The 119,680-nt window shown below is 48.5% G+C and overlaps 1 protein-coding gene across 1 annotated transcript; it reads right to left on the bottom strand.

The window, feature by feature from the left end:
* Positions 1 to 53,969: 53,969 nt before the first annotated feature.
* SPSB4 (splA/ryanodine receptor domain and SOCS box containing 4) lies at positions 53,970 to 115,003 on the bottom strand. The gene is made up of 2 exons (XM_068547338.1): positions 114,287 to 115,003; positions 53,970 to 54,104 (listed from the first exon to the last, which is right to left on the bottom strand). Exons 1-2 carry the CDS (start codon positions 114,978 to 114,980, stop codon positions 53,977 to 53,979), a joined length of 822 nt encoding a protein of 273 aa, XP_068403439.1. The 5' UTR covers positions 114,981 to 115,003; the 3' UTR covers positions 53,970 to 53,976.
* Between the last annotated feature and the right edge of the window lie 4,677 nt (positions 115,004 to 119,680).

The raw sequence follows: 119,680 nt of genomic DNA, 5'->3' as shown, positions 1-119,680 counted from the left end.
TCTCACTAATTCCAGGCTCTACCCCTCCCTTCCCTGGTGCTGCCTCCTCCCTCTTCCCTACACGAGTTAGGGCGCTTCCTGCTCTAAATGACAGGCAACCCAATTCACACTCGCTTAAACAAAAAGGAATTGATTGACTCACATAAATTAAAAGCTCAGGGCACGTCTGCTTCAGGCCCTGGAAACCAAAGCCTTCAAGGACTCTCCATCTCCCAGCTTTGCTTCCTTCCATGTGAGCTATACTCTCAGGCTCCATGCGAGACCCCAGGCTCACAGCCTCGCAGCAACAAGGCCAACAGAAAAACGGCTTCTCTTTGCCCACTGTTCCCGCAAGCCTGTGTCCCGACTCTGCTTGGCACGACTGGGTCACCTGTCCATCCTGTTCTCCCAGCCACGGCGACCCCTCCCTCTCTGCTACCTTCTCGTCCCCCACAGGGAACCAGTGCCTGCTCCTGGATCCCTTCTCTGTCACAGTGGGACTGAAGGTGACACGGGACACCATTGCTAACCATTTCCCCACAAAATATACCACAATACGCTTCACCTAGCTGCAGCCTTCCTGTGTTGGCACAGGGTGTTTTGTTCCAAACCAGAAGTGGGGCACAGGCCCTCTCTGTTTACAGCTTCCTCCTCAGCCTATCTGGGATTTCTGTCTTTGTATCATACCCCCTCCGTAAGTCAAGACTTGGTACGGAGATGGCCTCAGGCCCCTCAGGGAACCAGGCGTCATATTCTCCCTAGACTCACCCTCTCAGTCTCTTTCCTCACTTTCCCTGTTCTCTGATGGCTTAATACCCCCTTCCATTCTGAAGGAGGTGTCCTCTCCCTCCTCCCTGTGGACTTTGGGTTCGGAACGGTACCCACCCTTCCCTGCCCCTGGGGCAGTAACACTTCTTGGCTGAAACTTAAAGGAGGAAGGGGCTACAGGAAAGAAAAAGATTTCCACAGGGAAAATATATATTGGGAAGCATCTCAAAACCATTCCCCCCATTAAACCTCTTTCCTCTGTTGCCGTTGAGGTAAGATGGGGCCTGAAGCAGCTGGTGACCTTCTGGCCAGCACCAGGGGATGCCATGCCAAAGCCGACACAGAGGAAAACAGAGTCGAGAGACAGGCAGCTTTCTGTTGCTCCTAAAACCAGGACCTGGATTTTTCAAGTACATGTCCAGTAAATCCCCACTTTTCCCCAAGCAAACTGGAATTGGTTTTACTATCACTTGCAGCCAAGAGTCCTGAGTAGCACAAACCCATAGCACAGCTCCTGGCACATTGGTCCCTGCAAAAGAGTAACTATCAGCATCATTGTTCATAGGATACAGGAGAAAGCTATGCCCATCGATGACCATAAAACAGAGTAGAAAGAAAAAAGCGCGCTGCCATTTGTTCAAAACCTTAGTCTCCCCTTCTATTCCCAGCCTTTGTCCTTCCCACACACACATTTTGGCCCCCCAGGGAAACTCAAAATTTGTTGAAAGTCGAACCCTCCCATCTTATAAAAATAGTCCCAGACTCAGCCAAGTCATGAATATTCTGCCAGGCAGCACTTGCTGTCGTTTTATACAAGCAGTCCCTGCCTGAGCAGCTGGGAGCAGGTGCCATCTTCAATTCAGTTTCAATCCGTTGAGCAAAACAAAGCTGAGCAAATATTTGTACAGCCTCCTTTGTCCTGCACTGTAGACTTAGAGAAACAATGGGCTACTGCTCCCACCCTGAAAGGGTTGACTGGGGGAAGACAGTTAGTCTCTGACGGAGTCTGAGGTAACTTAACAATACCAGGGAGGCCCCTAGGGGCCCAGGTGAAGTGGTTTTTAGCAGCAGGTTCTAAGTTCCAAAGGTCTGTGCTGCCCGCAACCCTGCCTTCCCCCAGAGTTACACATCTGTACAAAACATTTCTTTTGTGACCACCACAGTATCTAGATGACAAATATTATTCTTAAGTTCCATGTACCATGGGTTTTGTTTCTCTGATTATAAAAGTTCCCATTCATTGTGAAAACTTGGGAAAAGACAAAGTACACATAAAGATGAAATTTTTAATTATCTGCAATAAATTGGTGTCAAGTAATATAGTAAACATCAAACTAAGATTTAAAGTGAGAAGACTAATCCATACATGGTTCCATTTCACCACTGGCCACCCCAGGGCCTCAGGGAGATAAATATCCTGCAAAAGGTTAGGGGTCATTTCTTAGGTTCTTTTAAAAATCCTGCACTCTCCCTACCACACGTATACTTTTCAAAACTGCAATCCCAGCCTCCCAGCTCCAGGGTGGTCTGCGCTCTATTATTTATGTGTGCATGATTCATTGTACTTGCTACCAGCTGCAACCTCTTCTCCCCACCCCAGCAGGCTTATTATACAAGCCCCTGCCCCTCCTAAGAGCAGCCAGGGAGCGCAAACTCATTTTACCATCTATCTGGGTGAAATCTAATTAGAAAGGCAAATCTGGAAGAACAGAACACAAAATAACCACGTTAAATAAAAATAAGAGATGGCTTCAAACCTGACCTTGAGCCAAAAAAATCACAAAGAACTGAAGTAATCTGCTGATTCATAGATCTAAATATTCATTTTTGTCCTCTCACCTCTGAGCCCAACCAAAAGATGTTTCTAAGGAAAAAAGAAACAAACAAGCACTAGATGAGCTCACACAAATCTTATTTAGAAATTATAAAAGGACAACAAGGATTTCGGCTGTCTATTTCATCTACAACAGTGCCAAAAGTGCCAGAAACAGACGTATAAAAATTGGATGCATGGATGAATGGGCCAGGAGCCCATCCCTCTCATTTTACAATTAGAAGCCAAGCAGAAAGGAGACAGGAGGAGAGTGGGAATCTGGTGGAGCTTTCTGCGATCTCACGGCCGCTTGGGAGACAAAAAACGGGAGGTCAGTGTCCATGAGAGAAGTGGGGCCCAGCTGACACCCCAGACTTCCTGTTAGGACCCAAAACAGAAAAGATGGAAGCTAGGAAACAGCCTTAGAATGCTGAAAGGAAGTCATTGCCAATGTAGAATTCTATGCTCAGAGAAAACGAGAGACAGAGGGTAATCAATTTGCCCCAAATCAATCACAGTAATGGAAAAGAATGTATATTCTGCTATTATTGGGTGGAGTGTCATACAGATGCAAATTAATTCAGTAGTGTTTTTCAACTCTTCCAGATCCTCACTAATTTTTTTTTCTACTCTTCTATCAATTATTGAGTGAGAGACTTCCCTGGTGGTACAGTGGTTAAGAATCCACCTGCCAATTCAGGGGACACGGGTTCGAGCTCTGGTCCGGGAAGATCCCACATGCTGCGGAGCAACTAAGCCCATGTGCCACAACTACTGAGCCTGAGCTCTAGAGCCCGCGAGCCACAGCTACTGAAGCCCGCGTGCCTAGAGCTCGTGCTCTGCAACAAGAGAAGCCACCGCAATGAGAAGCCCGCGCACCGCAGCGAAGAGTAGCCCCCGCTCTCCGCAACTAGAGGAAGCCTGCGTGCAGCAATGAAGACCCAACTCAGCCAAAAATAAAATTAATTAATTAATTTTTAAAAACTATTGAGTAGTTGACGTCTACTATAATTACTATAACTAATTTATTTCTCCTTTCAGACCTATTAATTTTTGCTTCATGTTTTTAAGCTTTTATTAGGTGCAGAAATGTTTTGGATTTTTATGTACACTTGATGAATTGCCCCTTTATCTCTTTATCCCTTTTAATATTCTTTGATGTGAAATCTACTTCATCTGATGTTAACATAGCCACTCTAATTTTGTTTTGGTTAGTATGGTACCTCCTTTTCCTTCCCTCTTCCCTTTAATCTATTTGTGTCTTTATATTTAAAGTAGTTTTTTGGTAAGCATCAAAAAGTTGTACATTGCTTTTTTATTCAATCCGACAATCTCTGCCTTTTATTTGAGGTGTTTAAACTATTTTTATTTAATGAGATTAATAATTTGGTTGGGTTTAATGGTATCACTTTACTATTTGTTTTCTGTTTGTCCCATTCTATATTTTTTTGCTTCTATTTTATTGAGTATTTTTTATTATTTCTTTTTACCTTCTCTGCTTATTTGTTATATCTCTTTGGTTTTTTATTTCCAATGGTTGTATTAGGGTTATAGTATACATTTTTAGCTTATCACAGTCATGCTAGTTTTGTTTTACCACTTGATGTACAGTATCAGAAGCCTATTAAAATATACTTCGATTTCCCCCTCCTGCTCTTGGCAATATTGTTTTCATACATTTTACATCTACATTTGTTACAAACTCCATAATACATTGTTATCATTCTTGCTTCAAAACATCAACAACCTTTTAAGGTGATTTTTAAAATAAGAAAGAGTCATTTTATACTTACATACATATTCACCATTTCCGGCGATCTCCATTTCTTTGTGTAGACCCACATTTCCATCTAATATCATTTTCCTTTTGCCTAAAGGACTCTCTTTAACATTTCTTGTACTATATGTCTTATGGTGATAAATTCTTCCAGCTTTTCTATGTCTGAAAAATATCTTGACTTCGCCCTTGTTTCTGAAAGATATTTTCTCTGGGTATAGAATCCTAGGTTGACAGTCTGTTTCTTTCAGTCCTTTAAAGATGTTGCACCACTGTCCTCTGATTTGTATTGTTTCCGACAAGAATCTACTGTCATTCTTCTCTTTCTTCCTCTTTATGTAATGTGTCTTTTTTCCTCCTGCTTGCTTTTATAATTTTCACTCTATCACTGGTTTTAAGCAATTAGATGATGATTTGCTTTGATGTAGCTTTCCTTTCATTCCTCCTGTTTGGGGCTTAGTGAAAAACCTCTCCACCTGCCTTTGATGAGGGCTCAGAAGAGTCCTTCCACTCTTTATTTTCCCAAGAAACTAAAGCACTATTAGATCTAGCTGCTCCCTCAATACCCAGAGCACCCAGTATATTCTCACACATCTTACAGGGAGCAAGGAGCTACACAGCCTTCACCCTCCCTCCTCTGCCCCTTCTCTCTATCCATCCTACCTGCCTCCAACACCCTATCCCACTCCCTTGGATCCTCCCTGGGTTGCAAAATGGTCCAAAGCAGAGAAGTTGAGTTGAACCATATCTGGGGTGGAGTGGAAAGCAGGCCTGGGACAACTGGGGTGCTCCCTGCTGTTCTGGAGAACCAAAGAGGGGATGGACCCAAGTCCCTTTGGAAGAGTGAGTGGCCAGCATAAGGGCAGTGTGGAGGGGTGGGCAAAGAATGGAGAGGTTGCAAGAAGCCTCCACTCCCCATTCATTCATTTATTGAGTGCCTAGGACATGCCCAGTACTGTGCTGGGGGCCTCGAAGACAACAGTGAATCGTCACTGCCAGAACAGCTTCCAAGGCTTGTCTGAGGAGACATCTGGCCAAACAAGCAACAGATCACAATGTGATCACTGTGGGTTCAGCAGGAAAAAATGTAATCCCATTTTATGTAAGGGATAAAAGTAATGGCTAGAGAGGTTAAAGGACATGCCTGGGTGACCCAGCAATCTGGTGGTTGAGTTTGTATGAAATCAAGGCCCAAGGTAGGTTCCCCCAACCCTCGCATCACTGCAGCCCTCCCCCAGAGATCAAGATGCCCCTCGCAGGGCAGAACTGTCCAGCATGCATGTCATGACGTCATGATTCTTCACCAGTGTCCTTTGTGCAGGTCCCAGGTCCTTCAGCAGGGTCTGTACAACCCAGAGGTGGGCCCCACGCAGCTCCTGATGCCCCACGCGGCTGTGCCTTGTCACTGCAGTAGGCCTGTAAGCTTCTCAGATGGTGATGGCGCTGAATCCCCCAGAGTTTCTCGCACATGCCTGGCGATCAATAAACGTCTGCTGATCAAGTTCCTGTTAATGAATGGCAACGACTTCATCAGTAAATATTGATGGATTTGAGTCTCCTGCTCACTCTGGACAACAAGCCAGGGCTTTTGCCAAAGGAGGCAGAAAAGAATTTCCAATAAGCTGGATGTGTTCCAATCTCTTACATGGACAAATCTGTAATTGATTCAGAGGGGTGTAGAAGGGGGTCTCTCTGTTGTCATGGTGACTCTGAAAAAATTTTTTTCTTTAACAGCATCCCAGACATCAAGACTCTGAAGCAATGGCCCTTTTAAAATTGAATCATATTAATAAGATCTACCCAACTGAATGATGTTTCTTTCTTTCTTTCTTTTTTTTATTAGATGCATTATTAACTTGGCTAGCAGCAAGACCTCATAAATGCAAAATGCCTATTCAAGAAGAACACCACTTCCAGCACAGAATAAATAAGATACAACTCATTAATTCCAGAGATCCTGGCGTATAAAGAATAAGCTCTGTGAATGGTGGTCTTCGGGTTGTAGATTATTGAAGGGACTGGGTTGTGTGTGGGTCACTTCACTTGAGTGAATCCTCAAAACCTGGGGCAGCCCACACAGGCTAGCAGACCAGGCTGATGACAAAGTATCAGAAGGAAGTTGGGGGGAAAAAAAACAAGTAAATTTCACAGAAGTTCTACATTGTGCAAGAGAGGAATTGCAAGAATATTGAATCTTACAGCCCTCCTGCCCAGTGCCATCTTTTAACATTGGATTTAGTAATATTTGGCGTTTATTGAGCAAGTAATTTGACAGATAGACCCTAAAATGTCCCCCAGTGATCCCCACCTCCTGATATTCACACCCTTGCGTCACCCCCTCACCTTGAGTGAGGGCAGGACCTGTGACTTGCTTCTAAACAATAGAATAGGGCAAAGGGGATGAGATGACACTTCTGTGATTATGTTACATAAGACGTAACTTCTGTCTTGTTAGCTGACTCTCTCCCTCACTGGCTTTGGTGAAGCAAGATGCCATATAGTGAACTACACTATGGAGAGACCCCCTCTGGCAAGCAACTGAGGGCAGACTCTGGCCAACATCCAGAAAGGAACTGAGGCCCTCATTCCAACAACGCTGAAGAAACTGAATCCAGCCAACACCCACGTGAGCTTGGAAGTAGATTCTTTCCCAATCATACCTTCAAATGACTCCATCCCTGGCCAACCCCTTGATTGCAGCCTCATGAGATATCCTGGAGCAGAAGACTTAGCTAAGCCATGCCTGGATTCTTGACCCACACAAACACAGAGATGATAAATACGTGTTGTTTTAAGCCACTAGCTTTGTGATGAGTTGCTGCACAGTAATAGATAACTAATACAAGCACCTACCGATGTTCTAAGTGACATGGACACATTGGTAGACAAGACAGAGAGTTTGCTGTCTTCATGGACATTCCCTTCTAGTTGTAAGTAAGTAAAGTAAATTAATAAATTATTAATAAATTATTAATAAGTAAGTAATTATTCTTTATTGCCATGAAGAAAAGGAAATTAAGGCAAGAGAATAGAGGAAGAAGTGGATGGTATTTTAGATAGGGTTAATGAGTAATGTTGTCTGAGCGGAGGGAACATTTGAGCAGAGAACTGAAGAAGTGGGCATATCAGAAGGAGGAGCATTACAGGCAGAGGAAAGAGCAAGTCCACAGGTCTGGGTGGGATCAAGATTGGCAGGTTGAATCCCAGTTAGTACAGGGAGTAAGAGCTGAGCTCAGAGAGTTAGTGGGGTCAGATCACAGATGCCCCTGCAGGCCGTGGGGAGGGCTTTGCTTATATTGGCCACGTGAGAGGACGCTCCCTGAGCCTTCTGAGCAGGTAAGTGACATCATCTGACCTGAGGGTAAGAGTCTCTCTGGAATACCCAGAACATGAACTGCACAGAAGCTACACAGGGCATGGAAAGTGACAAAGAGCCTCTCATCTATTTTTCTTCAGGGATTCTCCCAGAAGCCCTTTGGAGTAGATGGGGCAGGTACAGGAATTCCTCCCAAATTTTGCATCCCTCTAGTTCAAAAGGCTGATCTATATGGTTGGACTCTTGAGTCCTTTTCCCACACTCAGGAGCCCCATTAGAATGGAGACAGAACAAATGGTGAGTCACTCCAGACATGACTCAGGGGCCCTGATCATAATGTCAAGAAGGTTGTGAATATTTGCATGGGAGATGAAACAGATGAAAAACAGTGCTTTTCAGATGCACAGTATTTGCAGCAAGGCAAGTAGATGTATAGAAAACTTTTTTTTTTTAAATTTACGAGTATCTTTTTGAAATTATCCAGAAAGAAGATTCTGAAAATGTTTCCTGTGAATGAACTATATAGGACACATTATTGCTAACCTAAAATGTTTCAAATGCCATTAAGATGTGGGTGTTTTTTGTTTTTTCGTGTTTTTTTTTTTTGAGTGGTACTCTATTGTGTTCTTTTAGAGGCTATATAAACATATTAGACTTTTTAAATTTTTATTTATTTCATTTATTTATTTTTGGATCTGTTGGGTCTTCGTTGCTGTGCACGGGCTTTCTCTAGTTGCGGTGAGCGGGGGCTACTCTTTGTTGCGGTGTGCGGGCTTCTCATTGCGGTGGCTTCTCTTGTTGTGGAGCACGGGCTCTAGGCACGTGGGCTTCAGTAGTTGCAGCACACAGGCTCAGTAGTTATGGCTCGTGGGCTCTAGAGCGCAGGCACAGTAGTTGTGGCGCACGGGCTTAGTTGCTCCGCAGCATGTGGGACCTTCCCGGACCAGGGCTTGAACCCATGTCCCCTGCATTGGCAGGTGGATTCTTAACCACTGCGCCACCAGGGAAGTCCCTAGATGTTTTTTATACTCACATTTATTATTAATCCCTCAACCTTATTTTTTGTAAGGTTTGAGTTCCACACATACAATATTTTTGTTAAGTAAACATAAAACTCAGGTTTGAAAGAGAAATCTGTATTATCCCTGAACTTAAAGAGTTTAAGTAAAGGGCCTCTATGTTTTCTCAGTGGGTCATGCTGGCTTGGGCAACGGGAGAGGGAGAAGGCAGCAAACCTAACCATATTGGAAAACAGGTGACTGAAACCTCACCCTGCCCTCCATCCATCCCCTCATCCATCCACTCATCCACTCATCCATCCATCCACTCAGCCATGCAGCCACTCATCCACCTACCCATCCATCCATCCTTCCACCCACCCGTTCATCCACTCATCCATCCATTCACCCATCCATTCATTTATTTATTCACCCATCCATCCATCCAACAAATACTTAATGAGCACCAAACAGAACCAGACGTTGTAATAGAAAGCTGGAGACGAGGCAGACACTGCCCCTGTCTTCATATAGTCTAATCTTTGTTCTCCACACAAATTTGGGTACCTTTCCTCAAGCACCGAGTCCTCCACTGCTCTTGAGCTCCATTTATGCAATCACACATCTCAGCCTTGCTGGCGGATGTCCAGATAAATTTTGCTCTCCAGTCTTGGGGACCAGAATCCAAGAGATTCCCTCAAATCACTCTCTGAGACGGTTGTGGGCAGAGTGGATTAGCAGAGGTCTCAGAATCTGGTCCAAAGTCCTTCTGGTGCCTAATTCACAAAGAAGCTTTTCTAGGTACCAATACTAATAGCACAAAACCTCTGAAACAAATACAGCAAGTCCCCTACACACAAACCTTCAAGTTGTGAACTTTCAAAGATGCTAACGTATATTCACGTGTCCAATCATGTCAGTTAGCTCTATTTGAGGAGGCACTGTTAGTTTTTGAGGCACAGGACCTGAACGTAAAATGGTACACAAAGTTTGCAGCACCCATTCAGAATGCAATCCAGTGCTACCGTGTCATCTATGACAAGAAAAAAAAGAGCTACTACCCAGACATCACTGGACCATTTTTTTAAGAGGGTAGGTAGAATTGAATCCAGCAAGGAACCAGAACCTGTGCCATCAACGTCAGGCGTGAGTGAAATTGCAGCTTGCCCTCCGTCTCCTATTGCTGATGATCCTTCAGCTCTACCATCTCGCACCTTCTCTCCCTCCTCCAGTCAGTAACTCTTCTTGCCTGTTCACTTGATGCCAGCCCCTGTATGCCAGCTGTTGTACTGTACTACTGTACTTTTCAAGGTACTGTACTGTAAGATTAAAAATGTTTTCTTTATTTTTTTGTTTGTTTTTTATGTATTATTTGTGTGAAAAGTATTATAAACGTATTACAGTACAGTACTATATAGCCGATTGTGTTAGTTGGGTACCTAGGATAACTTTGTTGCACTTACGAACAAAATTGGACTTATGAACGCACTCTTGGAATGGAACTCGTTTGTATGTCGGGGACTTACTCTATTCAAATGTGTTGAATAATTACTACATGCTAGCAGCATTGATGAGTATATTCTTATTTTCAAAAACTACATGGTTCTTCTAGGTCCTGCTCCTGTCTACTGCTTCTGCCCTAATTTTGATGTGTTCCCCAAGGTTAACTTCTTAGCCTTCCCCTTTATGTACCCTGAGTGATCTCATCCACTTCTTTCACCAAATCTGAATCCTGATCCAACTAGATTTCCTAAGCTCTTGACTTGCGTGTCTGTTTTCCTGCTGGACCCACATGTCCCAAGAGGACACAAGCTCATTGTGTCCTAAACCAAACTCTTATGGCAAGTACAAAAGCAAGGTCCCAGATCCCTAAGATCTGATGAATGAAATCCATAGGGGTTGTCTCCTGGACTGACCAGAGTCAGAGAGACTAGAGCTATTCAGGGACATGAACCCAGCTCAAGAAACAGGCATCAAAGAGAGGGTGAGCTGCAAAGAAAACCAGGGGCTCAGGGAGAAAACTATGTTATTGTCCAAGGAGGTGAGACTGGATAGAGGGGTTCTGGGCAGTCCTGCCATAGAAAGAGACCTTGGCCGTGGGGTGGGAGATTATTTTAGGACTCTCTGGTTCAGGGTCCATGCTTCCTAAGCAACTGAATGATTAAAATGTTACCTCCTAAGCCCATTGATACCTTCAGAACCTTCATGACTCCAGATCAGGAGCCCACTCTGTGAATACACCCCCTTTCAGGGGAGGGGGTACACCGGTCTCCTGTGAGTATGGTTAATGTGAGCCAGATGCTGAAAGACATCATTCTGAGTGGGCTGAGAACCCTAGCCCAGCCCGAACCTGGACTCCCCAGGTTCTGGTGGCGCAGGGAGGCACCGTCTGTTTTGTACGGCATTAATGACATCCAGTTGATACACATTTGCACCAGGTGGGCAAGACCACCTTCTTGCTGTGATTTCCAGGACTATCAGTTCTGCCATTTCCCTTATTTATTCAGTAACACCTGAGCATTCACCCATAGGCGCCATCACTCCAGTGGCTAAGGTTTCCATGCTGTTTAAATCCAGTTTGCACATGAGTATAAATTTGTTCAATTTGGGGAGTATTTGCTAAAGATAAACACCTACTCCATGATCCAGAAATTCCATTTCTAGGTCTATACTCAAGAGAAATGAGTGCATACATCCAGCAAAAGACATATATAAGAATGTCCATCGTAACTTTTTCCATTATAGCAAGAAACCCAAATGTCCATCAATAGAAGAATGGATAAAACACTGTGGATATCCATACAATAAAATATTACACAGCAGTAAAGAAGAAGAAAGTAGTGATACATGCAGCAATATAGATGAATCTTACAGACATACAATGAGTGAAAAATGTCAGACACAAAAGGCTCCATACTCTATCGTTCCATCCATATGAAATTCAAGAACAGGCAAAATTAACGGTAATAGAGGTCAGAGTAGAGGTGACCTCAGGGTGGCGGATACTGACTGAGAAAGGGCACAGAAAAACCTTCTGGGGGCTGGACATATACTTTATCATGATCTGGGTGGTGGCGACATGAATGTATTCATATGTGAAAATTCATTGGCTGTACATTGAAAAATAGTGCACTCTTGGTAATTTACTTCAAGTCACGCTTTTTCAACGTCAAAAAAGAAAACAAAAATAGGGAAAATTTTAAAGAATGAAGTTAGTCCTGAGCAGGGTATTCCTCGAATCCAGGAAGAACAAGTGTATTTAATCTCTCATTCAGGCTCTAACCAAGCTACATTTTTCTTAAGAGGCAAATAGTAAATATTTTCGGCGTTCTGGGCTGTACCAGCTCTGTCACAATGACTCACCCTTGCCCTTGCCCCAGGAAAGCAGTCACAGACAATAAATAAATGAGCTGGTGTGGTTGTGTGCCAATAAAACTTTATTTACGGAAACAGGCAGTGGGTCAGATTTGTCTGCAGACTGCAGTTTGCTGACCCTTGGTCCAATCCATTGGTGGTGACTTTCTGGGAAAACTAGGTTGAGACCCCTTCAGGATTCACCAGAGAAGAATGCAATGATCCATTAGTCATGTCTGTCAAAAGAATGAATATATATATATGTATAACTGAACCACTTTGCTGTATGCCTGAAACTAACAAACATTGTAAATCCGCTATACTCCAACAAAATTAAAATTTAAAAACTAAAGTAAAGGGCTTCCCTGGTGGCGCAGTGGTTGAGAATCTGCCTGCCGATGCAGGGGACACGGGTTTGAGCCCTGGTCTGGGAAGATCCCACATGCCGCGGAGCAACTAGGCCCGTGAGCCACAACTACTGAGCCTGCGCGTCTGGAGCCTGTGCTCCGCAACAAGAGAGGCCACGATAGTGAGAGGCCCGCACACCGCCATGAAGAGTGGCCCCCACTTGCCGCAACTAGAGAAAGCCCTCGCACAGAAACGAAGACCCAACACAGCCAAAAATAAATAAATAAATAAATAAAATATTTAAAAAAAAAAAAACTAAAGTAAAAAAGAAAAAAACAACAGAGAAGTCAGGCAATCACGTGGCAGTGGGGACCAGCCAGTTCCTCAAACTGAGCCCCCGGGAACCCTTGCTTCACAGAAAGCAACCCCTCTTTGTCCTTCCCCTCTAACCCAAGTCCTCCTCCAGCATCTGCCTTCACTGTCCAGCCCCTGGGCCACTGCTCCCCCCCAGGTTTCCTCGCTGCAGGTAACTCACCTCCTTCATGCCTCATAACCCCAGTCTTCCTACTCCTCCTGCCACGCCCAGACCATCTGGCATGAAATCCCCTCTCCTTGGGGTTCTGCCATACAACCACATCGCCCTCTACCCCTGCTTAGGGCTGACTTGTGTTACCCTCTGGGCTGCCTTCTTCCTCATCCCAGGTACTGTCACTAGCCCGGGGGCTCCAGTGCCTACAGGGCTGACCCTCCCAATATCCTAGCCTCTCAGGTCCTAGACGGCTATGTTTCCCAGGACCTTCACCTGCTCCTACCTGAGCCTCCCATTCCCATAGCCACACTGCAGACCTCCCGTCACGTAGCCTTAGCTGCTCTCCACGATGAGCATCCTGAATCCCCCTGTTACACGTTCTAAACCCAGCCCGTCTTCAGCTCTCCCTCCCTCCTCCCCCCGTACCTGCCCCTCACCTCCGCGAGATCGGCACGCATTTAGTAGACTCCCGCCAGGCTTCACAGCTCTTCATGCAAGCTTTCCTCCCTCTCACGGTATCCTCCACCTCCTTGACCCTCTGTAATCGTATTCAACCCCCCAAATCCCCAGTTCTGAAGGAATCCAAGTGTCTGCTCCACTGTGCCCACCTCCCCGTGGCTGAGAGCTTCTGGGGAACGTCCCACAATCTCTGGCTGGCAGCATATAACCCCATGGATGCAACTCAGCTGGGTCCTCAATGCCGCAGGAATTCTGCCCCCAAAGTGCCACAGCAGGTCTTTGTAAACCTCTCCAAGCTCCAGCCCCGCCCCTCCCCTCACACTCTCAGCAGGTGACTTTGCCCCCACTTCTAAGGGGGGGGGGTCTTTCAGCATCCTGCCGACACATCATCAAATGTTAACCCCCTTCCTACATTCACTCTAAGATTGTCTGCACATACCTGGGGGCTCATATCCCCCCGTCCCTTCTGGCCCTGAGTGCCTGCCTCAGTGGACCCCTCAGCCTTACTCCCATCCCTCCCGCTGGCTGCCCCCTCCTCCCTACTCTATACCTCCCCTTTTTTGATGCCCACATAAAACCACTGTTGGGAAGAAGACTTTTCCTCTTCCAACCTGTGTCCTATGATTGGGGGCCTGCAAATTAACTGAGAAAAGCCAGACTAGCAGGAGAAAAGACAAGGTTTATTTTCACACGTGAAAGCAGGAGCTCCCAGTAAAGGAAAAACTCACAAAATAGTTCAAACTAAAAGTTTATATATATATATATATATATATATGTATATATATATACACACACACATATATATATGTGTGTATATATATATATATATATATATACACATATATATATATATATATATATATATATATATACTTAACAAAAGTGAGAGTTAGTGCTTCAGTGGGAGAGTATGGTGGGAAACTCTACTGGGCTTTTTTTTTTTTTTCCGTGCCGGGCAGCATGCAGGATCTTAATTCCCTGACCAGGGATCGAACCTGTGCCCCCTGCAGTGGAAGCACAGAGTCTTAACCATTGGACCTCCAGGGAAGTCCCTCTACTGGGCTTTTTGATGCTATGGGGAATGGGCAGTTGGTCTTCTAGGCAGCTGTATATTCGTAAGAAACTCCTTGGGAGGGGATTCAGCAGCTGTGTTTTGGGGAGGCTCTACTTTAGTCAGATAAGGTTTCTTTCTACATCTTCTGTAGCTCAAATGTTTTCAATTTAAAATAATCTTTATACCAACTCTGGGGATCTGAGAGGGAAGTCATACCACTCATACAAAGCATCATGGGTATGGTAGATTTTACTGATCATTTTGGCCACCAATGGAGTTTAGATCATAGAAGTACAAACAACCTAAAATTGAACGTCAGAATTTCCTGTTTGTAAAATTCCCTCAGTCTAATTGACTTTTGCCAATTAGAGTACGTCTCCGGGGTGCCACTCTCCCTTGCCCTCTGCTTCGCTTTTGTTCACAGCCCAGCAATGGCAACACTCCTCCCCCACTTCTTTTTCAGGGCACTGTCGCCCTCCCCAGCCTCTACACTTAAATCACCCCAGACCTCCTTTACGTGGCCAAAGACCACATATTCAGCTAAGCAATGGGCACCTCCTGTGAGACTCTGCAGTACCCCAGTCTCTGCCAGGCTCAGGAGAAGGAGAGAAATTCCTTCCCCCTCTGACCCTCTGGTATGAGAGAGTGGTGGTGGGGAAGAAGCCACAGCCAGTTTTGACTTTATTTATTTATTTATTTATTTATTTATTTATTTATTTATTTATTTATTTATTTATTAACATCTTTATTGGAGTATAATTGCTTTACAATGGTGTGTTAGTTGCTGCTGTATAACGAAGTGAATCAGCTATACATATACCTATATCCCCATATCTCCTCCCTCTTGGGTCTCCCTCCCACCCTCCCTATCCCACCCCTCTAGGTGGTCACAAAGCACCGAGCTGATCTCCCTGTGCTATGCAGTTGCTTCCCACTAGCTACCTATTTTACATTCGGTAGTGTATATATGTCCATGCCACTCTCTCACTTCGTCCCAGCTTACCCTTCCCCATCCCCGTGTCCTCAAGTCTATTCTCTACATCTGCGTTTTTATTCCTGTCCTGCCCCTAGGTTCATCAGAACCATTTCTTTTTTTTTTTTAGATTCCATATATATGCGTTAGCATACGGTATTTGGTTTTCTCTTTCTGACTCACTTCACTCTGTATGACAGACTCTAGGTCCATCCACCTCACTACAAATAACTCAATTTCGTTTCATTTTATGGCTGAGTAATATTACATTGTATATATGTGCCACATCTTCTTTATCCATTCGTCTGTTGATGGACACTTAGGTTGCTTTTGTGTCCTGGCTATTGTAAATAGTGTTGCAATGAACATTTTGGTACATGACTTTTTTTGAATTATGGTTTTCTCAGGGTATATGCCCAGTAGTGGGATTGCTGGGTCATATGGTAGTTCTATTTTTAGTTTTTTAAGGAACCTCCATAATGTTCTCCATAGTGGCTGTATCAATTTACATTCCCACCAACAGTGCAAGAGGGTTCCCTTTTCTCCACACCCTCTCCAGCATTTATTGTTTGTAGATTTTTTTGATGGTGGCCAGTCTGACCGGTGTGAGGTGATACCTCAGTGTAGTTTTGATTTGCATTTCTCTGATGATTAGTGATGCTGAGCATCCTTTCATGTGTTTGTTGGCAATCTGTATGTCTTCTTTGGAGAAATTTCTATTTAGGTCTTCTGCTTATTTTTGGATTGGGTTGTTTGTTTTTTTGATATTGAGCTGCATGAGCTGCTTGTATATTTTGGAGATTAATCCTTTACCAGTTGCTTTGTTTACAAATATTTTCTCTCATTCTGAGGGCTGTTTCTTAGGCTGTTTATGGTTTCCTTTGCTGTGCAAAAGCTTTTAAGTTTCATTAGGTCCCATTTGTTTATTTTTGTTTTTATTTCCATTTCTCTAGGAGCTGGGTCAAAAAGGATCTTGTTGTGATGTATGTCATAGAGTGTTCTGCCTATGTTTTCCTCTAAGAGTTTTATAGTGTCTGGCCTTACATTAGGTCTTTAATCCATTTTGAGTTTATTTTTGTGTATGGTGTTAGGGAGTATTCTAGTTTCATCCTTTTGCATGTAGTTGTTGAGTTTTCCCAGCACCACTTACCGAAGAGGCTGTCTTTTGTCCATTGTATATTCTTGCCTCCTTTACCAAAGATAAGATGACCATATGTGTGTGGGTTTATCTCTGGGCTTTCTATCCTGTTCCATTGATCTATATTTCTGTTTTTGTGCCTGTACCATACTGTCTTGATTACTGTAGCTTTGTAGTATAGTCTGAGGTCAGGGAGCCTGATTCCTCCAGCTCTGTTTTTCTTTCTCAAGATTGCTTTGGCTATTTGTGGTCTTTTGTGTTTCCATACAAATTGTGAAATTTTTTGTTCTAGTTCTGTGAAAAATGCCAGTGGTAGTTTGATAGGGATTGCATTGAATCTGTAGATTGCTTTGGGTAGTATAGTCATTTTCACAATGTTGATTCTTCCAATCCAAGAACATGGTATATCTCTCCATCTGTTTGTATTGTTTTTAATTTCTTTCATCAGTGTCTTATAGTTTTCTGCATACCGGTCTCTTGTCTCCCTAGGTAGGTTTATTCCTAGGTATTTTATTCTTTCTGTTGCAGTGGTAAATGCGAGTGTTTCCTTTATTTCTCTTTCAGCTTTTTCATCATTAGTGTATAGGAGTGCAAGAGATTTCTGTGCATTAATTTTGTATCCTGCTACTTTACCAAATTCATTGATTAGCTCTAGGAGTTTTCTGGTAGCATCTTTAGGGTTCTCTATGTATAGTATCGTGTCATCTGCAAACAGTGACAGTTTTATTTCTTCTTTTCCTATTTGGATTCCCTTTATTTCTTTTTCTTCTCTGATTGCTGTAGCTAAAACTTCCAAAACTATGTTGAATAATAGCGGTGAGAGTGGGCAACCTTGTCTTATTCCTGATCTTAGAGGAAATGGTTTCAGTTTTTCACCATTGAGAATGATGTTGGCTGTGGGTTTGTCATATATGGCCTTATTATGTTGAGGTAAGTTCCTTCTATACCTACCTTCTGGAGAGTTTTTATCATAAATGGGTGTTGAATTTTGTCAAAAGCTTTTTCTGCATCTATTGAGATTATCGTATGGTTTTTATCCTTCAATTTGTTAATATGGTGTATCACATTGATTGATTAGTGTATATTGAAGAATCCTTACATTCCTGGGATAAATGCCCCTTGATCATGATGTATGATCCTTTTAATGGGCTGTTGGATTCTGTTTGCTAGTATTTTGTTGAGGATTTTTGCATCTATGTTCATCAGTGATATTGGTCTGTAGTTTTCTTTGTGACATCTTTGTCTGGTTTTGGTATCAGGGTGATGGTGGCCTCATAGAATGAGTTTAGGAGTGTTCCTCTCTCTGATATATTTTGGAAGAGTTTGAGAAGGATAGGTGTTAGCTCTTCTCTAAATGTTTGATAGAATTCACCTGTGAAGCCATCTGGTCCTGAGCTTTTGTTTCTTGGAAGATTTTTAATCACAGTTTCAATTTCAGTGCTTGTGATTGGTCTGTTTCTATTTTCTATTTCTTCCTGGTTCAGTCTCAGAAGGTTGTGCTTTTCTAGGAATTTGTCCATTTCTTCCAGGTTGTCCATTTTATTGGCATATAGTTGCCTGTAGTAATCTCTCATGATCCTTTGTATTTCTGCAGTGTCACTTGTTACTTCTCCATTTTCATTTCTAATTCCATTGATTTGAGTCTTTTCCCATTTTTCTTGATGAGTTTGGCTAATGGTTTATCAATTTTGTTTATCTTCTCAAAGAGCCAGCTTTTACTTTTATTGATCTTTGCTATTGTGTCCTTCATTTCTTTTTCATTTATTTCTGATCTGATCTTTATGATTTCTTTCCTTCTGCTAACTTTGGGTTTTTTTTTCTTCTTCTTTTCTAATTGCTTTAGGTGTAAAGTTAGGTTGTTTATTTGAGATTTTTCTTGTTTCTTGAGGTACGTTGTATTCCTATAAACTTCCCTCTTAGAACTACTTTTGCTGCATCCCATAGGTTTTGGGTCGTCGTGTTTTCATTGTCATTTGTTTCTATTTTTTGATTTCCTCTTTGATTTCTTCAGTAATCTCTTGGTTATTTAGTAGTGTATTGTTTAGCCTTCGTGTGTTTGTATTTTTTACAGTTTTTTTTCTCCTGTAATTGATGTCTAGTCTCCTAGTGTTGTCGTCGGAAAAGATACTTGATATGATTTCAATTTTCTTAAATTTACCAAGGCTTGATTTGTGACCCAAGATATGATCTATCCTGGAGAATGTTCCATGGGAGCTTGAGAAGAAAGTGTATTCTGTTGTTTTTGGTTGGAATGTCATATAAATATCAATGAAGTCCATCTTGTTTAATGTGTCATTTAAAGCTTGTGTTTCCTTATTTATTTCATTCTGGATGATCTGTCCATTGGTGAAATTGGGGTGTTAAAGTCCCCTACTATGATTGTGTTACTGTCAATTTCCCCTTTTATGGCTGTTAGCATTTGCCTTATGTATCAAGGTGTTCCTATGTTGGGTGCATAAATATTTACAATTGTTATATCTTCTTCTTGGATTGATCCCTTGATCATTATGTAGTGTCCTTCTCTGTCTCTTGAAATAGTCTATTTTAAAGTCTATTTTGTCTGATATGAGAATTGCTACTCCAACTTTCTTTTGATTTCCATTTGCATGGAATATCTTTTTCCATCCCCTCACTTTCAGTCTGTATGTGTCCCTAAGTCTGAAGTGGGTCTCTTGTAGACAGCATATATTCGGGTCTTGTTTTTGTATCCATTCAGGCAGTCTATATCTTTTGGTTGGAGCATTTAATCCATTTACATTTAAGGTAGTTATCGACATGTATGTTCCTATTACCATTTTCTTAATTGTTTTGGGTTTGTTATTGCAGGTCTTATCCTTCGCTTGTGTTTCCTGCCTAGAGAAATTCCTTTAGCATTTGTTGTAAAGCTAGTTTGGTGGTGCTGAATTCTCTTAACTTTTGCTTGTCTGTAAAGGTTTTAATTTCTCCATCGAATCTGAATGAGATCCTTGCTGGGTAGTAATCTTGGTTGTAGGTTTTTCTGTTTCATCACTTTAAATATGTCCTGCCACTCCCTTCTGGCTTGCAGAGTTTCTGTTGAAAGATCAGCTGTTAACCTTATGGGGATTCCCTTGTACGTTATTTGTTGTTTTTCCCTTGCTGCTTTTAATAGTTTTTCTTTGTATTTAATTTTTGATAGTTTGATTAATATGTGTCTTGGAGTGTTTCTCCTTGGATTTATCCTGTATGGGACTCTCTGTGTTTCCTGGACTTGATTAACTATTTCCTTTCCCATGTTAGGGAAGTTTTCAACTATAATCTCTTCAAATATTTTCTAAGACCCTTTCTTTTTCTCTTCTTCTTCTGGGACCCCTATAATTTGAATGTTGGTGCGTTTAATGTTGTCCCAGAGGTCTCTGAGACTGTCCTCAATTCTTTTCATTCTTTTTTCTTTATTCTGCTCTGCGGTAGTTATTTCCACTATTTTATCTTCCAGGTCATTTATCCGTTCTTCTGCCTCAATTATTCTGCTATTGATTCCTTCTAGAGAATTTTAAATTTCACTTATTGTGTTGTTCATCATTGTTTGTTTGCTCTTTAGTTCTTCTAGGTCCTTATTAAATGTTTCTTGTGTTTTCTCATTCTATTTCCAAGATTTTGGATCAAAATATTTACTATCATTACTCTGAATTCTTTTTCAGGTAGACTGCCTATTTCCTCTTCATTTGTTTGGTCTGGTGGGGTTTTGCCTTGCTCCTTCATCTGCTGCATATTTCTCTGTCTTCTCATTTTGCTTAACTTACTGTGTTTGGGGTCTCCTTTTCGCAGGCTGCAGGTTTGTAGTTCCCGTTGTTTTTGGTGTCTTCCCCCAGTGGGTAAGGTTGGTTCAGTGGGTTGTATAGGCTTCCTGGTGGAGGGGACTGGTGTCTGTGTTCTAGAGGATGAGGCTGGATCTTGTCTTTCTGGTGGGCAGGACCACGTCCAGTGGTTTGTTTTGGGGTGTCTGTGAACTTAGTATGATTTTAGGCAGCCTCTCTGCTAATGGGTGGGGTTGTGTTCCTGTCTTGCTAGTTGATTGGCATGGGGCATCCAGCACTGGAGCTTGCCAGCCGTTGGGTGGAGCTGGGTCTTAGCGTTGAGACAGAGCTCTCTGGGAGAGCTCTCACTGATTGATATTACATGGGGTCGGGAGGTCTCTGGTTGTTCAATGTCCTGAACTTGGCTCTCCCACCTCAGAGGCTCAGGCCTGTCACCAGGCGGGAGCACCAAGACCCTGTCAGCCACATGGCTCAACAAGGCCAATTCGAATCCTTCTCAGGGGTGGATAAGGCTGCTGAAGAAGAGATGTTTTTCTCCCTTTCTGTGAGATCATATTATTTGAGGACCAGCGTATTCTACAGCTTCCAGGAGCCACTGACACCACCTGGAGATAGTCAGAGAATCGCACTTGCAGAAGAATTTTCATTAGCAAAAAATAAACGCTAGGAAAAACTGACATGACATCTTCAAAGAGCTGAAGGAATTCTATACTAGTTCAACCATCCTCCAAGAGTAAGTGTGAGGGTTCTCCATCTGGCAGTGTGGCAGACTCCAGTTTTGATTTTAGAAACCACTCCTTTCCCTGGGACACCAGTTTCCCATGTCCTGCTCCCCCAACACGCCCGCCCCCTCCCCCAGTCAGTCCCCCTCAATGGAAGAGATGCTCTTCTCCCTAGAATCAAACCACCTGAGTCTGCTGTTCTCACCCCTTCTGCCTGCTCCCTCCTCCCTCATCTATTTTTCTCCTCTTTCTCTGCGTTTGAACTACTATCTCCATTGGCTTCTTTCCATCTGGATTTAATGACTCTCAATTCTCTTTCAGTCTTTGGGGGAGAAAAAAAAAGAAAATACCCAAACCCTCTTTAAATCTCGTCTTCCATCTCCAGCTGCTGCCCTGCTTTTCGCCCCTAGTTCTCAGCCAAGATCTGGAAAAGTCGTCTCTGCTCACGGGACAGGCATCCCCAGTCCCAGGTCTCCCATCAGGGTGCCGCTCTCTCCACTCCACAGAAACCTGCTCCGTTTACACCACAGGCGACTTCTCTGCTGCGAAATCTAGCAGCCACCCCGCAGCCCCGCTCCTCTCTCTCCGCTGCGTTCCATGCTGGGAACATGCCCTACGCTACAGACCCGGGTCCTTGGGCTCTGGGACCGTACCCTCGCCCTGCTGGCTTCCCTCCTGCATCTCAGCTCCGGCTGCCCCTCCTCGTGGTCCTCCCTCGCCAGCCCCTGAAAAGGTAGTTCTGCCCAGCTTCGTCTTCAGGAATCTTCCCACTCTGGGTGCTCTCGCTGAGCAAGGCTGGTGTCATAACCATCATTTGTCACACCACGCCTCTCCCTGGAAAGTTCTGGTTTCTTGGGGATGATGATTATAGCAGGATTGCGGGTTGCATCTATTCTCCCCTTTTTACCTAGTAACGGATACCCGATATTTACCTGAGTACGTGGTGATCCGCAATAAAGACGGTATTTCCCAGCCTCCCTTGCATGAGGTTGTGGCCATGTGACTCGGTCCAGCTGATGTGAACGTGTTATGTGGGATTTCTAAGAAGACTACTTCAAAAAAGCTCACTTCACTCGGGGTCACCTCCCGCTTTCCTCCTTTTCACAGACTGGAAGGAGATTTCATGCCTGACTCCACTGCCATCTTGGATCATGAGGCGATTTTAAGGATGGCAGTCCCAAGTGGTAGATTAAAAAGATGGGAGCAGTCTGGATAACTTGGTAGAGCCTCAACACCTGCCTTGCATGCCCACCGGGACTTCTTTTATGGGAGAGGAAAACAAACACACAGAACAGAACACTTGTGCAGTGTGTTTAAGTCCCTGTTGAATCTGTTGAGATTGGGAGTCAACCGGAATCCTGATACATCTCTCCTCCTCTTGCCCATTAAGTTGATGACCTTCTCCCATCCCAAACTTGCTCCTCCTCCTGTGTGTCCTCCCACCCTCCCTCCCAGCTCCCTTCCTGGCTCACCCTTTGTCCAGACTAGAAACCGTGGTGTCACGTTCAATTCCCTCCTATCTCCTTAGACCCACCCAGTGATCAAATCCTGTCATACCTGCCTTGCCACTGCGTCTCAGGATGCACAGTGCTTCTAGGCCCTGTTTCAGGCCACCGTAAACCACAGCTCCACGACCACCCACAGCTCTCGGGGTCCTGGGATGCTGGGAAACTGCTGAACGCAGGCAGTGATCCTGGGAGCTAAGCCTGAGACGAAAGGGGAGACGGGGAGGTGAGAGTGCCTGCGAGCTACGAGGGTAGAATACATTAAAAATTACAAAAATTTGTATAGGCAAACCATTTCCTTAAGTTGATGGCTAAATGTTAAAATGTTATTTTTCATATCATTTATAATCTTGTCACAGTCTACTTAACGAAGTTTGGTTAGATTTCAGTGAAAATTATCTTCCAGAGTAGTTTTCCCCTTCCCAGGAAGTGGGGTGGTAACTTTACTATGATTAGCATATATGGTGCAGAATTTCATGCAAATGAGATGTGCCAGCAGTGTGATAATTTAAATGTATTTAAACAAAAACAAAAAAAGGACAAATGCACAAACTTGCATGGTTGAGGGTGCCTGGAAGCTAGGCCTGGCCCGCCTGAGACAAAAGGGAGGAGGAGCCCCTGAAGGGACGTGAGGTCCCAGAGACAAGCCCCGTCTGCCCCACCATTTCTTCCAGCGCCAGCCAGCTGGGATGGTGTCACAGGCAAAGGAAGAGCCAGGCCAAATCTCAACACTGGCCTTTTAGCTCTGCTGCAGCAGGCCCTTCCTGGGGACTTCCCTCTTTCACTCCAAAGTCACTTCTAGCCACTTCTTCAGGAGACTTATTATCAGCTCACAGGCTGTGTGTGTGGAGTCGGTAAAGGCAATCAAGGCCCCCGGCATTCCCAGGTTTAATCTTCCATCTACTAAGTACCTGCTGTGAGCCTGGCACCATGCTGACAACCTCCACCACCCTTTGGGAGAGTTTTTCATGCCTATTTTGTAGGTGGGACACTGGGACTCAGAGTGGTGAAGTGACTTGCCCAGGACAGCCAGGGCAGCACAGCTTGAAAGGAATGGGCCTGAGATTGGCCCCTGGGACTGTCTGACTCCAAACCACTCCTCTTGTCCTGCTCACCAATTATCCTAAGCCTGGATAAGGATCTCCATCACCTGCAGAGCTATTAAGAATTTTGATTCTGGAGCCAACACCCAGAGATTCTGCTTCAGCTGTTTTAGGCTGGAGCTGGGGAGTTTGTGTTTTCACAAGGGCACCAGGTCTCCCAGGTGATCCTGACACTCAGCAGGCCCAGGACTGGCCCTGCATCAGGTCCTGCTGCCTCTAGGTGATAGAAGCTGCCGCTTCCCCAGTGCAGCAGGGAGGGGAAGCCACTTGGTTGGCCTTGATGAGGCAGCTGCTGCCCTGCACAGGGGTCTGGCCGAGTATGAAAGAAGTGTACTCAGCAGTAGGCCCAGCAGAGCCTGCTGAAAAGTGCAGAGGCCAGGAGACAGCTGTGTCCCTTTGTTATTCCTCCCCAGTACCGGGCTCAGGGATTGTTGCTTTGAGTTCTTTGTGCATTTGACCAAATCTTGTCTTTCTTCTTTCTATCCCCCCTACACAGAGATGCCAAGTTAAGCTGCTGGGCCCAGCAACTGCCCGTGTCAGCCCGTTTGAACATTTTCACGGGCTCCTCCCCATCCAAAGGATCCAGGTGAAGCTCCTGGTCCCCAGGTGGTCTGACCTGACCTCCTGCTCCTGCCTTCTCTCTGGCTGGTCTCCTTCAGGAAGATGCTGGACCCTTTGCTCTGCTTCCCCCTTCTCCCCCTCCCTGGCCTGGAATACCCCCTAGAGCCCTTCTTCACTCTCCAGATCCCCCTCCAGCTTGAATATCCCCTCCTCCAGGGAGCCCTTCATGACTGCCCTGGCCCATATTCCTTCCTGGAAGACTTGCTGTCATTTATGCCTCGGATTCTGCTGTGTCCTGTGATCTCTACATGTTTGTGTCCTAACAACACAAGCAGAGGTCACTTATCAAGGTCATTGGCTGGATCTTGAATGTCTTCTGGACTGTGCACCTGCACTCCCCAGCTATGCCCCAAGCCCTGGATTTTCCTAACAATCTCCTTTTCCCTCCTTCCCCTGTCCTCAAAACTGACCTTCCTTGTGGCCCTTTACTCTGTCATAAAATCAATAAGCCAGTTTGTGATAATTCAATCATATATTTAATTTTTTCATTTTATTAGAAGAGCTAAACTTTACAGCACATCTGCCCTTTTCTAGGTGTTTGGCCTCAGTTATTTATTCATCACAAAAACTCTTTGAGGCAGGTGTAGTACCCAATTTATTGATGCAGAAACTAACGTTCGGGAAAGCTAAACGATGTGCCCAAGGTCTCACAGCGACTGAGAGATGGAGCCCGGGAGTGAGGTCCAGGCAAGGCCTGTTCAATCATTTCCATAACAGCACAAACTCCTTTACCGCTCTGCAGTGTTAACAAAAGCCGCTAGGTGGCGTCGCGAGGCAGTCTCGAGCTTGGCTGGCCTGCATGGCACGTTGGTGGCATGCCGAACCTGTGGTGCCCACATTTACCACTAGGGGGCAGGAGGGGAAAAGAAATGGCACATAGGGCCACACAAGGGGGCAACTTAGCCCCTAGACTATAGAACCCCCTTATCAAATGACTAGTGAACCCCATTACCTTAGGACTGGGGAAGGCCACAGAAGCTCATTGATTATTTTAGTTATTACAAACATTACAAGTTTAAAAATGTGTTCACTGAAATCTTCCTTACATATAATTGAAGCACCATAGCCTAAGCCGAACTGTAATCTTTTTTGTTGACTTAAAGGCATCAGCATGGTTGGTAGAAAGAACAGAATTCCATCTCTGCAACTTCCTGGCTTGGCCAACAAAGAGAACCACCATTAATTGTCTCCTGTGTGCCGGGCGCTTTACATGCTTTATCTCATTTTATCTTCACATCTTTGAGGGGTTCTGAGAGGTGAAGTAACTTGCCCAAGTTTACACAGCAGAGCCAGAATTTCAACCTCAGTGGATCCAAGTTCAAAGTTTCTTAACCTCTCTGAGCCTTAATCACCTCATCTGTTAAAGGGGCATAATTATAATACCTATCCCAGTGTTGAATAAGGTAACGTACGTGAAGTGCTTCAGAGAGGGCAAAGATGTGGAGTGCTAACATGGGTGAAGTAAAAGATGCTGATTACCTGAGGTCTGTCACGTGGTGAATTCTAAAACAGGTACCCAAGCACAGTCTCCCTTCTCTAGCACCAATAGCATTAGAAATTCCAGTGGCAGGTGTTTTCATATCTGATTTACACAAAAAACTGAGGCCAAAAGGGGGATGAGGTTTGGCTGAACTCTGTGAACTGGCTGGTGTTCATTAATTCTCATTGATTCACATACTTGACAAACATTTATTGAATACTTATCACGTATCAGGCCTGTGCTAGGCAGTAAGATATTGCCCCAAACTTCAGGTATTCACATTCTAGGGAAATCAGGACTATGCTCTCATCCCCACTGCATTCTGTGAAGTCACCTCACCCATACATTCATTCATAGATCCACCCACCAATTCACCCATTCAGTCACTCAGTCACCCATCCACCAACCTATCCATCCATCCATCCACCTATCTGCCCACATATTCATCCACCCATCTATCCACCCACCTATCTATCAATTCATCCACTCACCCATCCATCCATCCAACCATCCAACCATGAATGTACCCATTTATCTGTACATCCATCTGAACAACTGTTTAGATGTTCCTTCCTCTGGGTGAAGGAACATCCTCTTTAGTGCTCCTACAGTCATTTGTGTTCCCTTTATCACATCACTGATCACTCTGTTGTAATGGTCTATTCTCTAGCCTGCATTCCCTTCTAAACAGCGAGTTCCCTGAGAACAGGAAACTGGAGAAGGGAAACTGAAAGACATTCAGTAAATGCTTGTTAATAAAGCAGTGATGCCCAAAGCAGGAGCTGGGCACTCAAGATTTGTCTAAGATGATCCACTGGAATGCAGGAAGACCATTTTAAAACTTCCGTTAGTATTTTAGTTTTTAATTAAATAGCAAGAACATAATTAATCCTCTCCTGATATTTGATATCCAGATTGACAACGGTGTCACTGATGTACTGGGTAGTCCTGCCTCACTCCTAGTAGGTGAAGCATCCTGAGAGGAGGATGGGAGTTTCCACCTGTGGATGGACTGCTGGGAATCCCTCTCTTGTTCGCTAGTTTTCAAGCAATTGCAAATACAGTCATTCTTCAACTGTGGTGTCACTGATGTTAATTTATATAAGCGAGATCTTCGAGTATCAAAATCTTTGTGTGACTTTGTACAAGATATTGAGTGACTAAAATTTTTGAATTAGTTGGTGGTTAAATATGTTTAATATCAGCCCCTGAATTGAATATCAAATGGCAAAACTGGGCTTTACGTTTAGCAAAACAAGGGGGTCGACCAAGAAAGGAGACATGGGATTTGGGACACAGGGCATCCCCCATAGCACAGCAGGGAATGGGATGTCAGAATGGCTGCTGGGCATCAGGCCCAGAAAGCAGCCGGCTCAGATGGAGCTGATGGCTGGAGGACTCTGGGGAAAACGACTTGTTGGCAGACCTGATGTTTAGTCAGGATGTGCTAGTTTAAGTACTTCTGAACTGGTTGTTAAATAGCAGCTAACATGAGCCACCCTTCTTCCACTGCCCAGCCTCTTCCCAGCAGCTGGACCTCACCACGATCCAGATCCAGACCCCAGGAGTATGCCTGGCACAACAGGGGGCTTCTAGCATCTGCCCCTGGCTTTGGTGGCTAGTGCTTTGCCCATTCTGGTTGCTATCTGCCATGAATCATCCCCATATACTGAATTAAATTGGCTTCGTTGGTGATTAAATCTTTTCAGCATCATTCTCTGCTCATTAGAATATCTGATATGAAGGAAAGTTTGGAAACAAAAGTGAGGATATGGTATAGACAAACAGTACAAAGAAAAGAAAGGCAAGTAGAAACTCCAGGACACACAAAAGGCTTACCAGAAAGATAGTTTGCTCATAGTATGTTACAGTAGCTGGCTGAGCCACCATCAACATTTGCCTTATCATAATCATGTAAACATTGCTTCCCGGTTTTCAGTTTTCAGACTCAGCCTGTAAACAAAGAACAGAAACCTTATTTGTAGTTGTGGAACACAACAGTAATCGTGAAGAAATAAAGTGAAGCTTACCAGCGCAGGGAGGAAGGAATAGAGAGGGAAATTGATATTTTCATCTCACCAAGGGAAAGTCAAAAGACACTGGGGAAGGATGGTGGGCTTAGGAGTAGAAATATAAAGGTAGTATTTATACTGACAAAGTCATCCAAACAAGGAATGCAAATGAGTATCTGAACTCAGATTAATCAGGAAGCTAATAGGTAATACCTAAAATTAATAATTCTAGAAAGCATGTTAAAATCACATTATCTTGAGACACAGAGTGAACCACCAGCAAAGCAGCTGGAAGAATTCAGAGTGGCCCCACTGGGAGCCCAGGAGGGTGACTGGGGCCTTTCCTTACAAGCTCCTCTGTGCTTCTTGACTTTTTAACTAACCATGTGCATGTGCTAAAAACTCCAAAGCAGTAAATGGAAGTTTTTTGCGATTAAAATGTATGAGGTGAGGACTGTTTGACAATATTCCATTCCATGACAGTTCATGAGATCTAAAATTTATTGACAGACAGCTTTGATGAGAAATCTGTTGCCATTCAGACTCTCCCCAAAGAAACTGGGCCTCTCTCCTCTGTTGGACCTCATTGAAGGAGGCCCGAGAGAGGTGACCAGGTGGGGTCCCAGGGCTGGAAGGTTGCCGATGGGGTCAGAAGGGGACTGAGGGCTCTTCAGGTGGGGCTCCCAGGTGGGGTGTGGCAGGGAAGGAACCAGACCAGATCCCAGACAGCAGGAGCTTGGCCATCCAGGACCCCCATGCCTCCTGCACACCCCTGACTGGGATGGAGGACAAAGGAATGTTGGGGGAGAGGTCATTCCTGCCTGATGAACTGGGTCTCAGGGCCACTTGCCTGCTGGACCAGCTGCCCCCAGCCCCTGGGCCATTCTGCATTCCTCCCCGAGGACAGATGGAGGCAGTGTTGGCTGCCAGACACATGCACAGGTGGGAGGGCAGGTCCCAGGAAGGGAGGCCTGTCCTTCTCATTCCCCTCCTCCCCCTCTGCCCCAATCTGAAGAGCTGAGAATACCGGTCTTCAGGGTACCCTCTTGCCCCTCCTACCACTCTGCTTTCTGCCCACCCCAGACCCCGCCTGGACCCCCAGATTCCTCCCACCTTGCACAGGGCCCTTGATTCCATAATAATGCACCACTCCTCTCCATCAAGCCCCGACTCTCAAGGTCCTGCTCCCAACTGACCCGGATCCTTGCTACGCAAAGCGTGGTTCTTGGACCAGCAGCATGGGTGTCACCCGGAAGCTTATTGGAGATGCAGAGTCTTGGGGCTCCACTTCAGACCTCCTGCTTCGGAAGGTGCATTTTAAGAAAACTCCCAAGGAATTCACATGTGCTTTAAAGTCTGAGAGGCAGTGAGTTAGATTACACCATCTGACAAATCAATTTATCCAATACTACTAGTTGACATTAAAAAAAAAAAAAATCCTTCCTATGATCCAGGCTGTGTGCTAAGACTTTGCATGTCTTGTCTTATTTAACTTTCACACAACTTTACAAAGTAGGGACTCTGCTGAATCCGTTTTCCAGATGAAGAAGCTAAAGTTTGGAGAGATCAAGCCATTTGCTTATGGTCACACAGCAAAAAGCAGAACTGGGATTTGAAGCCAGGCAATCTGGCTCCAAAAAACTCTGAGGTCTCAAGACAGAGGTCAGCAACTCTGTTATCCATCCTGGGAGGCTTTGTGTTTACTTTAAAAAAGAAAAGCAGGAGAGGGTGTCCAAGAGCTGGGAAGAGCTAGGGACAAAGTGGGAGGGGACTTGGGTTCAAGAACCACTTTTGAAGAGGGTGACTTTGGGGCAGTCACTTAGCCTCCTCTTTGGAGTGAGAATGATAATGACAGTTTCTGCTCCAAGGCGGCTGGCTCTAGGGTGGGGGTGGGGGGGGTGAGGGGGCGGTATTTGATTATTCAGTGAGAAGGTATGCAAATCCCTTTATAAACGATCTTCCAGGCCAGTGCCAGATGCCGGGGATGTAGAGATGGGCGATGACACCCTGCCCTCTGAGAGTTCAGAGCCCGGGGATGGGCGGGGTCGGGGGACTGATAGATCCGCCCATATTCAATTTCCAACAACACGGGGAGTGTCTGTTACTACATAGAAGCGCGGGGAACTGTGGGGACCAGGGGAGAGTTGTGGGATCTGCTATGAGCAAGAGGAAATGTTGCCTTCCTTGAGGTGCCCCCAGGATTGAGTTCGGAAGCAGTCAGGCTGGTGGAGGGAGGGGCACAGGGCCAGGGCTGGGATTCACACAGGGCACTGCCCAGCAGCTAGAGGGCAGGAAGGTCTGGGGAAGGCAGTCTCCGCAGCACAGAGCAGGGCGTGAGAGGGCCGGGGATGGGTCAGAGAGCCAATGGGCAGTTTCCCTGCCCGTCCCAGACAGATTGCCCCAAGCCCCTCCCCCACTGCCAGCCTCATCTGACTTCATGTCTCTTGGCTTCCAGGCTCTTTCTGGCTTGAGACAAAGGCTTCTGATCTTTTCACTGGCAGGAAATTGCTCTCCCCTCTCCCTGCTGCTGGGTTTGGAGACTGTGTTTTGGGCTAGCACCTCAGACCCCCACTGTTCTGCTGCCCAGCTTCCTCCTCAGCTCTGACTCAGGTCTTGGGAAAACCATCCCCTGAGTGTTGCCACTAGCCCACAGTGTGGTTTTGTGCCTCTTCCTCCAGGCAGACACAGCCCTGAGCCAGGGTTCCCAGTTAAGCAAATGGAGTGCTGACTGGACTTCAGTCCCACTCGCCTTTCATTTGGGCCCTTTGTGCAGTGCTCAACCTGTACAACTGTACTTGGTGATCCTGTTGCTTAAGAAACTGCCCAGCTTTCTGCTCAGACTGGTTTTGGTGGGGGCGGCGGCGTCACACCTTGGGAACAAAGACACTGTTGTACTCATCTCACACAGCCCAGTGTCCAGGAACAGGGCCTGGTGGGATGAGTGGGTGGCCTCACACCCATGTCCTCCAGCTCAACTGTCAAAGTAAGGGCAAGGGAAGCCAGGAGCCGCACTGCACAGCTGCATTGCACAGCCTGCCTGATGGGGCCAGGGCTACACCTTCTGTCTCTACTTCTCCTCAGCTTGGGCTCAGGGCACCCTATTTCTGCCCTCCAGTGGGACTCAGTCTAGGCAAAGTGTCTGAGGCTAGAGGTGGGGATAGTCTCTGAAATTCTTTTACCCAAAGGAAGATCTGCTCCCCAAGGAGGGATAAGGGACAGGCCCTGCCATGAGGGAGTTATAACCAGGGTGGGGAGATATCACATTTATCACGAGAACAAATAATGAATAATTCAAAGCCACGTTTTAGGGCCACACTCTGTGGTTCAGACCTCCCAGACTCCACCAGTGAGCAGATCCACTGAGCTCCTGCTGGGGCCCCTGGGAGTCTGGAGTGAGCCTGTACTGTCTGCTACAAGCTCGAGGGCTCTTTGAAAACTACCTGTTTCATCTTAAAAATTCATGAGGATTTTGCACTCAACTTCTGGGCTTGTTTTAACGTAATGTTGTGTGTTAAACTTCTTTCCAGGAGTAAAATAGAAGCTGCAGAAAGATGCCTGTGTTTCCCTGTGACTTCACATCCTGCCAGCACAGTCTTGGAGTGGAGACAGCTGTTGTTTATCTTGCCCTGTCTCTGTCCCTTTCTGGTACTGATGGCTCAGTTTCCCTTTGGGAGAACCATCCCTCTCCACTCTCTGTCCACAGTCAGACTCTGCCCTCTGTCCCCGGGGTTGGACTCCTAAATCAGGTTACGTTCCTCTGAGCCCAGTGTTTGCTCGGGGGTGAACACGTGGCCCAAGTTGAATCAATAAGCATCAGCCTTAGGACTTCAGCTGCTACTACTGGGATGAGAAGGCTTATTCCTGCTAGGATGGCTAAACTGCTGCGAGATAGCCTGGAAGTTTTGAGGCCGCCTAGTAGGAAAAGCTGCCTGGGAATGAATCAATCCAAAGGATAGCAGAGCTGAAACATGGAAAGAGGCAAAGTCCCAATGGGTCATGTAAATCTCTGGATCTAGCTATACCTGAAGCCACTTAATTTTTGGGTTAAACTGGTTTGCATTAGGTTTCTTTCACATGTAACCAACAGAGTTCTGACTAATTCAACCAGTGGACACATGCCCCAGTTTAGCGGCCCAGTCTTACTGGAAAGAATTTCAGAGCTTTGGCATGAGAGCCAGAAGACTGGATTTGGGTCCCAGCTTTCCCACAAACTTGCTGTGATTTTAAGGGTTGGATTAGGTCATCTCCAGGGTTGCTTCCAACTCTAAGATCTTCCGCCTAAAAATCTTGTACAAATTTAATGAAAGGCAAATTTACCCTGGACTTGGGGTGGGATTCCTGGGCTGCAAATCTGGAGATTCTGACTCTGTGTCTGGGTGGGGCTTAGAAATCTGTATTTGTAACGCAACGTCCAGGTGGTTTTGATATGTAGCCAGGTTTGGAAACCACTCAGATTCTTAAATTCTTCTTCCTAAAGCAGCAGTTTAAAGGTGCATCTGATAGGAATTTACTGAGCACCTACTATATGTCAGGGGCACCTTTTTCTGACAATGGTCTTCTTGCTGGGCGGGGAGGGTACCCTCCATCCTCATGCTGGACTTGGTGTAAAATCCTAAAGCTGGCTCTGAGAATGAACATACCTCACTGGCGATACACTTCCTCAGTCATTCAATTGCTTCATAAAGGACATTTAAAACTTTTATTGATGAATAAGCTATTCACTCTCCACTTGGTTCTTTTATAAACAGCAAGAGGTGAACACGTGTATTTATGTCGCTGTTGCTGTTGACGTCTTGTGTAAAACCTTAACAAGACCGGGCCATGACAACGGTTAACTCCCACGCTACTTGAATTCAAATGGCTTATTATCAAGATAAACATTTATTCTATGAAGGTATGCAATTTGAATGTCATATTTTATACATGGTTACTTGTAACATAGGTCAGCTCGGGGCCAACACCATATTGAATTATTTAAAACCATTTCTCCATGGGTTATTAAAAAGTTCAGTAAAATATATATTAGTGTATAAAATTTTAATGCATAGTTCTCATTGCAGTATTTGCAAACTCTTGGTCTTTAGAAGAGGAAAGCCAGGGAAGGCTCACTCCACACAGACTGTGTCTTTGAGAAGTTGCTTGACCAAACATAGCCTGCGCTTTGTCTCAGCAGAGACTTTCAGCCCCGTCAGGCTCTTATACAAGTTACGGGTGAGGAGTCCACAATAAGTGGGCAGCCATCAACAGTGGCCCGGAGAGGACTTTGGGTCCCCAATTTCAGTGACTTTGACCCTTGTTGACCTGGCTACAGAGAAGTGTCCACCAATTCTGTTATGTGTGACCCCTATAGCCCCTGGGTCACTTAGGTGGGCAATGAATCAGGTGTTCCCTGCACTATTGTTCACCTGTTTCATGAGTGGTCATTTTATCATTTATCTAGAAGGGTTAGGTGGGCCTGGAGTACATGATTTTAAATGTTCAGCCAAGGCAGAGAAGCTGGCCTCAGTCATGTCAAATGTGGGACCTGCTATGGCCAACGTCCCTTCCTTTTGGCCCAGAGCCCCCATATCAGGGCAGTAGACTCTGCTGGCCGATGTCTGGTCACATCAAGGTGGGACAGGGTGACCTTCAGCTTGAGCAAGTCACTGCATTCCTCCCAGCCCCAGTTTCTCTAATAAATACCAGGGGCGGTGAGTGTAACACACAAGGTGCTCCCCAAGTGTTCATTCCCACCCACAAATGTTAATGTTCTTCTCCTGATGTCTGGGTCATCCATGCCTTCTCAGTTTTCTTCTTTTTTTTAAATAATAAAAAAATTTTATTAGAGTATAATTGCTTTACAACGTTGTGTTAGCTTCTGCTATACAACAAAATGAATCAACTATATGTACACATATACACCCCTTCCCTCTCATTTTTCTTCTTTATTCCCCCATGGATGGCCATGGATCAGGCTGGACGTGAACTAGATGTTCAGTAAGTAATTGTTCTATGGCAGGAAAATGCATTGGTTGTTCCTTTCTTATATCCTTTTTGCAGCAGGTGACTCTCCAAAGGCGGAGAAGGTAATTTTCCTCTCTTCTCTTGCCTCTCTGAACAGATAAGGGCAGAGCGGGTCTGGACTTCTTTGCCTCTGGACATGTTGATGCTTTGGTGTTTCAGAGCCCAGAACTGAAACTGCCAGGAGTCTTAGGTCAGGGTCCCCAGAAGCAGACCCCAAGACAAGGATTTGGGACAATATGGGAAGCGATCCCTGGAGTCAGAGGTAGGGGAGTGAAGCGGGAGCAGGAAGGAAACCACTTGCCACCCCGGTCCCTCACTGGCCGCCTGGGAGATCGTGGGAAACACAGCTCTGCTTTGTCCGCCCCAGGGGCCAGGTGCTGGCGGACTTATCCCCCAAGTGCTATTCGTCATTGGTTGAAGTTGCTCCCAGGGCGTTGGCATCTGGGCACCTCTGGCCTGCCCTTGGGCCCTGCACACTTCTGCAGCTGGAGAAGTCCTCAGGCAGAGTGTCGGGGGCTTTGTAGGAAGATGCCGTTGGCTTCCCCAGAAAGGTGAGTTCTAGGGTGAGGAGTAGAGCACCTCCAGGGACCCAGCACCCAGAAGACAGTGCCACGTGGAGGGGGTTAAGCTCGGCTCTCTCTGAGGGGGGCAAGTAGAGGCTGGAGCCTGGGGTGTGACTTTAGGGGGTGAAGGGGAAGCTGGTGGCGGTGAGTGCATGCAAGGTGAGGATTAACATTCACTTTCATGGCAGGTCCTCTGAGCGAAGGCACAGATGTTGGGGACGGGACCCTAGGGTGTGTGACATTGGGGAGCAGCAGTGAACAAAGGCTGTGTCCAAGCTAGGCAGGAGGAGGTGACACCACCCATTTTAAATGGACCACATGATCAATGAGAATCTCAGTGGTGGTTGTGTTGACCCGAAGACCAGAGATATTTCCTCAAGTTTTCAGGACTGTGCAAATCCCACTGGCTTCTTGGGTGACCCTGGGGAAGAGAGGTTATCCCCAGTCATGAGTTATGTTGGGCATCTCACTGTCCTGCTAAGTCGGGGCTGAGAGCCAGACTGAACTTGAATTGAGAGAAAAGAAATTACAGTTGTCCCTCAGTATCTGAGGTGAGTGGGGGGATTATTTCCAGGGCCCTCTGCAGATACCAAGATCTGGGGATGCTCAAGTCCCTTATATAAAATGGTGTAGCATTTGCGTATAACCTACTGCACACTTGAAACACTGTGTACTTGAAATCATCTCTAGATTACTTATACTACCTAATACAATGTAAATGCTATGTAAATAGCTGCCAGCACGTGGCAAATTCAAGTGTTGCTTTTTGGAACTTTCTGGTTTTTTTTTTTAATCTGAATATTTGCTATCCGTGGTTGGTTGAATCTTCGGATCCGTGGATACCAAGGGCTGACTGTCACGTGGGCTTTGTTGCCCTTGAGTGTTGTGGAGCAAATGCAAACCTATTTCAGTGGTTGGACTGAATAAAGTTTTGAAATCAGAAAGGAGAGACGCCTGAAAGGTGAGCCCTTGTACTGAAATCCTGTGTGTCCAGCACAGACACAGGGAGAAAGGTCTTTTCTACAGCAAGTAAAAATAGCGTCAAGAGGCTGGAACACAGAGCAGAGAATGATTTTTAAGAGACTGAGACCCCCCAAAATGCCTCTTCATCTTTAAAGACTCACAGAGTGTGTTGAGTCATGGAGAAGATGACGAATAGGACTTGGGTCTTATGACGAAGTCTAGACATTCAGGGAGACTTTAAAACAGAGCAGGGGACTTCCCTGGTGGCGCAGTAGTTAAGAATCCGCCTGCCAATGCAGGGGACACAGGTTCGAGCCCTGGTCCGGGAAGATCCCACATGCCGTGGAGCAACTAAGTCCGTGCGCCACAACTACTGAGCCCGTGTGCCACAACTACTGAAGCCTGTGCACCTAGAGCCGGTGCTCTGCAACAAGAGAAGCCACCGCAATGAGAAGCCCGTGCACCACAACGAAGAGTAGCCCCTGCTCGCTGCAACTAGAGCAAGCCTGCACTCAGCAACGAAGACCCAACACAGCCAAAAATAAATAAATAAAATAAATTTATGAGAGCAGGACATCCTGTTCCTCAAAGGCAGCCTGTCACTTTGAGAGACAGCACAGGTGGCAAATGGAGACAGGTTCAAGAAAGGCTAGGAGGAAGTCACACCTGACTCAGGCAGGTGCGTTACTTGGGGAATTCAAAGACTGGGGCAACTGTGCCTGATGAAAGGACTCTCCTGACCTTCCCAAAACCACCATAGCCAGCGAAGCCATAGGGACGGGCAGGCCAGAGCGTGTGGGGTGGCAAACCATTGAGCTATCATTCTACATCCACGACGAAGATATCAGTGAATACATTGAAAACAAGGTACCAGTAACTCAGACGTCCACACCTGACAGAACGTACTGTGGTCCCACTTCTGTGGAAGCACACGGCACACTGGAGGGGAAATTAAAAACACCCAGAGTGCATCCACCTAATACACATGGAACAAATATTGTTAAACTATCGAAGGGACGCCACATTTACTTATAGCCTGTGTGGGGCATGCACATGCCTCAGGCCAGCCCTAAGGTAATAATTCTAACCTTTGAGTGATGGAGGAGGTGCCTTTATGAAATCAGGGTCTGAAAGGCATCCCTGATTCCACCAGAAGCACAGGGACCTCAGCTGCAGGGGGAGGTGAGAAGCAGTAGAGTCGGCAGGGGAGGGCGGGGAACACAGGCAGTTCTGTGTGGCAGGAAGTGCAAGTTGGAAGTTTCAGGACAGGAGTTGGAGACATAAACAAATGTCAGATCACGGTGGTTCCCTATAATTATAATGACCATATATTATTCTTTAAATTGGGACACTTTAAAAAAATTAAACATTTTGTTTTGATATAATTATAGATTCACATGCAGTTGTAAGAAATAATACAGAGAGGTCCTGAGTACCCTTTACCCAGTTTCCCCCAATGGTAATGTTTTGCAGAACTATAGTACAATGTCACAGACAGGAGATTGACATTGATACAGTGAAGATACAGAGCCTCACCACCAGGATCTCTGCAGCTGCACTTTTTAGCAACACCCAATTCTCTCCCACCTACTGTCTCTTTAACCCCTGGTAACCATTTTTCTATTTCTATGATTTTGTCATTTCAAGAGTGCTGTGTAAATGAAATCATACAGTACGTAACCTTTGGAATAGTTTTTTTCACTCAGCATCATTCTCTGAAGATTCATCCAGGTTGTCACACGTATCAATAGTTCATCCCTTTTTATTGCTGAGTAGTATTCCATGGTGTGGATGTGACACAGATTGTTTAACCACTCACCTGTTGAAGGACATTTGGATGGTTTCCAGTTTTCAATTCTTTGAGGACCCTCCATACTGTTCTCCACAGCGGCTGTACCAATTTACATTCCACTAACAGTGCACAAGCATTCCCTTTTCCCCGCATCCTTGCCAGTGGCGTTGTCCCTCATTTTTATTATATCCGTTCTGATAGGTGTGCAGTGATATTTCATTTTGGTTTCAATTTGTACTTCCCTAATGGCTAATGATGCTGAACACCTTTTCACGTGCTTATTTGCTGTTTGTATATCAGTAAAGTGTCTGTTCATGTCTTTTGCCCATTTTCCAACTGCATTGTGGTTTTTTCTTTTAACTTTTGAGTTTGAGTGTTCTTTATATATTCTAAATACTACCAGTCTTGCTGAATATGTGGTTTGCTAATATTTCTCTCACCCTGTAGCTTGTCTTTCTATCTTCCTTACTGAGCCTTTCATGGAACAAAAGTTTTAAATTTTACTTAAATCCAATTTATCATTTTTCCCTTTTATGGATCGTGCTTTTGGTGTCAGGTCTAAGAACTTTTTGCCTAGCCTTAGATCCAAATGAGACGCATCGGGAGCAAATAGAAATAACAGGAACAAACCACAACTGTACAGGGTGTCTGGTTACACTGTGTACATGTCGTGATAAATAGCTGTACTTAATCTTGTAGGTAAAGGAAAGTAACAAGATGAGATTTAGGTAGAAATGGATTGGCAGGGCTGAAACTGGAGGAGTGAGCCCCTTAAGGAGGGGCTTTTAAAATTCAAAGAACCCAGAAGGTCAGGGTGGGAAGAAGCCTCAGAAATCATCAAGTCCAACCTTCTCAATATATGGATGAAGACACTGGGGCACCAGTGACGTGTACCCCCATCAGCAGATTCTTAATCACAAATCATGGAAACCTTCAGTGGAGGAGTTGAGAATTCAGGCCACTGGGGATCTTGTTAAAATGCACATTTTGATTCAGTAGGTCTGGGGTGGGGCCTGAGAGTCTGCATTTCTAATGATTTCTCAGGTGATGCCTGTCCTGCTGGCCCATGTAGCAAAGTTTAGAGAACATTAAATAGCTCTCAGAATTACCAGGTGAGTCAGAAAACCAGGGAAAGTGGCTTCAGGTCAGGAATAATGCTCGGATCACACGAGAAAGTAGGAACAGGCACTGCGGGGCCCTGCTGGCACTGAGACCCACACTGCTGCCACCCTTGCTGAGTGGATCCCATGGGGGCCCGTTTCTTCACATCATGAGCTTCAGAATCACAGGCTGGCATGGGGCATCTGACTGGCAGAGTGGGGTTCAGGCTGGTCTCTCGCTGCAAGGGAAGCTGGGAAAGGGAGCTCCCCTAGTCCAGCTGGCCTAACCCATACAGTGGGGTATCCCCAAGCTCAGTTCAAAGGGGATAGACAGCCAGAAAGAACGACAGTTGTCCACTACATCCCTCTCTTGGGGACAAAGTCTACAATCTCCTAACAACCAATAAGGTTTAAAGTGCTGAAATCTGGGAGGCAGAACACATTAACTCAAGCATGTGAGGACCAATAATAATTTTTTATTCCTCTACCTATTAAAGAAATGAGCGGATATTTATTGTCTACTATGAGCAAAGCACTGAGGGGAAAATATCCTGTGTTTATATTTCCATCTCGTCAGGAACTAGGTTCCAAATATCTCTGCAAGTTTCTTCAGGCTTATGACTTTTCTCTGACCTGCAGAAATCACGGAATGGCCTCTCTTCAGGAAAGAGACGTTTCCCTGGCATCCATGATCCCTTTGAACCTCTGTTCAGATTTCAATTCATTTGCACTAAATTGTTAAACTCCATTTGCTTATTTTACCAGCAGGCTCATGGCACATTCTTCTTCATACAGAGGGGAGAATGGGCTGTCTTTCTGGAACATTCCAAAGCATAGTTGAATGATGATGATCTTACAACAATCAGAGAGAGATATGACACACCACAGATGGAAAAAGCCTCAAGATGTTCAAAGCTTGCAAAGTAACAAACGATGGAAAGGAAGGAAGATAGAAGTTGTATTTGCTAACAGATGGTCAGTATGAAAATCTGCAATCCTAATTCAAATATGCAGATATGTACATTTATGAAGAAAACTGGAAATGGTAACTAAAAGAGTAAGTCTGTAAGATTTTTTCTTCTTATTTAAATCTCATTGAAAAGATAATTGTCTAAACAACAAAAACAAACCACAATGGCTTTTGGGGGTTATAATATATATATAAGTAAAATATATGACAACAAAATCAAGAAGGCTAGGATGGGTGAAATGAAAGCATAGATTGTAAGGTTCTTATACAATATGAGTAGTGAATAAAACATCTCTTGAAAGTATAACATGATAAGTTAAAGAGGTATAAACCTTAAAGCAAACTACTAACATAACAAAACAAAGAGCTATAGCTTATAAGTCAACAAAGGAAATAAAATGAAGCATAAACAATACTCAGTTCATCCAAAAGAAGGCAGAAAAAGAATAAAAAGGGAACACAGAACAGATGGGACATGAACTCCCTTTTTTTTAAAAAAAGTATTTGTTTTAGGCAGTATAAAGTTGGGTCTTGCTTTTTTATCCACGTAGAAAAATCCAGGCACAGATGACTTGACTGATGAATTCTGCGAAACATTTAAGGAAGAAATAATATCATTTCTACCCAAACTTTTCTAGAAAATTGAAACGGAGGGAATCCTTTCCAACTCATTCTACGAGGTCAGTATTACTCTGACACCAAAACCAGACAAAAGACATTACAAGAAAAGAAAACCACAGACTATATCCATCACTAAATTGATGCAAAAATTCAAAACAAAATGTTAGCTGATCAAATCCAACAATGTGTAAAAAGGAATTATACATCACCGGTGAGTTTATTCCAGGAGCAGGGCTGCTTTAACATGTGTCAGCTGATCAATACAATTTATCATATTAATGAACTAAAAAAGAAAAACCCTACAATCATCTCAAATATGGAGAAAAACACTTGACAAAATCCAACATCCATTCCAGACAAAAACTCACAGCAAATAGCAGTTCTTCTAAAGGAAACTTCTTCAAATTGTTGAACCACATTTATGAAAAACCTAGAGCTAACATCTTAGTTAAAGGAGAAAGACTGACTACTTAAGATCAGGAGCAAAACAAGAATGTCTGCTCTCACTGCTTCTCTTCAACATTGTACTGGTGGGTCTAGCCGATGAAAATAAGGCAAGGAAAAGAAATAAAAGACATTCAGACTGCTAATAAAGAAGAAGAGCCATCCTTATTTGCAGGCAGCATGATCTATTATGTAAAAAATCTGATGAAATCTACAAAAAAGACACTGGAACTAATAAATGAGTGTAGCAATGTTGCAGGATACAAGAACACACACATATACACAAATCAATTGTATTTCTATATACTAGCAACCAATGGTCCAAAGTAGGAAATATTTTTTAAAATGTACAACAGCAACAACAAATAATACTTAGAGGTGAATCTCACAAAATTTGTGCAAGACTTATCCACTAAAACTACTAATCACTAAAATTGATGACTGATTAAAAAAAAAACAAAACTACTAATCACTTCTGAGAGAAATTAAAGAAGACCTAAGTAAATAGAGAAATACATGTTTTACACAAGTTGGAAGACTTAATATTGTTAAGATATCATTTCTTCCCCAATTGATCTATAGATTCAATGCAATCCCTATTGAAATCCAAGCAAATTTTCTTTTGGAGAGGAATTGACAAGCTGATTCTAAAAGGTATGTGTAAGTACAGAAGACTGAGGATAGCCAAAATAAATTTCATAAAGGACAAAGTTGGATGACTAATGCTAACTGATTTCATGACTTATTATAAAGCTGCAGTAGTCAAGACTGTGTATTACTGGCATCAAGACAGACAAATAGATCAATAGAACAGAATAAAGAGTCCAGAAAAAGTCCACACATATACAGACAACTGAGTTTTTACAAACGTGCAAAAGCAATTAGGTGGAGAAATGTTAGCCTTTTCAATAAACAGTGCTGGGACATTTGGGTATCTCTATGCAATAGCATGACTTTCATCAATGTCTTACAGAAAACACAAAAATTAACTCAAAGTGGATCAAAATCTCAAAGCAAAACCTAAAACTATAAAACTTGTAGAAGAAAACATAGGAGAAAATCTTTGTGAGCTTGGGTAAAGCAAAGATTTCTTTAATAAGACACCAAAAGCACAGTCTATAACAGAACAAATGAATGATTTGGACTTCACTGAAATTAAAGATACCTGCTCTTAAAGGACCCTGCTAAGAGAATGAAAAGACAAGCTACACACTGGGAGAAAATAAAGCATACATCCGAAAAAGGATATCAGATGCAGAATATGTAAAGAACTCTCAAAATTTAATAATATAAAACAAGCCACTTAAAAATGGACAAAATATTTAACAGATATTTTAGCAAAGAAGATATATTGGTGGTAAATAAGCATATGAAAAGATACTTAACAGCATTAGTCATTAGGATCTGGAAATTAAAACCTCAGTGAAATACCACTTCACACCTAAACTTATAAAAAAGCTGATCCTATCAAATGTTGGCAAGGATGTGAAGGAACTAGAACTCTGACATACTGGGAAAGTAAAATGACACAACTTTGGAAACAATATGGCAATTTCTTAAAAAGTTAAACATACACCTACCATATGATCCAGCATTCTACTCCTAGGTATTTACCCAAGAGAAAAGAAAGCACATGCCCACACATGAATATTCATAGCAGCTTTATTTGTAATAACCCCAATCTAGAAGCGACTCAAATGTCCATCAGTGGTGAATGGATAAACAAATTGTGGTGTATCTATCCAATGGAATGCTACTCAGCAGTGAAAAGGAATGAACTACAGCAGCACATAAAGATATGGACGTTTCATAAAATAATTACCCTAAATGAAAGAACCTAGATTAAAAAAAAAGAGCACATAAAAATCAAATATGTTCATTAGTGATCAAAAAATGAAAATAACAGGCTATTAAACTCCAAGTTTAGACTCCAGTCAGTGAAGAAGACATTGATGATAGGAAATGATTAGTGACATGGAGATCAGATGAGGGGATTTTATTTTCATTTTCAAATGCTGATGAGAAATGGCAAGTTGATTTCAACAATCAGAATCTCCCTGATTATTAACTCATGTGATCAGATGTAAATGTCCATCCTTCCAAATCAGTTCACCTGCAGAGAATCCGTTCTTTTTATTATTACGGACAATTTTAAACAATGAATAGAATGAACAGTATAATAAACTCTCATGTTCCCATTACTCAGCTTCAAAAATTTTCAATTCATCACCTATCTTGTTTCATCTATGTGTCTCCACCCACCCCCTGTGCCTGCAGCTCCCAACATATGCTATTTCATCTGGAAATATTTGTTTGTGTTCCTACAAGAAGAGGATTATTTTCAGTCTCTGTTTCAGATTTCTAGTAATTCAGAATGAGTGCTGGCAACTTCATCTGAAAATCTTGGAGGGGTTGGGGATGAATATTGATCACATTGACTAACCTGCCAAGAGATTTTTTTTTCTTTTTTTTAAAAATAAATTTATTTATGTATTTATTTTTATTTATTTATTTATTTATTTATTTATTTATTTATTTATTTATTTATTTATTTATTTATGGCTTCATTGGGTCTTCGTTGCTGCGTGCAGGCTTTCTTTAGTTGCGTCGAGCAGGGGTTACTCTTCGTTGCGGTGTGCGGGCTTCTCATTGCGGCGCTTCTCTTGTTGCGGAGCACGGGCTCTAGGCGTGCGGGCTTCAGTAGTTGTGGCTCGCGGGCTCTAGAGCGCAGGCTCAGTAGTTGTGGTGCACGGGCTTAGTTGCTCCGCGGCATGTGGGATCTTCCCAGACCAGGGCTCGAACCCGTGTCCCCTGCATTGGCAGGCGGATTCTTAACCACTGCGCCACCAGGGAAGCCAAAGATTTTTCTTAAGAAAATTTTAAAATAAAAGATTTATCTTCTCTGTTTACAAAAAGAAGAAGAAAAAGTTGCCTTTTCTGTAGCTAGCAGGCAGTGATATCTTATTAGACTCTATGTGAAAATCCCAGGAGCTGTTGTGTAATGTGACCGTTATCCAGGAAAGCAATGTGCATTTTTACATGGAAATGTGAAATTCTAGAGCATATTCCCTGTGGGCAATGAGGCTTCTAAGGGCATCCACACTTGCTTTACAGGCGGCTACTTGATATGGGAAATCACCGAACAGATGTTGTGCTCCTGTGAGTTCTTCTGAGACATCAGCTCCCTGGAGATGATTTCACAAGACAATGAGATTCTTTGTTCTTCAAAACCTTCAAATCTCTCAGCCCCCTTTTCTTTTTTCTTTTTCTTTTTCTCTTTTTTTTTTTTTTCTGCTGTGGAACCATCTCCCTTCTCAGATGCAATAGCTCTACTAGTTGCTGCCAAGGGAAATACTGCATTGAATCCAAAGTATTTCTAGTGGGAAGGAAATAACTTTGAAAACAGAAATATTAGGGATACAGCTTCTTCCCTTTTTTTTTTGCATTTAGATATGTTATTCATAAAAGAAGTACATGAATCCTTAGCACATAGCTTGATGGATTTTTACATATGTACGTATTCATGTAACTGTCACCTGGATACAAATGTGGAACTTTTCTAGGACCCCAGCAAGCTTCCTCATGTATATTCCCAAGATCAATAACACACCCCCTGCCCCCTCCAAAGCAACACTCTTCTGACTTCTACAGTCAGAGCTCGGTTTTGTCTGTTCTTGAACTCACCTAAATGGAGTTTTGTATTCTCTTATGTCTAGCTTCTTTTAGTCAACATTGTCATGAGATTCATCCATACTGTGTGTAGCAGTAGTTCATTCCTCTTCAAAAAAAAATTATTATGTACTATTCCATTGTATGAATATTGCCCCAATGTATTTATCTATTCTCCTGTTGATGGATATTTGGGTTGTTTCCAGTTTGGGCCTGTTAGGAATAGTAATGCACACCCTGGTCAGTTATGTGTATGGTAACCATCTTCCCCCAGACTATGCCCTTGCCTTTTCACTTTCTAATGTGTCTTTTGATGAAGAAGTTATTAATTTTAATGAAGTTCAATATATTTAGCTTTTTCTTTATGGTTACCGCATTGTGTGCGCTGCTAAAGAAGCCTTGCTTACCCCAAGGACATGAAGATTTTTTCCTATGTTTTCTTCTAGAAGATTTTGTTGTTGTTGTTGTTTTACATTTCATGTTTAGGTCTATAATCACTTTCAATTTAATTTTTGTCTGTGACATGAGATAGGGGAAAACTTGTATTTTTCCACCTGGATACACAATTGACAGAGCAATACTCGTTGAAAAGACCATCTTTCTCCCACTGAATTCCAGTAACACAATTTGACGATGTAAGCATGGTCTATTCTATTCTATTAGTCTAGTCTAGTCTAGTCTAGTCTAGTCTGTTCATTGGTCTATTTGTTTATCCTTAGGCAAATCAAACTATCTTAATTATTATATCTTTATAGTAAGTCTCAGTATCTGGTAATAATAAGTTCTCCTACTTTGCTTTTCTTTTTTTAGATTGTTTATAATTATTTTAAGTCCTTTATGTTTCCAAATGAATTTAGAATCAACTTGTCAATTTCCACAACACAACTCAGAAAAATTTTATTGTTATTGTATTGACTCTATAGATATTTGGGGAAGAATTGACATCTTAACAATATTGAACCTTTCAATGGACATGGTATATCTCTCCATTTATTTAGACCTTCTTCAGTGTCTCTTGACAATGTTTTGTAGTTTTCAGTGTAGAGGTCCTGCACATCCTTCATTAGATTTTCTTATTTTTGTTACTGTAAATGGCACTGTTTTATACTTCATTTTCTAATTGTTGCTAGTATGTAGACATACAATTTTTAAAAATTGACCTTGCATCCAATGACCTTTCTAAATTCTTTTATTAGTTCTCAAATCTTCTGTAGATTCATTTCTATGTATACAATGATGTCATCTGCAAATAATGTGGGTTTCATTTCTTCTCTTACAATTTTTAATATCTTGTAATTTCTTGTTCTTTTCTTATTGAACTGCCTAGATTTCCAATATAATGTTGCATAGAAATAGTGAGAGTGGACAGTCTTTCTTGTTTGTCAGCTAAGAGGAAAGCATTCAATAATTTATCATTAAGTGTCATATTAGCTACAGGTGTTTTATAGATTTCCTTTACTAGATTAAGAATGTTCCCCTCTTCTTAGTTTTCTGAAAGTTTTTTTTTTAAATCATAAACAAGTATTGCATTTTAGCAAATGCTTTTACTATATCTGAGATGATAATGTTTTTTCTCTTTTACTTGGTCACTATGATGAATTGCATCACTTTTTGATTTTTAAATCAACTCGTGAAACAAACTGACTTTCATCATGATAAACCTTTTTATACACCCCTGGATTTGCTTTGCATTTTCTTTAAGATCTTGCATTTCTATTTTGAGTAGTATCTGGAAATGTTACGTGCATCGTGAGTGCTCAAGAGTGGCATAAACTTCTGATTGTGCCTGGGTCAGACTCTGGGTCATTGCTGGAAGGGCTTCATCCAGGCGTGGTTTCCTCACTCCTGTCTACTCTAAACCACTCCTGTCTACTCTAAATCTCACTCCTGTCTACTCTAACCTCATCACTCTGCAAGGGGCACTTCAGGAAAAAGACCATTTTAATCTTAGGCCAGTCAAAATGTGCTCACATTTGGTGGATCAGAATGGCACTGGGGTAATTCCAATCCCGGCAGTCTGGTGGCATCCTGGAGCTGGCTCATAGTGGCTTGCAACAGCTGGTGGTTAAAATTTCAGGAATTTTGAAAGATGGTTATTGATTACAACAATTATTAAAAATAAATTATATAAACTTGCAATTAAGTAAGTCATATTTTTAAAAGGTAATAAATACCCTAAACTCATCACTTTTAATTATATTGCTATCATCTTTGTCCTATGGGTAATTACATTTATTGTATGTATATTGTGGAAATACTACAAAGGATTGATCACTGATCATCTTTTCCCAACTCTGTATTTAGTGACATCACGTTGGAGCTTGAAATCAGCCGTGGTGGGAGTATCTACATTATGGAAAACAGCAAACACTACAAATCAGGGTTTTTAATTTTTCCCCAGAGAGCTGGTTGTTAAACTTTTGCAAGCCCACCACTGTAGCAACTTCCCCATCTGCTCCCTACGTCTTTTCCCTGTTTGGCAACATCCAGCATACTCTATATTTACCAGCTTACTTGGTTTTGTACTTTTCCTACTAGAAGATAAATTCCATGAGGGTGGAGAGTTTTGTTTGTTTTCTTCACTATAGTATCCTTAGCACCACCCGCAGTGCCTGGCACATGGCAGGCCTGGATACACAGCCGCTGAATGAATGAACGAATGGATGAGTGAATGAATGGATGGCGAGTGTCCTCCCATCTACCCCTGCCTAACTCCTGCAGGCGCCCAGTCATCAAGCCCCAAGGATGTGGGCCTTCTGCACTGGCTCCCTCTTCCCCAGCCCCTACTCCCAAGGGTCCCTGGGACCAACAGTCTTGTCCTCGATTTCCCCACCTCTACTTTCACCTGCGTGCTAAGTCCCCTTCCACAGACCCTCCGGGAAGGCTGTACAAAGATACAGACTACCCCTCATCATTCCCGCCTCAAGCCTGCTGTGATTCCTGCAACAGCATTTAAGAAATCTAGTCCAGGCCCTGCCCCTGCTGCTTCTCGTTACTCAGAAGGATATCATTTTGACGGTAGCCTAAGGCTCCTTGGAGATGCTTCAGCTGTTTGTCATCTGATGTTCAGGTGGGAGAGGCAGAGGGGTGGGCTTCAAAAGCACCCCCAACACACACATCTGGAACACACTGGCTTTTATCTATTTCACTAAAGTTTTGGATCTTTGCAACTGTGTTTGAAAAAAGAATTTTGCAGATCTCTAGGATAAAGTCTATGGACTGTTCTCTTGACACCCATAGATCCACATTCTTCCTTCTCTGCCCTGCTCTGTAGGACTTCTAAGGACAACACCAATCAGGTTCCCTTGCCTGCTGTGCTCCCTGGGGTTTCAACCAATGGGGAGGCATGGATGGAGATGGGAGGAGGGACAAGAGATGGGTCAGAGTATTTATGCCCCGGCTCCCTCCTTGCCAGACGGTGGTTGGCACAGGCTGTGTCCCTCCATCTAAGGCCATAGCTCTCTTCCAGCTGCAGGTCCCCTTTTTCCAGTTACCGTTCCCCTCTTTTAGCCCTCTGAACCTAGTGACGTAACAACTTTCCCCTCCCACTGATGCAGGGTGCTTCATTCTCAATGGTTGGATTCCCTGAGCCCTGCCCACACCTGTGTGTGCAGCCCTTTTATTAACTCTCCTCAGCCTCCCTTTTGAGTGTGCTGGCTGTGTCCTGGAACCCCGACCCCTTCCAAGCCCTTATCCCTGAGTGTGACTTACAAGCCCTCATTCTGCATCACTGCGCCCTGCCTCCACACAGCTCGTCCTCCATCACCTGGGCGTTCCCTACCACACTCTGAGCCCTTTCCCACCTCCACGCATTGCTTCTGCTGGGCCTTCTCTCCACTGGGCCCCTTGCTCACACCGTCAGCAGGCACTGGGCTTTGCACCCACCAATTTGCGTGTCAGTCCCTCTGCTGGGGTGTGGGGTGCCCCTGGCGGCAGGAGCAAGACACCCCTTGGGGCTGGCACAAAGCCTGGCGCACAGCCAGTTGTTGACTCAAAGTGATGACTGAATGGCAACTTTTCCTTTCAAATGCCATCCCTGTGCAGCAGATCATTAGCATATTATCTCTGCTGGATGGAAAAATCACCAGGCACGGGGACAGTATAACTGAGGCCTCTGTGCCAGTTGGAAGAAATGGCACTCACCCTGATTCTCCCACACAGGCTGGTGGGCTGGGCGCTCAACCAATGCCAGGGATCCTCAGGAAAAGAGTCTTATTTGTTGCATAGACAAAGCAGGTAAGGACACGGTTGCCAAGCCAGAGTTGGCTTGTCACTGGCTTATTTACTCCCAAAACCCATCAAGAAAGTGGAGGCGGCATCATTATTATTGGCCAAATTTATCATCTTGCTTAAGGAAGCAAAGTTTGGAAATATTAGGAACCAAACCACTCTTACAGCCAAGTCTCACTGTCTCAAATTCTTCTATTCAAAACCAAATCATCTTCAGTCTGTCCCATACCTTTTATTCTACAGTTATTCTGATGGACCATGGCAATGCTCTCTGAGACATTCTCCACACACCTCCAGCCCCACAGGACAGGAGCGGGTGGGGCTAGAATCAATCTATCCTGAATTGTGCAGCATCAGGGCAGAAGTGGCTGGTCCTTCCTCCCTGGTTCTGGAGAGCAACCAGGTCAACATCACTAAAGGAAGGAAGAAGGTTGGGAAGGACTCCCTGCCTTTGGACTTAATCACATTGGTGACAAGCACCATTCAATATCTTCTCCTCCTTGAGAATTCTGGGTGGGCTGGGGCAGCTTTCTCTAGTCTATGATATACAGTTGGCCCTTCGTATTCACTACCTCTGCATCCTCCGATTCAACCAACCAGATCGATCTGCGGTTGGTTGAATCCGCAGATGTGGAACCTGTGGATACCGAGGGCCAACCGCACTATGCCATTTTATACTATAAGGAACTTGAGCATCTGAGGATTCTGGTATCCCTGGGGCATCCTGGAACCAATCCCTCATGAATACCGAGGGACGGCTGTACCTTCTAACATCAACCGTGTTTTCACTGAGATGACGTAATTCAGCACCTTATCTAGGGGAGCTCAACCCTGGCTGCACATTGGACTCAGCTGGAGAGCTTTAAAAACTATCAAAGCAGGGACCCCAACCCCCAGAGGTCTTGATTCAGTTGGTCTGGGGAAGGACCTGGCCCCTGGGAGGTTTTACAAAGTTCCTCAAAGGGGTTCTAATGTGCAGCCAGGCTTGCCTAATCATATCATCCAGCTCATTAACAGGAGGACCCAAGAATTCTTGTCTTCGTGCTCAAGTTCACCGTCTAACCACAGGTCATCTTTGGTGTCTGGGCACAGATCCTGGGTGTCTATGAGCTCCTTGGACATCAGTGGCTGAGCATGTGAGATATTTCAAGTCAAGTCCAGAACTCTCAGACTCCCCTCCTGAAGCCTCCCTTGGTTGGGGTATGCGTGTGTGTGCTTGTGCGTGTGTGCGTGCGTGTGTGTGCGTGTGTGTGTGTGTTTACCAGCTGATGTATGTCCTGGTAATAGTCCAGAGAGGCGAATGCAGAAGTCTTGATCCAGACCCAGACAGTTAACGCCCAGACAGTTAACGCCTGATGTGACTTGGGAGGGGGGGACCCAAGGGTGGATCACAAAACAGAGGCCCTTCTCAAGGGGCTGTCACTGCTCAGCCTCTGCCAGCATCGCCGTCAAGGAATGTGTGCTTGGTCTTACCGCACCTCCCTAATTTTCAAGAGGAGTCAGAGGCTTCTGGATTTTCTGTTCAATTACTTGACTTTTCTGAGTTGAGCTCAATTTTATTAAACCACACACACACACACACACACACACACACACACACACACACTCTAAGTAGGACAACAAAACACATCTGCAGTCTGGGGTGGGACCCAGGGCCCCAGAACTAGAGGGAACAGCAGACCAGCTCCTCGTGTTTTGGATTAAAAGTGGAGATTTCCACTCCTTGTCAAGGACCTGAAGAGCAATGCCGCAGAGTCTCCTGTCCGTTTGCCGAGGCACAGATGTGCCTTCTGTTGCAGCCAGGTCCCGGGGAGCGGGCACAGCTGTCCTGGCGCAGATCAATCGCCACGTAACTGTGCTACTTGCCACCTGCTGCCCTTTTGGCTGTAACATCGTGAGGTGATGAAATCTGTTTCTTCGTGAAAGACAGCCCCCTAAAGTAGCCAGCGGCATGGCATGAATGATGATGGGGAGAAAGCCAGGGAAGGAGGGACGGCTTTGATCCAGAAACTGGGAATGTGACATTGGGGTAAAGTGTGAACGGGGGGGACTCAGCAGGGCTCAGATCTGTGGGGGAACCGGGCTCACCATATGCTCTTCTGCAGACCATTAAAAAGCGATTAGCAGGACTGTTTCAGCAGGTGCCGCTGTCAGGAACCTCAGAGAAGATGCCGGGGATGGGAGGGTCTGGGGCTGGGTGATGATGGGCACTGGCCCTGGAGGGTCATGAGGTGTCCAGGATGTCCGCCAGGGAAAGGCCATCAGTGTTTGTGTGTGTGTGTGTGTGTGTGTGTGAGGGTACTGATACACAAGGAACCCTGGACGTACGTTGCACATACATAGGCAAACTGAACAGGAGCCTGGGCAGAGTGCAGCGCAGGGCTTCTGACCTCAGCTCAGCTCATCGGGGCACAGAACTCCCCGCTTTGAGCAGGATGGGACAGCTGGAAGTTCCCCCTACTGAGAGAGCCCTCCACCACTGCCTCTCACGTGTTTCGCTCCCTCTTGTTTTTTCAGAACTCAGCATCTCCCCAGAGGCCTTCCTTGATCACCCTCAGTAATGGGGTCCCTCTGCCCCCTGCTCTTAGCCCCCGGCCTAGCTCATCTCTTCCCTCTGACGTCATCTCACAGTTGTTTTCTTCTGAGTCATCATCTCCCCCTTAGAACGTGAGCTCCAGAAGGGCAGGGCCACATCTCCCTCTTGTCCCCAGGCAGCGCTGGGCGCGTGCAAATGCCCAACGATACCCGTGGAATGGCCAGGGAGTCAGAGGCGTGGTGCCCCGGAGGATCCAGCAGGAATTCCTCTCTGCCCCCAGGATTTTCCTTGCAGGTTTCATGGGCACCCCAGCTATAAAGGGGGTATCTTCTCATTCCCTGCCGCCGCCAGGCCTTCGCTGAGTCCATGTGTCTGGCCCCAGGGCTGTGTGGGTAAAATGGGCACATGTCCTACTGCCCCAAGGCTCACAGCCTACTGAGCAGATGAGGCCACAGGGCAGAGAGGGGCTCCATTCCAAGTGTTTGGGTGAGGGTCCTGGGTGCCTGTAGAGGTGTCATTAGCCCAGGAGGCGTGGAGCTGGCTCTCAGAGCAGGCAGAGTTTGGTGGGTGGTGAGGGAGGGCTTCCTGGAGGAGGGTGGAGTGAGGACCGGGAGGGCACTGCTGGGGGGAGGCAATTGCATAAGCAAGGCGGATGCAGCCAAGCTGGAAAGCTGGTGCTGAAACTGGGACGCTATGAGTTGGGAGAGGAAGGGTCCTCATCCACTGGCCACCTGTAGGGTTCAGCCCCTACACTGTGTAGAAGAGGAGGTGACTTATCCAAGGTCACAGCATATATAAAGCTGGGACTCAAACCCAGGCCTCCTGACCCTGAAGCCTGAGCCCGCACCTATGCAGGAAGCTGCCCTTCCACAGCCCAAACCTGCCTGAGGCTGAGCCCAGGTCAGAGTTCAGAGTGGTGGAGGACACAGCCCCTGGGGGCAGATGCAGCATGTCTGGTTCCTTTGGTCTGTTCTCACCAAGGTTGTCTTCCCTTAAAAAGCGGGTGTGTGGGCTTCCCTGGTGGCGCAGTGGTTGAGAATCTGCCTGCCAATGCAGGGGACACGGGTTCGAGCCCTGGTCTGGGAGGATCCCACATGCCGCGGAGCAACTAGGCCCGTGAGCCACAATTACTGAGCCTGCGCGTCTGGAGCTTGTGCTCCGCGACAAGAGAGGCCGCGATAGTGAGAGGCCCGCGCACCGCGATGAAGAGTGGCCCCCGCTTGCTGCAACTGGAGAAAGCCCTCGCACAGAAACGAAGACCCAACACAGCCATAAATAAATAAATAAATAAATTTAAAATAAATGTGATTTGAATAAAAAAAAATATAAAATCTGGTTTAAAAAAAAAAAAAAAAGCGGGTGTGAAAAGTGCTTCTTCCTCCAGGAAGCCCTCCCTTCAGGCCCTATCTTCCCCAACCCCTTCGTGAGCTCCCTCTCACTTTATTAGGCTGTGCCGTAAACGTCTCCGCTGGAGATGGGATAGATCTGCTTGAGCTCTGGGTCCTCAGAGGTTGGCACAGTGTGTGTCGGTGGCCTGTACTACTGAGTGGATACTGCACTAGTCCTGACCTAGACCCCAGCCTGAACTGGCTCCTCACCTCACACACTCACCCTTCAGCAACTTGCACTGCTCCTTGGTGACACCATGCACTTCCAAAGTCGCATCCAGCCCCACCTCTGGGTCACTTTGCTGGCCCTTAGGGTTTACCCTGCTTGATCCTCTGCCCCCTAAAGAGCCACCCTGTGGACATCACGGCCCTGGCATCAATAATTTGGCCTGTTTTTCCACCAAGGAAGCTAGCATTATACGGCCCCAGGCCCCAGGCCCATTCTCTCCGCCGGGGCAGGCCTCTGTAAAATGACTAGAGTCTGGGATTACATGGGGACAACCAGACAGAAGAGACGGGGAGTGCCTGGAGAGAGATGCACAATCCTGCCTTCTGAAGGTCTGGCAGCCAGGTTGATAGAAGACTCCCTCCCGGTCCCTTCCCAAAGAGCACTGAATAAACTGAAGGACTGAATGCCAAACTTTATTAGAAACGCTCTTCATTCATCGAATTCACATTGAAGTGGCAGGGGGCAGTGCCGTCTGGGGCTCTGGTGTCCCGCTGCTGTGACAATTTCCAGTTAAAAATCAGTCTGGGCAGAGAGTGTTGGAAACGCGAGAGATGCCTGGTGGTGGCAGCGGCGGCAGCAGCATTTTTCCCGGGGGACGACAGGCTGGGGCGGGCGGAGAAGATGCGTCACATCCACCCTTCCAGTTACAAAGCTGCCCCCATGGCCCCAAGCTGATAAATAAGCAGCACATCACACACACACACACACACACACACACACACACACACACACACACGTGCAACAGAAACAAACTCGTACAAGTCTCCTCAAGTGAAAAAATAATTCGCTCAAATAAAGCTTTGTGGCAGCCAGGCTGCATCCTGAATGGACGGTTGCCTGGAGACCCTCAGCCCCCCAGGAAGGCTCCCCAGCCCGAGGACATCACCCCCGTGGGTGTCACAAGGCCCCCAATTTCCCCATTAGCACCTTTGGACTAAGTACTGCCCTCACCACACTCTTTTAAAATGCGACGCTACTTAAAACAATAATAATAAAGGATACGCTCATTCCTTGGGGTGAATTTGTCAGACTCAGCTTCCCTGAATAGAGGTGCCCTGGGCATCCAGAGACTGGGGGTCCGGGTGGGGAAGGACGGCGAGAGAGAGGGGAAGTAAACAACGTTCAGAGAGGTAAGCTGGGAGGTGTCTCAACACTGTTTTGTCCACTTGCCAATTCCGCAGCTGGGCATCCCTAGGTAACAGTCTCTCAAAGGGGTGCAAAGTCCTAAAGTGTCATGACAATCCTGCTGCCCTGGGAAAGGTGGGGAACCAGAGGGGCACGGGCATCAAGCTGCTTTCACCATGCATTATTCAGAGGCAATGTTCTCCCGGAGCTGGCCAGTTTTCCCCTGGCCCTGTCTGCAGCGGGGCACACAACAGAAAGTCTCCTGCCCAAATGTTTTATTCATTCTCTTGGATAAGGAAACAGGCTCTCGGATCAATACCGGTGGCCGCTTGGCTGCTGTGTCCTGCTCAGCGGGCAGGATCTCCACCCAGCGCAGGCTTCGGGCTCTTCCCGGCTTCCAAGGAGGTGTCTGACTTGGAAGGGCTGCTTCCAAGGCAGCAAATACTGTTGGCAACAGACATTTCATTTTCAAAGTTGGGAAGATGTCCTGGCCTTTCAAAGAAGTGAATGTCCTGGGAAACCAGGGTGAGGAGGGAGACTCCTTCCTGATGTACAGTGTGACCGTGAAGCGACAGGCCTGGGGCTGTGGGTGCCCTCCGCTGCCCCTCCGTCCCCGGCTCACTGGTACTGCAGATAGTTTTTGAGAGATTGAGGCAGCGGCAGGGAGCCGATGTCCTGTAGGCGCTGGCGGCCCAGGGCCAGGCGGATGCATCTCCGGCACAGGTCCATCAACGGCAGGGGCTCGGCTACAACGAGAGGGAAGAGAGTTAGAGTCTCACCAGAGCGGTCCCTACACCTCTCACCCCTACCCACCGCCTGCTCACCCCCTGAGCACCTGCTCCTGAGCTGCCCTTCAGGGCCCCAGTTTCCTCAGAGATGCTTTCTCTGGTTATAGTAGCTGAAGGCTTAGAGCAGTGTCTTTCAAATTGTGGGATGCAACCAACCCGACTAAGTACACATGGAATCAATTCATTAGGTGGTGACCAGTGATTTAAAAAAAAAAGAAAAAAGAAAAGAAAGGAAAGAAGAAACAGAGAGCAATGCCCCCAGCAAGGGGTGAATACTGCTCCACGAAAGCTCTGTCTCTGATGTAAGTGTTCAGTGTGTCTCAATGTAAAAAATACTTTTCACTGCAGGTCGTGATAAAATGAGAGACGCTGACCTAGGGTGGATCTGCAGGGGGCTTCCTCTTAGAAACAAGTGAGGTGGCGGGGGCTGTTTGAAATGCCCTTGAACCCTCAAACTTCTCCTCTAGCCTCTTTTGATGGTGAGTGGAAGAATGCATTTTCTTCAAATGTCCAGTTCTAGAAAAAATTCGTGAATTAGAGTTCATAAGCCATGGAACCTCTGGACATAGGACTGAGGTTTAGTTAGGTTTACTGCAGACATACTTATGAAGCTCTTATTCTCTTCCGGACCCTCTAATTGGACTCTGGGGATACAGAGATAATTAAGCCAAGGCCAATGGCAGCCCTGGGTGTGAAGGAAGGCTCGAGGTCTGGAAGTTTAAATATGTGAATAATTGTAGTGGAGTGTAACATATGCAATAATTCTTAAATGCACAAGGACAGAAACTGAGAAGTTCCTATATGGAAGAGTTGTTTGAAAGCTTCCAAGAGAGGATACGGGAAAGGGGTTTTGAAGGGTGAATAGGAGTTTTATGTGATGTGAGGTTGGGGAGGGTATTCTAGGCAGAGAGAACAGGTAAAAGCATGGAGGCATAAGACAGGACAGGCTGGGAGGTCTGGAGGGAGAGGAATGGTGCTGATCAGCTGGATCTGGAATGAAGAGGGTGGTGGTCACATGTTGTTTCATGTGACTTCTGCAGCCCTAGTTTCCCCAAACCCACAGGAACATGCTAGAGGCCTGATGCTGCATCTTAGCACTTGTTTTTTTGTCAACAGAACAAGTGATGTTTTAAAAGCATTCTATAACGTGCTAAGATACAATAAAACTGTAAGTGGTAAACACTAACACAAGAGTTGTGAGAGGAATAATTCATCACAAGGGAAGGTTGTTGAGAGTGCATTTTATAGGAATTTTCGTTTACTGGAGCTGCAGAGTTAATGAGGAGAGCCATTAAAATCAAACCTGGACTTGGCTGGTGCGTTGGAAGCCACGCACAAGAGCGTACCCAGCCCTCCTTCACACGGGGCGAGGCTGCATATCCTCGTGGAGTGTTGGTGGTTTTAAACACTCCCACCTCCGTATCCTCTTTTGATCCTCATACAAACCCTTGAAGTTAGCTAGGGAGGCCTGGGCATCCCCTCTTTCCCAGGCCTAGAAAGCAGATTACTCACCCCGAGTCTTGCGGTCACATGGTCACCATGCCTAGGCCAACACCTGACACCCCCCTCGAGGTGTCCCCATCTCTCCCCTAGCAATGCCCCTGCACCCAGCTCTCCTCTCACTGTCTCCCACCTGGTTCTCATACAAGCTTCGCACAGTCCCCCAAATTATGCCTCTGTGAACCCCTTTCCCTGCCTCCCCACCCGAATCTTCCCATCCTTGACATCTTGACCTGCCCACTGCAAGTTCCCATGATTTCCTTTTAGTTCCTATAGCACTAATGCTTGCTGCCTGTGCCACTGGACGCTGGGGAGAAAAAAACCTTAAAAGCCTTATTTAATGATCAATTGCTACTTATTTACCAGGCAACATGAGAGATGAAATATAATTGTAGCTACTGTTTATTGAAGACATATTATGTGGCCAGGTGCTGTGCTAAGCTCTTTATCTGTACCAACTCACGTGAATGTATGTATCAAACTCATATCACAGTTACCTCTTAGGGGTGGATGGAGCTAGAGTCTGTCATACAGTGTGAAGTAAGTCAGAAAGAGAAAAACAAGTACTGTATGCTAATGCATATATATGGAATCTAAAAAAACGGTACTGATGAACCTAGTGGCAGGGCAGGAATAAAGATGCAGACGTAGAGAATGGACTTGAGGACACGGTGGGGGGGAGGGGAAGCTGGGACGAAGTGAGAGAGTAACGTTGACATATATATACTACCAAATGTAAAACAGATAGCTAGTGGGAAGCAGCTGCATAGCACAGGGAGATCAGCTCGATGCCTAGTGACGACCTAGAGGGATGGGATAGGGAGGGTAGGAGGGAGGCTCAAGAGGGAGGGGATAGGGGGATATATATATACATATAGCTGATTCACTTTGTTGTATAGCAGAAACTAACACAACATTGTAAAGCAATTATACTCCAATAAAGATGTAAAAAAAAATAAAAATAAAAAGGTAATACAGTTAAAAAAAAAAATTACCTCTTAGGGTAGGAACTATTATTATCCCCATTTTAAGGAGGAAGAAACAGAAACACAGAGTGGGTAAGTCACTTGCCCAAGGACACACAGCTGGTAAATGGCAAAGCTGGGAGTTGGACCCAGGCAGCCGGAAACTGGAGACTGTCTTATTTTTAGCCATATTTATTGAGCATCTGTTCTGTCTCTTTGCTACGTTAGGTTTACAGTTAAGTCCCCTACATATGAACAAGTTCCGTTCCGAGAGTGCGTTCATAAGTCCAATTTGATCGTTAAGTCCAACAAAGTTAGCCTAGGTACCCAACTAGCACAATCAGCTATATAGTACTGTACTGTAATAGGTTTATAATACTTTTCACACAAATAATACATAAAAAAGAAAAAATAAATAAGCAAACATTTTTCATCTTACAGTACAGTACCTTGAAAAGTACAGTAGTACAGTACAACAGCTGGCATACAGGGGCTGGCATCGAGTGAACAGGCAAGAAGAGTTACTGACTGGAGAAGGGAGAGGAGGTGGGAGATGGTAGAGGTGAAGGGTCATCAGCAATAGGAGACGGAGGGCAAGCTGCAATTTCACTCACGCCTGACGTTGATGGCACAGGTTCTGGTTCCTTGCTGGATTCAATTCTATCTACCATCTTGAAAAAATGGTCCAGTGATATCTGGGTAGTAGCTCTTTTTTTCTCGTCATAGATGACACAGCAGCACTGGATTGCATTCTGCACGGCTGCTGCAACCTCTGTGTAGCTTTTTACATCCGGTTCTGTGCCTCAGAGACTAACAGTGCCTCCTCAAATAAAGAAAATCCCCTTGCCATTTCCTGCATCGTGAATCTCTTCGGTTCTTCAGTTACTTTTTCTTCCTCTTGTCTCTCTTAGTCCTTTCTCTGGGACGAAGAGAATTCAAGAAATTCCTGGGCAGCTACCATATCTGCACTCGCTGCCTTGCCACTTACTTTTACCTTGTGAAGGTTGTCTCTAGCCTTGAACCGATGAAACCAGCCATGGCTGGCATTAAAAGATGCACCCTCTGATTCTTCGCCGTGTTTCTTCTTCAAGTCTTCATAAAGGCTTTTAGCTTTCTCTTGAATCAGCATTAAGCTGAGCAGGACTCAACGCTGACGCTGATACTGCAACCATACGCTGAGAAGTTTCTCATTTCCTCCATCACTTTTCCACACTTCTTCAATATCACTGTCGACATCATCAGCACAGCAGACTTCACATGCTCCATTATCTTGTACTTGTTCTTTAGAATCGTGCCGATGGTTGAACCATTCATGTTATAAGAACGAGTGACGTCTAGCCATCTTTTTGCCTCACTCCACTCTCTCAATTATTTTCACTTTTGTTTCCATCATTATCGCTTGGCACTTCTTAGCAGTACCAGCTACAACACCGCCACTTTTACGCTTGCTTCCGGACATCCTGGGCTTGAAATAAAGATACTGTACTACTGTACTCTAGACAGTACTGTACACAAAAGCACAACCACTTGTAGAGGATGCATGCACGTGACAATGTACGCCAGACACGTGGACTAACTTACGTGATTGGACATGCGAATGAATGTTCGCATCTTTGAAAGTTCGCAACTTGAAGGTTCGTATGTAGGGGACTTACTGTATCTCATTTAGAGATGACTGTGTGTAGGGGACTTATGCATCTCATTTAGAGATGCCTACTTCAGAGAAAAGGAAACAGGCTCAGAGGTGAAGGGGCTTGTCCAGAATCACACAGCCCAAAAGCCTACAGGTGGAGCTTCACGGTGCCTCCCTTAAACACCATGCAATAATGGAAGATCGCCTGAAGGTATGAAGCGAAGGAGAGGGTCACCTGTCTCCCAGGCTCACGCAGTTCCCAGGCTCTTACTCTGGCTCCGACCGCTTTCCAGTTCACCAGTGCCCACCTCTCCTGCTGTGAGGTCTGCACCCACCTAAATGGGCCGCCCTGCCACCAAGATGCCTTTTCTGCTCTCATGCCCACCCATTTCAACGTGGACCCGGTCAGCCACTTTCCCTTTTTTCATGGCCATCAGACCCCTCTCCTCTGGCACATCCCAGGGATCTTCCGAAATTTGGAGTCCCTGATTTCCAGCTCCAGCTCTGCCAGCTGCAAGTTTGTGCCTTTGTGAAGGGTACTCTGAGTGCTTGTTTCTTCATTTGTAAAATGGACCAACAATCCCCAGCCTGGGCCTGTCACAGGGGGATGGCCCAGAAACCATCCGTTAAATGAACGAATTGACTTGCTTCTTTGGGGCGTGTCTTCTACAGTTGTTTCAAGCTATTGAAATAAATTGCTCTTAACTGACAAGGTTGCTGTCTGAGTTCCCACTCTCCTGTAAACCCCTTGAGAACAGGGCAGGTCTCAATTGACAGGAGGCTTGTGGTGAGAGTTAAACGAGTTAGAGAGTAGAAAGCACTTGGCACAGTGACCAGCACATAGTAGGTGTCCGACATTCAGCACTTCTAGCTATCTCGTCCCCATCCAGGCATTTGTTCGGTCACCCTTTGTGAGGATGAGCTTGGGCAGGGCTGTTAATGAGGTCGGGTCTGCTAGGAGGCTAGCAGTTCTTTCTCTAAACGTCGGGAGATGGGCTCGCATTCTGCATCGGGAAAATTTTGAGCTGTTAACGTTTGAGAATCATTGCCAGGGCTTAAGAACTTTTGTAATCACTTTAAAGCTCTAGGCACATACTAGGTCCTCAATGTCCAAAATGCTAAGCCTGGTCAGCAAACTCAATTCCCTGTGTGTTCCCTGCCCAGGTAGGTGCTGAAGAGAAGGAAAAAGCTCTGTTTCCATTCATTCCTCTGCAGTCACTGAAATCACTCCAGAGCCCAAACTCCAAAGGAAGCGAGGGAGGGGGGAGGGGCTGGAGTTCAGAGCACACCTTTAGCTCTAAATGTGAAATATAAACCATCTTTCCCGGGGCTTCCCTGGTGGCACAGTGGTTAAGAATCCGCCTGCCAATGCAGGGGACACGGGTATGATCCCTGGTCCGGGAAGATCCCACATGCCGCGGAGCAACTAAGCCCGTGTGCCACAACTACTGAGCCTGCCCTCTAGAGCCCGCAGACACAACTACTAAGCCCACGTGCCACAACTACTGAAGCCCGCGCGCCTAGAGCCAGTGCAACAAGAGAAGCCGCCGCCATGAGAAGCCCGCGCACCGCAACGAAGACCCAACGCAGCCAAAAATAAACAAATTAATTAATTAATTTTAAAAAAAAGATCTTGCAATTGTTTAAAAAAAAAAAATCTTTCCTAATTTCTGAGGGAACTTTAACTGACGACTTCACAGTAACCCCAAAGCGCACAGAGAAAGTAACTTCCAGAGCTCCAAGGATGTCCCGTGTGGCCTGGGCCACCCCCCAACTCCTCTTTATAACTCCCTTTGGCTTTAGAACTGCCAAGTGTCAAGGTTTAGAAATGATCACCCAGGTGGCAAGAGAAACACAACATCTTTCAGCCTGGAAGCCATTCTTAGAAATATTTTCTGACAGAGATAAACATAAAAAGGAATCATTTTTGCAAAAGTGGATATCCAAATAACCAATAAATATATGAAAAAGTGCTCAACTTCAAGAACCATCAGAAAAATGCAAATTAACAGCATAATGTGACTCTGCTATATGCCAACAAGGATGGCTAAAATGAAAATAAGACAGTAGCAAGTGCTGGTGAGGATGTGGGGCAACTGGAACTCTCATATGGCTTCGGGTGGGCGTGTAAACTGGCACAACCATTTTGGAAAACTGGGAGCATCTACTAAGACTGAACCTAGGGCCCACAGTCTCCCCCTGCTGTACACATGTTCACCAAAATGCACGTACACGGATGCTTAGAGAAGTGCCAAACTAGAAACAAGAATTCTACTCTCCGCCATCAGTGGAATGCACACACAAACTGTGTCTCTTCTTATAGTAGAATACTAATCAGCCGTGAGAATGAAGGAACCACAATTACATGCAAAAAAAAAACATGGATGAATCACTCAAACATAATTTTGAGTGAAAGAAGTACATTTTGTGTAACCTCATCTGTATAGAGTTCAACAGCAGGATGATGAAGTTAAGGTAGTGGTGACATTAGTGGGGAGCAGTGATTGGGGGGTGGGTATTGTTCTGCTCCTTGATTTGAGGTCTGGCAATACAAGTGTGGTCAGTTTGTAAAAATCATCAGGCTTAATCACCTGAGACTTGTACACTTTCAGCATATATGTTATACTTCAAAAACAAGTTTACATTAAAAAAAATCAGTCACTGACTGAGTTAGGAGTGCCCTGGCTCCCTGGTGGGTAGGTGTGGATATGACACAAGCCAGGCACCTTCCCACCTGTCCCAACAGGCAAAGTGGGGGGAAGGGACTAGTTTGGAATCCCAGCTTCTGCTCCCAGGGAATTCCCTGGTGGTCCAGTGGTTAAGACTCCATGCTTCCACTGCAGGGGGCCGGGTTTGATCCCTGGTTGGGGAACTAAGATCCTGCATGCTGTGTGGCAAGGCCAAAGGAAAAAAGAATGCAGTAAACATTTATTAAAAGAAAACTATCCAGCTTCTGCTCCCACCACCAGTGGGCCAGACAGCTGGCTCACCTTCACAGAGCCACATTTTTCTCATCTGTAAAATGGGGGCAGCAACACCTCCATCCATGCCTTGTGACAATGGTATGACACAACATGCTCCTTGTTCCAAAGGCGTTCTCTCTACAGTATGTCTTATTCCAGGCCAACAGCCCAAGAGGTACCTTTAAAAAATAGTAATAATTTACTTATCGTGGTCCTAAAAATGCCCCGGTACATCATCCTAATTGACAACAATGCTCTGCTCTTGATGAAGACTTACTGGAGCCAGGGCTGGATGTCTTGTTCTGTGCTAAAAATATCGCAAGGCAATCATTTCCAAAGTTCTCCAGGGAGCTGTATTTTCCATAATTCTCCACCACTCACCCCCTACATGACCCTCAGTAAGCCACAGGACTGCCCAGGGACTCTGTTTTGCTGTCAATAAAATGGGGGTGTTAGCTCATCTGGTTTTGATGGTCTATGTCTATGATGAAATAGTGGAGAGCTAGGCACTTTGTGCCTTAAACTTCTTCTCTGGGCCCCTTTAAGTCTCCTCTGCTGATGGTGAGAAGATGCCAAGACGTGAGTCATCACCCTACCGCCATTCCTGCATTTATATTTTGAAAAAAAAAGAAGATCAACATTTTTAAGGTCAAGAGGTGAAATTCTTTCGGAACAGTTTAGACAATGGTCAGCAGATGGGGGAAGCTTTCAGTGACAGCCCTGAAACCTGAGCTTAAGTAGACATGGTTTTCGGGGGAAAAAAAGAAGACACGCATGTGGGCAAGCACACACACTCTACGTATCAGACACTGTGCTAATCACTTTCTGCAGACCATGGTTTTGGTGTCCAAAGACTCAGAGGATTGTCTGCATGCCTCTGGGCCTCCCCTCCTGCTACTCCTTCAGCTAGAACACCCTCCCCTGTACTGCCTGCCAGAAACCTGTCTCCCCTTTCAGGACGCAAACCAAGTGTCACCTGCTCCCCAATGACATGGCTCTCCCACCTTCTGGGTCTGCACCTGTCAAGTGTCAACCCACTTAGCTAACTACACAAATGGACAAATGTGCCATTACCTGCTCACTTCTAAAATACGCCATACCTCTACCAATTGGCCCTATCATGGCCAATAGAGACCTCAGCTCACATCTAGAGAGCCCCTGGAATCTGGAGGTTTCTCTTGGCAAGCGTCACTGTTTCCCCAACAAAAAGGGTATGACTACAGCCGGGACAAAAGCAGCAACTTCAGATGAACTTGGTGCCAGCAAGCATCATGGGCACAGACACTTCCACCGGAGGACGTGCCCAAGGGGCTGGCCTGTCCACCAGCTCCCCGACACAGTACTAGACAGCAAAATATTCTCACCTAAAGACTCTGCGGTGCTCCCAGGCAAAGGGGAGCTACATGGCTGTGGAGTGAAGAGCAGCTGCATTTTTAGATGTGTTCAGTGGCTCTAAAAGAAGAGCCTCTACCCACCCAGCCTGAAAGTTACTTAAGGAGTTATTCCAGCAAAAATGAAAAAGGAATCCAAGAAACAGGATGGCACAAGCTTCCAGGAAAGGGGCGGGGGGGGAGTAAATGGAACACAGAAGCAAAGGAAGGTACAATGAGTGATACGAAGGTCCATTAGACTGTGATGCTTGGAAGAGCCTCCTTCCAGGGGCCGTCGTGTCTCTAAAGTGCCACACCCACAAAGCTCCGTGCCTCCTGACCTCTGACCCCAGCCCTTGGCTTCCCCACCCTCAGACCTCGCATTGTGCCCTCTGGAAGTGCCACTCCACACAGAAAACTGCAACCCAACTTCTTTTCTGAGAGCTCCCTCCACCTCCCGCCCTAACTGAACCCAGCTTCCTCTCCCAGGACACCACTGCCCTTCGGCCTTGCCCGGGTGCTGTTGGGGTCTCAGGGCCAGGAGGTGGGCAGGACCCCTCGCTCCTCTGCCACATACAAAGCTCTGCAGCCTCCGTCTGCTAGAAGAAGTCCCAGCTCCTCCATGGCTCACACCACTTGGCCGGGTCCTCTTCTGGTCCCTGTCAGGGCTCTGGCCTGGCCTCCCCGGTCCCTTCTCAACCCATACCTGCCACCTCCCCGATGACAGAATCCTCCACAGGCACGACCCTCTCACCACGCAGCCTCCTGGGTCTGGACTGCCTCCTCCTCAGGGCCACGCTCCCCCACCCGGCTACCCACATCCTGGGCCACACCACGGACTGCAGCATCGCTCCTAAATGCCCCTTTCAGGACCCCAGGGATGCTGAATCAGCCACCCCCACTGTGACCATTACTTCCCGCTCTCTTTTGCTCAGCCCACCAGCATTGCCTTTCTTCACCTCCCTCCTCACCCAGCTGACCAGTTCGCTATTCTCAGGGACAAAGCGTACGGGGGCAAGGCAGGCAGGACGGTGGTGGGGGGGGGGGCGGGCAGTGAGTAGCTGTGGGGTCACCGGGTTGGGGGCTGGACAATGAACTGGGGACAAGAAGCCTCTGGCATTCAGGTCGTCTGTGTTCAGTGCCACTTCAGAGCTCCTTCTCCCCGAGCCGGCCTCACAGCTGCCTGGGAAGAGGCTGAGCAGCTGGCAGTCCTGGGCTCTGGCCGGCCTCGGCCACCGTCTGGCAGAGCGGCCTCCCCATCCTCCTTGGGGCCTCAGCCTCTACCAGTGCGGCAAGTGGCTTGGCAAGAAAGCTGGGGGTCCTTTCTACCAGCTGACACTTGACAGAACAGACGTCACGTTTAATCCTGGCAGTGGAAGGACTCTGACTGCACCCAATCAAATCAGGCTTCAACACACAAGAAAAAGTGAATGGCAAGGCCAGGGATGCCTGTGTAATACGTGTTAGATGAGCCTTGGTAATCCAGGGCTGTGGCTCCCAAGCTGCTGGCACAAGCCAGGCAGGCTTCCTGGGGGAGGTGGTGCTGAGCCAGGTCCAGAGGGCTAGCTGGTTACAATCTGCTATTATATCAAAAGCAAGGCTGGCTGCTCAAAGGCTGTCCTCAGCTTTATCAGGTGAGGCTCATTTTAGCCACAGCATTGGCAGAAGGACGAGGGATCCGGTGACCTGAATCCCCTGTCCGAGGGCCTTCCATCCACCAGTACTCTCTACCCCGCTGGCCAAGATCTCAGCAGGGTTGGAGCTGCCTGTCCGCCCACCTTGCAGCCACGCCTGGCCCTGCTGAAGCCAGGGGGGTGTTAGCTGTTGCCCTCTCCCAGCTCTGAGGCTGAATGAATGGCTCCAGGTGGGCACTGGGGCCTCCCCTCCTGGGGTGGTTTGTGGCCTTGGCCCCTACTGGGCCTTCTCAACCTCCAAGCAGATGCAGCCTGGAGAAACCTCTGTGTGCTTGGGTTGGGAAGGAGTGGACAGAGGGAAGAGGGTCCCATCGCCTGCCCAGCCTCTGAGAGCCTGGCTGGGGTGTAGGGAGCTGTGCTGGATAGGACCCCGAGCTCAGCCTCCACCCTAGTACAAGGCCAAGGCCAGTCTGTTTCAGCAGCAAACTTGAACCATGTAAGATGATTGGTGCGTTCTGCAGATGGAAAAATCAAGGCACAAAGAACATCACTGTTTTGGTTAAAGGCTTCTCAAGAAGGGTTTGGAGGGATATCAGAGTTCTAATGTCATTTTGTGGACTCTGGGGATGAAGTCTTGTCCAACTTGTGACGCTCACCACACATGCATGTATTCATCAGACTTCTACTTACAAACGTGCTTTGCAGGTCCTGAGTAGACAGCCAGACACACAGAGGCTCACGGGGCTACAGACAGGACAGGGAGACGGAAATAAGCACAGAGGGGTCTGTGCTTAAGAGAAGGAATTGGAGGGGGAGCTGAGGGAGCCAGGAAGAGGGGCACCTAACCCAGCCAGGGGGTGTCCAGGACGGCTTCCTGGAGGAGACTGCAGCTAAGAGAAGTTTTAAAGGATGAATAAGAGTTATCTCTGCTGAGGGCTGAGAAGGATGTCTGTTGGCTCTGAAGGCATATCTCTAAGATGCGTTCAAAGAAATCTCTTTTGTGTAACATTGGGAAAAGTTCACAGTTTTCCCAGAAGACACTTTGAGGAAACAATAATCAATTGTTGGAGAAAGTCTAGTCTGTTAAAAAAAAAAAAAGTCAGTGTCCTTACCTCATTGGGAACAGAGGCTGTACCCTAGGTGTCTCAGCCAAGTGCCCGTGTGGGCGACTGGGAGCATTTGGGGGATGGACCCACACCATGTGACACCTTGTGCATCACTTGACGTAGTGGTGATGTCGTCTCCGTCCCTGCAGACTGTGGGCTCCCACAGGCAGGGACTGGCTCTTGTCCTCGCTGCCCAGCCCCGTGGCTCTGCTTTGGACATCGTGGGTGCTGGGCCAGTGGGAGGGTATCTGGGGGAGGGGAGACAGCTGCAATGAGCCTTCATCTCTACAAAGCAAAGTATGGCCCAGCTCTTCTGGTGCAGGGAATGAATTTTAAAAGCAGCCCTTTCCTACTGCCCTAAGGCAGGTAAAGAACCCTCCAGCAAGGTTCCTGCAGGCTGACAGAATTAGCAACACAATGTGCCGGCTCCGCGGGTCTGCTGGAGAGATGCTCCTGACTCAGCTGAAGAATTTCCCAGAAATTCTGACTGTTTTCGATTTGGAGCCCGCCCCAGGGAGCTGCACGATGGCTGGACACCCTGGCCCTGGCCGAGGACAGCCTCTGGTCACGTGGGGAGAGCCTCAGTGGGGGGGGGGGGGCCTGGCTGGCGTGTACCCTGCACCTCGGATCATCCCAACACCCCTAGAAGTTACCTCTGCTGCTGCAGCCATGGGAACAACCTGGCGGCCCCTACAGACACTGAAAGAAGCACGTCCGACATAGGGAGACCAGGGAGGGGAGCAGGGTCCTTCAGAGACAGGTGGTACTCATCCCATCCAGGGAAAGGTTGGGGCCCTCAGGGATGGGACCCCGATTCCTCATGGTGTGTCCCCTGCTAAAGGAGAAAAATGAGCGTGGGGATAGCAGAACTTGCCAGCTGGAGAGCAGGACTTACTTAAAGCCATGGCGATGAACACAGTGTGGTATTGGGAAAGGAAGAGGCAAACTCGAAAGTTCGAGAACTAAACTAAGCAAGGCATTATTTAGACACATACTATAGGTGTCTAAAAAGTCTGCAAGGAACAGGAAACACAGAATTCAGAGCAGTGGTTGCCTTGAGGCAGAGGGGATGGGGGTGGGCAAGGCTAGACCACGGAGGCACAGAAGCGCTGGTTGTCAATTTTCTAGTCCTTGGGTTGGATGACGGATTCGTGGTGGCATTAAATTAGTAAGAAATAAATACAGGAATCAGCAAAGCAGAATAAAAGAGGGCTATGCACGGGACCAATGATGACAGTGTATTACAACCAAAGATTCTGTTTAATCCAATTCTGTGTATCAGTTAAAAACAAAAAAAGAGAAAGGGCAAAAGCGAATGAGAAGAGTCACGAGTTGGCCTTAACCTGGCTCAAATGAGAGCTTGGCTAGAAGATGAATTACAGTTAAATTCTAGTTAATGGGTAGTAATGCTCTTGTCTGTTGAGAACTTAGCATAGCTGCGGGGAAGGTGTCACTGGGAAGGAGAAGCACAGGCCTGGGGTGAGAAGCCATAGAGCCAGGTCTGGTCTCACAGGGCAGTTGCTTCCTCTGTAGCAGGGGAACAAGCCCCGCCTCATGGGGAGCAGTGGCAGGACGAGACGGGGACGGAGGATAGGTACCCGGCATAGGCCCTGGCACATGTGGGCCATCGTCACATGACAGCTATTTTGTTTTCAGAGCAGGTAGTCCTTTAGGACAAAGTGCAAAAGAAAGAGGCAGCTGGTGTGGTGAGTGGAGGACCTGACGCCCTGTGTGGGATGCCTGCATGTCGACAACTACAGATAATTCCGACCAGAGGTCTGAGCAGGCCAGGAGCCGGGGTCCAGCCCCGGCCCTGTGGGACCCTGATCCAGCCCTATCCCTCAGCCTCTTCTACTTTGGGGGATGTTCCTTCCAATCTTTCATCAGAAGCAGAAGCATGAGGGCACTCATGAGTGCTGGTAGATTTTCAAAGCCCATCTTGGTGTTCTGGGCTCTTTGGCTGGATTGCTGGCGATAGTAATGATAATGATGTGAACAGTCACAGCAAGGACTTACCTAGCACTTCCTATGTCGTGAGATGTTCTAAGCAGTTTATGTCTTACTGTACTTATACTTCACTATGACCCAACGAGGCAGTTACTATCATGGAAGCCCATTTATAGACTGAGGAAACCAAGGCACAGGGTAACTCACCGAAAGCCACAGTTAAGTAGTGAAAAGTGGGACTGGAATTCGGGCAGTGTGGTTTGGGGCGCATTCTGTTGCCAAACTCTCCTGGGAAGGCAGGGTGACAGTCACTGAAAAGGAAATGCAGCCCTACTGATTCTGTCCCTCAGTGACAGTGCCCCCATGCCCCGGACCCCAACCCAGCTCCATGTGGTAGCGCTAGATCACTGTCTGTGCACTAGAGGCCCCTGAATGGACTGGAGGTGGGCCCCTGACCCCACAAAGCCCAGCCCTGGCTGGCAGGTAAGCGATGAGGTGGCCTCGATGAAGGACCCTGCCTATGGGGATAGTTCCTAACGGGTTGTTCAATCCACCTGGTTCTGTCTGGGATTTGGCCTGAAGACATTGGAGAGGAGAAGGAAGCAGGTGCAGACCACGTGAGGGGTCTTCTCCTCTCCAGGGCCAACCACCAGAATCACCCATCCCTTCCCGAAGCAGCCCTGGGGCTGTGCTCCTTGCAACCACTAAGGCCAACTGGCACAGTTGACTCTTGTTTTCTAGCAAATTGCCAAGGTCAGGCCAACTTCCACTTGGGAAACGGCATCACTTTAGCCTCTTGCTAAACAGCACCAACCCCAGGGATTTACTATGAAGGCCTTCTAATGGATTTATTGTGTTTATTTGACCTTTCCCAGTGTGAGCCCAGAAACAGGCCCAGAGGAGGATGGCAGAAGCTTGTTTTTCTTAAGCTAAGGAAAACTGATGAGTAAACTGAATTCTTGGATGGAGTCTGCTGAGTTTTCTCACCCTGGCTCCCCGCCTCCCTCAGTTACAAGATCCAATTAGACTCAAGAGGAACCCGTGTTTATGGGATAGCTCTGGAAGAGGAAAACTGTGTCTACTAAGAAGTGCTAAATGATGAGGTCTGCAGATAAATATTTTCAGTGTGTCAAGAGCCCTGATAAAGGATAATCGCTAGTATATTTAGCAATGACTGCTCTATTTTCACTTCTAGTTTCAAGGCAAATGATTTCTTGTTTTAAAATAACTTTTCAAAAAGTTAATGATCAGTGCATGAATGAAACCACTTCTAGTATCACCAGTATGTTTGGGTTTTAGACCAGAGGCTGCAAACTCCAATGCCCAGGGGCCAGGCAGGTACCCTAAGTGACCAGCGCGGAGCAGATGAAAGCAGCGGGCAGGGGGAGAGTGGTGGGGTCCACGGACACCGGAGACACACGCCGGGGGTCATCACTCAGCTCTGGCTTCAGCTCCAAGCAGGAATGTGGGCCCCTGTTACCAGATTCCCTGCCCTTTCCAAAAAAGCCAAGAATCCAGATTTTTTTATGTGACATTTCTGAGTTACTTTAATTTAGTATGGCCAAACAAAATATTGACATTTCTAGGCCCAGACACAGCCCTGGGCTGACAGTGTCATCTCTGTTCAGAGTGAAGCTTATCTACCACCTTGATGGGAAGTCGGAACCTACCCACCCCACCCGGGGGGCAGCCCATCCCCCATGAACTGCCAGAAGGTCTGATCCAACCACAGAGGCACAAACTCCAAGGGATCCACGAGTTTGCTCCCCGTCCTTCCACAGCCATAATATCCACAACTACATGTGAAAACCAGAGCTTCACGAAAACCCATTTTCTCCCTTTGGTCTCCGCGTGGATTCTGAGAGTCCAGACTGAGCAAATGTCACTCGCCCGGTCACCAGACACACCCACTCCTTCTCCCCACCAGTTCTCCGTGAGTGTGCAGGGGTGAGAACACTGGGAGGAGAGGGCACCGCAGAGATCCCCACAGGGGGATGGTAGTGGTACCACCACCACTGCGGCAAATACGGAGTTCGCCCGGGCAGGTGCTGTGTGAGCACTGCCCTTGGGCAGCTGGTCAGTCCTCAGCGCCTCTGCGCAGGCCCCGTGTGCCCTCACTTTAGAGACAAGGGGGCTCAGGCACAGAGAGGGGCTTCCGAGAAATGGCACAGCCGTGGGCTCCAGAGTCTGTGTTCCTCACAAGACACCCCTCAATGCCCAGAACATTTCTGTATTTGGTGTAAGATGCCTATAACATCTGTCTTCCCATAAAATCAGGTATCTTCTTATTTCTTATTTTACCCTGGACAAGGGGTGGCAGATGGTAGAGATTTACGGACAAAAACATATTAGCAGAGAAAAATGACAGACAGAATTAACATTTTTGATCGTGGGAGTTGAGAAAATGCAGAAAAATCCCTTAGTTCTGGATGTGGCAAAACCAGTTTCCTAAAGGAACGTAGCTTGAGAATCCCCTTGACCTTGGATAACAGTAATAATAACCGACTAATACTGTGTTATATACTCGCAAGTTGCTAAGAGAGTAGATCTTAAATGTTCCCACCACAAATAAGAAATGGTAATTATGTGAGATGACAGAGGTGTCGGTTGACACTACGGTGGCAATCATTTTGTGATATATAAGTATATCAGATCAACACGTTTTGTCCCTTAAACTTACACAAGGTTATATGTCAACTGTATCTCAATAAAGCTGCAGAAATAAAAGGCTTATTTCCCAATTGAAATAACAATACTAATAGCCTAAGGAAAGTAGCAGCTGCCCTCTGCTGAGCCCTGCCTCTAGGCCAAGACTGGCCCGGCCAAAGGGGGGCTTTGATGCATCATGTCACCATGGGCCAACACAGTGAGTGTAGACACAGCACCATGTCCCGTGTTATTTCGCAGTGAGGGAATCAAGCATCGAGACTGAGCTACTGGCACAATACTACATAGAGGGTGAGGGGCGGGCAGACCCGACGTGTATTCGCTATGTTTTTACCACCAGGAGTCCCATATTTCTTGAGGATCCGCTGTGTGCCAGGCCAGGCGCTGGGGAATCACAAAAGTCAGACACCCTCAATTTGAGAAGCACACAGCTTCTTGAGGGGCCTGGGAGGTGAAGGGTGCTTCCCCCCGTGCCATGCTCAGAGTGACTAAGTTCACCCCTCGGGTATTTCCTGCATGCACATAGTTGCCCTGTTGATCGAAGTCTGGTGACAACTTCCTTGCACTGAATTTTATTTTTTAATTGAGGTGAAGTTTGCATAACATAAAAGGGACTGTTTTACAATGCGTGATTCAGTGGCATTTGGCACATTCACAATGTTGGGCAACCATCACCTCTGTCAAGTTCCAAACCATTCTCATCACCCACAGAGGAAACCCTGTATCCATTCAGCAGTTCCTCCCCATTCCTTCAGAAACAGCTAACCTGCTTTCTATCTCTATGAACTGATCTATTCTGGATATTCCATATAAATGGGATCATACAATACATGACCTTTGTATCTGGCCTTCTTCACTCAGCACGTCTTCGAGGTTCATCTGTGCTGTAGCATGTATCAGAATTTCGTTTCTTTTAATGGCTAAGTAATACTCCATTGTATTGATATACCACACTTTGTTTATCCTTTCAGCCACCGATGGACATTTTGGGGTGTATTCCCCTTTTGGCTATTGTGATCAGTGCCTCTATGAATATTAGTGTATAAGTATCTGTTTGAGAACGTGTTTTCATTTCTCTCAGGTATACACCTAGGAGTGGAATTGCTGGGTCATGTCGATTCCATGTTTAATTTTTTGAGGAACCTGCCAGACTGCTTTCCACAGCCAGCTGCATTATTGTACATTCCCACCAGCAATTTGTCCATACCCTCACCATTTCTTATTTTCAAACACTTGACTTTAGTTGGATAAGATTCTTGAAGTGAGAGACAGAAGACACAGGTCTGGCTCTGCCACAAATTCATTGTGAGAGTAATAACGTAATAACATATATATATTGATTAATAATAATAATGACAGTTAGTATTTCTAGTGAGTTTACTGCACCAGGCACTGTTTTAAGAACTTCCATAAATTAACTTATTTAATCCCCACAACCATCAACATCTTTCTTTACAGATGAGGAAAGTGAGTCACGGGGGGGGCGGTCATAATTGGCCAAGGTCACACAGCTAGTGATCTGGGATTCCAACCCAGGCAGTCTTAACCCAGGTGTAAGGGGCACACACGGCAACAGTTCTCAGCCTGTGTGACAAGGAAGGGCAGGTCTCTTTGCCAAAGCAGGAGAACCCTTTTGCCAGATGAAATTTTATGTACAACCCCAGTCTATTTAGCAGATAGAAGGGAAGCTGCTGGAAGGATGGGGTCCCAGTTTCCCACCTTGAGGTGGGGCCTTGGGGACTTCAGAGGAAGAGGGTTTTGGAACCCTCTTGCAAATTCCACGATTCTGAGTGAGATACTGAGAAGTGAGTGAGAAGACAAAAATCTCGGACTCTTGCCCAATGGCAGGCAAGGGCACACCCTTCTGCTTTTAAATTTAATGTGTGAGAACAATACCTTAGATTCACAGAGCATGTTGTCTTTTCCAAGGACCTGCACAAACATCCTATTTGCTGTCAGAGTGAACCATTCCAAAACACATTCAAGGATTTATGAGGTCCTCAAGAACCCCTATTGACTAGGATACAGTACTCAGGAACGAGGGAGATGCGCTGATTTCAATCACGTGCCAACTGGAGCAGCCCCATTGTTTTCCTGCTTTCGTTTCAGCTCTTGTGGGACCTCTTTCCTGCCTCGTCTGTCCAACCTAGGGACCCAGAATCACCACCAATGTCTGTGCACTTACTATGTGCTGGGCCTGTGCTCAGAACTTCTTCTTTTTTTTTTTTTTAAATAAATTTATTTATTTAATTGTTTTATTTTATTTATTTATTGTTTCTGGCTGCGTTGGGTCTTTGTTGTTGCTTCGTTGCTTTTCTCTCGTTGCGGCGAGCAGGGGCTACTCTTCATTGCGGTGCACGGGCTTCTCATCGTGGTGGCTTCTCTTGTTGCGGAGCACAGGCTCTAGGCACGCGGGCTTCAGTAGTTGTGGCATGTGGGCTCAGTAGTTGTGGCTCGGGGGCCTAGAGCGCAGGCTCAGTAGTTGTGGCCCACGGGCTTAGTTGCTCCGCGGCATGTGGGATCTTCCCGGGCCAGGGCTCAAACCCGTGTCCCCTGCATTGGCAGGCGGATTCTTAACCACTGCGCCACCAGGGAAGCCCACGTGCTCAGAACATCTGACACATCATCTCCCTTCATCCTCACTACAACCTCTTGAGGGAGGTGAGACAGATCTGTGGTCCCTTATCCAAAACCCTGGGGCAGGCTGTTTGGGAATTCAGAGCTCCAGAGTTTAGTTAATTAGGTTGCATATGCCACGTGTTGCTTAACATCCCAGGGGTCTGGGGCAGCGTCTGCAATCACACATGTTGATATTTCTATAGCGAAACCTATGAATATTCACACTGAGTGAAATAAGTGAACGACTCAAAATAGCCTCACACCAGTTCAGGTTGATCTGGCTGCCAAAGGAGTTTGCCCCAAACTTAGGAATGAAGTTTTGTTTTTCAGAACATAGTCTTGTGCTAACATCTTCATCTGACGGAGAAATAAGGCTCTAAGAGGTGGAGTGGCTTGCCTAATGAGGGTGACGCAACAGGTGGGTACTGGAGGTAGGATTCAAGCCGGAAGTCTGACTTGAGAGCCCATGTCTAAACATGGGAAAAGAGCACAGATATCTGGGAGAAACAACAGAGCGTTCAAATCCCTGCTCTGCCACTTCGGAGCTGTGGGATCTGGCTTCATCCTGGGACCCTCGGCTTCTGTGGAGGTTGTTAGGACTATTCTCAAATATTCCAGCTCTCACCCTCCGGGCACAGAATCACCTTGCCCTTTCCTACTCACCGAAGTTAGGTGCGGCCATAGTCTTGCCTTGGCCAATGGGTGGAAGTGCTGTGTGTCACTTCCAACTGGAAGCTTTAGCAGCTACCTGGTCAGGGCATTGCTGCCTTCTCTTTTCCATTAGTGACCATTAGGGGCTGCTCCTAGTGACCCAGACCTGAAGTGAGGACACAAACCTTGCAGAATAGAGCCTCCAGGGGACTAGTGATGAGCATGCACCAAGGGCAAAGACAAATCTTGGTTGTTTGAAGTCAGTGTGACTTGGGGCTTGTCTACTACTGCAGCAAGACCTGGCCCATCCTGACTGATACAGGCTCCTTCTCTATAAAGTAAGTGGTGTGAAGACTGAATTAAGTGGCACATGTAAAGTTCCAGGAGAGTGCCCGGAACCAATGACATTAGTTGATTCCCTTTCCCATGCTCAGCCTGAATTCCCCAGCTGTAAAGAAGGGTGGGGGAGGGAGAGTGGAGAAAGGCGGTAATAGTTACCTTGCTCCGTTTAAATAACTGAAACTACTGTTAACCCATGAGGTATTCATGGAAAGGATTTTGTGGATGTTTACCAATGTACTGAGTCATATGTGTCCCTCATCCCACCCTAGCATTGACGGACAGGCTGGGTGGAGGTGGAGGGAGGTTGGGGACAGAATGTCAGCCCTGAGACAAACAGCTGCCCAAGGACTTCAGGTTCCTGATGGAAGTGACAGCTGTGGACCAAATATCCCCAAAGGCGGGACTGCAAAGGGCCCGCTTGTGTCAGGAGGAGGTTAGGAGGGCCAGGCAGCCTGCTGACAGCTGCTGAGCACAGGGGAGGCACCACTTCCTCTGAGAGGGGCGCCAGATGCAGGGAGCAAGGCTGCGTGGAGGATATTCTCCGTGATGAGAATGTGCAGTTGCCAGGGGACTTGCATTAAGACCCCATTTAGCAACACCGATTAAGGAGCTATAAATAGCACCTGAGCTCTTTCACAGGCCATAAAACATACTTCCCTGCATCACTCGGAGCCAGCAGGCTGCCCTGCTTAATTGGGGCTCATAATAAAATACCTGGGATGCCACTTTCGGATGGAAGGCCCGTGTTGTCATAGGGACCAGCTGCTGGGCTAGGCATGGGGCAGAGGCTGGACACAGGGCTGCTGCCGCAAAGGTGGGAAGGAGGAGGAGGAGAGAGAAAGGGGAGGGGAGGGCACACGTCTGAAGGTGACTGTGGAAGTCTGGAGCCACACCACAAGAGGTGGTGCTACATCAGCTGACAGCCTGCAATGACCACCCAAAACGGCAGCCTCACCCCTCACCTTTTCCAGCCGCTGGTCTGACAAATGAGGACCACCAAGGCAGGGAAGTGGGCCTGGTTGGCCCTGGGTAGATGTGAGGGCAGAAGACTAGTGTTTCGGTTCTGGCTCAGTCACTGGACAGCTGGGAGACCTGGGTGGGGGGCTCCCCACTTTCCCTGGGTCTCTGGTCTTTTCCACCGCAACACGAGGGCGGCATGAGAGGTCTCTGAACTCTAGATGCTCAGCCTGGGGCGCTACCTCGGAACTCCCACCAACATCAAGAAGAAGGAAGAAGCCCATCGTATGCTGAGTAACCTCCAAGGTCCAGGAAGTGGAGAAAGAAGGGTGTGGGACTTCCTGGTGGCGCAGTGGTTAAGAATCCACCTGCCAATGCAGGGGACACGGGTTCGAGCCCTGGTCCGGGAGGATCCCACATGCCGCAGAGCAACTAAGCCTGTGAGCCACAACTACTGAGCCCATGTGCCACAACTACTGAAGCCCACGCGCCTAGAGCCCATGCTCCGCAACGAGAGAAGCCACCGCAATGAGAAGCCCACGCGCCATAATGAAGAGTAGCCCCCGCTCGCCGCAGCTAGAGAAAGCCCGCGCGCAGCAACGAAGACTCAACAGAGCCAAAAATTAATTAATTAATTTAAAAAAAAAGAAGAAGAAGGGTGCATGTCAGCAGGGAGGGGAATACTGCTGTTTGTGTATTTTCGAAAGGCATCTTAGAAGAAAACGGGAGAATCTGACAGCACTGGTTGCTTCTGGGGCGGGTGGCTGGAAACAGGGGTAGGCAGGGAACGTATAACTGTTATTTTAAATAAACCTTATGAATGTATTTAGTGTAAATAAAATCTAAATTTAAAAAATACGGGACTTCAGAAGGCCCAGGTTTTAACGAATGAATAAATGACTAACTAGACCAGTGGGGTGTCTTTCCATGAACTAGTCTCTTCGCTACTACTCTCTGCCTTATGTGCTCCTCAACTTGGCTGTGTGTTTTAAGCCTCTGTGCCTTTGTACATGCTGTGCCCACCCTTGAAATGCCTTTCTCAGCAGGGCCCAGGTCTGATTCTAGGGTGTATACTGGGACCTGGCACAGAGTGCCACTCAGTACAACACTCTGGGTCTCTGAGGACTCACGCACACACACAGAGCATTCATTACCGATGATCCCCTTGTGGTTTATCTGCAGAAAATCAGGTCTCTGCTCTCACACCACCTCCTCCCTTGGCCTCATCTGAATGTGCTGGGAAAGTTAATCTGTAACATTGGCCTGAGCAAAATACCATTAGGAAGGGAAGCCCTGTAGCAACAAGTACTTGCAATAGAGGTGCCAGCAATGCCACGGTGAGGGGCCTACCTACTGCCTGACTGGGGATAACTGATTTTGTGGATTATTCATGGCAAAGTTGTCGTCTGGGCCTTCACCTCGGCTGCCTTCCTGCCTGCCAGCTCAGGAATCCCATGGTAACGAGGCACCCCTGGAGAAGGGGCTGCCAGGCAGAGTGTCTTGGCTCTGCAATTTAACTGGCTGGAGGAACTCAGCAAGGCCCTGACCCTCACTCGTCCCATCCACTGCCTGGGGGGCTTGGACCAGGGTCCCTCTGACCCTCTCTGGTCCCCATCTATACCTTGGAGGGGGCTTGGACCAGGGGCCTAAAGCCCTCCCTATTTGGAACTCTATCTGGAATTTTAAACATCAGCCAAGCAGGGCAGAACAGTGAGAGAAGCCCACTCTAGATAAATAAGTAAAATCTCCCATTGAACATCAGAGACAAGAGGAGGGGATGTAAGGAAGCCCCAGTAGGTAGTTACAGGAAGATAGTCACATGCAAGGCACACGCCCATGTGTAAACCCCGAACCCTAAGGAAATACCTCTCTTCTTTCAGGTCTCTGAATGGAAGTCACCATTGAAATGTGTCCTCGGCGTGACTGTCTTCTGTGGATGGTAGCATGGGAGGACAGGATACGGTTGCTACCAAATGAAACTTCCCAGGGGCAATGAAGTGATGCTATCAGAAGGATGGCCTTATCACCCTGATTTAACTGAAAGATCAATCATTTATAAACTTCCATTCTACTAACCCTTATGTTAGTTACTAATGGATTCCTAATGGTTTTGCCTCCAGCATCCTCTGCTTCCTTTTTTAGTAAAACATCTTTGGATTCCCTTGTGGAGGGTGTTTGTTTCGAGACTTTGCCCCCTCCCACCTTCAGGGGTGGAGCCTGTGACAGGGGCTGAGCCAGTTAGCACATTCCAATCCAGTGGCCACGGTGATTGGTTGGGGGTGGGGGCGGGGGGCGGGGATTGTGACCCAAATGGGACCAATCAGAATGCATTCCAGGACCTGTGCTAGGCAAAGCTGGCGCAAGCATGCTGGCTCCTGCTGGATAAGGAGGGAAGGGGTGCCCCCAGGGGCTCCTGCAGTCATTTTGGGACCCTAGAAAGAAGAAGACCCCAACCATGGGGCCTCCATCCAGAATGTGTGTGTGTTGGAGGCGCTTAGGGATGGTGCTCTGTGGGATGGGAGATCTAGGGGTCAGAGTGGAATCACTGTCTTTACTTAGATTGTGTCTTTTCATGTAGGTTGAGAGTATGAGGACCTAAAGCCCCATAAAACACCCCTAAGGCACCACTAGGCTTGAAGGAAGAAGGGCTGAGAAACAGAGAGAAACCAGATCTAGATCCTGGCAACTGTGTCTGAACCCTGGATACAGGTGAAGTTGAAGCCAGATTTACCCCAGAACTAAAAAACACATACATTCCCTTTATCAACTTAAGGCACATACATTCCCTTTATCAACGTAAGGCAGTTCGGGTCAGGTTTCCAGTTCCTTACAAGTGAATACAACTAATAACCTCCCCCACTGTGCTAAGTCTTCGCTAGATCCTGAACTTAAGTTCTTGGGCTACGATCAGAGGTCATTCCTGGTGGAAACACCCTAGTGTGTGGAAGAGGATCTCTGGTCCCCTGAAGAAAGGCAGGGGGCGAGAACTGACCTTAAGCACCTGGAGTCTGAGAGTATCCCAGAGAGAGAGTGAGAACCCACAGTGGGCCAAGCCGCCCACTTGCAGGAGAAGGTGCTACCTTCACACAGTGGCCTGAGGGCTCCGGAAAGCCCTACTTGCCCAACCCTACTTCCCCCTGTGGTGCCTCAAAATCTACCTGCACAATTTTCCCAAGTTCAATGCAACATAAGAGAGACAACGAAGAGTCAGGGAATGTCTGTTAGAAGGGATCTCCAGGAAGAATACCAGTCGATGCCGGAGCTGCACAATCAAGGATCTGCTGTCCAGAGAGCTGAAGCGGCTGACTCAGGGCCAGCGGGGTGGGTCTAGGGCAGGGCACAGACTGGAGCCCCTGGGTTCTCACTTCCAGCACAGAGTCCCTCCCACTGGCCACAGCTGCTCTCTGGTTAAGTCTTTTTTTTTTTTTTTTTAACATCTTTATTGGAGTATAATTGCGTTACAGTGGTGTGTTAGTTTCTGCTTTATAACAAAGTGAATCAGTTATACATATACATATGTTCCCATATCTCTTCCCTCTTGCATCTCCCTCCCTCCCACCCTCCCTATCCCACCCCTCTAGGTGGTCACAAAGCACCGAGCTGATCTCCCTGTGCTATGCGGCTGCTTCCCACTAGCTTTCTATTTTACGTTTGGTAGTGTATATATGTCCATGCCACTCTCTCACTTTGTCCCAGCTTACCCTGGTTAAGTCTTTGCTCTTCTCTTTTAAATCTCTCTCCCCTGCTATGTATGCAAAGACTCTGCCACCAGGTGGCAATATGGAGTTACCGCATTCGGTGTGGAAGTCAGTGGGCCTTATAGATTTGCTTTTACATAAAAATGTATCATTATTCATCTCAAAAGATAATTGGCAGATAAAGCTATGATTAATTTGAATTAAACCTCGAGGACAAACCACAAGATTATAATAGGGTTACACACATTGTCTCTTCTTTACTAATTACTTGTCTCTTTCTAACCCTGCTGAGGAGGGAGTGGAGAGAAGCCAGGCTTTGAAGTCAGACTGGCCTGGCTGTGAAACCCAGCTCTGCTTAGCTGTGTCTTAGCTGTATGTGTCTTAGCTGTAGGTCTTAGCTGTATGTCTTCGAAAGTCACTCCTCTTTGAGCTCCACACCTCCGTCCATCTGTAACAATGGGTTCACTACTACTCTGGACAGGGCTGCCGTGAAGGAGAACTTCCTTGTTGCATCCCCAGGGCTAGCATACAGCAGGTGCTGATTAGGTCTCAGTTGAAGCAATGAATGCCGCACCTACTGAAGTGTTTGGCATAATACAGCAAGTACTCTATAAATGACACTTCTTATCAGAGGCAGAAGGGAAGCAGGTCTACCAGTGAAATTACAGGTCATGGGCAGTTAAAAAAAAAAAAAGGGAGGGGGGTTTGTAGGGGATGTGAGAACTCACCGGAGGCCAGAAATCACAGTGTGTCCATGGCTGCCCACGAGCTTACTGCATAAGGCTGATGCTTTTCAACCTCAGCGCACATCATCCCCCCTCACCATGCACCTCGGCTCTGAAACCCTTCTGGAATCCTCTCTGCCTCGTGAGGAGGGTCTGCAGGACGATTCCCATTCAAGTCTCTCCGTGAGCTCCCTGGCCTCACCTGTGGGCAGGGGGCTAACGGTCCCCAGAGCATGGTGTTAAAGAAGATTCTCGGGGAACAGGGTCTCCTCATCTAACACCGGCTCGAGGGCTGACTTCCCAGGCTCAGGGCCTCATTCTCTCCCTCTGCAAAACCTGCAGCTGGCTTGGCTGGTGCCCACGTCCCCTCCAGAGGGAACACCCCTCCCCCTCGGGCTGACTGGCCTTCCCAGGGGCACAGAATTCGCTTAACTTCAAACCTTCTCAACTCTAAAGGAGCAAATTATGTGACACCTTATTTTTCCCAGGTTGAACGGGCAGAGCTAGCACCTCATAAAGTGACCAGGAAAATATTTGGGTGGTTTTGTAAGCCGGGGCCACAAAGGCTCACTTGTGAGGGGTGGCCCGGCCCAGGTCTGGGCAGCGAGGTCCGCAGACAACCACTGCCCGCTTGACACCGGCCACCTGCGAGCAGGCCACGAGGCCTGGCAGCCTCTCAGCCCCGCCAGGCCATCTCCTCCCACACCCTTCCAGACCCTGAGCTGCCAAAAACAACACCAGCCACCGGCCCTGCAGGGGGAGGTCCTCGGGGGGCAGGGAGGCCCTCAAAGAAGCTTCTGTGGACTCATCAGTGGCAGCCACCCAGGAGAGGTCCGCAGTGTGTCTGGGTCATGGTCTGGCCCCAGGAGGGCTCCCCTCAAGGAATCCACCCTCGTGCTTCCCAGCCTCCCTGCCTTTGCTCCCGCCATCCCCCCTGCCTGGACCACCTCTCCCTGTCCTCTCCACCCACGCCTTCCCAGCCCTGCCCAGCATCCCCCTCTCAGCCCAGTGCCTCTGTCACTCTGGGCCCACAGGGACTGTTCCTTTGCACAAGCTGACAGCACTCACTGCCTGTGCCTCTCGTGAGGTAATGAATCACACCCTTCTTGGGGTGCCTCTTATTACTTAATGCTGGGATTATTTATTTCACTGACACCTCATTTATTTGAAACTTAGGGAAAGAGCTTTGTCAACATCAGTGAATTTTTCTGATAAATTATCCTTGTAAGCACCAACTTACTTTCAGCTTGATCTCTTTGGGTGGGAATTTTTCTAAAATGCATTATGCCTTCATTTTTTTTAAATTTTATGTTTTCCGTTTTACTGAGATATAATTGATACATGACACTGTATAAGTTTAAGGTGTACCACAATAATTTGATATATGCATATACTGCAAAAGGGTATTATGTCCTCCTCTTAAATGAATTATCACTAGATGGAATGGAATCCATTTTTGAGGATGCAGAATTAGAAAAGAAAATGCCACTTCTGGTACCGTGACCTTGCTCTGTTCGGCTCCCGAGCTGGGGGCTGTGTGCCCCTTTGCTGACTGGCCCCAGATGGCTATGCTTTGGGAGCTCACGCGTGCTGTCGCTGTTCTGTGTCCCTCCACGTGGGTAGGTGGTCCATGCTGCGGGGGATGCAGTTGGTGTGCTTGCCTCTGGCCTTACCTACCCCCTACGCTCCCATCTGCTGTTTCTATTCTGTGAAGGGAGGGGGACGCAGATAACAAAGCGTGTGTCAATGCCAGTAGGATGTAGATGAACAGCAAACAGTATCTGAGAAGGGTTCCTTTCAAGGCCCCAAGTGAGTCTTCCCATTCGCTCTCAGGGTTGGGGTTGTGTAGAGCTGAGGGTGCCACATAAGGGCACTGTTCCTATACTGATGCATCCGTGGGGTGATGAGTGGGGTCCCCTGTGCCCATACAGAGCCTGACCCAGGGTAGCTCAGAGACAGGACCCAGCTGACTTGCTTTGGGATGTGTGACATGGATGTGGCTCATCCCAGAGCTCCATCATCAGCTCTTACTTTAGAATCAATTGCATCCTAAAAGGGCAGCTGGGCCTGCAGGTTGAGCTGGCTCAGCCTCATCACAGGCTCCCAGGGGCCGTGGCTTCAGGTCGCTGGCGGCTGCCGTCTCCAAAGGATATGGCTTTGGGACAGGTAAAGATTTCTAAAGCCTTGTTGCAAACAATCGCTGCATCTGATCTGTGGTTCTTGGGAAAACAGAGATGTCCAACAACTTTATGCAGCACACAAGACAGGCATGGTCACTTAGGAACCATCTGGTTTCTTGTAAGTTACCACAGCTGGTTCGGGCTGCAGTAAATCCTCTTTTAAGCCCGGGGAACGGAGGGGCTGGACAAAGGGCAAGCTGGGTGCAGTGACTACACTGCACTGTCAGGGTCCAGGGACGGGGGAAGAAAGGGCCTAGGAGGGCCCTGGAGACCAGGTCGGGTGTGGAGGCACAGATGTGGCCTCTCTCCTCCAGGTAGGGTGGCCCTGCTGCCCTGAGGTTGATGAGCTCTGCCGGGCAGCGTGTTCCTCCCTGGTGATGTTGCTTTCCTCGAGCGGCTACTTTGACCACGAGGCATCTCGAAGGTACCACTTGGCCACCTGGCCTTGGGCACTGTTAGTGAGCTTGTAATCTCGCCCATACCCCAAATTATCCTCACTCAGAATTCTTATATACACAGAGCTTTACTTCCTGCTTGCTTCCTTTGACCATTTTTTTTTTTTTTTTGGCCGCACTGCCCAGCATGCAGGATCTTAGTTCCCCGACCAGGGATTGAACCCACGCCCCCTGCAGTGGAAGCATGGATTGTTAACCACTGGACCGCCAGGGAGGTCCCAACTTCCTTTAACCTTTGTGAGACCCTGCCTGACCCCCACTGCTAGCTTTGTTTCCTGCCATGCTCCATGTGTGCCACCTGCCGTCTCCATTCCTAAACTGTACCAGACTCCTTCCCACCTCAGGGCCTTTGCACATGCTGCTCCTTCTGCCTGGAACACCATTTTGTTCACTCTCACCCCATAGCAGACACTTTACTAGTTTGTTCATTTTTCCTCTGAGCTTACAGGGTCCCTAGATTGGCCTTCTCTGATGCCCAAGACAGACCAGGCCCCTCACACACTCTCTCAGCACCCTCTGCTTCCCCAGTGTGACGCCTAACACAATAGGAACCACAGGATGATCTCTGTACTTGGCTGTGACATGTCTCCCTGTGGACTTATAAGTTCCATGGGGTGGGGTCCCCGGCTGCCTGTTCATGGCCTTATCTTCAGCACCTAGCACAGGGCCTGGCACATAGTTCACAGTCAGTAAATACTTGCTATTAATCAACGCCCACACCCTTCTCTCCAACTCGAGCCATGCCGAGCTGCCCCCAGACCCCAAGCCCTCTCATAACTCTAATTCCTTGCTCTTTCTGCCTGGATATACCTTTCTTGCCTAAGTAATTCTTGCTCTTTGATGAAGGAAGGAATAAATCAATGAAAGCATGAACCAATAAACAAACTATCAGAATGTCAGAGAATTTATAATTCTCTGAGGCCCTCCACTGCACAACTGAAAAGGCACCAAATGTGTGGCAAGAGAAGCATTCACAGAGGAAAAGGCCCTTGAGTGGGAGTACTGCCCACAACAAAGCTCAAGGAATGCACGAGCATCCTTCTCAAATGCTTTTGGGAAATCCTAAAAAGTCTCTGGTGAGCAAGGGCTGGTGAGTGGAAATGAGCAGTGCGGAACGTACCATGATGAATTTGAGATGGGCATGCGTCATCAGTGCATCTTGAACTTCGTGTGCTGTCTGTTGTTCAGCTTAAGGAAGGGGAAAACATTCATACAGTGGAAAGAACCTAGGTGTCCGTCATCTGGAGAATATTATGCAGGTAGTAATAAGAGCTACCTGGCAGTGATCACGTCAGCATGCCAGCACTGTGCTGGGCAGTTTGTATGCCTTATATTATTGAATCCTCGAGAGAACTTTGAAAGGCGGGAGTTATGTCCATGTTGCAGATGAGAAGATGGAGTTTCGGAGAGGTTGAGTAGCTCGGCCAAGGTCACAGAACTCGCTGCGGCAGAGGTGGGCTTTACCCCAAGCAGCTGGACTCCCAAGTCTCTGCCCCGGCTACAGAGCGAGGTGCTGGTCAGGGGTCTCCGGGCAGGCGTCCCCCAAGCTGAAGGTGAAGTGCTGCCATGGAAACGAGGTTCCCAGCTTCCGGCCATGCCAGGTCTGCTTCCCGAGTCTTTAACCAGGTCTCCTGCAGCCTCCCAGCCTGGGGGTCTGCAGTGGCCAGGCAGGAGGGGAAGGGCAGCCCTCAGACCCTCAGGCCAGGCCACTAGGGCACATGGGGCCAGCCTGTGGTGGGGTGGTGGTGGCCGTTTCCAAGGGGATGGCAGTCGGGCTCTAAGGTCCCCGTCCTTCTCCACAGGGAGCTCCTCCATTGCCGGCCTTGCACAGTCTGGGGGGCACGGTTAAGGGCAGCCCCATTCACCTCCCACCTGTCCTTCCGTAACTGCAGAGCTGCAGGTCCCATAAGGCCCATCCTTGGCCTCCTGGAAGTTACATCCCTGCGTGGTCACCATGTATCTCCACCACCAGAGGAGCAACTAGTTGGCTTGGGCCCTGGAAAGGGGGGGGCCTCTGAGCCGTTCACAGGAACTCCTTGTCAGGTGCATGCAAGAAGCTTTCCCCAGAGAGCTACTGTGTGGTTAACGCTCTGGGCACCGAGGGCACCCTTGCCTTCTCTCTCTAGGCTCCAGGCTCAAGCCCAGGGCAGCCAGGTCCTGGGAGGCAGGGTGTCCCCTATACAGGCTCTAGTCCCCTCCGTCCCTCTCCACCTGTTCAAGCCATCCTGAGGCATCATTCCTGAGCAAACGGAGACCTGTGTTGAGCAGATGAGACTTTACCCTCTGTACTAGTTAGCTAGGACTGCTGCTGTAAAGGGCCACAGAAATGTATTGTCTCACAGTTCCGGAGGCAGGAAGGCCAAGATCCAGGTGTCAGCAGGGTTGGTTCCTTTGGAGGCTGAGAGAGAGAGTCTGTTCCAGGCCTCTCCCCTAGCTTCTGGTGGCGTGCCAGCTATCTCTGGTGGTCCTTGGCTTGTAGACACAGCACACTGATCTCTGCCTTCATGTTCACGTGGCATTCTCCCAGCAGCTGTGTCTCTGTGTCCAAATTTCCCCTTTTTATAAGGACACCGGTCGTATTAGATTAGGGCCCACTCTCATGACCCCATCTTAACTTATTACATCTTATTTCCAAGTGAGGTCACCTTCTGAGGCACTGGGAGTTAGGACTTCAACAAATGAATTTTAGGGGGACACAGTTCAACCCATAACACTCTGTTTACTTTATGCCAGGGGAGACCAGGGTGATAGGGAAGAATGATGCAGCCCGGCAGCTGACTATAGCGTAGCTGGGTTGACAAGAGCCCCCAGAACACCACTGAGAGCCACGAAAGAAAGTGAGACTTTGTGCAGAAGACAGCACAGGGTGGGCAGAGCCATGGCAGCCAGAGCAGGGGGCCACGTGGCCGCCGCGGGCCCATAACAACCACTGCCGCAGACCCGTGGTTGCCCAGTCAGGCCAGGGCAAGACCAGTCAAGACAACGCCGCAGCACACGTCTGAGGGCTGCACAGTCTACGACAGCCCCAAACAGAGGGGATTCTCAGAAGGTAAACATAAGCCATGTTGGACTTTAGGTCAGGGGGCCCCTAGAGGCCGGACAACCTCAGTACCAGCCTATTCTGATGCCCCAATCTCTTGTTCTTAACTAAATCTGAATTCACAATAAAATGCCTTCCCGACAGGACTAACAACCAAGCTCACTTAACATAAATTCCCTCTAAGGAAATGGTGCCCACCCCCCAACCCCTGGCCCTGGTCCTGAGACTGTGCGAGGCACTAACCAAAAGTTTGAAGCTTCAAAATATACATGTTAGTTTAATTAATTAGAGAATCCTTTCCTGGAAAATCAGTTGGCTCTCAGTATCAGCAATCTCAAAAATGAGCCATTATTTTTACTCCTAACAATCTACCATGCTGATCGAAATAAAAAGGACAGCAATTATAAGCAGAAGCATTCACTGAAACATTATGCGCAAAAGGGAAAAATTGGAAACAACCTAAATGTACAGAATATTATTTACTCATTAACAATTAAATTATCCCACCAACACCACCACTACTTAGCACTCTTCTAGAAGTACTGGCCAAATAATTAGTAAGAGAAAGAAAGAAAAATTGTCATTATCTGCAGACAATATGCTTGTATACCTACAATACCCAAGAGAATCAGAAGGGAAACTACTAGAGAAATATGAATTCAGTGAAGCAGAAAATCACTGGTAATCAAAAATCAGCAGCTTCCCACTAGACACAGAACCAGCTAGGAAATATAACGGAAGATAGGATTCCTTCCATAATAACTACAAAAAAAATGAAATACCTAGGGCTAAACATAACAAGATATGCGTAAGACTTGTAAGAATAAAAATTTAAATCAGACTAAAGGACATGACAGAAAACTTGAATAAATGGAAAGGCATTTTATGTTTGCAGAGGAGTACTCAATAACTCAAAAACGCCAATTATCCCCTAAAATAACCTATAAATGCAGTATGATCTCAATTAAAATACCTTCAGGTTTTGGGGGACCTTACCAAAATGATTAACTAAGGTTTGTCTGGAAAAGTAAACACAAAAGAAGAAACAGAAAAACACTAAAATAAAGAATAATGAGGCAGGAGCAGTCCTACGGGCTATTAAAAGATTTTTAATCATAGCGCTACAGTAATTAAAACCATGTGGTCCTGGTGAAGGCCTAGACGGATGGATCAATGGAATGCTGCATTTCTCCAAGAATCGGCAAAAAGCTGCTGCTTGTAAGAAAGTGGTCTGGTGGAGAAGGAAGGGCATGGATTTGAGAGCCAGACAGACCTGGGCTGTCCTCCCAGCCTGTGTGGCCTTGGACGCCTGTGGCTTCTGTTCTGAGCCTGTTTTTGTTTCATGTGAGTATCGTGAGAACTTAAGAAGGTTATGTATGTAAAGTGCTCAGAACAGGGTCTCAAATGTACTCACTGAAAGGTCACTATTACTAACAATAATTTATTATCAATATTATTTTTATTTTAAAATTAATTTAGGACTTCCCTGGTGGCGCAGTGGTTAAGAATCCGCCTGCCAATGCAGGAGACACGGGTTCGAGCCCTGGTCCGGGAAGATCCCACATGCCGTGGAGCAACTAAGCCTGTGAGCCACAACTACTGAGCCTGTGCACCACAACTACTGAAGCCCGTGCACCCTAGAGCCCACGTGCTGCAACTACTGAGCCTGTGTGCTGCAACTACTGAAGCCCACGTGCCTAGAGCCTGTGCTCTACAACAAGAGAAGCCACCGCAATGAGAAGCCCGTGCACCGCAACGAAGAATAGCCCCTGCTCGCCGCAACTAGAGAAAGCCCATGCGCAGCAACGAAGACCCAATGCAGCCAAAAAAAAAGTAAAATTAATTTAACTATTGAATATTACCACTCTGCCACCCAATCAGAGGCCCCCTGGCCTTGTGTTCTGTGGCACTAGCCACACCCCAGCTCCCCATCTGGTCCTCCCACCCTAATAGAGCTGCCTGCAGATCCCCGACCCATCCCTCCTCGCCTAACAGAGAGAGGCCAGTCCATGTCCTTCATGGGAGACAAGCAGAAAGTCCAAGTGAAGAGACCTTAAGAGATGCTCCCAAGAAAGGATCAAGACTTTGGGAAATGTGAGTCTTCCGAGAGATGGTGGTCAGCCTCGGAAACACAGTCTGTCTTGTTTCAAAGCCTTGGTCGTGGGCCCAGGATGGTATCATTGAAGCTCTTCCCCTTCTCAGGGTCGGTGAGAGCAGCAGTGGAGGAGACGGAGGAATCGGCATCGTGGGCCCAGGAGTCAACGAAGGCCCTGGCCTGACTTCAAGGATGGCCTGCGTTAGGGCAGAGGGTCACAGGGTCACACAGGGGCTGGGAGCTAGTGATGGAGAGTTCCCCCTGCAGGCTGAGTGGTCTGGCCTCGTTCTGGCCACTAACACAGACTTTCAAGAAAGAATGGAACAAAAAGAAATGGTATTTCAGGGTGATAAGCTGGAAGCCATGTACCAAAGACAGCAGGTTGAGGACAGGGGACCCAGAGACAGGAAGGTCAGCCAGGACACTGATGCAGCTGACCAGGAAAGAGGGGAGAAGACAATGGGCCTGTTTCAACCATGGGGCACGTCAGGCACAAGGCTCTGGACCACAGTTTTTCAAGGGCCTTAAAAAAATGTTTGAGAACTAGGGTGAATGTATTGATTCAAAAGCTACTGAAAGAAAGTTGCAAAATTAAAATTAATACATGTTAATTAAATATTTACCAAAAAAAGAAGCATTGTGTCAAGAAGTCAAGTGCAACTCAGCTGACAGTTACACCTTCGTTATATTTAATGTAGGATGTTGTGCATTTTTAACATGTTTGTTATGATGATGTTACCACCTGTGTAAGCAGCACAAGCTGGAAATGATAGATAATACCGAGCAGGGAATTAGAAACCCAAATGCCCTCCATAGTCTATGAAACTATCTGGCATAGTGCCATAGGATGGAACCCATCAGGGATTCCTATAAAGTCCTGCTTTCAGGCCTTGGAAGTAAATCTGGCTGGCAGGACATATTATTCTGTGACAATAATATTCTGTGACAATATTATTCTGTGACATAATATTCCACGAAAGAGAGTCACAAGCTCCCTGAGACTGGACAATGAGAGCTGCCTGCTCAGTTAGCTAAGACTAACAGAGGCCACATCAAAAGAAGTATGAGGTCCATATGAAGGGAGGCGAGGTCCCACTATAACTTGGGTTGGAGAGGCCCTGACTATGCACCATACCATCTACCTCCTTTGGTCACTAAACTCACTTGCTGTCTTATTAACCTATTTAGCTGCTTCCACCTCTGGCCCTGGGTGGTCATCATATCCTAGGTTTTCCTCTTCCAGAGGAAAGCATATAAGAAGCTTCTGACTGAGGCAGAAGATGCCTCCAGTTCTTCTGCCTCGGGTGTTATTTCTACCCCGTCGATGCTCTTCTTACAGATTCCTGAATCCAGGCACAGACTCAGCCCACACTTGCTTGCAAGGGTCTCCTGGCTGCCCACCAGTCTGAACTCAAGATCTCTAATAGTGCCACGTCTGCTCCCTGGTCCTTCCCCATCCTGTGAGAGTCTCTCTGTCCACAGTGCCAGCCCTGGGTTATGCACACGGCCCCCCGGCCCCGCCCAGCCTTCTAAGCCGAAAGCACTGGGGCAGATTACCTAAAATGTTCCAGGGGGACAGGGCACCGAGGGTTCCGTGCCATTCCAGCATGCCAGGTCCCAGCTGCTTCCCAGGAAGTCTGGGTAGGCATGGGCCCTCCCCAGTCACTCCCCTCACAGAGAAAAGTGAAAATTCCCTCCTTCCTCCTGATGTCTGGGGCCTTGCAGTCAACAGAGCCAGATGACATTAGGATTTATATGAGTTTTGACAACATCAAGTCCCAGCACAGTCTCAGGGGAGCCGGGGAAGGGAGCAGCTGGGGGAGCGAGGAATGAAAAAGTCTGTTCTGAGCCCCAGGACAGCCCCTTCCATTATGCATTTGTATTCATCCTGTAGCCACGGTGCTCCAGGCAGCGGCCCAAACAATACAGAGGACACAGCTGTTGAGGAGCTTACAGTCTCAAATTTTCCGCCTCGGAGTAGCCCGGAAATCCCTTCCTGAACATGCCCTCTGCAGTCTGCCGTGGAGCAGGTCCCTCCCGGGGCACTGCAGGGGCTGCAGGATCGCCCGCACACCTAGCATCACGCCGGGCAGCGGTCCCCGCCTGCCCGGGCCTCCCGTCCCCCGTGCCACGTCCAGGCAGGCCCAAGACAGGGGCCGGGGGCGCTCTTCAAGTGGGGACAGGCTGGTCACGCCCTGTCGGGCAGCAAGAATATATAGTTAGATAGTCAAGACTTTATCTGACACACTTTCTCGTAAAATGCTTCCCTGGTGCCCTGTGAGGACGCTGCTAGATCCCCCCTGTTCTCTGAGAAGGAAAGTGCAGCTGCAGAGAAAAAGTGTCGGGTCGGGGACAAGAGAGTCACGGGCAGGAGGGTGGAGGTGACACCAGGAGGGGAGTGCCCTTACTGCAGCTACTGCCGTGAGCGCCGGGGGCACAGCCTCACTCAGGGTGACCCCACCTGAGGGGCGAGGGAACTGGGGCGTTCACAATGCCCCTCTAGAGAGTGACTGCAGCTGCTCCAGGGCAGTGGGTGGCCAGCCGGGGCCCACAGCCAGAGGGAGGTTTCAGTGCTGGGGCAGGCGCAGAGGTCAGGCCATGGGGCCCGGAGGGTCGGCCGAGAGTGATGGGGCCTCCTCCAGTCTCAGCCCTACCAGGCGAGTGGTTTCCACTTGTTTGTTGCAGGACTTTTGGGATGGGCTAAACAAAAGGCCAGGAGCAAGCGCAAGATCCAACCCGTGTTCTCCTCAGGCCGACGCAAAAATTGCCTCCTCCGAGAAGCCTGCCCTGCTCTGCTCGCCCTTCCCTGGGCTCAGGGCACAGAGTGTGTGCAGGGAGCAGCTGTGCAGCTCCACCGCCTCCGAGGAGGCTCCCCGAATCCAGGCACAGACTCAGCCCAGACTTGCCTGCAAGGGTCTCCTGGCTGCCCACCTGTTGGAACTCAAGATCTCTAATAATGCCGCATCTGCTCTGGCACTGTGGGCAGAGGGACCCTCACAAGATGAGGCAGGACCAGGGAGCAGCTGGGCTGGGCGGCTGCCCCGTCGGCCACGTTGGCCTGGTGAAGGCCGGCAGAGTCGCTCCTCGGGATGCGCTGTGGGAGCCAGCACAGACCTGCCCGGGGCCAGAGCACAAATTCCGTGATTCACCAAGTTCCCAAGCACCTACTGTGTGCAGCGCCGCGGTGGAGAGAGGGGTGGACAGCGCCCAGTCAGCGTGGGGACGCCCGGGCGGGACAACAGGGGCTGCCGGTGGGACCACAGGAGGAGAAGGAAGATGGGCACGAGCTGTGCCAGCTGCAGAGGGTGCCCACTGGACTCCACCGGGCCCTGGGCAGCCAGGCTGCTGCAGACACTGCTCTAGAAACAACGCGAGCATGCCCAGCTACCAGTAACTAAAGGGAACCAGGCCAGGCCGGGTGGCATTTGTTCAACGTCCACGGCATGCCGGACACTTGGCTGCCTTTTTTATAGACACCACCACACTAAAGCCCCCCGACATCCCAGGGGGGAGATGCCGCTACCCCCCACTTCCCAGAAGAGGAAACTGAGGCCCAGAACATGGCCAAGACTGCCCAAGGTCACACAGGAGGTTTATGTGGTATTAGGGGAAGGGGCTGTTTGGCCCGAGTTCAGCAAGGCGTGGCTCAGGCTCTGGATGGCTGAGGAAGTAGGCACATGGCTCTTCATACCCAGCTGGTAGGAAGGACCCTTGGCTTCCTGTCTGGGCCCTCTTGCAGAGGTTGAGCTGCTTCATGAAAATGTGTATGTGTGTGATCGATGTGCGTGGGAGGAGGGGGGAGGGGAGGGCGCAGCTGGGCCTGGCAGCTGGCACACAGCTCTCCTCCAGCACTGCAGGGCGGCAAGGTGGCTCTGGAGATCCGGAAGCTTCCCCAGCTGTGACTAATCCACTGGGGCCTCGAGCGTGGGTTAACCTCTCTGGGCCTCCTCTTTGTCACCTAAGGCGGAAACTTCTGATGAATTAAATTACACCTCAGTTAGTGTAGCAGAATAAGCATGTTTGGGGAATGAGAGAGACTCTGGTTTGGATCCTGGCTCCGCCACTTATTGGCTGGGTGACCTTGGGCGAGTTAAGTGACCTCTCTGAGCCCAATTACCTCATTTACAAAGTAGAAAAGGAAGTAACATCCGCTCAGCAGATTGCTGGGAAGATTTACACTATGAAAAGTGCTTACCACAATATATGGCATGACTACATATTTTATCATTGTTGTTGTTGTCATTATGTCCAGCTGGCATTTTTAGCTTTAAGTTCCAAGAAGCCTTGATTTCTCCCTACAGACTCTATTACGAAAAGGAACCGCTTCATCTCCCTGCGTGACCTCTGCAAATGTTCCCGCATCCGCGGGGCTGCCCAGACTCCTGACCTCCTCTCCCGCCTCTGAGTGGGGGTCCTGGCACCTTTCATCTCCAGGCAGGTCAGGCTCAGCACCCCACGCCACCCCTCTGCTCAGAGCCACAGTGCGGCCCACAGCCCCTGCTGAGCAGGGCCGAGGGAGGGAGACGGAGGAGGAGCCCAAGCCCGAGCATCAGACTGTCCTGGAAACAGCCCAGGCAAGTTGCTTTACCTCTCTGAGCCTCTTAATAAGGGAGAGCAGCCCCTCCCTGCAGTGGAGCACGGGTGAAGGAGTTGATAAGACAGCCAGTGTATGCTGGCACAGGGAGGGGCTCCCTCCGGGTGGAGGGGGCAATGCCTCCTCTCTCTCCCTGCCTTGGGTCGGTGCCGGGCTGCTCACCCAGCCTGTTTTCCTCCCTGCTCTTCCTGTTCTGGGGAGCTGAGGGCTAGACGATCACCCCAAGCAGTCAGCAAGCTTGGGAAGCCATTGGAGATGCTGCGAACCCCACAGCAGGGGACTGAGCCCTCTTGCCAGCCATTCCTCCAGAGGACCAACTCATGGGCAATGCTTGGCAAAGCCAGCAGCTGCCTGGGCTGCTCCAGCAGAGTCTTGCTGCGTCCCAGCCTCAAGCCTCACTCCTGGTGCACAGGGGCCCGCAGAGGTGCTAACTGTAACGGTGATGAAGGCCTTCAGGGCACTATGTCCTAATCACCCCTCCGTGATGGTCGAGAACGGAAGATGTGGTTAGTGAGGGAGCAGGGCTTGGTTGGGCACAGGTTGACTTCACCCTGGAAGTCTTCCTTTTGTTTGCCCATAATGATATCATCTACTATTTATCCAGTCCTGTTTTGCACCACATTCTTTACTTCCAGTTCATGAATGATGCTAAGAATCAAGCCCCCCGCCCCACCTTGCAGAAGAAGAAGCTGAAGCTCAAAGAGGTGAAATACCCTGCACCAGGGCTCCCAGCTGGGGACAAAGGAAGCTGAGATGTGAACCCCGCTCAGCTTGACTCAAAGCCACCCCAGGCCCCTCGTCCCCATACTGCTAACTCTGGGTTCATGGCTTCTTGCAAAGTTTGCTTCCTGCTGGGTCGGACGACACACTGACCACTGAGACAAGCAGCAGCTGGGTGGGCCGGCTCCAGTGAATGCCAGTTTTGTTGAATTAGCTAGGATGTGAATGAGCCCTACCTCTGCAGCTGCTTTTCAAAAGGAAGTTTTCCAACAAAAGGAGGTTGTCCTGCCCTGTCACTATCGCTGTAGGTTTCAGCCTGTGTCCCCTGGCCTTTCAGCATGAACCTGGGCCCCTGGCACTACCTGCGGTGGGCACTGCCATGGGAGCTTGTCCCAAGCAGAGCTGGCGTCCACATTCTCGAGGGCAAGCAGCACCTGCTCTGCTTAATTAAGTCGTTTGTCAGCATTAACAGGCTGTGGCAGAGAGATCAGAGAAGCAGGAGTCTGGGGTCTGCACTCGAGCCCTGGCTCTGTCACTAACATGCAGGGGAGAGCGGAGCACCTCCCTTAAAACTCTCTGAACCCCAGGCTTCTTGCTTGCCAGATGGGACTAAGTGTGTCCTGTCTTATTGCTCAGGACACTTTGGAGGGTCAAAAACCATAGAAAGTGGATTTAAAAGTTGAAAAGCACCTGTAAGAGGCATTATGCTTGCTGAGACAATAATTTCTATCATTAATAACAACGCTTGTTTATGGTACTTTTACTCTATGCCATTTATTATTAGAGACTTGACATGCACCATCTCACATAATCTCCACAACAGCCCCTAGGAAGTAATTATGGTTTTCATCCCTGTTTTACAGAAGGAGAAATTGAGGCTTGGTTTCCAAGCATTACGGTGCCCCAGGGCTTGGTCCTGATACCTCTTCTCTTTAGTAGCTACATCCATTACCCCAGGGATTTCACACTGTGTCATAGTTACAAAAGCCATCTATACGCCGGACCTCTCCCCTGCACTCCATATCCAACTGCACCTCTTCTTGGATGCCCGATGGGCATCTCAACCCTTACATGTCCCAAGTCCAGCTCCTGATGACCACCCCCAACCTGCAGTCTTGCCCATCTTGGATAAAGGCACCTTCATCCTTCTAGTTGCCTGGGCCCCAAACCTGGGGATCATCCTTGACTCTTTGACTTTTTTCTTTCTCTCGAAAAGAGAAAGTGTTGGTCCCACTTTCAGAATACATCCAGCATCAGCTACCTTTCATCACCACCATTACCATCCTGATCCAAGCCACTAGCGTCTCTCATTTGTATTGAAACAGCCTCCTAACTGGCCTCCCTGCTTTTACCCTCACCTCCCCAAAAAATTTATTCCCAAGACTGCAATTAAAGTGATGGCTGAAACCTAAGGCAAATCAGGTCACTCCTCTTCCCCAAACTCTGTAGTGACTCTCCATCTCGTTCAGAGAGAAAACTGAAGGTCATACTTGGTCTGCCTCTCCCCACCGCCTGGTTCCTCTCTGGCCTCACCCCCTGTGCCTCTTCCCTTCACCTTTCAGTTCCAGCACATGTGACCATGTGACTCAGGGCCTTTGCACCTGCTGTTACTTCTGCCTGGAGAGCTCTTCCCAGATACACCCACATGGCTCATTCCCGCTCCTCTTTCAAGTTCTTTGCTCAAATGTCACTTCCTCAACAAAGCCTTCCTCAGCCACCTTATTTAAAAATCGCAAACTCCAACTTCCCCCAACACACTCTAGCCCCGTCCCTGCTTTATTTTCCTCCATAGCACATATCACCAGCTAACAGTTCACTTATTGGCTGATTGTCTATCTCCACCTACTAAAATATACGCTTCATAAGGGCAGGGATTTTTGTCTGTTTTGTCCCTGCAGTTCTGTATCCCCAGTGCATGGGATAGTAGGAGGTGCTCAATTAATATGTGCAGAATGAATTTTTTAAAAATTACTTGCCCAGGGTCCCATGGTAGTAGAACTGGGGTCTAAATTCTGGGCTGACCCTAAGTATATTCCCAATCTGGGAGGCAGTGGAGGGGGAGGGAGAGAGAGAAAGAGAGAGAGAGAAAGTGTTCTGCTTAGTATTCCCCTCAATTTATGAACAGTCTAGAAGGGCAGCAGGAGCAGAAAAAAGGGGTGGGTGGCCAGCATCACCCAAGACTGGTGTTCATGAATGCCCCCGTCCCTCCCACAGTAGATATACCTACATCTCACTTGCTGCTTTGAAGAAACAAGAAGAGCAGTTCCAAGCAGGCTCTAAAGTGACTTTCCCCAGGTCAGCCAGCTGATTAGTGGCAGAGCTGTCAACATCCACAAATTCTGAAAAGATTTCTGTGAAATCCCTGAAAATTGGTTTTTCAAAGATAACTGGCTTTTGGCAAATTCCCTACGGAATAAGGTAAGGGCTTCTGTCCAAGTGCATTCATCATCTCATCTGGTTCCTGACCCTGAGGCCGCTGGCACACACAGACCTGCTTGTGAAAGTCTGCGTAAAGAAGTCATTGCAGTCGAGGAAAATGACAGGGTCAGTTGTTAGAAACACCCCATGTGCTCACCGTCCTACTCTCCCTCCCTCCCCCCACCCCATCTTTCACACCTCCACACCTTCGCTCTAGCAGCCCCCAGGGCCTGCCTTGCTCCTTCAGGCTCTACCCAACCTGGCAGAAGTCCCTTCCTCTGCAGAGCCCTCCCTGATTGGATATCTGCGTCCCCTGTGTGCCCTCTGTCCCTGTCTGATGACTGTGGGAACCTGGGGCTCCTACTAGACTGTTCTACTCTTGCTGGACATACGGACTGGACCATGTCAGCCCATCTTTGCAGCTGCCCAGGTCTGGCCTGCTGGGGGAGGCAGAGAAGGCTCAGCCAGTGTTTGGACAGTGCATACTGACCGGCTGGACGAAGAGGAGGATTTGTCCCACACTCCCTTTCCTTTGAGGACCAGTAACCTCTAGCTGGGGTTGGTCCCACTATTGGGGGATGTGGGTGCCCCCATAAACAGGATCGAGGTTGCCAGGAAAGGCTCCTAGGTGCACCGACCGGCACCTGAAATCCCCCTGAGTGTCTCATCCAGTCACGAAGGAAGCACGTTGCAGAATGGTCCCATTTGTGGATTTCTTTTTTTTTTTAGTTTATTCAGTAAATTTATTGAGTAGATGGCATAAGCATAAAGAGAACAAGACAGGAATCTGGAAATCAGTATTTGGATACGGATACAGATGCACTTGTGTATGCCTAGAACACATCTGAGATGCTCTACAAGAAAGTGGTCAGAGTGGGCCTGTCTTAGTTGGGGTTCCCCTGAGACGAGGCTTTGGGTGCCGGTAGTTTTGGGGGGAGGCAATCTCAGGAAATAAAAGTGAGGGAGAGGGGAGAGTGAAACAGGAAAGGGAGGAAGACTAGAGAGGGAGTGTTAATGAGTGGACACAGCTGGGGGCTCGTGCTCGGCCCCTCTGAGCAGCTGTGTAGAATGCGCCTCAGAGCTGCCCCACTGGAGGCTGGGGAGCCAGGGACACTTATCCGCTGACCCCTGTGCTCCCAATGGTTGAGGGGAGCCCTCAAGGTTGTACCTGTGCCCAGCTGCGTGGCCACCTGCAGCTCAGGGGAGAGCAGAGCGGATGGTGCTGCCCTGCAGGAAGCACCAGGCCTGGGACTGCCTGCCACTGTGGGGTGGAGGGGATGGGGGGTGGGCACCCCAGGACTCAAATAGGAAATGGGGATGGTTAGAAAGCGTTAGACTTTCCACAGTTCTATCCTTTTGTAAGTGTTGATTTGGAAAGGACATTAAGCACAAAGAAGCAGGAAATTCACCTCTTCTCCCGCCACCTAGATAACCTGCTTGGAGCACAGCCTTCCAGCATCATTTTTTATAGTGTGTGTCAATGCGGTCCCTGTAACTTTGTGCCCTCTTTGTGTGTCCCCATGTAGTACGGGGGACGCCTCCCCTTGGAGCTGGTGCTAGCAGCTCAGCTGTCCAGGGCAGGGGGATGGCCGGCCGCCGGCCCACTTCCAAGCCAGGCTTGGGAAGGAGTTTGAGGTCCAGATGGAACTCAGAGGGGAGGGCGGCCCCCCACCTCACGGCACAGAGCGGATTTATCGCTGACACCGCCGCCTCCGTCCCAGCTATTAAACACGGTGCTGCCCAAGGGGCCAGCAGGGCCTTAAATCTCTGCCCCGGGGTCACTTCCATTTTCCTGCTCACTGAGCACGACCAAACTTTGGCTTCCTAAAGAAAAGTCTATCCTTTAAGGTTGTAAGCGCAGAAGTATCCCAGCACCCGGGTCCCCGCCACAGACAAGGCAGGGACTCCTCAAGGAGGTGGCTGGGGACACTCACCATCCCTCCCCCCCACCCGCCCACCCCCGCCAGCCTCGGCAGGTGGGCTTGGCACTCGGCTCTGGGCCCAGGTCCAGCTCTGCTGCCCCCGGCCAGCCCAGGCAAGCCCCTTCGCCTCTGGAGCCTCTGCTTCCTTACCTGGAAAATGGGTACGTCACACCTGCTCCCCAGGACAATTTGGGGATCAAACAAGGACATGGATGTGAAGCAGCTGCCACGGTGCCTGACATTGTTGGGACCCCAAAACTGGGGGCCCCAAGAGCACACCCGGCACTTTTCGCCTCCTGCTGGGTCCCTCCCCTGGGCCCACCTCCCTCCACCATCTGCTGGCGTCCTGTCTGCCCCCTGTCCACAATCCGCCCCCCCCACCCCGCTAATGCGGAATCCTCTGGACACCTGGCTTTCACATGCTCCTCCAGCCCCTCCCTCGCCTCCCACTGTCTACCTGCGGATCTCAACTCTGAGGGAGCGAGCTGCACGCCTGCTGCCCCACCGCCGTCCACACTGCCTGCCACGGGAGTCCCACGAGGACAGCCCTTCTTCGAGACAGGCCCAGAGAGCTCGTGCTCCGAGCAAGGGTCAGGGTCCTGCAGGCGAATTTGACTACAAGGGCTCAGAAGCCCTGGTCCTCTGTGTCGCATGGCACCTCTGGGGCAGCTGTCCCTGAAGCTCTGGGCAACCTCCACGCCCAGCCCTTCCCCCCCTTAAACCCAAGGCCTGCTCCTCTTCAGGACCAATGTTCCCACGTAAGACAGCACGGGCTGTGGGTCAGCTGACCCGGGAGGTCAAAGCTCGGCTTCATTTTTCACCAGCTGAGTGACCCTGGGCAAGTCCCTAGGCCTCACTTTTCCCAGGAGGAATGTCACTAGCAACCTAGCTGTCTAGTGTTCTTAGGAGGAAAAGATGCTGATAACAGAGCCTGGGACACGGTCTCATTATTATAATTGCCACCATAGTGCTGACTCGTTGAGTGTGTCCTATGTGTCACTTTACAGCTATTCTGTCACTAATCCTCACTCTGCAAGGCAGGTCCTATTAGCCTTGTTTTACAAATGAGGAAGCTAAGACCCAGAGGAGTAATTTACCCAGAATCCTAGCCCACACCTGCCTGGTCACAAAGACTGCTCTTCAGAGCCGTTACCTCTTACACGCACACACCGTGTGCCGGATGTGTAAGCCCTTTATGTGTATATTATGACACGTATGGGCCTTACAACAGCCCTTCAAGGTAGGTACTATTATTATCATCTTCGCCATTTCACAGATAAGGAGACAAAGGAACTGAGAGGTTAAGTTATCACACACAAGGTTACACAAGGTTAAGTAACATATACCAGCAGCAAGGCCAGAATTGGAACCCAGGCAGTTTGAGGCCAGAGCCTGTACTCCTAACTGCTACCCTCTGTGTCTCTTCCCTGCTTTGCCTTCCTTTGTTACATGTGATCCTTCCAGCAACCCCTGAAGACAGGTAGTATTAACCCCATTTCACAGCTAAGGAAACTGGGGCTCTGACACACAGCAGGTGTGAAATTAAACCAGGAGACAATGCATTTCCAGCTGTGAAATAAAATGGCTCAGAACTTTCCTCAAATTTTTTCTCTATTATTATCTTCTGGAAAAGCTCTCACTGGGGGATGAGGCTGCAGTTACCTTAGTGACACTGTATTCCTTTCTTGTCCTCCAAGGCCATGCTCTAACGGCACGGCCCATTCTGCAGACTCTAGGCTTGCAGAAGCGCAATGGCTGCCTTAAGGACGCTGTAGATCAGACACAAAATCAGACTGCAAAGCACCAAGAAACCCTTCACCCAGAATTCTGCTCAGCTCTGGGGCTTTGGAGAGTGGCTGACCATGTGCCTGGCTCTGGTTGCAGGAATTGCACCAAACACCTTGGGAATCCCTGGGGAGAGGAGCTTCTGGCGGCAGACCAGCAAGACAAACACTGGGATGCATCTTGTTGGCTCCATGCCCGCAGTGAAGGCAGACATCATTAATCGAGCAGTGTTCTTTCCCACAGAGGCAAGGCAGGGCCTCTGGATCCTTTGCAGAACAATGTTCTAGTCAGCACCTATTGGTCAGAACTACATTTCTCAGCTTCCTTGCAGCTAAGAGTGGTATGTGATGTTTTAACCACTGAGCTATAAGCAGAAGCATAGTAGGGTATTTCTGAGACATCCTTTTAAAGAGAGACAGTGTGCCCTCCTGCTCTTTTCCCATCCTACTTCCTGGAATGTAGGTGCCAAGGCTGGAGGTCTGGCAGCCATTTGAGACCATGAGGTAACTTAGAGAACGAAAATCACAAGCCGGGAAGCTAGAGCAGCAGGCAGGTGGAGCCTGAGGCGCTGATCACCTCCTGGAGCCCCACAGTATCCTTGGATTGCCTGTTTCCAGACTTGTCTTAAGTGAGAGAGAAATGAACCTCTACTCGTGTTTAAGCCTATTATTAGGGATTTGGGGTTGCACACAATCAAACCTAATTCATACTGATATACCTCTAACCCTCAATCATCCTCCAGGTGTACTTCTGGCATGCTCTCCAATTTGCAGGCCCCTGAATCTATCAAGCTGCTTTGCACCCCGAGCCAGTACCTGCCGCATGCCGTTCTTCTGTCTGAAACACACTCTCCCCCTCCTCTAGTTGGCAAACTCCAACTCATCCTTCAAGACAGCTCAAGTGCTCCTCCTAGAGAAGCTGTCCTGGATTCCCAGGCTATAGTGCATCCACCTTCTGAGTTCTTATGGTGCTCTGGGTGCCCTGCTCACCCTGTCCTGTAATTATCTATAGCTGTCTCGGGGGGCTCCTGGTAGCAAGGCAATGTCCAAGCGTCCCCATGGGCCCAGGCAAGGAAGCACAGTGAAAGGCTGTAGACAGAATGAACAGTGTCTGAATGAGTGTCTGGAGGGTCAGACAGGCTCTGCTACAGAAGCTCCAGCAGTGGCTCTAGCCAGGGAAGACTTCCAGGAGGAGGAGGCAGACAGTGGCACAGAGCATACCAGCTCAGGCTATTGGGCCAGGCTACTGCCTGTGGCACAGAAAGTAGACACCACAAACCCTCAAGAGATCTTTATATATGGCTTAATGGAATGTCTCCAAGACAGTCTCTTAAGCGTCTCTCTGAGGTCATGGCCCCCAGCTGCTGCCAGGCCTGGATCACCAATTGGTAGTGACTGACAGGGCAGCTGCCTAAAGAATCTCCAAGGCCCCAGGTCAGGCAGGGGGCGGGTCAGGCATTGTTGGAAGCTGAGCCTACTCTGTGCTGGCGTTGTACAGCCATCTGGTTTGGGTCAGAGGTCTCCAGGGACAGGTTTGATTTATAGGCCGGTGCAGCCGCCCGAGTGGCATGGAGGGAGGGCACAGGGAGGCCAGGGCAGGGGTGTGGGGGGAGGAGGAGGGAAGGGCCAGGCAGGGGCCCCCTCAGAGGCTGAGCGAGCACCGCGCTTCTGCTCGCAGCCTCGAGCACCTCAGGGTGCTTTTAACAGAGAAACATCACGAAAGAAAGTATTGGAAGAGCCAAGAAGTCTTTATTGTGTGCCCACTGTCTACTCAGGGCTGTATATCTCAGGCTGTTCCTATCTGGGAGAGGAAGGGAATCCACGTGAGCGCCTTCCAGGGCAGCCCCCCTCCAGCGCTGAGCTGGGCTTGCCAAGCTGACAGGTTCCCTGCCCTCTCTCTGCCACCCTCCAGCACGGCCATCGTTAGCCGCCCTTTGCAGGTGATGACACCAAAGGGGAAGCACAGAGAGGCCGCAGCCCGGAATGGCGGAGCTAGGATTCAAACCCGGGCTTTCTGCCTGACTTCAGAGCCTTTCCCTCTACTCTGCAGGGACCCCAGAGGATTCCGGAGTTCAGAGGAGGAGAGGTAAGCTGGGGGGCCAGAGTCTAAGGAAGAGGAGCCACGGAGAGAGGCGTCGGAGGGCTGGTCACTAAGAATGTGGTCGTGCCTTCAAGTTTTCTGAGTTGTAAAGCCCCGCACACCCTCCATCCACCCAAGTGCACTCCAGCAGCACAGAGCAGAGCTGTCAGTATGGACTGAGGTCTTTAGGGACCGCTTTACAAACGAAGTTGGCATCTCTCTGAGCCTTGAGAAAGGAAAGCTCTGGGCAGATGGAGATGGAGAAGATGGCATCCAGGCAGGAGGCACAACACAGGCAAAAGCGGAGGTGAAATCTGCCTGGTGAGATGTGAATGCTGGCCTGAGCACTGGGGGCCCACTCTTGTGACAGAGGTGCTGAGAAGCCGGCTCTGGTGAGGGAGGCCACATACAAGGTCCATCTCCTTGGGTCTGCCCCGAGAAAGGGGTGCAACTAGGAGCCCTCACTTCCCCGGGCAGAGTCAGCTGTGCTCTCAGAAGGCTGAGAACACGGGGCCCACGCGGGGCTGATGCCTTTCCCATGTGCTCTGCTGGACACGTCCTGGGATCCAGGGAGGCACCACCAGGGTCCTACCGGGGGTGGTGAGGGTGGGTGGCATGGGGACAGCAGTGACTGTCTCCTCAGAAACCACGGAGCACAGTTCCCCTGGGCCCCTCCATGTACCTGGCACCCCACCACTCCAGTTTCTTGGATATGTGAGGTGCACCCACTGTCTAGTGAGGGCACCTGGGGCTCAGAGGGGTTCTGCGGCTGGCCCAGGTCACACAGCTCTGCAAAACCTGGCCCTAAGCCCACACCTAGAGAAGTTCAGATCATCACGCTGAGGCTAAACAATGAGAGCAGGGAGCATTTCAGGTGTTGAAAAACCTCAGTGTGATCAGATGGAAGATACCAGAGGCAAGAAGGAGACTTTCAGGACATTTGAACCTGGGAATCAGAGAGACTAGGGTCCACATTCCAGTTCTGACCCGGTGACCATTTGGCCTCTCACAGCCTCAGTTTCCTTATCCATGAAATGGGGATGTTAACATGACTCACCAAAAAGGATTTAATGGAATTGCATATATATAAAGCACTTAGTTTGGGGCAGGGAAGTGTTTAGCAAACGGTTACTTTGACTTATCTTCACAGCCACTTCTGTGGGGAAGCCCACCAACCATATGGTGGGACAGGTGGCTCTGGTGGGGATCAACTCCCCTTTCTATGTTCTGCGTGTCCTGGTAGGGACTTCATGAAAAGCCAGAGCCAGACCTGAGCCATGAACCCATCCAGGGCTGGGGTGCAGCAGGCAATCCATCATCCACAGTCAGCCAGTCAAGTCACCTCCCAGCGAGGAATGCAGATGAAAGCCCATTTCATCATGAAACTAGACACCAGGCTACTTCCTGCCAAGTGCACCCCTTGCGAGATGCCAGCAAAGCCCCGCTCTGGCCTTTGACCTCTGCCCTTGGTTTGTTTATACATGGCGGGGCTGGGGTCAGAAAATGACAACCAGACCCAGGCAGACACACACATGTGTCAGGGACAAGGAAAGTGTTGGACAACTCCCGGGCCATGAGTACGCGCCGGCGAAGGGCCACCAGGTCAGGAGGAAGGAGGAAGAGCCAGCGGCCCCCGCATGGCGGCCACCAGTGCCGTTCTGTTCAGCTGCAGTGGGACAGAACGGACGGAAGCCGCCTGCGTGCCCAGGGCTGCAGGGACATGGGAAGAACACACCCACCGCTTCTCCAAAGAGCCTACTGACCAGATGGAGAGACAGGACAGACACCCCAGAACCTTAAAATCACCACTGAGGGCAGCTACGATCACAAGTCAAAACAAACACTCAACCGTGCCTTGTGAAGCAGTCTCTACCGCGATCCGGGCCACCATTTACGAAGGGATCTCAAGGGTCTGGTTTTATTTCATCTCTGTAACAAGCCTCTTTCTCATTCCTCCCCTTTCACCCACGAGGTGGAGGCTCCGCGGGCTCAGGGATGCTCCCAAGGACACAGACCAGCGAGGGGGTTCTGCTGCTTCCCCACCCTGCGGCTGGGTGTACCTGGGCTCCTGCTTCTCTGGTGCAGCTGCCCCTCCCCCCGACCAGGGCTCCTGACCCCTGCTGTCCCCCAGGCCCTCCTCCTCGCATTCCTGGCATACCTCCTGTGTTGCCCCCCTCCTGGCTCTCCCCACCCAGGACCTTCAACGTTCTCCAAGGATTCCTGGTAGTGTGCTGCCCACCTCCCCTTGCGCAGGCGTCTGTGCTGAATCTTCTTCCTGACCCACCATCCTTGAGCTGGGCCCTAGAATAACTAACTCATGGGAGAGCTGAACCTCCTTGCAGCCCCAGATGGAAAGAGCCCCCATGACGGAAACGGTGGCCAACGCCCTCTCCGTGAGGCTCCCCAGTCCTCCCAGTGGCTCTAAAGCAGCTTGTCCACTAGAGTTTCGGGCGAGGATGGAAATGTTCTACATCTGCCCTGTCCGATATGGTAGCCACCAGCCACACGCGGCTACGGAGTACTCGAATGTGGCTACCGCAACTGGAAAAGCTGGATTTTTAACTTTATTTTCATTAAACTTAAATGTAAATAGCCACACGTGGCTAGTGGCTACTGTATTGCACAGCACAGCTGTATAAAGTTTGTCATCCAAAAAATCAGACGTGCAGACAGCCTCTGGATATTAGATACCAAAGAATAATGGACTCTTCCGGGCCATCTTGTCTAATCCCTTCCTTCCTGTGATGGAGAAACAGAGGCACAGAGAGGCGAGGTGATTCGCCCAAGGTCACACAGCCAGTTGCCCAGCTGGAGGGGCCCAGCCAGGTTTCCTGGCTCCTAGTACAGTGCTCCTTCAAGGACCTATCCCCCCCCACCTTTTCCAAGCACCTCCCAACAACTAGTACCTGTAAACCTGGGACATCTCTGCTTAGCCACCAGCAACCCCTCACTACATGACTCTGCACCCCTACTCACCCCAGCAGCCTCCTTCCAGCCAGGCATCTCAAGGAGCTGACTTCCAGCCAGTGCTGGGTTGATGGCATCATCAACTGGGAAGCTTATAATACACACACACACACACACACACACTCACTCTGAATCCAGGGCCCATGGATTCAGAGACAGCCAGAATCTGTGTTTCTCCCACTCTCCCTGAGGGTCGCTGAGGTCCAGGCAAGTGTGCCAAGTGACCAGCTCCAGGATTCCCCACAACTAAGGGAACCAGCAGGTGGGACCCGACCCAGAGGCACCAATCAGAGGGCAGGTGGGAAACTCTGTCTGCACCTGAGAAGCGCTGACCCATCAGAGACGCTCAGGACTTTAAACCAAGACCTGGGAAAACAACGTGCCAGCTAACAGCGAGGCGGAAGCGGTCAGGGACCAAGGAGGGGTCAGGGCCCTGGTGAGCTAACCCCAAGGGATACCCAAATTATGAGGGAACAGAGATGACATAGGAGAGGTGGGGCACAGGTGGACGGGGTGGGTCTGGGCCAGACGTGCAGCGGAGGCAGCAGTGGGGTGCCTGAGAGCAACTCATTCCTGGACCCACCCACTACACATGCAACCTTACGCTCACCCCTTCCCTCAGGCAACTTGGATCTCCTGGGGTCTGGATTTCCAAGGGAGCCTCAACTAAACGTCCCTCCCCTTTTCTCGATGCTTGGCCCCTGGGTGAGCTTTGTGAGTGGCCCTGGGCTGTGACTCTGGCCCCTCACACCAGAGGTAGCCCCCCTCAGGGAGAAGACCGGGATCCCACTGGCACCCCCAGCAGGGCCCAGACCACAAGCAGCGAGCTGTCCACCTCAGTAAACACTAGGGCAAAACTGCCCTCACCCTGGGACACCATCGTGGATGCATTTTGAGGGAGAAACCTCAACAAATGGGACAAGATCTGGAATGCCGCTGCGGCTCCAAATGGATTGACTCAAATGGATCCAAATGGGTCAACGCTTGTACTTAAGTGACTCCAAAGCCAGACGGACATGTCTCTGCTGGCAGCTCTGGCCCTCAGTGCTCCCTGGTGAGGTCATGGGCCTTGGAGGTGTGAGAGATGGGGACCTCAGGTGCCTCGTCAAGTGGGGCCCCAGGGCCCCAGGATGGGGCAGCCTGTACCCGTTGGGGTTCCCAGCAGGCAGGTCACGAAGCGGGGCTCGCAGCTCTATTTATAGAAAGCAGCTGCTGCGGAGGATGAAGAACTGGGGAGAACCGGCTCGGCAGTGTTTTCCAAGCTCACGCTGTCTCGGCTTAATTTCATCCCAAGCAAATAAATCATTAAGGAGGCACCAAGTCCTGGAAGATCTGATGAAGAAGGGCCATTAAACGGCACAGCCTTAACTTGAATTATGGAAGGCCTCAGACAAGCAGCCTTATTAGTGTCTGGGTTAGGCCATAACTCACGCTAACCGCCCCCTGGCCTTAACCAAGTGAGGAGACGGGGAGAATCAGCCGGCTCCCTGGCCGCAGGCATAGCCCAGCAGGCTGTCTGCTCTCCCAGCGGTTTAGACACCCTCCTGCAAATGTGCTTTGCTCCGTGCATTGCCTTCCCAGCAGCACCCACTCCCACGGGCAGGGGTGAGGACGGATAATCCGGCTGTGCGGTATTTAAGGGTGTTCACAGGCTGTGGCAGTGGGAGCTGCCGGCACCAGTGTCGGGAAGCCCTTCTGCGGAGCACAGGAAAGCCGAGGCCTGGGACCACCCACAGAGCCACGGCAGACTCACGTGACCCCGAGCGGCACGGAGGTGAGAGGCGTGGGTTCAAGGTTGCCGGATGGTTGCCTGCCAAGCTCCTGCCACGAGCGGGCTCTTCGTCCCCCCTCAGCCTCAGTCTCCTCACGAGTGAAGTGGGAGAGCACTGCACTGTCATCCGTGGATGGAACGAGATAACATGCACAGAACGCTCACTGGCGTTTGCATGGGGCTGTGGCAGTTTAAATCAGATGGCGCACGCGCCATGCTGAGCAGCGCCTGGCCTCTTGTTAAGTGCTCACGCGATGACTGTTTAACACAGAGCTGTTTCTATTTGCGGTAATCCCTTCCCAAATGAAGTCGCCCTCGCGGGAAATTCATGGATAACAGTATGGATTCACTTGGGTACCCCTCGCCAGCAACTGTGAGAACTTGGGTCCCATAAACTGAGTCCAGGGGTGGTTGGGAAAGCTGAGAACATGAGGGAAGTGGGGCTGGATGGGAAAGGGAGGGGATGTAGAAGGCACAGCTGGGCAGCTGAGGGACAGGACTTGCCCTCCCATCAGCCAGGTGGGAGGGGCGGAGGGCAGAGCCAGGCTAGGCCACCCTGGGCCTTGCCTGGGGGGTGGGGGGGGGGGCGGGAAGCAGGCCATTTCCAATAATGAGGTCGGCACAGGCCCAGGCAGATCAGCTGGGCTGCAGGATCAGAGTGGGGCGAGGCAGGGGGATGGTGGGGAGTGGGCGACGAGCTGCCGTGGAGGCCTTGCCCTATGCCCCCTCCCAGCGGCACCCCCGCCAGTCCCGCCGACGCCCATCGGCAGGGGTGAGAACGAATGGTCCGGCTGTGCTGTATTTAAGGGTGTTTCCATGCAGTGGCAGTGCCGACACCAGCTTCGGGAAACCCTTCGGCTAAACAGACCGCCTGATGCCTCAACAGGCTGCATCATTAGCATCCTCAGGGGCTGGTCAGAAATGCAGTCTGGGGCCCTCCCCAGACCTGCTAAGTCAGAACCTGCTTTTAACAAGATCCCCAGCTGACGTGAGTGGCACATGAAAGTCTGAGGTGCGCAGCCGACAGCAAGTCTATGGGGAAGTCCCAGCATCACACCCACTGTACAGGACGGAGAAGTTAGGAAACCTATGCCCAGGTCATCCAGGTAGTAAATGGAGAGATCAGTTATGTCTGGTCCTGACGGCGCTGAACCCCCCTAGTTCTGTGGTCTGAGCAGGAGGGGGGTATCTGACACGTGGGAGGCACCGAGAGGCCATGGAAGGTCTTCCTATGTGTGGATGTGGGAGTGGGGAGCACCTATTCTAAATTCCACCCAAGCTCCAAAGGCCCTTCCACCCTCACCCATCATTCTCCTCCTGAACTCCTACGTCCTCCTTCACCTATGTCGGGCTTTTCAATATGGACTCATAAACTGCACTGAATTCTTACTCTCTTGTTTCTGGCAAGGTGCACTGTCAAGGAGGGATTGGAGGCCTGGGTTTTAGTCTGGTTCTGCCGCTAATTAGCGGGTGACCTCGGGCAAGTCCTCCCGGCTCTCTAGTCCATTCAGCGCCCACCTGTAAAATGTGGGTCTTGCACAGGCTGCTGAATGGCACGTTCCAGCCCTAAAGCCTGGGGCCTGCCTTCAACCCCTGCTAGTCCCAGAAAGATGGAGACCGGCCGTCTCTTCCTCACTCCCTTTCCTCCAAGGTCCAGTGGCGGCCAGCCCGCAGCCAGGCCTAGCAACCATCTGTTCAGCGGCAGATGCTGATCCTCAGGCCCACCACTGCACAGCCCATCCCTGCTGAACACACATGTGGGCACAGCTGGCGAGGACACCACTTGCTTGGACATCCGTGCTGAACACACGCTCACCAGGCAAGTCACCACCAGGAGCTACAGAGTGTTTGAGCCAGACATTTAGCTGGAAGCCTTTAAAACTGCTCACAGGGAAGGCTGAGCGCTCCCAGCTCATTTGTGACAAACTCACAGTGGCCTCTGAACCTCAGGTGGCATTTCCTTCACGTATCCTAAAGAGAAAAGAGTCAAAAACCTCCCCAAACCAATGTATTCCCTTGTGTGGAATCCTTCAGAGTTCACAATGTGGACCCAAATTTAATAACAATAATTATTTCCACATCTAATGACACATAACTAAGTAACTTTAACAACCTACAGGAGCTGTAATAGTTACAACCGGCAATTTTTAAACCTACCTTTTTCAGTACCTTCTATGTGCCAGGCACCAGCCTAGTCACTTTCTATATATGACCCACGATCCTGATGGCTCGTGGCAAAGTAAATTTCTATTACTATTACAGATGAGGAAACAGGCTCAGGGGTGAAGTGACTCGCTCAGGGTCACAGCCAACTAGCAGCCAAGTCGGGACTGAGCCCGGGGCTGGGAGACCCCTGAGCCGCAGTTCTTCCCATGACACCAGGCTGTGACCCTCTGAGGAAGATGGCAGCAGCTCTGCGGTGGCCCACGGTGACACCTGTCCCAAACGGGCCTGCGTTTCAAAGCCCCCTTCTGCAGGCAGGACTTCCTGGACTGAACCTACTCGTAACTGTGTTAAATGTGGGAAAAAACCCTCAAAGCAGGGCCACAGCGTCTGAGTGAAACCTTTTTTCAGCTGCAAGTCTGTTCCTTTTTAGTGGGAAACAAAGGGTAGGGGCCAGTTTCTGAATGCTGAGATCCTGAATTGAATTGCTGGGCCATCATGCAGCCTCTGCTTGGCCCGGGTGTGGGGACAGACGTGCTGTGCACGGTGCACAATGAGGGGTGGAAGTGGATCACTCCGGGGTCAGGCTTCCAGGGGGTGACAGCTCAGAGCCAGCCTCACTTCGTTCCAGGCAACTATGACTCCAGTCCCGCTGCGATGGAGAAAACATGCACTTATTGAGCACCTACTATGTACTCTGCTATGAGGGTGGCTGAGGAGGCTAGGATGCAGTCCCGCCTCAAAGAACTGCCACCCTCAGCAGTAGCAGCAGCAGCAATAACAAAACAGCAAAACACACCTCTTATGAACCTGCTCTGTGCAAGTAAGGGGTCCAGGGGTCTCACTGTGCTGACATGCACCCCATGTAAGGACAGACTGAATTATATATCTCAAATGACCATAGTCCAACAATGAGTCTGAAGCCGTCTTAATTGCAAATTAATGTGATTGTGCCGTATTTTAAATCAGAAACCAAATCTTTCACAAGCGTTCTTCGGGTGCCCAAGACGAGCTCAGCAGTGGGCACAGCACAATCAATAATGCAGGTTAAGTGTGTGATATCAACAGCTCCCCTCCACCCGGCACCTAACGTGAGCCACATGCTGGACCACGCTGCGTTTCTGCATCAATCTTAATACTCACCAACTCCGCAAGGTACGTATAATTATTCCCACTGCACAGATGGCAAAACAAAGGCTTGAGGATGTCAATTAGCCAGCAGGGGGCAGAAATAAAATTCCAATCAGGATCAAAAGTTCATTCTCAAAGACTGGAAACTGCCTACATGTCCAAAAATAAGGGTCTGGATAATCCAATTATGATACAACCATACCATGGAAACCCATGCAGCTGTTAATAAGGAATGAGGCAGCTCTACGTTAATCATATGAAACAATCACCAAGATCTATTAAGGGGGAAAACGAGATGCAGAGCAATGTTCACAGTATGATCACATTTGCCTGAAACTTCTCTGTCATAAAATTCTGGAAGGACGTAGGAGAAAGTGATAATGGGGGTTACCAGCAGGAAGAGAGGCTGGGGAGCTTCGGGGTGGAGGTACTTCACCAGGCACGCTTTTGTAGCGCTGCTATTTGTTGCCACATGCATCATTTACCTTTCAAAAGTATTTTAAAGTCCCCAGTCTGCCCGCTTCCCCACACATGCCTCCTGGCTGACCATCTGTGCCCTGGGGAACTGCACACCCACCTGGGGAAAGAAGGCATACACATGTGGAAAAGTGAGTGACTGGGGCAAAGCGGCGATTGGAGGGTGGGGTAGGAGGAGGACTCAGCCTTGAATTGGGGGTGCAGGGGACAGAGCCCTGGGCTGAGGGCTGTGGTGAGCCGGAGTCAGGGCAGAATGATAGGGTGCGGGGCAAAGGGGAGACCAGGCCTGGACCTGGCTCAGGAGGGAGGGGGAGCAGAGTCCAGAGGATGGTGCCACCCAGGAGACACGGGGGAGCTGGGCAGGAAGGTCGTGAGTGCAGTGCAGACAGCTCTGGCAAGGCGACGGTGTGCTTGCAGCCATCCCGGTAGAAAACTCTCTCTGGCCTTCAGCAGTACCAGAAGCCTTGGCTGGTCGCCAGCCTCCTCTGCTGAGCTGATGCGCCAATAAATGCTTGTTGGCAGATCAATTAAACCATCTAGGAATGACGTCTGGAACGACAGTTTCCCTGGCTCGAAGCAGGTGGAGAAGGCTTCCCTGCCCACTGGGCCTGAGATCCTGGGGTCCCGCTCCCTAACCCCCGCTGAGTCAGCCCTGGGCTCGGACACCTGCTCCTTGGAATCGGCGGGCAGAGTGGAGGCAGCAGGGCCGGCCCAGGTAGCAGGAGGCACGGGAGTGGTCACGATGACCTGGGTTTCAGGGCAGCTCTGCCACTGGCTAGCCGTGTGGCCTTGGGCTAACTCTTCACCTCTCCAAGAGTCAGTTTCCTCATCTATAAGATGGGTTTAATAACAATTACATTGCCTCAAGGTTTATTGCGTGGGCTGAAAAAAAAAGAAAATGAGTAAAACACTTGGCCCAGGGCACAGAACTTGGGTGGATTCCCCCAAACGTATAATTATTATGACCCTCAAATCAAAGCTGCTCCGTCCAGGGTCCCCTCTCCTCTTCCTGTGTCACTCACGTACTACTCACTACCACAAGAACTCCCAAGACAGGAGACAAAGCCGCTCTGTCAGCCCTCCTGGCCGCCAGCATGTGGAAGGAGGAGCCAGGGGCTGGGGGGCAATTCCGGAAACCAGCCCGGAGCCGATTCCAAAGGCCTGGCCCACCCCACGGGCCACCCTCACAGCAGTTGGGACATTTTCAGTGACATTCTCCTGTTAGCGGCCAAAGGATGCCTGATTCACAGCCCCCGCTGGGACTGTCTTTACTCAACTAGCTTTTCAGAACGCCCCGCGGAGTGCTGTGCTCAGCCAAGAGCTTTGAGGGCTGGAGGTGAAACCGGGGGGAGGGACAGCATCTCAGGGCTTCCTCCAAACTCACCGCTGAAGGAAAGGGTCCAGTCCTTTGCTAAGTGGCCGCCCAGCCCGGTGAAGCAGCCTCTCCTATTCCTTCTCTTCCTGCCTGGTCTATAAACATCTCCACAAGGGACCCACTAAGCCAGTGTGCCTCAGTTTGATCCAGTTATTAGCTGTGTGACCTTGAGCAAATTATTCAAGCTCTCTGGGCTTCAATTTCTTCAACGGAAAATGAAGATGCTAATAAAGGTATTAGCTCAAAGAGTTGTTACAAGGCTTAAATGAATTAAAATTTGTAAAGTGCTTAGAATCTAGCCCAGCACAGACTAAGTATCAGAGAAGTGTTTGTTAGTGTGGTGCTGTTATTATTTGACCCGGGACCCAGTCATCCGGAGCCAGCTGGCCTGTTTGCCTGGCCTCGGTTCTGCACTTCCCAGCTCACTCAGATGGCAGAGCCCCTGGGCGTCCTGCAGCTCTTTACTGTAAACGCCCCAAGATTCTGAGCTGTTTCGTTCCATGGTGTAGCCAAAGAACACATTCGTAATAGGAAAATGCACTTCCAGGAGCTCTTGTCCTCCACAGACACACACTTTAGAGTTACAGACAGTTAGCTCTTTCTAAGTCTTGCTTTCATAGTCATAAAAATCAAAAATGGAGAAAACCATGCCCATTAACCTCCACAAACACATACTTCAGAGTTACAGGCAGTTAGCTCTTTCTAAGTCTTGCTTTCATAGTCATAAAAATCAAAAATTGAGAAAACCATGCCCATTAACTTCCTTCCTACCCATTAGAAGGGAAGCCTCTTATTGAGGCCACTTTTGTTTTTATCCATAGGTGAAGCCCCGGACCTGGCCCAGCTCACCTAGTTAGTCAAAGCAGCGAGCACCAGTCGCTGTGGGCCTGCTCTGTGCTGGCGAGCTTTATCATGCCTGTTTTACAAAGGAGAACACTAAGGTCCAGAGCGAGGAGGTAATCATCGTCCAGGGCCTCCTGGTGAGTCCTGGGACCACACTCTAACCCCATCTGTTCTACCCCCCATGGCCTTGTGGGGAAGCAACCCCAGAGAGCAGCCCTGCCTTTCTGCTCTAGAACCTGTCTCTAAATGTGGTCCCCTAACCCCCTTGCTGGGTCTGAATTTGGGGACCGACCTTCGTGTCCACAACCAGTGTTGGCTCAGAATTCTTTTCATGCACAGAATTCCACCTTGGGTCACCCTACCTGCCCAGGGACTCCCTAGGGCCAAACCCTTCTCGGTGTCCAGGGATCCACTGGACTTCAGCCCAGGTCACTAGCTACAGGCATCACACAGTCCCTTCCCAACCAGCCCGTCAGACTCCCCTCAGCCTGTTCTTTGGTGGCTCACCCTGCAGTCAGGGCTTGTTCAAAAAAGCTGAGCTCCCCCTTTCTGCAATCACACCCTGCCCAAGATAGAGAACATCACTCCTATCTGGAGAAGGGGCCAGCACCATAGCACTCAAGCCAATCCTGTCACCCAACAGGAGATGCCACAGGCTCGCATCATATGACATCCTGGCCTTGCCTCCCCTTGCCTCCTGGATGGGCTTTCTAGCCTCAGCCAACCTGAAAAAATCACTGCCAACAGGGAGGATAGAATGCTCCAAGTTTCAGTCTCACCAAGCGTCTCCAGCCACCTGAAGGATCCAAGAGCTCAAAATGCTCTGATCACGACTGTCCTCTCCCACCCAGCCTCTATCCTCAGCAGCACACCAAGCAGAACACCATGGCTTGAATGCTCTTGATCCTATCCTTCGTGGGGGAGCCACTGGCTGCAACCTTGTTAGCACCTTAGTTTTGTTCCAGTAAACCAAGCAACAGACAATAATCCAAGTGTGAATCAATACCCAAGAGGAAGCCCACCTTGGGGCCCCAGTGGTTGGCTCAGGTAATTCCTCTGGGTATCAGTGCCAGCCTTTAATCCCAGCTACCATATTATTGGTGCCGTCACACAAGATCTCACAGCAGCTGTGAAAGGGACCTGATACTGTCCCATTTTACAGATGAGTAAAACGAGCCCTAAAGCATTAGAGTGACTCACCAAAGACACAAAACCACTGAGCATTGGGGATGCAGTGGGAAATGAGGCATGTCAGACCCCAGAGCCTTGGTACACCAAGGCCATCCTTGTAGTCCAGTGATCAGTTCTGGCAAGTAGATTTTCCAATTCCATTTAAAAAGAGCGTTTGTTGTTGCCGTTGGTTTTCTAAGCACTGGGGTTTGCCTGGTCGCCATGTCTTTGAGGGTTCTCAACATTCTCCACAAGGCACTGCGGCGACTAAGCTAGCCCGATTCAGGACACACTCACCTCTCTTTATGTAACCAGTTAATCAGAGAAAACAGGCCACTTTGCCATTCAATGGCCACCCGAGTCCAACAACTATGGAAATGAAATATGAGCAAAAGTGTCGCCAATGATACCACAGAGTGGAGCACACCAGCCCCTTTCTGGTGGTCTGTCACCCTTGAAAATGGTCAACCCACGCTAACCTGAGTCAATGTCAATTTTTACTTGAGTAAAATCTTGTTCTTGACCTCTTTTCTGGAGTGTCACTCTCAGCCCCTCAGCTAAAGGCGGGAGCATGGGAAAAGAGTGGGCTTCGGAGGCTGACAGACCTGGGGAGGTCCGGGTTCTGGTTCTCCGTAGCTCTGCTCTCCAGTTTCTCTCCTCTGAAGGGGGGCAACTATATCTCTCATTTAAAATGAATACGCTGGAATTCTGGCTTTAAGCGCCCACCTCTGGGACCTTCGTCAGGGGTGTGGCAGGAAGTCTGTTTGGATGAGGTGTGTGCAAGCTCACAGGTGACTGACTCCAGGCCCCACTCGGCTGGGATTCAACACAGGACAGGCGGCCACATGCACCTGTGGTCCAGAGGCCACCCTGCCTCCCTAAGTGACTCCCTCCTAAAACCAGTAACTATTTTCGTTACTAGGATTTTTAAGCTGCCTCACAGGATGGTTGTGTATATTAAATGAGAGGAGGCCTTAGAGTTGTCAGCAGTCAAACACAGCAGCCTGTGGGCTTATGTGCAACCTGCGAGGGCGTTTTGTGTGTCCACACGGTGTCTTAAGCAGCTGCCAACGTTAAAAATTGGAATAGGGGCTTCCCTGGTGGCGCAGCGGTTGAGAATCTGCCTGCCAATGCAGGGGACACGGGTTCGAGCCCTGGTCTGGGAAGATCCCACATGCCGCGGAGCAACTAAGCCCGTGAGCCACAATTACTGAGCCTGTGCGTCTGGAGCCTGTGCTCCGCAACAAGAGAGGCCGCGATAATGAGAGGCCCGCGCACCGCGATGAAGAGTGGCCCCCGCTCGCCGCAACTAGAGAAAGCCCTCGCACAGAAACGAAGACCCAACACAGCCATAAATAAATAAATAAATAAATAAATAAATAAATAAATAAATAAATAAATAAATAAATAAAAAAGAACATAGGATTAAGGTATGTTTAAAAAAAAAAAATTGGAATAGTTCACACAAAATCTAGATTTCTGGGTCCTCGTGAAAGAAATCAGAAGATTCCACAACTCGTGGCTCTCATTCCCATGAGGCAATAATCAGCTAGATGCCCCCTTTAACAGAGAGTTCAGCAGGAAGACCTAGATTTGAGTGTTCAGCCCCTGCATACAGTAGGCGTTCAATAAATGATAGTTATCACTACTTATTATTTATCAGTAACTCGAGTGCATGGGATTCAAGTGCAGGGACTGTGTCTTCTACTTGTCACTCTCCTCCCACTGTGAACTTGAAGCCAGGAGCACAGGAGACATCGTTTTGCACAACCCTTACAGAGACTGAAACGTTCGTAATTAGCATCAACACCCAAATCACTTACTAGGCGCCAGTTCTAAGCACTGTCCTAAGCACTTCACATATATTATTATCTTATTTGATTTCTCACAACAACGCGGACCTAGATTACTATCATTGAGCCACTATTGCAGAAAGGGAAACTGAGGCGCACGCCAAGATCACCCAGCGAGCAAAAAAGAGTCAAGGTCCAAACCCAGGAGCCTGGCCTCAGAGTCCACGTCCTCACCACGAGTTCACACCGCAGGATTATCCCAAGTGCTGATGGAGGATGGGGCCTCACCTGATTTCCCCCGCCTCCCCCCTGAGTTCTGCCTGGGACAGGCAGCCTCCGGACCCACCCGTGCCCACCCCTTCCCCCCTCAGCAGGCTGCACTTACGGTCAAGGCCATTGATGTAGCGCATGGTGACTTCACAGTGGCCCCACACGGCACTCACCACCGGGTAAAGCTTCTTGCCCTTGAGGCCACGGAAGGCCACGCCCAGGTACTGGCCGTCCACGACGAAGCTGAGTGTGCCCTCGTCCATGTCCAGCACCACGAGCAGCGAGTCGGGCAGCGCGAAGGCCTCCTCGGGCCCCAGGAAGGCGGGGTAGGCCACGCCGGGTCGGTTCTTGCCGTCGTGGTAGAGGCGGCTGCGGCCCAGATCCCAGCCCCAGGACTCGGCGTCGCTGCCCACCAGCGCCGTGTAGCCCACCGAGTGCAGCGGGGCCCGCGCCGTGGCCACGCCCACCACAGCGTGTGTGCCCCGCTGCCGCGCCGGCCAGCGGATCTGCCAGGCGTGCAGGCCGCGGGCGTGGCCCACCTTGCCGCGGATGCCGTCCGTGCTCTGCGCCACCGGGTGCCGGTGGAAGGTGAGCCGGTCGTCATCCTTGACGAAGACGTTGAGCGAGCGGTCCTCGGGGTTCCACGCGTGGCGCAGCTGCACCGCCAGCCCCGCCGCCGGCATGTCCAGCAGCTGGTCCAGCCGCGCCGGCCGCCCCGGCTCCGCTCCCCGCAGCTCGCGCTTGGCCGGCCGCAGCGCCGGCTCTCGCACCTCCACCGACTTGAGGCTCCCCGAGAGCTTCTGGCCCATGGCTCGCTGCCGGGACGGGGCCGCTGCGGGCCACCGCTACCTCGTGGGTGCTTCCGCTCCCCGCAGCCAGGGATGGGCCACGGGGCTGGAAACCAGGCTTCCGGACCGTACACGTCCACAGCCTCTACGGGGCTGGGGCAGGGGCCCAAGCTCCTGGAAGGAAGCAAAGGACGCGGGTTACTACAGCAACCTCGACAGCCACTTATGCCCATGCCTTGGCTGGGCCCTGGGCATGCATTACTAATAATAACTAATGAATCGAATGATATCTGGCACTTATCTAGAACTTGCCATATGCCAGACACTGTTTTAAGTGATTCATATTTATTAGCTCATTTAATCCTTAAGACCTCCCTATAAGACATTCATTATTATTCCCATTTTATAGATGAGAAAAGTAAAGAGCATAGAGGAGATAAGTAATTAACCAACGTCCCACGGTTAAGAAGGGACTGAGCCCAGATTCACACTGAGGGCATCTGGCTTCAGAGTCCGTGTTCGGATCTTAGAGCAGTCACAGGCAATTTTATTTTAGAAATAAGGACTGAGCCCAGAGAAGTTGTGATTTGCTCAAGATCACGGAACATAGAGAACCCCAATGCATTTGGTCCCAAGAAACAAGCCCTGTGCCAAGGTTGGGGGGACAGAGTGCCCAAGACAGGGGGTCAAAGATGTTTAGGGTGTGGCCCACTGGTTCCCATCCCTGGCTGCCCTGGGGAGCTTAAACAGCATTTAAAGTGCAGCCAGGCTTGAGAAGCCAGACACTGAGCAAGGATCCACCAAGGTCACCCAGGCACGTGGACATGGACATAAGATAACCATCTGAGGATGGGGTGGGGTCTCCATGGGAAGGTGAGTTGGAGGCAGGGGGATGAGAGAGTTGATGTCCAGACTCTGGAGCCAGTGAGAAGTATATGCAAATCCCTCTCTCCATCTCTTAGCTGTGTGTCCACAGGAAGGTCTCTTAGCCTCTCTAAGACTCCAGTTTCCTCATTTGTTAAATGGGGATAAAATGCTCCCTCCAGGTGGTGTGGGAAGCTAAGAGACAATACCAAAAGTCAAGCCTGAGATTCTGTGGGCAGGTTTTCCTCTCTGGCTCTATCTTCTGGGTATCCTGCATATACACCTTCCCTTTGGATGGGCAAGCTCTTTCTTTAGGCATATAAACATAGTTAACAGCATTGACCCTGGGCAGCCTCCTCTGAGACAAGATCCTGGTTTTCAGGACTTGGCCACCATCACTAAGAGACTAGTCAGAATCCAGGGTGCTTGGGCTGTTTGGATGGGCCCCGGGTGTGGGGAGAGATGGAGAGCTGAGCCCTGCAACCTGTCCAGAGCAGAGGTGTGTGTCCTCCCCTCCCTGGTCTGAGAGCTCCTAGGCTTTCCCTGAGATAGACCAGGAGGCAGATGTTTTTCATGCCCTGCTCTGCCTGGCCATGACCTCCCACCCAAATAGTGGCACAATCCCCGCCAAAGTGCCATACAGCACAGGCAGCAATAGTATGCATTGCTTTTTTAACCCTCCAATTTTATTCTCGACTCCTATTTTCTTTCCTTTCTACTGTCAGACCCCAGCTTCAGCTCATGCTGACCCTATCCAGAGAGTTCTGGCTAATGTTTAAGGAAATACCAGAATACATAAAAATTTACAACACTAGACAGTTCTAAGATAGCAGAATAGTTACTCCTTTTCATATCCAAAATCACCCAAAATAAAGGAGAAAGAGAAAGAGGAATGCAAATTTTGTCTTCAGCAAAACTAGAACACATTTGTAATCCAACCACAACTTATAAAGAAAGGCTGCCAAAAAAATGGTCAAGGGCTGCCAAAACCAGTGAAGATCAAACGAGGTGTGAGAAAACACCTACAGAAGACACCTGTGGCTGCAGATCTCAGTTGAAGATGGCAGAGCCAGCCAGTAGCTGGCACTCCCTGAAGGAGAAAACCAATGATTCCTAATCAGGAACAATGGGAACAGGGTATGCGGTCTAGCAGTGGGAGCTGCCTCTGACACTGTGGGGAAAGAGGAGGGCAGGGCTAATAGAGAAAACTTTACAGGTCTGCCATCTTCACAGGAAGCAGTGTGCTGCTGAGGCAGAGTGGGAGAAGCGCCTGGACTGGGGGAAGCCCAGGGCTGCAGATCTCTGCTGACTGGGTAGAAGCTGAAAGAAATCACTGCCACAGTCCTGTGAACAGAGTTACCAGGAACCAGGGAGCAATCCTGCTCTCCTAAAATACCTCCTGGCATCTCCTTTGCATGCATCCCCTGCAAAATGCTGATCCAGGAAGGTCCGCCTCTTCCAACTAGGAACCAGCACATGATGTAGTCAAAGATGCTGGAAAAGAAATAGAGGAGGAACAGAACAGGAAAAAATATGGTAAGCCAAGAAAACTCACCAGAAGAAAAAGCTGTCACAAAGCAGATAAAAATTGTGAGCAAATTTGTAAACTAATTTTGTGATCACTTATTTCAGAAGGGAGACAACTAGTACAGCCTAAAAAAAAAAAAAAAAAGGATTAAATACATTTTTACATAGTTACAAAGGCAACCTCCAGAAGAACTCCAGAAGAATAAAATACAGATCTTCCAAATTGTCAAAAAGAACACAAAATAAAACAGACCATACTGAAAGATTTTGCTTTAAGAAGCAATAGAGACTAGGAACCAAGATGGCGGAGTAGCAGGACGTGCTCTCACATCCTCTTATGAGAACACCAGAATCACAACTAGCTGCTGGACAGTCGTCGACAGGAAGACACTGGAACTCACCAAAAAAGATACCCCACATCCAAAGCCAAAGGAGAAGCCACAATGAGATGGTAGGAGGGGCGCAATCACAGTAAAATCAAATCCCATAACTGCTGGGTGGGTGACTCACAGACTGGAGAACACTTATACCACAGAAGTCCACCCACTGGAGTGAAGGTTCTGAGCCCCACGTCAGGCTTCCCAACCTGCGGGTCCAGCAACGAGAGGATGAATTCCTAGAGAATCAGACTTTGAAGGCTAGCAGGATTTGATTACAGGACATCGACAGGACTGCAGGAAACAGAGACTCCACTCTTGGAGGGCACACACAAAGTAGTGTGCGCATCGGGACCCAGGGGAAGGAGCAGTGACCCCAGGGGAGACTGAACCAGACCTACCTGCTAGTGTTGGAGGGTCTACTGCAGAGGCGGGGGGTGGCTGTGGCTCACCGTGGGGACAAGGACACTGGCAGCAGAAGTTCTGGGGAGTACTCCTTGGCGTAAGCCCTCCCTGAGTCCACCATTAGCCCCACCACAGAGCCCAGGTAGGCTCCAGTGTTGGATTGCCTCAGGCCAAACAGCCAACAGGGAGGAAACCCAGCCCCACCCATCAGCAGTCAAGTGGATTAAAGTTTTACTGAACTCTGCCCACCAGAGCAACAGTCAGCTCTACCCACCACCAGTCCCTCCCATCAGGAAACTTACACAAGCCTCTTAGCCTCTTAGCCCCTTAGCCTCATCCGCCAGAGGGCAGACAGCAGAAGCAAAAAGAAATACAATCCTGCAGCCTGTGGAACAAAAACCACATTCACAGAAAGAGAGACAAGATGAAAAGGCAGAGGGCTATGTACCAGATGAAGCAACAAGATAAAACCCCAGAAAAACAACTAAATGAAGTGGAGATAGGCAACCTTCCAGAAAAAGAATTCAGAATAATGATAGTGAAGATGATCCAGGACCTCGGAATAAGAATGGAGGCAAAGATCAAGAAGATGCAAGAAATGTTTAACAAAGACCTAGAAGAATTAAAGAACAAACAGAGATGAACAATACAATAACTGAAATGAAAACTACACTAGAAGGAATCAATAGCAGAACAACTGAGGCAGAAGAACGGATAAGTGACCTGGAAGACAGAATGGTGGAATTCACGGCTGTGGAACAGACTAAAGAAAAAAGAATGAAAAGAAATGAAGACAGCCTAAGAGACCTCTGGGAAAACATTAAACGCAACAACATTCCCATTATAGGGGTCCCAGAAGGAGAAGAGAGAGAGAACGGACCAGAGAAAATATTTGAAGAGATTATAGTCGAAAACTTCCCTAACATGGGAAAGGAAATATCCACCCAAGTCCAGGAAGCGCAGAGAGTCCCATACAGGATAAACCCAAGGAGAAACATGCCGAGACACATAGTAATCAAACTGGCAAAAATTAAAGACAAAGAAAAATTATTGAAAGGAGCAAGGGAAAAACGACAAATAACATACAAAGGAACACCCATAAGGTTAACAGCTGATTTCTCAGCAGAAACTCTACAAGCCAGAAGGGAGTGGCATGATATACTTAAAGTGATGACAGGGAAGAACCTACAACCAAGATTACTCTACCCAGCAAGGATCTCATTCAGATTCGATGGAGAAATCAAAAGCTTTACAGACAAGCAAAAGCTAAGAGAATTCAGCATCACCAAACCAGCTCTACAACAAATGCTAAAGGAACTTCTCTAAGTGGGAAACACAAGAGAAGAAAAGGACCTACAAAAGCAAACCCAAAACAATTAAGAAAATGGTCATAGGAACATATATATCGATAATTACTTTAAACGTGAATGGATTAAATGCTCCAAACAAAAGACACAGGCTTGCTGAATGGATACAAAAACAAGACCCATATATATGCTGTCTACAAGAGACCGACTTCAGACCTAGGGACACATACAGACTGAAAGT

Source organism: Eschrichtius robustus, chromosome 6 (genome assembly GCF_028021215.1).
Source record: "Eschrichtius robustus isolate mEscRob2 chromosome 6, mEscRob2.pri, whole genome shotgun sequence".
Taxonomy (NCBI): domain Eukaryota; kingdom Metazoa; phylum Chordata; class Mammalia; order Artiodactyla; family Eschrichtiidae; genus Eschrichtius; species Eschrichtius robustus.
This window is presented reverse-complemented; position numbering and strand designations above follow the sequence as displayed.

Coding starts and splice junctions, on each gene's coding strand:
- SPSB4 (XM_068547338.1), bottom strand. CDS start 114,980: ATGGGCCAGAAGCTCTCGGGGAGCCTCAAGTCGGTGGAGGTGCGAGAG. Junction 54,105..114,286: donor CTACATCAATGGCCTTGACC/GTAAGTGCAGCC, acceptor CTCTCGTTGTAG/CCGAGCCCCTGCCGTTGATG.